Genomic DNA, 117,274 nt, shown 5'->3' on the forward strand with positions numbered 1-117,274 from the left:
GCTCCTGGAAGGAGTTGTCTTCACAGGGGTACCTAGATACCAGCTGACAGAAGGCAGCTGGTGTTGAATTGATGGCTTCGTGCCACCCTTCAGAATTAAATATTAAATAATAATTGCATTCCCTTCAGTTACCAGTATGCATTTTTTTTAACTGGCTTGAAATATGGGCTGTCATCCACATATGCTTGCTCATTCAACAAGAGACCATTGCAAAGAGTTATTGTGTTTAATCTGGAAACCGGCTCCGTTTTAATTCCTTTATACTGGCGTGGATGTCAGAACACAACTGCATTGAGCCTGCTTCCATAAAAGTGCAGTCTGCCACGTGTTGGTGACGCTGGCGTAACTCACTCTGCTCCAGAAGCCGCCTTGGGCCACGCTTTTCGCTCCCGCCCGCGTCGCACGAGGCAGGAGTTGGAAGGGCAGCCTGTTCCAGTGCTCCGTCACCCTCAGAGGGAAGAAGTTCTTCCTCATGTTCAGACGGAACTTCCTGTGCTTCAGTTTGTGCCCGTTGCCCCTTGTCCTGTCACTGGGCACCACTGGAAAGAGTCTGGCCCCGTCCTCCTGACACCCACCCTGCAGATATTTAGAGGCATTTCTAAGGTCCCCTCTCAGCCTTCTCTTCTCCAGGCTGAACAAGCCCAGCTCCCTCAGCCTCTCCTCGTAGGAGAGATGCTCCAGTCCCCTCACCATCCTTGTAGCCCTCCGCTGGACTCTCTCCAGTAGCTCCTCATCTTTCTTGAACTGGGGAGCCCAGAACTGGACACAGCACTGCAGATGGGGCCTCACCAGGGCAGTGTAGAGGGGAAGGAGAACCTCCCTCGACCTGCTGGCCACACTCTTCTTGATGCACCCCAGGATCCCATTGGCTTTCTTGGCAGCCAGGGCACACTGCTGGAATTACTCAGAACTGAATGCTTGCTCAGGCAGACTGTCCTAGTCCCACCAGAAATACCCCTGAGGCGATTTTTCCTGCCCTAAGGCTTGGCCTAGAAGCAGTCCCTGTAGCAGAGAAGTCTTCTCCTCTGCGCGGGACGCCTGACTTTTGGAAGAACGACCTGAGACCCGCTGCTCCTCCCATCGGGGATCTGTGAGCCTTTGCCCAGTCGAGTGGTTTTTGTCTCTCCATGCTCATCTAGTGTCAAATAAGGTAATTTATCAGGTAATTCGCTTCTATGTAGGTTCTGTAATTGTGTGCTATTATTACTCATTCTTTTAGCGGTGTGTGATCGTTTTTCCAAAGCATGTGATATCATTCTGTGTATGACTGAGCAGATGACTCTTAAAAAGCAGACTAACGAGCACCCGGCAGTCTGTACTTGGTTTCTTCCAAATGCTCATTTACTTGCGATTCTCAGTTTCCCCACAATTGCAGTGATTTGAACTTAGATCTGATCAATCCAAAGAGAGCACAGCAGAAGAAAAGCCCTCAAAGTGACAATATTTCATAAACGTGCTCTCCCACTTCAACAGCTTTAATGATTTGCCAATAAAAATTACAAATCGTTTTCCGTTGTCCCATTTGCAGCAAATGAAAGTTTACTGTGACCCGTCTGGATGAGGGAAATATTTAATCTTTCCTATCATTATTGAATTAGCTAGTTTTTCTATGCTGATCTATTAAAAGTTAAGACACGTCACGGTGACCATGGCACTAAGCACACTTTAATTTTATTATACACAAAACCTAAAATCGTCCGCTGGATCAATGTTCTCATATGACATCAGGACTGTTTAAAAAGCTGCTTGCAATTTTCAAAGGTTATTTGGGACAATGTAGGAAAACTATTTTCCAGGAAGTAGTGGTAATCCTTCTTCTGCCCTATTTTTACTCAAAAATGGAGACAGAAGAAGGGGAGAGGGAGGTGTGTGTGGTGGCGTGTGGTCTCTCCTTTACAGAAAGAAGTCCGTAAATTAGTTTGTTCATCAGTTTGATCCTAAAATTAGATTTCTGCTGTCCCAAAGTTCTTTCCACTGCAAATAAATACCACTTACAGAGGAAATAACGGATCAAAAATTACAGTCTAGAAAATCAGATGGAAACAGTTTTTTGTATTTTTGGTACTAAGGCTACTTGCTTTTCCTGCACTGGCAAGAAATTAACTGGATGATAGAAGGAGAGTCTTCCATCCTCCTTTTCTTGGACTCTGTAGGCATACTAAAATGTTTTAATTTCCAATCTAAATCAGAATCGCATATGCTAGTAATACCTGAAGTCAGCAGTATCTCTTGTAATCCGGAGTCTTCCAAAACCTCCAAAATCAGTTAGTTGAATGATAAGGTCACCTGCTACAAATATATCTGCTTCACATCATTTTTATAGACAAATATGGTAACTGTTTATTGAAATCATAAGGACTGTAAAGGTAGCCACTGACAACACTGAGCACATATTAAACCGATGCCATCCTACAAACCGGGCTATGTAGGGGCTGGGATGCTCTGTAAGTGCGAGGGGAACAAATACCGTCAAGAGGGTGTCCTTTATTCAAATTGTATTTATGAGAACATGTTACCATAAAAATCTTAATTTAAGGAGTGAGAGTGCCGCAGTCAGAGAAGCTTCCCTGCCACAGAGAATGGAACGAAGACTTCTGTGTGCACATGGTGAAGTTTCTACGGTCTTTTATTTGCAGTGGATCAGAGAGGATGATCTGTATTAGTCTTAAAGATTATTCCAGGTCAATGGAAAGATTCCCTTAAACTTCAGGGGCTGTTGTGTAAAAGGAAGAGAGAAATGCCTAGCACCAATAATGACCGATGAAACAGCAGACTGTTTTGAGTGGGGAATATGTACATATACATATAATTCATTGGCTTACAGGAGAGAAACCACAGCATACTTTTGAGTATTTCCCATCTGAATTTATTTCCTCATATCTTAACAAACATAACGAACTGAAACATGGAGCTATTTATTTTCCGTTCCGCCATAAAAACGATACATTACTTTGATGCCCAGAAAATACATTAAACATTCATTTATTAGTGAGACTTTCATTATATTATTACATAAGCCTTGGTTTGGTGCATAGGAAGTGTACAGTTTAACATGCTAACTTTATTACCAATTTAAAAAATGTATGGAACTTCACTCTATAACAGACAGGATATATAGGTCTGAGTTTCCCCTTCATTGCTGAGTACAGATGAGACTGGAATTAAGCAATATGGCTTATCCTTGTAACAGGTTAATTTCAGTGAGAGGTATTTGTTTAATTAGAATCAACCATAATCTTACAATCAAATAATAGGTACAAAAAGGAGTATTTTTTAATATGTGCAATAGCTTGTTAGTTTCTTACTACTTCTAATGCCTTTTGCACTTCCTCCTGGAGCTGTAGCTGAAAGGCGCTTTTTACATTTCTAGGCTAAACTTTTCACAAATGCTTAGCAATTCTGGGTGCCTGCTCAGAGTTACCCTACTGGGGCCCAAAACCGGGTATTTGGCACTTTCTGTCAATCTGACTCCTTCAAGGTAGTTAATATTGAGGTGAAATTTCCAATCCTTCCCAAATTTCTTCTGTCCAAAGATACCATATATTCATCCCAATGAACCCTATTTTATTCAACATCCTCAGTCGCTTGGTTATCCGGCCAAGGAGCAATAGTTAAGATCTGCCTAAACATTTAGAAAAGTTTTCAGTTTTACCAGGCAGCTGAGCAATTTTACACACTACTTATTTATACGCACAACTACATCAGGCTCACTGAATTTGCCCCACCCTATGTCTAATCAACATAATAGCTTGTTATTTGTCTTAAACTATAAACCAAATATTTAAAAACAAAACAAAACACTATTGGATTTTACAAACAAGTATATGACATAATACTTTGTGGTAATTACTCAGGTTGGAGCGGCTTGCTTGTCTGGGATTTTCCGTGCTCTCTCAGAACCAGTACTCGGAGACAAAGATGTGAACGTTGACGATGTTGCGATGAGACACCACGCCACCCATGACGTAGTTCATCTCCAGTTTCAGGATGGCATGGAAAGGCCCGACAATGGGCCTCACCTGGCGAACGACACCTGTTGGGACAGAAACAGGTTGCTGCGATTAATGAGACGATCAGATGGGTTTGGGTAAGCTACACTCCCCCTTGTTCTCAGTACAGCTGACGGAAAGTTATTTTATCTGTTGGATCCATGAACAACTTGCAAGGAAGCTTGCAAAATAAGAGTAAAATACAACTTTTGAATCAAAATATCTTGAAGAAGATCTAGAAAGAGCACTAAAGTACTGCTCATGGCAGAAAACCTATATATTTCGAAATTAGTAATATATTTTTTACCTTTTATTCAGAAATACAAATCCTGTAAGCAGTCCACGACACTGCTTTTTAAGTAGGATGTGAGGAGACTTTCTAGGGTAAGCCAGCGCACACGCTGCCCCGAGGAGGACATGAGCACGCGCACCTGGGAATGCCATGCAATTTCTGGTGCTGTGCTGAAAACTGCTTTTCATTTGGAACAGTAGAAATTATTTGTAATGCAGCAGTAAAATCAACATTATCCCTCTGAACATCAGACGACACTCATCTGTAAATTGTTGGTATGCCAGATCATGGATGGACAATTCTACTGGAAGCAATGGGAACAAAAGCAGGGGAGATGAGTGAGGAAGGGGGGACTATCACAGCTTCTGTTCCTGTGTCGTTCTTCCCATGGATGGTGGCTGTCCCCTCACCAACATCAGGGCTTGACAATGAGGAATTGGCACGGGAGAAGTGAGCTTTGTCTTTTAGGGCTCTAGTCCTTTGGTTTGTTCCACATGGAGGAGCCCCAGCAGGACGAGGACTGCTGGGGGGTGAGCGTGGTGGGGTCCTCAGGGGGGTGGCGGGGCAGGGCTTCTCCAGACAGGGCTTGGCCCACCACTCCAGCCAGGCAGCAGGGCAAGCCAGGGGGACAGCCAGGTTCAACCAAGTGCCTAGATCACCGGGCAAGTTCGTGATGATGACACTGGGCCAAAGTCAAACTGTGGAGGCAACGTGTGGGTCAGGGTCCAGAACAAGAGGAGGCTGTGATGGAGCTGGAGACCAGCCCTCTTCCAGCACTGCTCAGATAGGGACTGAAGCTAAAATGAAGCTCCTGGCCTCTGGGCAGGGTGTGGGAAAGGACCCTGGGGAAGCCCATCTGGGCCATGAGGTCTTACCCGTGCCTTGACACGATGTGGTTAAACAGAATAGGCTTACAGCTTCAGACCTACACAAAAGAAAGTCAACAGGAGCTTTGCCGTGGACTCCAAAGGCTCAGGATCAGATAACAATGATGTTCTCACTTCATGGGCTTTTTCTAGGTGCAGTGTTACAGAGCAGGGAGCTCCTGAACAGCTCTCATCTGAAAGGATGCGTCCAAAAGATCAAAATCACGTACACCCGAGGTGCACCAGCAGGTACAGGGAGTCTGGTGGAGACCCCCCTCCTCAGACACCTCCTTCTGACAGCTGACTTATCTGACAGGACATTTGATTCAGAAGGAAATACACACTTTAACAAAGGATTATTCAAGATGTGCTCCTGCTGCATGCTGGGGGTTGGGTTTCACAAGCAGGCAGCACACCAGCACCTTCCCAGAGCCCCAGCCCAGCTCCTGCAGCAGCCCCCTACGAACACACCGGCTTGAGATCTGGTGGGAGAGATAGACGTGTGCTTATGCGGGCTGTCAGCACCTTTTTCTAAAGCAGTGATGACGTTACAGTTCTCTCCTGTTTAAATACTAACCAACATCAGCGTGCAGTGAAATGGCAAACTTTTCACCACATCCATTTCGCTTGCCATATTTGATGAATATACTTTTTAAGCATCCTTCCCCCTACAATTTATATGTACTTACATACATTATATATATACTTTTTTTTTTTTTTTTAGTTTTCTTGGCTACACTCCTGCACCTTATAAAAATGACTGGGCTTGGCAGATGATATATTGAAAAAGAAAAGCCTTGCTAAAATTGCCCTCCCTTTAGGGTAGCACTTAAAGCATTTTGCTAGCAACACATCACATGATTGCAGGCACTGCTTTAACTGAAACACACGGCGCTGGAATCACTCAGAGCTGGCAAGCTGTCTAACACAGCCTGTTAGCAGCTCGTGCAGCCATCACCAAGCCTCAGATGGCAAAGGCTGCTCTTTCCATTTAGCGATCTTTTGATAGTGTTCTGCATTTTCTTGCTCTGCTCTACTAGAGTGGGATTGCAAATTGTGCTTTTTTCTGACGAGACGCAACTCTACTCAAGATGGTTTGTGCCAGAGTATGGCACCTATCCATACATTATTGACGTAGCACTCAGAGAATCACAGAATCACAGAATAGTAGGGGTTGGAAGGGACCTCTGTGGGTCACCCAGCCCAACCCCCTGCCCAAGCAGGGTCACCCAGAGCAGGCTGCACAGGACCTTGTCCAGGCAGGTCTGGAATATCTCCAGAGAAGGAGACTCCACAACCTCCCTGGGCAGCCTGGGCCAGGGCTCCGTCACCCTCAGAGGGAAGAAGTTCTTCCTCATGTTCAGCTGGAGCTTCCTCTGCTGCAGTTTGTGCCCGTTGCCCCTTGTCCAAAGCAGTTAGGAACTTTCTCATTCTTGTTTGGATGCATTCTGCTAACAGGCAGAAAAAACCAGAACATTTATTTGAAGGTGGAACGGGCAAACACGCTGTGATCCACGTGGCAGTAGTTTTCCACGGTCTTCCTGCCGTTTTAAAATCAAACCTAATCATGGTCTGAGCAGCGAGTGCTGCACATGTTAAGACACCTATATTGAAGCAAGAAATTGAAGGAATGTACAAAGAAACACAATACTCTCACTATATTTATTTATCCAGTTTGTTGTGCCAACGTCCTAGATGATCACAGAATCACAGAATGGTGGGGGTTGGCAGGGCCCTCTGTGGGTCACCCAGCTCAACCCCCTGCCGAAGCAGGGTCACCCAGAGCAGGCTGCACAGGACCTTGCCCAGGTGGGTCTTGAGTATCTCCAGATATTCTGAAATGATCCTGAAATGACCACCAGTGCAAAAGAGCTGTTTCCCTTCCTCTCCTATTAAATAAACAGGGTGATGCAGCGGGGTGGGTTTGCACTACAGCATGTGTGGAAGGATGCAGTCATTCCAGATGGGCAGAAGAAACAAAAAGATTACGAAAAAACCTTTAAAAAACCCAAACCTTTGTTCTCTACTGGTCAAAAGAACATGACAGGTTTTCAGCTCTGGGCAGATTTACTTTAGCTTTCCATTCTTGGGGGCAGAAGTGCTAAAACGGGAAACCTGAGTATTTTTCTCCACCGAACGACAAATGTGGGTGGGAACCACGCGATAGCAAAGCTGCTCAGAGCCTGAAGCCTGGCTGCACACTTCTCCAGTCCCCAGTGACCCTGTCGCAGTTGTCCCAGAACTTGTCTCAGAAATGTGGTTACAAGGCTGCCTGCTGTCACGTGTCACTGCCTCGTGATGCTACCTAAACCTTCCTTCTCTACTGGACAAAAGAACAGGACAGGTTTTCAGCTCTGGGCAGATTTACTCATCAAGAGCTTTCCATTCTTGGGGGCAGAAGTGCTAAAATGGAAAACCTGAATATTCTTCTCCACCAAACTGAAAGATGAATGTGGGCGGAAACCATGCAACAGCAAAGCTGCTCAGAGACTCGGACCTGGTACATGTAATTCACACACATGGCTCCACGAGTCAGTCAATATCTCCAGAGCATTTAGCACAGGACACGTCTGAAGATGCCATATGTAAGAATTCTGGATGTTTCTGAGCGACGTGGGTTTATCATTTACGGCAGCATTTGCACAAACATGTTGTTCCACTGCGCTGTTTGGCAGGCTAATGCCGGGTCCAGATTTGTGGTCTGGCATCCTTCAGCATTTATAGCTGAATATTAAGTATAAAAACATACTTCATAGTAATGGGAAAATTACAATTTTTAAATGTACTGAAAAGTCAGGAAATGTAGAAATTAAGCAGCTGCTTTTTGATATCTTTTCTTCTGGTCTAAACCCAAACTAGCTGGATGGAGCCACTTAGATTTGACAGGGGGGTAACTGCAGATTGGGACCAGGTCCTGGATCACTGTAGCAGTAGGCGCTGTCCTGTGAGTCACTCTCTGTAGGATGCCAGGACAACCGTGGTGTTGCTCATGGAATGACCTGAAAACAGAGCGCTCTCAAATACCACCATCAGCTGGTCCTCTCTGGGACCAAAGCTGCAGGCTCTGCAGTTGGTAAACGGGGCGAGTTTATTTAAGCGAGTTCACCCAAATCCTTTTCCAACAAAATTCGATGTGAGCTAGGTTTGCATTTTGCACAAAAACAGCCAGGAGAATATTTGTCTATGTTAAAATGGAGTGAATTACTGACAATAAATGAACAAGGAGATTCGCACCACTGCCGAATCCCAAGCGCCAGGCAACCTCGAGCATCTCTGTTGTCCTGCCTACGAGCACATCAGTGCAAGCAAGCGCTCTCACCCTCCGGTCTGATGTGCTGCTGTTGGTCTTTATACTCTTCGGGTCATAATCTGTGACCCAGCAACAGGACAAGGGGCAACGGGCACAAACTGAAGCAGAGGAAGTTCCAGCTGAACCCGAGGAAGAACTTCTTCCCTCTGAGGGTGACGGAGCCCTGGCCCAGGCTGCCCAGGGAGGCTGTGGAGTCTCCTTTTCTGGAGATATTCAAGACCCAGGTCCTGTGCAACCTGCTTTAGGTGACCCTGCTTCGGCCGGTGGTTGGGCTGGGTGACCCACAGAGGTCCCTGCCAACCCCCACCATTCTGCGATTCATTCATTCCCCTCTGCACTGCCCTAGTGAGGCCTCATCTGGAGCACTGTGTCCAGTTCTGGGCTCCCCAGTTCAAGAAAGAGGAAGAGCTACTGGAGAGAGTCCAGCGGAGGGCTACGAGGATGATGAGGGGACTGGAACATCTCCCCTACGAGGAGAGGTTGAGGGAACTGGGCTTGTTCAGCCTGGAGAAAAGAAGGCTGAGAGGGGACCTTATAAATGCTTCTAAATATCTGCAGGGTGGGGGTCAGGAGGATGGGGCCAAGCTCTTTTCAGTGGTGCCCAGTGACAGGACAAGGGGCAATGGGCACAAACTGAGGCACAGGAAGTTCCGTCTGAACATGAGGAAGAACTTCTTCCCTCTGAGGGTGACGGAGCCCTGGCCCAGGCTGCCCAGGGAGGCTGTGGAGTCTCCTTCTCTGGAGATATTCCAGCCCCGCCTGGACAAGGTCCTGTGCAGCCTGCTGTAGGTGACCCTGCTTCGGCAGGAGGGTTGGACTTGATGACCCACAGAGGTCCCTTCCAACCCCTACGATTCTGTGATTCTGTGATTCTGTGACCCAAACAGACTCGACCTACAGAAAACCCTGTGTGTCACAGGCCAGGCAGACTGCTTCCCATCAGCTCACCTCTGTTTGGTTTTGCTTTCTTGTTAACTGAGCAGAGATGTTATTACACGTCCCAAATCTGCTCGGGTATCTTCATGGTTTGCTGACCTCCTTTGAGAAAACAACGCGGAGACTTCTTTTCCTCGCACACTTCGCCCTCATTGCAAACAGGATGCCCAGAACTTTTAAAGCACTGTAATTAATCCACTGAGCTGCTCTCTCGCCCTGTTTCTTCTTGATTTTGTCTAAGGTAAAAGCATGTTGCCATGTATAGTGAAGACATTAACCTAAATAATATATAATACTTATTTTCAAGTGAGAATAATGACAACAACCAACAGCCTTAGAGCCACTGTCACTGGATTACTGAGGCTTTGCTTATCAAAGAAGATGGGATAAATAAGACAGCAAGGTTAATATTGTTAATCTTCCTAAGCCTTTCAGCAGAATTTCTATTATTGTAATCAGATGCCACAGGTATTCTTTGGCCTGTCTGTACCTCTTTAAGATATCATTACATTTCTCCGCTTTGAAATATGTGAGACCCTCAGGCAATTCACCTCTGTGTCTGGTTTCTGCTTGCATTTTTGCATTAGGCAGCTGATTTGCTAAGAAGCTCCATTTTAAACTTAGGAGAAACACTGCTGTTTTGTTACCACGTTAACCCATTCTGGAGGACAAGTCCCTGTGTTATCAGGTGTTCAAATGTTCTCTCCAGAAATCCGGACTCCTGATTCTGACTTCTGTGCTAAGCTCACCGCCCGGTATGCCGAAGTAGCACTTGCAAAACTCTTTAAAGTACTTTTTTTACAAAACCTTCTCTTCCTTTTTTTCCGCTGTTAACCACAAAATCTGCAGCAATTACAAGTAAAATGAATCTAGGTCATTGTGTTCCTTACACCTCTTGCTGAACACTGCATTTGCGTTTTCTCTAGGGAAAGTTCCTCTAACAGGGATCTCCAAGGTTTGCCAGAAAGCAAAGCAGAACCGAATCACAGAATCACAGAATCACAGAACATTTGGGGTTAGAAGGGACCTCTGTGGGTCACCCAGCCCAACCCCCTGCCCAAGCAGGGTCACCTACAGCAGGCTGCAGAGGACCTCGTCCAGGCGGGTCTGGAATATCTCCAGAGAAGGAGACTCCACAGCCTCCCTGGGCAGCCTGGGCCAGGGCTCCGTCACCCTCAGAGGGAAGAAGTTCTTCCTCGGGTTCAGCTGAAGCTTCCTCTGCTTCAGTTTGTGCCGAAGCAGCTTATTTTCACACTACCACTAGAAAAGGCTGTTTTGGGTTGGTAGAGAGGATGCATTATGTTCTGTTTTCTGTTCCAGAGGTGAAGGTCGCAGGATTTTTTTACCGGGATTGATTCTTGAGTCTAGTCAAAGATTTGAATCTGTATCGTCATAAGAACAGAGTACAGACATGAGCACCCATTCCTCAAAAAGAGAGCCTCATAGAACCTCAACTTTTAAGGGACCCCACAAAATCCAGCTGAGCAGCGTTAGCGGAGCAGGCCAGGAATGGGAGGCTGAAGGGAGAGGCAACAGGGACCGCTGCTCACCGGGGAGCTGAATCGGACGACTGCTGAGGAGGGGATGTGCTGAAGCAAACCTCTGGGCTCACTTGCATATGCATACACCGACATATGTATTTGTGTATATGTAAACAGTCCAAACTACTGCCAAATCAAAAGTCGTTCTTCCAAATAACCTGCGAGCTACGCTCAGGAAAATACAATGAACGCAGTTATCAAAAATGTGATCAATTCCCCCAATCACATTTCGAGCTTTGTGTTAATTAACAAGCACAAGAGCTCTTTTCCTCTTCCCACCTTCCCAGCTTTTGCCCCGTACACGGGGTCACAGCTTTATTGTTTTGTTCTGGTCATCACACGCCAAAGGACAGTAACAAAACTACATGTTTTTTGTTCCCCCCAACCCCTCCTTGGTGCTCACAGCAAGCACACAGTCTCTTTTCTGGGATTCTTTTGGCAAGTTAACAGAGAGACAGGGATTTTTACTATTAGTTGAACGCCACAGCATTGCCCCTTTTTCTGTAGTGTAAGACTTCACACTTGACATTATAGGCAGGTACTATTTTAGCCAGTTTTTCTAGGAATCAACAATTCATTTAGGAAAATTTGCTACTTTTTTTTTTTTACATTGTTTAATTGTATGACCTGTGGTCAGCTAAAAACTCAGCACAAACTTACGAAACTTGGGAGGGATAGTGAGGAGTTACTGAGAGAGCATGAAGTGGTAAAAAGAAGAACAATCCACTTTTCAAAATCTTTAAACTATAGTTAACATATTAATCCAGTCCTAAATAGAACAAAAACCATCTTTTTATTCATTTTACTATCTATTTTAAATAAAACACTCCGTAAAAACTGTTTAAAAGAAGAAGAAGGGGATATGTATTTGAAATACCAAAGGCAGACAAACAAGTCTGAGCACAGCTCATTGTTCGCTTTCCTTTCAAAATAAGCACACACTGCTACTGAATTTTTGTGTGTGTGTTTGCATCCTGGCCATGCATTATTAAAATCAACTTTCACAAATCAGAATCTAATAGGACAACTAAGAACTAGCCTTCACTCACTCAACTGCAAGTGGAACTACTGACCATATATTAAAAAAGGAATGTTTGGCATTAGCTACTATTAGCAGCAACTTGGTATATGGAATATGAGATGAATTATTGTGTGCAATACGGCTCCATAAGACTGTTAATATCAGCTCCGTTGTAAAATGCAGCCATGGGCAGCAGAGGGTCTAAGGGCTGAGGAAAGCGAAGGAGTCTCCTAGGACCTTCTTGGTAACTCTGACGAGCGATGATGTTCCTTTGCCTCCGATACACAGCCCGTTTCACTGGCTGCCTAGCTCCAAGGTCCCCGGGCCATTTCTGATCAAGTGCATGCCAGCAAGGCAGGCAGGAAAGCAGGGTTGAAAAGCTGAGCAGGGTATGAGGCTTAACAGGCGAGAGGCAGGAATACATACTAGGGCTGAAAAATGCCTAGCTGACAGTTTGGTAGCAATACACTTGTTTCTATTCCTCATAAGACAAATAAAATCCCATGTGAGATGCATTAGAGCCCAAGCAAATCATTTTTTCCCCTAAATTTTGTAATCCTCGGGCTACAGGTCTGATTGTAAGCGAAAGCTATAGTCCATCACAAAATGTGCCCCGTTTGGAAAAATCCAGAGGAAGGCTTTTGAAGAGAACACGCTATTACGTGGTGAGAGACGTAGAACTTTCGGGATGAGCTGCTAGTGACACCTACGAGAGAGAGATTTCAATGACACAAAAAACACCTCACCGTTTTTCCTCTAGCTATTCCCCTTGTGCTTTAAATGGATACTTGGAACATGAAATGATTAATTTGGAAAAATTCAAGTACCAGAGAACGTGGTGAGAGCTGTGGAGCTGGAGCCTAAACTGAACTGAAACTCAGGTAATTTATCGGGCTTTATATTAACTTCCAAATAACCTCAGCCTACGTTCTGAAGTCCTACATTTGGCTGTTCCTGGATCTCTGTTTCCCCACAGAAACCACTCTGGTCCTTTTTGCAGCCTTGTAGAGAAGAAGAGTCCTATCTGCCACAACACAACACCTTTTTTAAGTAATAGATCTTTAGGAATCACAAAAATAGCCTTTAAATGGTCTGTTAGTCTGTGTCAGGCCACAGGTATGTATGATTACATACAAAAAATGGACATAGGCTCTCCACTAATGTTAGTGAACTTCTTTAATCCCACGCAGACATCGCAGTAACGAAGCTGAGAGGTTATCCTCTCAGTCTCCTGGAACCGAAAACCATTGCATGGCTACTCAAGAAAAGTAGCCCAAAACACTGGCGTGCTAGCGGCAATGTGCGGTGAGCAACTCTTTGTAGGGGAAAAGCATGTTTATGAGTTTCCCTTAAGCAATACAAGAAGACTTGATCTCCTCATGTTAATGCAAGATCCTGGACTATAATTTTAATTTTGCTTTTATCCTCAAGGTCTCTTGCTTTATACTGCTGGCCAAGATTTTCAAAATTAAGAGTAAACATGTCAGATGCATCAGTGTTACTGAAGAGCCTAGTCATAGTTTCAAAAGAGGTGTTCAGGCAATTAGGATGTTGAGGACTAGGGAAACGGTTGTTGCAGTGGCTATTTTAAAAGGCAAAGTTGATAGGATCATTCCAGAAATGAGCAAGAGAAAAAAAATCCAGCCACGAATAAATGCTTCCTTGGATCAAACCATAGACAACGAGTTGCAGCTTAGGCTTGAATACCAGACGATCTCAGTCTACAACGTGTAAATACACATCTACAGTGTGAAGCCAAAACTATACAGCCAAATTGGTTTTTGGCTCTGTAGACCTCAACTCAAAGAAGTCATGTTAAGATTTGTAAGAAAAAAGTTTTTCAGTATTCATTACAAGTACACAAAGTTCATCAATAAGGTTGAAAAATAATTCACATCCTGGTCACAAACAGAAAACACAGGTTTTAGGCTATTCATTTTTTTTTTTTCCTGTAAAAAGCTTTGGGGCTCTGCATATATTAAAGTTTAATTAAATTCCTTTCCTAAAGGCTGCTCTTTATTCCAAAAGGTTATGCCAAAGTAATGATTTTTTGGTGCTTAAATTGCTCTGCCAACATAGTTACTAGAGTACTTACTGCCCTATACCATGCCAGGGGAGAAATGAATGAACCGCTGGGTAATTGCTTAATGTATCCTAGCTTTGAAAATCTAATGCTTCAAACACTGCACCACAGGGAAAGTCTTCCTGCAGTTGGGAGAGTGAAAGCTGCAACGTTTTTCCTTTCATAGCAATCCCATCCTACCATGTTTTCAACATCACTGCAATCCAGAATCAGAATCACAGAATGGTGGAGGCAGCAAGCACCTCTGAATGCCATCTACACAACCCCTGGCTCAAAGCAGAGTCGCCTGGAGGATGCTGCTCTGGGCCATGTCCGGTCTGGTTTTGAATGTCTCCAAGCATGGAGACTCCACAGCTCCAGGCAACCTGTTCCAGTGTTCAACGACCTTTACACTAATGGAACGAAGTTCTTTCGTATGTTTAAATGGAGTGTCCATGTTCGGTCTGGTTTTGAATGTCTCCAAGCATGGAGACTCCACAGCTCTAGACAACCTGTTCCAGCGTTCAACCACCTTTACACTAACGGAAAGAAGTTCTTTCGTATGTTTAAATGGAGTGTCCTGTATTTAAACTTGTGCTCACTGACCCTTGTCCTTTCCACACCACGGAGAAGAGTCTGTCTCTGCCTTCTTTACTCCTCCTCATTGCATTGATCAGATTCCCCCTGAGCCTCCTCCAGGCTGAACGGTCCCAGCTCTCTCAGCCTCTCCTCATATGACAGATGCTCCAGTGCCTTAATCATCTTCATCACCCTTTTCTGCACTTTCTTCACTATGTCCATGTCTTTCTTGTACCAGGAAGCCCAGAACTGGACACAGCACTCCAGTGGTGACCTCACCATTGCTGAGTAGAGGGGAAGGATGACCTCCTTCAGCCTGCTGGCAACGCTCTTCCTAATGCAGCCCATTAGCTGCTTTTGGCACAAGGGCATATCATTAGCTTATGATCAATTCGGTGGCCACCAGCACCCCCAGGTCTTTCTCTGCAGAGCTGCTTTCCAGCTAGTAAGCCCCCAGTGTGTACTGGTATGTCGGGTTATTTCTGCCCTGGAGCAGGACTTTGCATTTCCCTTTGACGAACCTCATGAGGTTCCTGTCAGCCCATTACTCCAGACTGTCAAGGTCCCTCTGAATGGCAGCACAACCTTCTGGTGTGTCAGCTACTCGTCACGGTTTTGTTTCCTCTTCAAACCTGTTAGGGTGCACTCTCTCCCATCATTCAGGGCATAAATGAAGAAATTGGCCCCAGTATTGATCCTTCAGATACACCACTGGTGACTGGCTTCCATCTGCGCTGCTGATCACAACCCTTTGAGCTTGGCAGTCCAGCCATTTTTCAATCTACCTCACTGTCCACTTACGTAGTCTACATTTCCTTCGGTTGCCTATGAGGATATTAAGGGAGACACTGTTGAAAGCCTCACTAAAATCAATCTAAGCAACACCCACTCTTCTTCCATTGTCCACTAATCCAGTCATCTCTTTGTAGAAGGCTGCCAGGCATGATTTCCCCTGCATAAATCCTTGCTGACTACTCCCAGTCACCTTCTTGTCCTTAGTATCTTTGGAAATGGTTTCCAGGTGGATTTGCTCCATCACCTTCCCAGGGACTGAGGTGAGGCTGCTCAGCCTGCAGTTCCCTAGATCCTCCTTCTTGGCCTGCTTGAAGATTGCAGTGACATTCGCCTTCTTCCAGTCCACGGGAACTCCTGACCACCACAATCTTTCAAAGGTAATTGAAAGTGGCCTCACAACGACAGCGGCCAGTTCCCTCAGCACTTGTGAGGGCACCCCATCAGCTCCCACGGACTTGGGTATGTCCAGTGTGTTTAAATGTTCCCTGACCTGATCTTCTTCCACTGAGGGTGAGTATTTCTTGCTCCAGACCGTCCTATTGCTCCGAGGGCCCCAGGACTCCTGAAGGCCAGCCTTATCGGTAAAGAATATGGCAAAGGCGGCATTGAATACTTCAGCTTTCTCCATGTCTTTTGTCACGAGGTCTCCTGCGCCATTCAGAAGCAAGCCCACATTTTTCCTAGTCTTCCTTTTGCTGTTGATGTACTTCTGGAAGCCCTTCTTGTTGCCCTTCACAGCAGTGGGCTGTGCCTCCACAGGCAGTCTTACAGACATTATGTTCCTCCAGTCCTCTCCAGTTCATGACTGTGCCTAAAGGCACAATCTAGCTGTCAAACTGCAGGCATTTCCCAGACCACCAGATGTCTGCTGACTTCAGAAAGTTAATGTACACCTTAGATTCCTCCATCTCTCAAAAGCTAAATAATCCTTTTCTTTTTTTTTTTTTTTGTGAAAGCTATCTATATTTCTCTCAATTATTCGTGACAATAACAATGTAGGCTCCTGCCATGTGTTTCTCTATATTCTGATATAATCTGTTTTATTAATAAGTGGCTGCTCTTTGCAAAATGAAATATTTCTTGGTAATCATCACTGCAGGCATCAAATCATATACAGAAAAATAGCTCTGAAGATATCATTAATCCTTGAGCTGCCACACCTGACAAACATAAATACGGTTAAAGGATTCAGAAAACTCATTAATCAAAATACAAGTACCGAAATAGATTTCCTCTTGCTTTGAAGTATATTGACCTCATAACATTGTGAATTAGACCTTCCTTCAAGTTTGATGGTGAACACTTCATGAAATAATAGATCTGGAGAATCAAGTTAGAGTTGGGTGTTAACAAGGTTTCCATGCTGGTGGAGAACTGCTTCTCAGGAATGTGGCTGGCTGCACATAGCTTTGCTGAAGTATCTGGGGACAGGATTTTCAAAAAACACGTACCTCTCAAACGTGGACCTCCCAGACCTGTATTCAAATTCCTAAGAAAATGGCCTAATTTTAAACTTCATAAACAGGGCTCCTAACGACTTGGGCGGGTTGGCGCAGTGCTGACCGCAGCGGCACGTTGTCTCGGAGCAGGCAACAACGCCTGTGTCTCTAGAGCGACTCAATAACCGCTGCCCAGCAGCACAGCTCAGAGCTGTACTGTGTCCTCCTCCGAGAGGTCTAGAAGAAGATCAGGGGTAGGGCGAGACACCCATCAGAAAAAGAGAGTAATGCAACAAGGTGGGCCTGCGCCTGCGATCGTAAGCAACACCTTCTGCTCAGATCTCTCCCGTGCTCAGAGCATCTACTGACCACAGTAATCATTTCTAAGCCACGTGAAGACAAAGCTCTCCTGTAAAGACTGTCCAGACAATTGTGTCTAAAACTCTCCAGGTACTCACACCCTTTCAAGTTTCCACCTAGGGTACAAGTCTTAGTTTAAGTTTAGCTAAAATTGAATCTGCTTCTCTTTTTGCCTTTCGTTTCACCTCTTCAAGGAAATTACAGTAGAGGACTTACATTTCAGCCTGAAAAAGGATCCTTCTGCCTTATTCAACAGATCAGACATTTGGGATTCAATTTATTATAAATGCTATCCTTCAACCACTCAATGAGGTTTAATTTCATTAACACTTGGGCTTCTCTAGAAAGCTTTGATTGCTGAAATGCATCAAATAAAGAGGCAATAAAGAGGCCTCATGGTATTAATACATTTTTGGCCAGAAACAAATGGTAAATATTTTCAAAGCTATTATCTGTCATGTTGGATCATATGGAGCCTTGGTATTATGAAAGAATTAAAAACAACCTTTGATTTTACTGAGGTTTGGCTAGTTTACAAATACTATGATCTTTATTAAGGATACCAAATAACTTCAGAGAGATGTGCTCTTATCTTGGTTTGGCAACTTGAAGTGCTTTCAGATCTTGGGTTTGCCTTCCAGCCAAACCTCGCAATGGGTTTTAATGTTGACAATGCTGCAAAATCACTCATACCTAAAATGCAATAACGATACTTGAAGTAGCCTCATTAAAAAATAGTTTCCACCATAGATTTTTTAATCCTTCCTGTTCCACCTTTGAGAACGTGACATGCTTTACGTAGTATAAGAACCTTACATATTACAAAAAAAGGTGGAAAAACTTCAAGGCTGACTGGCCAAAGTGTGCAAAATCACATGTAGCAGCTTCCTGATACTTTATTCCCACTATTTTATTTACAGTGGGCTTAGTGTTCATCACGGTACATCATCACATACACGCAATTTAATAAGAGTGGCTTATGTTACCCTACCTGTCCCACGACCACATTATTCAGTTTCAGCCAAGCTTTGATAGAGTAGCATATCCACGACACCTGGGCAATGAATTATTGTAACCCTAAGCATTTCTTGGCAAAGAACCACATCATGGCACACAGCACGACATGGCTCTGTGATTCAGTTTACCATGGAAGAAAAAGTAGCTAATCCCGAGGCTTTGACGTGAAAGCCCTTACATAGTCGCTCAGTCATCACCTAGAGGCAACAGTTCTGCTGGTATTGTTAGCAGAACTTCTGATGAGGGAAGCTTTCTGAATCTTCATGTGCGTTAATCCCTAACCAAATTCTCAAAATAAGGCTGAAATAAGGGGTCACTTCACCACATTTGACCCCTTTAAAAATAAAAGTTAGGGTGTTGGTTTTTTTTTTTTTAGTGAGCCATACATCTGTGCATCATACTGGGAAAGATTTACGATATGCCTTGAGTTTCTTATCGTCCGTCTCCATTTTCATAGGGTCTGCGGGCACTACTGCAGGAATGAGATGCCTGCTATCAACACACAGACTCGGGAGCAGCAGCAGAAGCAGCTGAGTGAGTCACAAAAATATTTCACACTTGGAGATCCTCAGAAAAGCAGGTCTCCAGCTACTCTAAACTGTTGCAAAGCACCTCAGAAGGCTGAATCCACACAGACACCTTGCAGAGGAATTGCTATAGTTTGTTTCTCTGGGCACTGGGTTTCAAATCTGATTTTATTTGTTCATTTTTGTAGTATCTCAGCCCACTGTGTCCAGTTCTGGGCTCCCCAGTTCAAGAAAGATGAAGAGCTGCTGGAGAGAGTCCAGCGGAGGGCTACGAGGATGGTGAGGGGACTGGAGCATCTCCCCTACGAGGAGAGGTTGAGGGAACAGGGCTTGTTCAGCCTGAAGAAGAGAAGGCTGCGAGGGGACCTTATAAATGCCTACAAATATCTGAAGGGTGGGTGTCAGGAGGATGGGGCCAAGCTCTTTTCAGTGGTGCCCAGTGACAGGACAAGGGGCAACGGGCACAAACTGAGGCACAGGAAGTTCCGTCTGAACATGAGGAAGAACTTCTTCCCTCCGAGGGTGACGGAGCCCTGGAACAGGCTGCCCAGGGAGGTTGTGGAGTTTCCTTCTCTGGAGATATTCCAGACCCGCCTGGACAAGGTCCTGTGCAGCCTGCTGTAGGTGACCCTGCTTGGGCAGGGGGGTTGGACTAGATGACCCACAGAGGTCCCTTCCAACCCCTACTATTCTGTGATTCTGTGATTCTGTTTAAAATGAATACCAAAAACTGCATGCTACGTCATCTGACCCAAGGACCCTCGGCGGTCCCCTTCCCTGTTCCCTGACTCAGTCCACTTCTTTCCCAAGCTGGTGGGTTTTACACTTCACAAAACTTTGTCAGAGTTGCAGTGTGATTTATTTGTCTGCTGGCTTTATGGAAACTGTAACCGAAGGTGGTCTGTGTGAATGTTTTTATAATACACTACACCTTCCTACCCGAGAGGCGAGCTGAACATTGATCAAGGAAGAGTGTCTGATTAACCAGATACTTGCAATATGCTGGAGTGAAATTTGGCATTAATAGGCTCTTCCACCAGAGCACGAGACTCCTTCTCACCAGAAAAGCACCTTCAGCATTTCTCAGATGTGAAATGAAAATTCACCTCCTGCTCGAGTTGCTTGTTTGCCTCCAGAAGAGCTCTCCAGCCTGAAAATTTTTTCTGGAGGGGAGGGAGGGTGTTGAGAGATTGGACTCCTGAACAGCGCAGTCATCAGCATCCCGAAAGGGCAGGTTCAGGCAGTAAATCCTGAATGGCTTCTGGGCACCCTCGTCTCGAATGTGTAGCTGCTAATTTCGACGGGGCAACCTGGCATAGAGAAAAACCTCACAAAATATTCTTTGCTGAGGGGCTCCTCTTGTGAAAGGGGCAAGCCTAGAACAAAAGATACTGAAAGGGACTGTGTCTTTTTTTAAAGGAAGGCTGCAAGACCCTGTCGAAAAACCTGCTGAATTATGTCCCTGCTCTGTGTGCTCACGGTGAATGACCGGGCAGCATCGGTTTTGTGTTGCCAGCCACCATTGTCACTTCATGCTAATGACATTACAGCCATGACAAAAGGTGGCTATTGTTGCTTACCTTCTAGGAAGGGTATCCACAAGGGGACACAACGTATGTGCTGAAATCCTCGCCCCTGTGAACGGCGGAGCTCTCCTGGGCGCCCTGGCTCTACCTCGCCTCCGTTGCCCCACGGAACAGCAACTGGAGGTGAACTGCGACTTTCAGCATCGTGGCTGTGCCAGAAAGCCCGGATCAGTCTGGGGATCTCATCATGCTAAATACTGCAACAAATGCAGGGTAAGAGCCAGCCGGCCTCCGGCCCAAAGATAAAGAGCCCAGAGCAACAGAGGATAAGGGAGAAGGAGGGAGGAATGGGAAGGCACTTGCCCAGCACTGCAGAGTGGGACCAGGGACAAAGTTCAGAACCAAATCTTTTGCAACCCAGTGACTCTGAATTTAACGTCAGACCAGACAAACATTTGCACGTCAGACTGTGAAAAGACACAGTGAATGGCCAAACTACTGACGAGATACAGAAATATTACCCCTGTGCTAAGGACAGTTTTCCCCAAAAGTCAAATAAACCTCCAGTTTCCTTCTCCTGCCCCCAACCAATACGAGATCCCATGAGTGCACTTTCTGATGGTATCTGTTTTTGTCTACCTTCTGATCATTTTTCCAAAGTCCCTCCCCAGCCTCTGGAACATACTGAACGATCATGACACCACAGCAGAAATCAGACTACTAGTAAATCCAGTAAGTATTTGAGACACTTTCTGCAATGGTTCAAAGGTAACACCATGAACTGTCACACGTGTGAAAGAGGCTGGAAAGTCAGGGCAGAGACGGCAGTGAAATCCTTGCAAATACCAACAGAGAGCAGTACCACCTATCTGTAAAATTATAAGCAACCGTTGATATCGGTGTATTCAAGCACCAGCAAAACACCCCTGAGAAGTTCTATAGGTACAAGTGAAATTTTATAATTGCATTGGCTCTGGGTGTTTTTGATAAGAATAGTACCATTCTGCTGAACAGGCAAGAATATATGCTTAGGTTAGTATAAAATGCACTACGGAAGATTTCAGCCTATCCAAACTACTTTTAGCTGTATTACGACTTTTTAAAATCTTCCTGAAGTTTACCAGACTACAAGGGGGTATTACAGTCACCTAAGGAAATGAATGCATAGCTGAGGGGGAAAATGTTTTATAGGATCTGATAATACCTTAGGCATTGATAGGACATTTTTGTACAGGTTGAAAATGCATTCTTCATTTTTCGCTGACAGCTGGTTAAAGGAGGAATGCAGTGAAAAGTCTATAAAAGCTTTAAAAAAATAACTGGATAGGTCTGCACTTCTGTTTTTCTCCTGCCCTTGCTAATAAGCGATGTGCAGTTGCTAACAGTATCTTTTGGATTTGGTGCCACCTTGGCCTGTAACCACATCAGCCAACAGCGAGTCTACAGCGCTTCTTGAACCAAGAAAGAACGGGGTTTCACAGCTCTTTTTAATACAACAGGGTAGAAATATTGGAGGCAACTTTTTACACTATTCTTCTTCTTCAGCTTGCGTGAAGTCCATGCACTGCCACTGCAGCAGGCTGGCTTTTGCTCCTTCTCTGCCATGGGAAGATACTTTCTGGAGGTCAGCATAGCAGTTTTGGAGTCTGTTCTTAACTTCTTTTGGCTCCTCCACGTCTGATACTGGTGGCCATTGATTCCCATTTGATATATTTTCTCTCCTTGATTTTGCAATATTGTCCTTGCCACTTTTTTCTCCTACCTTTGTGCCCGCTCCTCCTACATCTCCTTTGGGAGACTGTGTTCTTTCCTTTTCTAACATTCCCTGGGGCAGCTCTTTCCTCTGGTTCTAGTTTCTTCTTTTTCCTTCCTCACAACCTGACCCTGTGCACTCCCATCTCCTCCTGTGACCTCAGCTGCTATCTCTCCATCAGCAAATCACAAAACAGCCTGATCAGCCACTCTCCATCCAATCCTACGTATTTCTCAGCTCCACTAACATCTTCTCCTTGATGTCTCCGTGTCAACTTAAAGGGATAATGGCTAAAACTGATGACCTGAGTCTCTTCAGTCCACAATTCTGTGTCAGTGTTGAAGCCCTCCCTTTCCTTCTCCAACTCTACCTCTAACAGCTCCTCCCACTCTCTAAACCTTTACCAAAAGAAACATGTACTTTTTCACTTTTTTTTTAGTGTTGCACTTCTGAGAGCATCTTGTTGCTTTCCATTCACACAAACATAGTTTACATGCAGGTCCTTCTTAAGGCGTCATCTCTCTTCTTGTTTGTGACAACCTAGCAAAAAACTGTTTTATTAACAGAGGACCCCCTGCAAGAGCATCTTCACTGATTTGCCCTTTCTCCTCTTCATTTCCCAGTGCTCCTTCCTTTGTTTGAATCTCTTCACTGGGTTCCGCTGCTCCGACATGAAGTCAAGGTTTATCACACTCAGCTCTTTCAATAACACTAGTAACTATTTTCCTGCTTTGCTCTATATGCTCTTATGCATTTCATCTCTCTGAGCTAGTCCACCTCTTTTATTTAAAAAAACCCCTCTCCTGTAGAGGTTTTCTATCTTTTCTCTTGTAGAGAAAATTTGTCTTGTAGAGAAAAGATATTTGGTGATCTGATTTCCATTAGCAGATAAAATAGCTTTGTTACTCTGGTCATTTCTCCTGAAATATTATAACAGAATGAAACATGCTTATTATTCCTTTTACCTGTGCATCTGTGATTTATTATCAGAGTAAATGTATTCTTTCCTCTGCAATATAGGCTTTAAAAAAAGGTTAAATAATAGGCTACACAGATTCACGAGGCGTACGTCCATCAGTGGTTCGTCAAGCATGATGGTCCAGGTGTGCTCGCCCAGAAGTGCATAAACTGAAGATTGCAGGAAGCTGGAACGTTATACTTGGAGAAAGATTCCTGTATATCTGTCTGTTACTGGCCCATATGTTGGACACTGGTTACTGGGCTAGCTGGGCATTTGCTCTGCTAGCGTCCCTATGTTACATCCCCACAGTTCTTATGTTCCTATAATTTAATGGGATAACCGATAAGTCTTTCTAATAACCAATAAATCTTTCTGATATTGTCTATGCCCTTGGTCTTTTTCCACCTGTATACGAACCCTTCTCCGTTCTTTACAAGAGGGACTCACTTTGATAACTCCTGTGAACTAGGATCCCATCTTATTTATTTGTCTTCAAAACTTCCCAGCACTTCAATGGGAACACCTAACATTCTGATTATTAATAACAAGAAAAACGATATTATGATGAGAGCAGCAGAATCGCCGCTGGCAGAATCATTTGCAATCCTAATTTCACACATACAACATGCTGTCCTGAACCTCTGCCCCTCCAGGTAACATCAGCTGGGGTTTTGTTTTGTTTTTCCTTTTCCAATTCTCCTGCAGGCAGTTTACTTTGCAGCTTCCATCCATTAATCTCAAAGTACTTTTATATAGAGGAATTAATTAAGACTCTTACATACAAGAATTAATTAAGACGGTAGGAGGCATGTTTTATCAGCTCCATGTTGCACATGGGGGAACTGAGGTGAAGAAAGAGTTGCCCAATTCTTTTGCAGAGCTGGGAATGTACTTCGGCATGTATCATATCCTCTCAACCTGGCGTATAAAAATATCCTCCCTCTCCTAACCTTGTGAGGCAGATGTCCAGTCCACCAAGTAAAACACCATTGACATGCAGTCCTGTTCTTCAAAATGGAAACGCTTCCCTCGGGCAAATATCTTGGGCAGTCAAATTTCTCAACACGTCCTTCTTTCTTAATTCAGACAGAAAGAAGCACACAGCACGAAAAGCAAACTACTGTAACTGCTGTGGGATCTGATAACATTTATACTCCCCTAAAGAATCAACCCAATACCTGAAATCTGTAATCTTATCTTCCTGCTTTAACAGACTCTCCCTCTTTCTCAGCATTCACATGTATACTTCTGTTTGATAAAGAAAGAAATATAAACCTAATGACTTATGATTTTTATCTACAGTTCATAAAACCTCTGTACAGCTGACGCTGTACTACCACGCTTCCGAAATGCAACAGTGCCACCTCCAGCTCATGCTAAACACGAATTTTCCACAAACCATCAGTATGGAAGAAGCGCAGCAGCGATTTTTCTTTTCACCCAGACAAGTCCTGCTAGAAAGCCCAGAAGCAAATGTATAAACCTAAGCAGAAACTGCACCTTCACATACTGAAACACAGATGTTCACTGGGAGCAGTGGTGCGTTATTTTCATAAATACACATTAAGAAAGAGCAATCAAATGCAACTTTTTAATACCTGGCATATTCATTCTCCAAGCATGAGAATCACAGCACATCCCCCTGCCACTGCACTAGCAGCTCACACTGGGCAGAGCAGCACATCAGCTGGGACCTGCTCCTGCCCTGCAACCTTCACGTAACTTGCCAGCTACTCCTGGGTACGTTGGGTCCCAGGGTGAGAGCCAAGCTACGGTATACACTGGAAATACATATCTGTATGCATGTATGTATATATACTAGACATATATACATGGTATGTCGGGTCCCAGGGTGAGAGCCAAGCTACAGTATACACTGGAAACACATATCTCTATGCATATATATATATATATTAGACATATATACATGGTATGTTGGGTCCCAGGGTGAGAGCCAAGCTACAGTATACACTGGAAATACATATCTGTATGCATGTATGTATATATACTAGACATATATACATGGTATGTCGGGTCCCAGGGTGAGAGCCAAGCTACAGTATACACTGGAAACACATACCTGTATGCATATATATATATATTAGACATATATACATGGTATGTCGGGTCCCAGGGTGAGAGCCAAGATACAGTATACACTGGAAATACATACCTGTATGCATATATATATATATGTTAGACATATATACATGGTACGTCGGGTCCCAGGGTGAGAGCCAAGCTACTGCATACACTGGAAATGCATATCTGTATGCATATATATATATGTTAGACATATATACGTGGTATGTTGGGTCCCAGGGTGAGAGCCAAGCTATGGTATACACTGGAAATGCATATCTGTATGCATATATTTATATATTAGACATATAGACATGGTACGTCGGGTCCCAGGGTGAGAGCCAAACTACGGTATACACTGGAAATGCATATCTGTATGCATATATATATATGTTAGACATATATACGTTGTATGCTGGGTCCCAGGGTGAGAGCCAAGCTATGGTATACACTGGAAATGCATATCTGTATGCATGTATGTATATGTACTAGACATATAGACATGGTATGTTGGGTCCCAGGGTGAGAGCCAAGCTACAGTATATACTGGAAATACATATCTGTACGTATGTATCTATATATACACACTAGATACGCTATACACATTACATACTGGACACAGTATGCATCATATCCCCCCAAGGGCGCTGCTCGGAGAGAAGCAGAGGGTTGTGTCGCAGCCCCTCGCCGCCATGCCTCCTCCCTGCCAGGCTGAGACTGTAAAGCAAATGTCTGTGTTCCAGTCTGAAGTTTCTGCTAAACCGCAGCATTTGGTAGATCCCTTTTACCCTCAGCAGAAGTATTTCTTTAAAACTGAACCAGTATTTATTTCATTAAATATTAAAACAGGTAACAGTTTCAGTAAATTCAGTCCTGATTTAAAAATGTTGTTACTACCCCAAAATTGGTGCAATGCTGTTTGAACAAGAAAGAACAGTTAATTAAATTTACAGTCTCTTTGCTGACACACTACATATTTTATATTTGGTTTGATTATAATGGGCAAACCTCATCATTTTAAAGCTAAGCCATTTGCATTTGTAATTAAAACCAGTTCTGAAAAAAGTTAAAATACTTCTCAAATTAAAGTTCAGGCCTCTGCTATTTTGAATTAAAAATTATCTGTGACATTAGTTCAAATTACATATATTGGACTGGAGAATATTAAATCAATATAGGCTTGAAAATCAAGGTGGGAATTAATTCCTTGAGCTAATTTCTTTGACCTTGTTCTACAATATTACTGAGAGAAGAAAGTAAACTGAAAACACTCTACTCACCCACTGTCATACCATCCATGTAGCGCTTGATGATATCAAAGGAATCTCTTAAATTCCCTTCTGTTATGTCAAATATGATATCTGCCTGGTTGGCCGGATATGTAGGTGTGATGGCACGAAGAAAAATAATCTCTGCAAATAAAGAGTATCACAGACTGTACTGAGAAGTATTTGAAAACATCACTGAAGAACCCCACAGAATTTGATCCCAAATGACTTGTCCTCAAGGCCGGTGGAGGACACCCCGTTCCCCCCCACTCCCCGTTTGCCCTTTAAAATTGAAAGAATAAGATCTGGGAGAAGGGAGGATTCAGATAAGTTTATTTTTTCCTCCTGAACCAAAATGCTATTACTTTTAGAGTCCAGAAAGACCCCTGTTAGAAAGCAGCCAGACTTCCAGCCTGTACCCAGAGAGGACCACAGTGAGGATCCACAGGGTGGGCAGTGGAGGGGGACCAAACAGATAAACCCCTGAACTCTGATGCCCTTAGGCACTTACACAAACTATTGCCATTATAAATTACATATTCCTTTTGAGTACTGGAGGAAGGGTTTAGGTTTAAAAGAAAAAGTGAGACTATTTTTCAAGCCCCTTGTGACGGAGGTAAGTATTATTATTCTCATTATTATCCTTGCTCTGCAGATGATTAAACTAAACCATGGGGCTGTAAGAATTCACCCAAGGCCATGCACTGAATTACAGTTCAGGAATGTCTTCTGGGCTTTGGTAGTACTCTCAGATCGCTAGGACTCATCTCTTTTTATTAAATCATGAGGATGGACTAATGAGGGAACGGTTTGGGAAGCACCCTGGGCCAAATCCTCAGCTCTGCTGCCAATACACCTGGTGAAGCTGAAAGGCTGCGTACGGGAGCAGAAGTGGCTATGGGGCATTCCTCCATTCCCTGTGAAGCAGGGCCAGCTAAGGCCCAAAACAGCCCTACACAATCTACAGCAGCTCTACGCAGCCACGTTACTGGTGGCTAAACTGTTCCTATACGAACAAGGACCGGGACGTCTCCTGCCCTACTCCTTCTGCCCCGTACAGAAGCGAAGCATCAGCTTTGGCTTTCATTTCAGACAGCTCTCTGAGATAGCGAGGCTGAGACTCTGGGTGCATCAGAAACAGGGATTTAAGATCTTTAAACACCCTTCCAAAATAATCTTCCTTTCCTCCATCCTCAGCGGTGCTCTCTGTCTGCACCACACCGTAAGTTGCAGAGCAGCTCATCCCGCAGAGAGGCAGGGCTGAAGGAGCCATCCCACCTAGGGGTGTGGAGGCAATCCCCAGTGAATCACAGAATCACAGAATCATTTTCAGGTTGGAAAAGACCTCTAAGGTCATCAAGTCCAACCATCCGCCCAATAACACCATGCCTGCTAAACCATGTCCCGAAGTGCCACGTCTACACGTTTTCTGAAGCTGCCATGGAATGAAGACAAATGCCAAGGAGCACAAACTGGCTCTCGATCCGTTAGTTTATACGTGCCCTAAGCAAACCGAGTGCGATCCTTATGAAACCACAGGACTTAAAAACTCGAAGGTACTGCAGAGGCCAAAGGAACTAGAGAAATACATGAGTGCCCATGAGAGTGCAGCATCTGCGGCTGGAAAACTCACTTTGGACGGCTGGACAGTCACTCACTTGGATGCTTTTTGAAAATCTTGGCTTAAACACTTTCTGTCCAGTCCCTGGAATTTCCCTTCCTTTATTCTATATTTTAAAAAACAACGCTTCTTTTTCTCACAGGTCAAAAATAGGCAAATCACAGTACTAGATAGTATATTCAATATAATACATTTTTGTGACTAATGTTTGCATGTAGAGAAAGGCTATATTCTTGGAACAAGTCACCCATCAATAGCAAACAACAGACCATAAACAGATGACAGAAATACAATGATGAGCACCCACTTTCTATGGCAAAATCTGCAAAGAGGGGAAGAAAAAAGTCATGGGGCACACAGCTATTATGTGAGTAAACATAGTAAATGGGAATTCAGACTCAATATTTCCTTGGACTGGGAAGCTGTATGAGTTAGAGCTCAGAATGACTGTCTTTGCCCCATAAAATTAGAACTCCTAGATATTGAGGGTTTTAATTAAATGAATAGTACACTATAATTTGGAACTGTGCAAACATTTTACCGCACCGGTAGCTAGTCTGGCTTTAGGCAAGGATTTCCGGTGGAGGTTTTATATGTTGTAGTCTATTAAATGGAACAAGGAACAAACCACTTACCTTCAGGTCTTGTAAATTCTCTGAACGTGGGCAGTGAAATGACAGTGTGGGAAATTGTGTGGACTGGATCCAACACACAGTTGACATCATTTGGTCGACAAGACTTAATGCAACGGATAGTGTCTGTCTTTTCCAGTCTGACACTAAGAGAAACGAGAGAGAGATGCACATATATCCTGAAAATTAATTACTTGGTGTTTTGCAACCTGAGGAGCTAGAAACTATAATTGATATAAGTGTTCATTCTTCACTATAAAACTTAGAAAAATGCAGATCATGAGAACTGCTGGACCACTGATAAATCTGGCTTGCCTAAGAGTTGCAGTCAAACCCCCCTCAAAGCCAGTTCTTCAACCCAGGTGTGGAAGAACAGGGAGAACTGCAGTGCATAAGATGTCATGTAAAGTTGCTTTCCAAGTACAAACAGGACTAAACAACTCGATCCGGACCCTCAGCTGCAGCGCACTGGTGTGGTCTCACCCATTTCTGTGGAGCTACACTTCTTTGCACAAGCCTTTTGCTACTCCATGCGGTATCAGTCACATAAAGCAGAAGCAATTGTTTCCATTCTGGAAATCTGGCAGGAAATATCTGAAGGGCCAACTTTCTTTCACAGTTTTCAGTGCAGCAAGAGCCAGAAAAGCCTCTCCTCAGTCTTTTTTTTCACATCCCCCCTTCCCATCTAAACTGAGAAAACAGAGAGGAATGGAAACTGGGGGAGGAAAAAAGTTTAACCGTGTTATTTAAAACCTCAAAGATTGAATTCTGAGTTTGGGGAAACGGTCAGGGTCATTTCATATTCCATCTCAACCAGCTGCTCATTCGTCCTTGAAAGTCTATTAAAAGTTAAATGACTTCTTCTCACCCTTGTCCACTAGAGTGAATTTAAAGTCACTTACAGTTCAAGAACTTCACACAATACCCAGTCTGTGCTCGTGAGAGATGAAAGGGCTGTGCTGGGACTTACAATGTGACTAAGCCCCACAAATGATCTCAACTTTGACCTGCCCATTTCTTCATATTTCTAAGTGGAAAAAAGAAAAGACTGCGGTGTCAGAGGGAGGGGGGGGGAATGAAAAGATTAAAAGGAAGAAAAATTCACTGAGCAAAAGGGAAACAAAAATGGAAGTTTTAGTTTGTCAGCTACCTCTAGAAACAAAGGATTCTTGCTCTCTTCAAAATGTGCTACCGAAGTCCACACCTACAAGCCATTATTTTTCAGATGTTCAAAGGGACTTTATGGCTGTACTAACGATAAATACACCAGTAAGTTCTTATTATATGCTACCCACATTTGCTCATCAAAGAAAACAAAGCCAAACATGCTGATATTGTATGAAGCTAAAATAAAGATAAAAGAGAAAACATGAATCAACATTAAGGAAATCATGCTTCAACAGATGTGGACTGGCATAGGCCATGGGAAGGCAGTGAAGCTGGGTTAATTCACACCAGCTGAGCCTGCCTTGTTCTTCTCACTCTGTAGTTGATGTTTTGAGACCGACCAGGAGAGACATTTTACTTCCCATATTTACCTGGGTACAAAACTTGTGTCATTTCCTAGACATCTCATAGGGAACAGAATAGGGCTTTCTGCTGAAATGCCTTATGCTGGTCACGTTAGAACAAATCAGTTCTGGATATACGGGCATAATATGAACTTAGGATATAATACTGACCTATGATAACAGATTCCATTCCCTTATTTTAAACCTCCACTGCCAAATTAAGAAAGGACTTCCAGCTAGCTGACCCTCATGTCTGTGAAATAAGGATCAGCTAAATTACATAGTCTAGTTCCAGCATAGAACAGTCTATTTCAAAATACGTAACAAATAAAATTGTGGCAAAATGTACATCATTTGTGTTTTCCTCTCTCCTTTATTTTTTTTTCCTTACATCTACACAGCCATACAAACAAACACCGTATCTTTCCTTGAGATCCTCCTGAGCTGGGGTCACACCAGCCAAGTCAGACTGGTCTTCCTTCCAATAATGTGCTTACAAATTCTGAAAAAGTTCTTTAAAAGTTTTTCTCTTTGCGCCATATAACACACAATTAATAACCATATAATCATCTAAAGGTTTTAGGGACACCAATAAACAGTAGCTTGCGTAACTCTTTTTGAGATGTTATTACTAATGAAGTACTGACACAAGACACAGAGCATCCGAAAATTTCATAGCTGTATTTAGATAACAGAATTTGTACACAAAAACCTTGTGGTGGGGTTGTCTGAAGCGTTCAGTACTGGTCTGCCTTTGCTCCTTCCTGGGAAGGAAAGGGAGCTTTTACTCTCGAATTCAGCTGGAACAAAATTTGGCAAATGTAAACATTTCTGAAATTATCATCCAGTAAAGCCATGAATTTGTTTAAGATGAAGTCGTAAGACTTACATTCATCATTCTCACTTCTGATTCACTGGAGTAAAGCATGCTGATGTGAATGGTACCCGACATACAGAAAAGGAGGACCACAACGATCACAAGTGATTTGTGTTAGTTCCTAACGAAAACGAGCTTCTAGATCCATCCAGCTTGTAACCATACATGTGACAGATAAACGTTTGTGCCAGCTCTATTTCTTTGCATCATTTCTCTCTCCTCTTACAAATCCCACGACCATTTTTCTTTTTGCAAGGTCTGTCCACACTGCTCAACTTGAGTTTGTGCTTTCATTTTCCCCTGCCTAAATGTTCATTCTCTAACCTCCTTTCTTTTGCTATCCCTGCTAATGGCTTCAGCCTGTCCTAAGTGCAGTTGGTTACCAGTTCATTTTATCACTGCTCCGACAGCACATCTTTAGACATCTTCTGGAACAACTTCTCCGACAACCAGCATCTATTTTAAATCCTGATATTTGATACTAATGGTGTGCTCTGATCTCAACATGCTTTGTATTTTATCCTCACACATCATATTTGCATTTCACCTTCTGATTAGCTGATGTTTTCCTTTTTGTTCATGTCGTCCTAAAGTGGGGACTGTGACTGTGACTGACAAAAGTTTCTTCCTAAGTGCTGAGAACTTTATCTTTCCTTCAAGTTTTCCCCTTCTAAAAAAAATTGCAGCTTTGGTGCTAGTAGCTCTTCCAGGCCTTTTTAACTTAAAAGAGAAAAAAGTTAAGAAACAATTCAGTTGCTCTGATTATTTTGCAAACAATCTTTTCCCGAATATATTTTTTTCATTCTTCTTGGGTCCTGGTGTCATTCCTTTCCATATTCTCTGCTGGATTCAGTTAGGAAGTTCTTTGGACCAGGAGGCACGATTTCATTTTCATTTGGAAAGAACCACGCACATAAATGGTGCTACATAATTACATACATGTTCTTGGAAGTTCCAGATAGGCTGTGACATTAAAGCATATAATACAGGAGAATCTAAGCTCCATGTGCTTGAACTGCTTTCTGAATGCAATTAACGTGGTAGCATTTTACACACTGAGGGCCAAATTCTCATACTCCCTTCTTTTTCTGCCAAACATATATATTAATGCTTGCAAAAACGAAGTGTATTTTTGAATCTTTATCCTACTTAATTACTGCCTCATAATGAACTGGTAGCCAGAGGGCATTTATATACAAGCATCTTCTGGAGCAGTAAGAAACCCCATTAGCTCAAGTAGCACGGGCTTGTGCTTTCAATATTTAAAACCGGGACTCTCTCCCCACTGGCAACTTCTGGCAGCTTTATAAGTATGTGTCAACAGACTTATTAAACATTGGTATTCCTCGTGAGACTTGAACTCCTGTCAGCCAGCTGGAATAAACTTTGCCTTCAGGAGCACATTATACTCTGGCAGAGTGCTGCGATCATGCCCCAATCTAGTCCTTGGCTGATGAGGAGCCTGAGAGCCCGCAGCTTACAGCTAATAGAGTAATTCCTTGTGCTCAGGTGATTAAGGCTTGTGATCTTGGTTTAAACGGTTCCCAGTTTGTAACCTTGTACTTTGCCTGTCTTGTCTGTATTTAGAGAGTGAAGCATTTCTTTAATATGTGCATTCACATGGATTATTCCTCATTCATCTACGGACTGAGTATTCTGCCTATGGACTGGGCAGCAGAAACACCAAGCCCAGGATGGTGTAAAAGAATTTTAGATCATACCTCTGGGACTGAGCTTTTAATATTCATAGTTACAAGGACCGAAGAGTAAAATAAATCCTTTTCCAGCTCACAAAGGAATTTCAAAGAAATTCCAGTCGTATTGTCTACATTATTCTTGATTGCACAGCAGTAAAGGAAGAAAGCTGTAGAAGTAAAGGAAGAAAGATTTGGATACTGGAATTCTGGCTGACCTTTCAGGGCTGCTAGGGTTGGCTGGGGTTTTTTTGATGGTGGTGGGTAAAGTCTCTACGTTAAAAATTTATCAGCTTTGATATGGAAGTTGAAGAAATAAAAATGTTACGAGACCAATTAAACATCTTTTTCCCATGTTCCTGTAGACACATCTCAGGATCGAGCCCGTGAAATGGAAAGGAGCTCTCTGCTACTGGCTGAATACTGTTAGGAAGTTCATTGCTATTTTCCCATCATTAGTTTTTCAGTCTAATGGGAATTCCACAGAAAGGAAGATGAAAAAATCTCTAAAATAAATGTTCTTTACAGGAGGCTCTCTTCTGTACCGTACTTAAAAGTTAGAACTAGGATCTGTATCTGGTGGAAATCAGCACAAGCTCACTGGCTGCAACAGAGCAATGATAACTGGTGCAGTTTGAAAATCTGGCTTCACACTTTCAAAGTGACTTGTGTGCTGGGGCACCTCTGAGGTCCTAAGGGCCTAAGTTCTGCCCTTTTAATAGATTTTCAGAAAATGCACAGTATTTGCCCTGGAAGTGACAAAACTCTCTGAATATGTTTCATTTGAGACAGCTCAAATTATGTACCTATTTTGTTTTGAAAATTTAGACCTAAACATAAGCAGCTGTGTATCACCAAATGAGACCAACTCCACTACTGCGTGAAGTAAATTAATAGTTTTCAGTCCTTGGTATATTCAGGCAATAAGCTCTTGGACACTCATTTCTGCTTTTTATGATGCAGAGTACACATAAGAATCTCCCCAAACTGAGTGATTCAGTGATAAGAGAAAGTCGAGAACTGTAATGATGATGGCAAATAAAATGCAAGTGCAGCATGCAACAGATGAACTAAAACTTTATTAAAATTGGGGGAAAAAAAGCTACTCTTAAAAGAGAAAAAGTATGATGCCTGTAAGTTAGGGATCAAAGTTGTGCAGAGACAAAGATAAAAAGTTTAGCAATAAATGTGTTGACAGTTCCATGGCGGAAAAGTTGCATTTGAATTGTCAGCAGAAGGTCTCTGGGCTCTGTGATTTGCCGCTGCATGACCACAATGCCACTGTGGTTGTTCACTTTTTTTGTGGCGAAAAAACCCTCCTGGTTCCCGCTGACGATGGACAGCAGAATTTTATCCCCATGGACAGCATTGGAAGGGCCCATGCGGAAAATGTCGGTGGGTACTTGAATGTTGGTAGGAAAAGAGAGGTGATAGTAGGTTATTCTCAGAGGCAGGCTCTGGCACTCCTTATTTTCATTACAAGGCAAGCGCTCACAGCGACTGCAAGAAAAGTGAGAACACAAGACAAGAGGAAGATTAGCGTACATTTAGCAAGCAGGATAGGAGAGCAAGGGCAGTGGGGGTGGGAAAAGATATGTTGACTTGCATACTGTATCCATTCTTCAGCCTGGCACCTCAGTCATACTGCACATGGACACTGATTAAACACGGATGAACTTGTCTGTAGCTGGTGTTTTTGGAGAAGCGTTGCAATTGTCACAAGTGCTGCCCTTTCTTTGTATGCACAGATGGATTGAGTCTGGCACCTCAGCATGGGTGAGAGTTCATTTGCATTTAGATCAGCTAGCCTCTTCCTAGGGAGAGCACCGACGCTTTTTTCTCCCCGAGTTTTATTCTTTTGTTGACTAGATGTATGTTAAACGAAGGAGGAGATTCTAAGTGGTTAGTGAGTTGACTGTGTCCTACCTGGAATGTCTGGCTGGATTTTAAGACTGAGCAAAGTATTCTGAAAACCACAAATGTACAAGGAATTGTTTTTTTTTTCGAGAGAAGAGGCCCTCTAGATACTACACTACGTATGTGCATCATCTGACCGCATACAGAGGAATGTAAACTTATTTATTTCCAAGACCACCTGTCTGTTAAGGTTTCTTCGCTTTGAAGAGAAACCTTCTTCCTCCTGATGTGGCACAGCATTTCCCTGTGCTACCCGGAGAACCAACCTGAGTCAGTCTACAGCCTGCTGTAGGTGACTCTGCTTCAGCAGGAGGGTTGAGCTAGATGACCCACAGAGGTCCCTTCCAACCCCGACCATTCTGTGATTCTGTGATTCTAACCTCCATCTAGGCAAGCACTGAAACCAAGCTCCAACAGCCCGATGCCTCCAGCATGTGCCCTACACATTCAGTCCACTCTTACACAGCCTTGGGTCACAGGAACAGTGCTGGTGAGCGAGAAAGTTGCCCTCTGCTGTCTCCTTCCCTCCTCAGCAGGCACTGCATTACAGCATCAAATCCAGAAAACTAGGAAGAGATCACCCAGACAGGCTGAAAGTGGACAACGGACATCAGCACTAGAAACCATGATCTGCATGGAGGGAGCAATCTCCTTTCTCTCTGAGAAACAGGCATGGGCATTAAAGTCATTGCTAGTAAAGAATGTTGTAGCTCACCAGCACGTTGGTGAAGATCTGACACGCCATCATACCTGGTGGGTTTGAGAAGTGTCTAAAGAATTGCATACAAGGAAAGTTTATATGAATTTCAGATTAAAGATACGCCCACATCACCACATTCAAATCGGTATCCAAACATCCTCTCAGTCAGGTGCGTGGAATTAGAAGGAGACATGACAATCTCAGCTGGGTGCTGACTTTTCAAAATTTGGGGACGATCAGGTTGTGTGTTTAGCTCCAAGCTTGCCTCATGCACAGTTACGAATCAATTAAAATATGTGCAAGAGTCTCTCCACTCAAAAGCAACATTCAGTCCACAGGCTGAGGTTTTGGAGCCTAAACTATTTCTTCATTTCTTTACCAAGAAATGCACCAGCATGAAGTCATGGTTTGCTTCTTACTACCTCAAGGAGATTCGAGTGCCCATTTCATTTATTTCACTTTGACATGTAAAATCGAGCTCCTTTCAGCAGTATCTGGTATCAAAAGAACTGTAGCTCATAAGCAAGCCCCACTTTGTTGCCAGTGCATGGCGACCTGAATTCCAGGAACTTCTCATTATATGCAAAATAAGCATTTTCAAAAAGAGTAGTTAAAAGCACCCTCAGCTCTTCAGGTAATGTGCTCTATGTTTTCTTTTAATACCACTTGCAAGCGAAAGTACAAAGCAATTCTTTGAAGACTTAAATGCATTCTTAATTTTATTCATGTGTGTAAAGAGCACGCACAAGTCTTCACAGGATGGCCGGCTAATTAGGTGTGGATACTCTTGGAATATTTTCAGGTATAGTGAGTTCTGCATTCTTTTCTGAAATGTCATCAATAACTCCACTACAGAGAATTACTCGGTTTTGTTGAAGTCAAGAGCCTACTTGGTTTTGCTGAAATCATGAAGCAAGTCAAGACAGTTAATTTCTTAGCTGAAAATGTTTTCTTCATGTAAATATTTTGGAAGTGTGTGCATGCTCATGAGCACTTACATGCTCATAAAGACGCCCTGAGTTATTCTTTCAGAAAAGTAAAATACATTTTATAATAATAGCCAGAATCACAGAATCACAGAATAGTAGGGGTTGGAAGGGACCTCTGTGGGTCATCCAGTCCAACCCTCCTGCTGAAGCAGGGTCACCTACAGCAGGCTGCACAGGACCTTGTCCAGGCGGGTCTGGAATATCTCCAGACAAGCAGAATCCACAACCTCCCTGGGCAGCCTGTTCCAGGGCTCCGTCACCCTCAGAGGGAAGAAGTTCTTCCTCATGTTTTTTTTAAGTGAACAAAAAAAAAATAATAAAGCTCCCAGCTTCCTAAGATTTGAAAAAGGAGGTTCTGCTGATTCAGAAAGTTATTTGTGGAGACAGATGTGCCTGCAGCTGGGAGCTAGAATTATTCAAAATTCATCACCTTTTATCTTATTCTTTGGTGGTGCACACTACACACTTCACTCTAGGTTTAGTTAATGTGCACTGCTTGTTCCATCAAACAACCACAAAGGAGAGATAAGAAATATTATTGCTTTCAAGAACCAGAGTTCATTCTGGGGTCATGCACCACAAAGGCAATAAGCAACGAGCATTTAAACCCCAGTGTACTCTCTAAACCTGATTTAAATGCTTCCCTTCAGTGGGCAGAAGAAAATCACGATGGCAGGGGAATCCAACGACCTACTGCTGGTTGCTGCCCAAGATCCCAGGTGCTGCTCCAGCTCTGCAGCATCTCTTGGGATGGAGGAGAGGGCCTTGCAGCCGCCGCACCCCTGTCACCACGCCGGGTCACTGCAGGAGAGAGCACGGGGGACCTGGCTGGAGAAGCCGAGTGCTGAGGAGACATCAGGATGCCACCAGAGAAAGCCAACAGAGAGCCCAAGGGAAGCCATGCACTGCTTCGCAGTGAGGCAGTTTGAGATACACCTTTGCAAACCTCTCCAATTAGGCGTGTGGGCCAGAAAAATAAGCATATAATGCTACGAAGTGCTTATTCTTGAATTGGTTCCTCATTATTTTAGCTCACTTGCTACTCTGTTCTCTTAGGTTTATTTATGTGGCTGAAATACTGCTTTCAAAGAATTACTCATAGTTGGACTGCCATGTACCAAACACTGGTTACTCACCAAGGAAGACAAAACTACCAAAACTGGAGAAACAGGCTCTGGGGTTGCCAGGGCTGGCAGCGGCTGGCCAGGACAGACCGGAGCTGACAGTGTGGGGAATATTGGGCTGCTTTCTGGCAGCTATATCTGGGAACCCGCTCAGACGGTCTCTGGAGTCTTTATCTGCCCATTTTAGACTGCTTTAAAGAGCTGCAAGCAGCTCAGGTCTGCTAAATCAGAAGATCATTATTTGTTGCTAAAAAAGAAAGACCTTTCTACTGATAGGGAGAATTAAATTGCACTGAGGAAGACAGTCAAACACAAAGACAGACTGCCACGGAGGCAATGCATTTCTTCTCATTCAAGGATCCGAAGCAAAAATTAATCAAACGACTCAGAAATACTCCAGTTAGACCTCATTCTGTTTCGGCGTACAGGGGTGGACTAAGATTACCCATCAAGGTCCTCATTTCCTATGGTTCATGACAAAAGGCTAAATGCAATTTTACAAAGTTCGTAACTTCAGAAGTTTCGGAGGTTTTTGGTAAGGAAGACAAAAAGCACAACTGTAATCACCTAACAACTTTCAGATTTCTGCTCCAAAACATGACAGCAAACTGTTCAAAGAAAAACAAAAAAAAATCATCAAAATGTCTTAAACACACAAAGCAACGCGCTCCTGCTTACTCTTGCTCTTGGAAATAAGTGAACCGCTTTGCCTGAAATTTGCCAAAACTTGAGCTTGAGTCAGACACCTGGCATGCACAACTTCAACCGTTGGTTACATTTTGGTAAAATTCTAAGCCGTTAAAAACAGGTCCTAATAATGAGAAGCGACGGGCAACCTTAATAATATGCAGACATGTCTAGAATATAAAAATATTTCCCAATCTGGCTCAGTGCAGCACACCTTTCTGACACACCGCCATAACCACTTCTTTATCTTTTCTGCTGTTTTTCTTGGCTTAAATATTACAAATGTTTGACTTCAGTGTCACATGAAGAGAATTTAATTGTTATGCAATTTGAAAACAAAAAGTGTTTGGCAAGGCAGTACAGCGAGTTAAGTCCTATTGTGAGTAGCTGTAGATCTTAATTATCCTTGGAAAAATACCAAGCCTATGGGCTGATCGAGACAAAAAAAAAATGCAGAATTTAAGCAAAAGAGATAGGACCTTCAATAAAATTGTTACCATTAAGGATCAGACCATGCCAGGCACTTTGCTGGTCTTTGGGGAAGGTTACACAGGCTGTTTGCTCCTGAAGCTCAGAGTATCTCTACAGCATCCTGAGCTTTCGATCTGTAGCATGGGATGATCCTGTGATTGCTTCACCTGATGACAATCACCACTGCAACAGCCACCATGCAAAAATCTCTGCTTTAAAGGTACTGAGTAAGGAAGCTTCTGCAACGCTGAGGGCTGGTGCCTGCACATAAGGATTTTAAGAGAAATAAAAATGCATAAACTTGGATTTGTAGGACTGAGGCCAATTAAATTATAGCTGTTCCAAAGAAAATGTTGGAGAACAGGGTAAAAAAAAATCCCATGAGGTGCCAACTTGATGAGAGTGGAAAACGTGTTATCCTTCTTATGATGTGCCAAGTTGGTGACACTGGGATGCATTTTGAATAAAAAGGAGAGGAAAATGGTATCTGTAATAGATACAATATTATGAGAAGTCAATTATTTTGATTTTAAAGTCCTGGCACAAGGTTGGATGAAAAAAGAGATTTAATGTCATTATCATACAGAAGCTAATGAAGATATGCTAGCTATCATCTATGCTGGGCTATATATGCCAAAAAGAAATGACTCAAGAACAGGTAAATTAGTTTGGGTGTAAAAAGGGTGCTGTCTTACAAAATAGTTGCCCAATGGGCACAAGGCAAACCAATACATACACCCCGATTCTAGCATGGTGGTAAAATACTCGTATACTGGCTAAGTACCTGCCTCCCTATTGAACTAACTTGGAGATTTTGCAATAAAGGTACTGAACTCATATTCTCTTTGTTTCATGCAAACACATTTTTGACAATAAATTTAGTAACTGTGTCTGTAGCTGTTGAGAGGGGAAAACCTAATAAATCCAACAAGATAATAACTCAAGGAATTAAAATAATTAGAACTTCACTGAGCTGCTACAGGATTTGTGTCTGACTCATAGCCTAATTATAGCCCTAGCACATCAGAAGAATCTCTCCCAATGAGTTAGGCAGAGTAAGCCATTACAGGGCCCCAACGATCCAGACACAGAAAAACAATTCAGACATTCCATTACTTCCGCAAAAGGTCCCTTAAATCTCAAACACTCACTAATTTCAACACATGCATAAAAATGTAGATAAGAAAGAAGATGAAATGGAATGCATGTGTACGATGCATATTTTATAAACTGGACTTTGCAACTCAGAGTAGAAATCTGCTAATTTTGCTTCGTGGCCCACAGTAAATGACTTTTTTTGAATTAGGATACAAATGAACCCACAGTATGACAAATCAACATCTGCATCACGAGGCGCTGCTTGTTTAACGATGTGACAAATACAATTTAAAATTGAATTATTGTTGACACTTGTCAGAATAAAAGCGTATTTTATAAATATCTGGTTTTATACTATGATCTCCCTCTACAACATTCTGGGCAAATACATCTGCTGTGCCACTGATATGGCATTTCCTGGCTTAAGGTTTAAACGACAATTAACTAATCCCCACAAAGTCCCTCTTACGAAGATCACTATCAGCTTCATTGTACAGAGGTGGCACAGAGTACTCAATTTTACTTCAAAGATGCTGGGTATATGAACACTGACTGTGAAAAGCAACAGCAGGCTGATGACAAAATGTGATTTATCAGCTTTCCTCCCTCGCTGGCGGAGCGGACACTCACCTGAGCATGGGGCACACAGCAGGGACCCCAGGGCAGCCTGCAGAAGCCCCGCTGCAGTACAGGGTCGCCGTAAAGCCCCGGGAGCGGGGAAAAGCCGTCACCTGCACCAGCCGTAAACTCTAGCTAGGCGACTCAAATTTTGCAACAGCTTCTCCAGACTGCTAGCACCATTTGGTGGGTATAAATGAGCTGCCAGCTGCTCCTCCTTCCCTACCTATGGCTCATATTTTCAACACCAGAATGCGTAGAGTTTCTCCGAGCTAGGCTGAGAGACATAAATATTGGCAGCAGCTAACATACCGCCCTTGCTAGGGTTCCAGCTTTTTTAACGGAGGTGAAATGGTACTAAAAATAAGACATTCTTGCAGTGCTAAGACTTCAGAGAGGGAGCTAAAAATAACTCTTCCACTGGAGTGTAACAGTAAGGAAAGACTACGTGTGAAAGGAAACAAAAGCCAGAATTCTGCAGCTGAATGAAAGCCTCCTAACGGGTTGCCTGCAAGGCAGCCAGAGAGGGAACATCAGCTTATGGCTCTGGAGATCATTACGATGCAAACCACTGACATACGGCATTTTTTCAGGGAATACCTTTTTCTTAGACTGAAACACAAGCGTGAGAAAGGGACCAGACCCGTGTGTGCGAAACATAGGCTAGGCTTACCAACAAAGTACAGATTTGCCACAATCTGTTATGTATTCAGCTGGCAGTGGCATGACAAAAAAGACTTTATTTTTTTTAATCTTTTTTTTTTTCTTGAAAAAGAAAGTACTTACGTATCTCCTGACTTGCGGTAATTTTCTGGACATTCCAAAGACAGACAGCGAAAGCCCCCCTGGATGTTAAAGCAGGTCTCATTGAAAGAGCAGTTATGGCTTTCTGCAACACACTCATCAATATCTGCCAAACAGAAAAAGATGAGTGGATTAAACACGTGCCTTTCCTCTACCTGCAGGTGCCAGATGATGAAAGTATCATATTAGGTACTACAGAACATGGGATGCAATTAAACTTGATTACAGGATTGGAATGGGAGAGCAGGAGAACCCAAAAAAAAAAAAAAAAAAGAGAAAATAACCCAAACAACAGGCAAGAACGGGAAGAGGAAGAGCAGCAGTGCCACTAAGTGGACAAGATCTAAATATTTGCTGAAATGTTTACAGTAGGCTATTTCCTTTTAATGGCTAAACTAACTTACACCACTTCACACTGCGGAATCTTCATCTTCCGAATTTCTTAGAATTCTTTAATAATGTTATAAAATGTATTCTCTACTTCATTTGATATTTTATAAGATAAATTTCCATTACATTTACTATTAAAATACCAGTTTCTTCAGATCTTAAGCTGATGTTTACTGCTTTACCTATGCTGTTGTAGGAAAGGCGTATTTTTAAACATAAAAACTTGCTAGAACTCCACAGAGTCCACAATCCAGATAGGACTCCCTGCAGTTACTGAGCTCACCTTGGCAGCTGCGTGCGTTGGGTGCCAACCTGTAACCAGTGGAGGGACAAGTGCATTGAAAGCTCCCAGGAATATTGATACATCGGAAGGAACAGATATGCCCGCCGGTAGGTAAAGCACATTCATCAATATCTGCAAGGAGGAAACACCACTAATTTACTATGTGTTCATGACATTCAAACCAAGTGCACATGTACAGTGTTCTCCCTGTGAGCTTCAAACATGATTTCATTATTCTAATTGCAAGGCAAGGATAAAGGTCATCAGATAGGGATGGGCTTGAGTCAATAAAGGCTGTCAGGAATAAATGGAGGTGTAAAGAAAATTAAAGCAATATAAAGGCCCAAGACACAAAGCGCTTTACAGCAACGTGTATCACAGTACTTTACAAAAGGGAGGGAGAGGAATAGTTTTATCTTTGTTCTTACAAAAAGTAAACTGAGATGAGGTGTTCTGCCCAAGGTCTTACTGTCTAGTCAGGAGATCTAAGTCCAAATTCGGGATCTTGTCCACGAGGTCACATCCACGTCCTTGTATTTGAGGAAAACCTACTTTCACATTAGTTCAGAACCAGCCACAAAACGAGGATATATAAAATACTACCCAGTAATATTATGTATTATATATGTATCATGTAAATGTGTTTGTATCTTCACTTGCTGAAGACTAGAAATTCTGTTAGTTCATTAGGAAAAAAAAAGCAAAACACATTTCTGGCAAGTTACAAAAGCATACCAAGCTACAGTTCCATGTAAACAGCAAAACCAGCATGACACAAGCAGAGGTACTTCTAGACTAGGGCATGGGTGGGAGACCTTCATGAAATACAGTTTCATAGTTTCACAGGAAAATGCCAAAGAGAATCAAATGTTAAAACGAAACAATTACAGGTACACGGAGCTGTTCATGTATGTTACAGTGAGAATAAGAAATGCACACTCATCCTCTGTCATGATAATGCTTACCTTCACATGAAATCCCATCTACGTCACTAAGTTGAAAGCCACGGCGGCAGTAACACTGATAGGAGCCGTACACATTGGCACACTCTTGACTACAGGGGCTGCTCTCACACTCATTTAAATCTGAAATGCAAAATTATATGCCTGAACCCCAAATTTCTTGCTATATTTGTCACTCCTATTACAGGACTAAGGCAAAAGATTGGAAGACTCTGTTTTTAATCAAAAAAGGATTGTATGCGTGTCACTGAGTAAGCTAGAAATGGGGGGCTTTGAGTGTGTTATCCTCAACTGAGCCTGGTAGCACAGGTTAATCTGCACCTTGCTACTATTTCCCACTGTCCTTCAAGGTGCGTGACTTGGAGGGAGTCTTTATGACCACACTTGCATTTTTCTGCAGCAAGGCTGGTTTTGAAGGTCTTGAATCTGATCTAGCTGAATCACTCTTCAAAACACAGTAAATGCAGACCCATACATGTCTGCGTGATCCAGCCAAAGAGCAATATATTGGAGCTGTGGGATACAGTGGCCTTGATTAATCATAACACCATTCATGTAATCACACTGGGTTGATTTCTTATGCCATTCCAGTGCAGTCTTACAAGCTAAAATCAAGCGAAAATAGCTAAGTAGCAATGAGCTATATCTCACGCTACATGACCAAAGCGTCTGACAGCCGTACCTTCACATGACCTGCCATCAGCTGAAAGTTTGAATCCCATGGTACACGTGCAGTAATAGGAACCAGGAGTATTCTCACACTTGTGAGCACAAAGGCGTCCTGGGTAGCGTCTGCATTCATTGATATCTGCAATGACAAACATATACAGAGGTCTGTGTATTTCCTGGCTTCACTGCGGTAGTAGTCTGGACAAGAATGCAGTCATAAAAGTTTGATTTTTATTTTCCATATCTAAATTTCATACTACAGAGGGAAGGACTTGATCAAAATGCTGATATAGAAGGACCTCAGCGCACAATTGAATTAGAGCTGTAAAGAAGAAGGTTGCTTTGATCTTCCAAAGGAATGTTTTGCTGTAGGTGCATATAAAAGTATCACAGAAAACAATTACGTGCACTCTCATAATCTTACCTTTTAAGAGGATAACAGGTAACATGTTGACAATATTAATACAGCTTCCTTTGAAGTATCAGTATCTTTTTAATATGGTATTAGATTTATACAAATAATACAGCAGTCAATTTTACATTCAGATGAAAGAGGTGACAGAGAGAGCAATAGCATTCTTTACATGGGCTCATTTTTTAAAATGCCGTGGCTGCGTGTATTGAAGTCAATAGCTGCAACTCACCAATACAAGTTCTACTGATGACATCAAAAGAATAGCCAGATTTGCACTCACAACGGTAATTGCCTGGGGCATTTATACAAACATGGCCTTCTCCACAAGGCTGATTAGAAGACGAGCACTCATCCACATCTGAAAAAAAGAAGTGATTGAAAGTACACTTCTGAGCGTGCCAGTTGAGAGAAGAGCAACAAGTTAACACACTTCTACGTCCCCTAGTAGTTATAAAGCGTTCTGAAACAGAAAGCAAGATCTGGATCGACCTCTCAGCCTCCACAAGATCAGAGTCACAAATCCAAACTACTCTTACTGAAACAGGTTCTCTCTCAGACGTCCTGTTAATGTTGATGGACTTGGGAGGAAAATCAGGAAATCAGTCAATCTTTGGAGGAAATCAGGTGCAAAATTGTTTCATTATGCACACTCATTATTCATGGATCATATCTTCAGCTAGTTAAGATGCCAGAGATCCACAGTCAATAGTGCTTTGATAAGCCATCTACAACAATTGAAAACACATGCAAAAATACCTCTCTTTGCAAAAGCCACCTTAGTTAAGAGCCAGCCAAAGGCATGTATGCCTTTCAGTGTTACTTGATTGGCTTCTGTAGGACATTAAGTGGGCCTTGTGTACAGCTCTATATTGTGGAGATCTGAGACCATACAGCATTGTTCCAAAACGCTAGTATAGCTACAGACAATGCCATTTTTGGGAGGTGATTATAATTTCTCCTCTTTTCAGAATGTAAGGTTTCATGAGTTATATGCAGGACTGACTGTGGATCCTTCTCATTCTTCGCTCGTTGAGACTGCCATGAGGGAAAGAACAGGATCAGGAATTGACCATGGGAATGAGAAAAACTTGGCCAAAGTGCAAGAAACTGGTAAACATAAATGACAGATGTGATCTACTTCAAACTGTTTTTTCTTCCAAATCTTTACTTACCGACACATCTTGTTCCATCTTCATGGAGATGATAACCTCGGCCACAGCTGGGTGAGATTCGCTGGCAGGTATATGAGCCATCAGTGTTAATACACATCTGTCCAGCTGGGCATGGCATGTTGGTGCTCAGGCATTCGTTGATATCTACAAGAGCACAAGAGGTCAACGTAACTATCTGCTGTCTCAAGATGTTTAAGGTAAGATGCTTTCCTTATGTAATCCTTCAGAGTTTGAAAAGTTCTGCCCATAGGGCTATACAACCACTCTTGACATTTAGCTTCACCGATATAATGCTTCCAGGGTGAAGATCAGGAGAGGTATGAGAGGCCCAGATCCCACCAAAAAGCAGAGGAAATTGGGTATAGAACTTACATTTGCTTAAAAGCCTTCGAAAGTCTCCCCTGAACACACGAAGAGATAATCAACTATTGCGTTCACCAGCTCAACCAGCTATGGTGCAGTCTGCAGGTTGTGGCCAACAGGCAAGGAGTTATTTGGTAGTATGCATTCATAGAGGTAGTAGCTGACTCCGTTTTTACAGAGAGATAAAATACTGCTCACAGGTGTTCACACCGCACATTGTCTTACGGTAAGTTGTCCACGTAAACACAGAAGAATGTGAATTTTGTATTCACAAGACCATGTGGCCCTCTACCATCCATCAAATATATATCTGTTTTTTTTTTACAAACTGGACATCGTATAACTTGATGACAAAGATACTCTTTGCCTGGTAAGAACCCACTACAAAGTCAAATCTCGGAAAACATAATGAGACTAAGCTGTATTAACAGTATGGTCTGGTGTGGTGTATCTAGCCAAGAAGGTAAGGAGTTCACTGGTACCCAAGGTCAGCACGTGCTATCAGTCTGGGGGAAAGGAGTTTCAGAGTCAGGAATCAGTGGCTACAGGAGGTACTGAGGCAGCCTTTGCCACCTGGAAATGTCGATGTAATTAAGACGTGACAGTTTGTAGGAGCAGCGCCGTTTGTGAGTGTATGGACTTGCATCCCACAACCTTCAGCAAAGTCCAGCTTCACGTCAGTACTTCTCTGCCTACAATTTTTCTCACTGTTTCACTGGGATATTATCATCATTTACCCAGTTTTACCCAGTGTTAACTGTTGAAGAGCTACTGCTTTCCAGTTGGCATGGGGTGACCCTGCTTCGGCAGGAGGGTTGGACTAGATGACCCACAGAGGTCCCTTCCAACCCCTACTATTCTGTGATTCTGTGATTCTGTGATACGGTATTAAGCACAGCAGCTTGTAGGGTATTAAGCACGGCTGCCTGAAGATGGGGAAGGGGACGTAGTACAACGTGAAACCTTTTCAGCCAGGCCGCTCAGCCAGTTCCACAAGTCCAAGACGCGCTCCGCCACCGGGGGAATTCAAAGTTCAGTCGAGACTTGAAAATACTACTCAAGGGAAGAGCTGATAGATTTGTAGGTCACGTTAGACAGTTCCATTTCGACTCTGCTGGAAACCAGTAATTCTAACATACTTATAGAAAGGTTATAATTCTGTTTCCTAGGAGTCTTGGAAATAAGGCATTAGCCTGACAGATTGTCATCAGTCTTTAAAATAAAGCTCCTCTCCACAGCGTATTGTAACTGGCCCATCACTGTCATACATAATAAGATTGTTGATAGGCTGTAACCAATGGGGGACAGGTCTGGAAAGACCTACATACCTGTAAAATCACGCATACTAATATCAGCAAAGCATGTTACACAGGATGTCATAAATTACAGCTCTTTATACCAAGCTATAGCTAAAACCTTATGGATAGAGGGAGATATATCACAATTTTTTTTACCAATTTTGTTTCAGATAAAACACGCAAAGACTTAAGGAAAATGTTCAAATTCAGCTAAGTGCCTTAGGTAACCAAATCTCATTAAAACCAAAGATCTTGTATTTAAGTCTTTTATTTAAATTGCTTTCATCTGTAAATCTCACCTGTGGGACCAAGCCTGCCTTTAAAGGAGTGGAAAAAAAACCCACCATAGTAGAGCAATGCATACATGCATGAAGAATGACTTGAGAAGCTCAGAACTCACCCAGAGAAACTACAACTTATCTCATGAGCAACACCTAAGCATTCACTGAGATAAGAATACGTCTTACCAATACAGTTGCCTAGCGCATCTTGTATAAACCCATTCATGCACTGTAGCTTGGGTCGGCAACGGAAAGATCCTGGAGTATTCTGACAGATAAAATCGGGGGGGCAGTTATGAGTACCAGTCTCACATTCGTCAATATCTGGTACACCACAAAAAAAACATTGTTAGCAGGAGTTTGGCAGAAGCTTTTTCATCACATTTAAAACAGAAGACACAGTTAAAAATGTCAGATAGATTAATCCTCAGCGTACCTTCACGCAATTCAATGCGGTGACCCAGCATCAATCTGCCCTACTACCTCAGACAGAACCTCAGTAAAAACTGGTGGAATAAGTGAAGGCTTTCAAATTATTTTGTAATTAGCGTTATATATAGGGGTGCGTGTGTTTACTATGCCTTACAAATTTAGTTCTCATAATTAAAGCATCATGTGCAGCAGTGTCCAGCCTTGATTCAGCAGTGTGCTTATACATGGGCTCAGCTTTGAAGTCAGTAAGATTTAATTATATGTCTGAGTGCAATTTTAATTTTAACCTTAGATCCAATGCAGACATTGTTCATTTCTTTCATAAGCGAATTAGCTGGCCTTCATTCTCATCCGTATTAAGGCTTGCAATATCCTTGCATTATTGTGCTTTAAATGCACATAAATATGATTTCTGCTCGCTTTAAAACTCCATTCCAGTTCAGAACAGACAATAAGTATTTGTGAACAAATTATGATTCAGATAAAGCAGACAAGGGCTAATGAGGCTTTGTTCACGAATGTAACCCTGTCCACATAAAAGCAACTGAAATTCAGTGTTTGCCACCTTGCAAAGGGATGAAATCTCCTAAAGCTATTAAAATACAGAAACTTTCTAGCAATAGCATGCCTCAAATTTCCTATTTATGCAGGGGACACAACAGCAGATGCAATTGCTTATCCCTAGAACTTTGTGAGACTTAAATAATGAGCCTGTTTTAAGTCCGGGATTGGTTAATATTGCATTGGCTTCAGCAGGGTTCTACATGTTGCACAACTCTGTCATTTTACTCAGCATTTAAAAATCATACATGGAGATTATTTATTTTCTATTTTCATTGCTATTAACATTAATAATTATAATTATTAGCATATCTTATCCAGATAAGAAATTTCTAACACTAATGGCGTGCCTAATTTACTGTCTCTACTCCTTTTTTTCCACCAGAGAAAAACTGTTAATATTTGCTGGTAAGATACTTGTTGGCCTAAATCTGATGTCATTCAAATCAGCAGAAATTTTACTTCAAAGTGATCAGTTAGACCACGATACTTTGAAAAACATTGTCTGCATGGTCTGCAGGTTTTGCATTGCAGTTTGCTTGTCAGCTTTCTCATTCAATCTAGTATTCACCACTGACCAGTTCCTACAATAAAAGGTCACCCAGCAGTTTGGTTGAGTTAATTTACTCAGTGGAATGAAATTACAGTCTGTTTATAAACAATTCTAAGCTTTGGGGGAACAGACTTTCTCATAGTGGAAACCAATTCCCCATCAAATGGAGTTTGCTGGTAACTTCTATCTCTGCAAAAGCAGCATGTCACGTGAAGTCATGGATGCACGTAACAGCATGCTTTGAGCTACCTGCAATGTGAAATCAGTCATTTCTTTAGTTAAAAAAAAAAACAGACTATTACCCTTCTCTTCAAACACAGCTAGTCAAGAACAGTGCTTTTAACCCCTTTCCATTTTTAAACCCTTAAGAATGTTGTGATGAAGAAACAAATCCCTTTGTAACAAACTTAACCCTCTTGAGGATAAAGGCTTACTTTTTTAAAAGATACATCTATCTTAGCATTTTCAAACTGAAATCACCTGGTCACTCCTCTTACACACTCTGAAGTGTGCAAACTTGATTCTTTCAGGTGAAACTAAACCATTAGACATGGTCCAGGAGCAGGACTTGGGCACTCCACTCACTAACGAGCAACAAATTCACAGGACCAGACTAGAGCTTGCCAGAAGTAAACACCAGAAAAATGTGCATAGTGTGAGTGCTGGGCCTTCAAAATCAGCTGTTTCAGTCCCCAGACCAGCTCCTATCGCACAACACAAATTGCCAGTGTAAAATAAATGTAGTTCTCTCTCTTGGAAGTCTTTGCAGTAGTCCACAGAGAGCCTGATCTGGTATCTGCAAGGTGACAGGTGGAAAACTACTGTCCCCAAAGAACTAGCACCGTCTGTGTGTCCCTGCGTAACGACAGCTTACACGTATAGTTACCAAAAGTAAGAGAGCATGACACGATGATATACTTATTTTTTTACTGAAATCTGAAAGATTTCAGTTCCTCTGCACAGGACGTACCTTTGCAGCGACTGTCATCTGTTAGTTCATAACCAGTCCCACAGCTCGTGTCCCGCTGACAGCGAAAGGAGCCTAACGTATTGACACAAGTTTGTCCAATCCCACAGCTGTGTGTCCCAGTGATACACTCATTAATATCTAGAATATGCAAAATTAAAAAAAAAGAGTAAAGAAGAAACATGAAATCACTGGGAAGAGAAGAGATCAAAGGCTAGCTGTGGGCACACTCCCAACCAGTCATTACTCTGAGCATCAGGACACAAAAAAAGGGGTGGATTTGGCCTCACGCTCAGACACCCGCAACGTGGCTACTCATCTCTGTTCTCAGAGTGTGAGCGAGTAAAGACATCTTGACCCCCCTGGTAACAGGACTTAGGACTGCTGGTTTGCTGTACTTAAGAAAGAGGAGGAAATTGTACTGAGTGAGAGCAAAGGGCCAACATCATCTGACTGAGTCCAGCAGCAGAGGATTATAGTGACTATGTGAATGAGGGAAGCTCTCAGCCATCCTTCTTTGCTCTGCCTCCCACCCACATATGGCTTAGGGACTCTCCAAGCCACAGGCTGCAACTTTCTACTCTATAGCTACTGACAGACATGTCTTTTGTGATTTTTTCCTTTTCTCTTTGAATGCAGAAAAATATTTGTCATCCACATGTAGCAAACGTAAAAGTTCTTCCTTTTTCTATTTCACACTAGGTTAGTATTAATGTGACCAATCATCAATATCTATTTTGTATTTCGAAGTTTGTGTCTGAGCTACCTACCTAGACTCCTTTTTCAGTGAATGAGAGAAAAAGGCACTCCTGATGAGTAATGCTTTTCATCCTAGAACAGCTATGCAAAACAGGCCAGATGAATTGTGCCCTGGAAGTGCGTGTTCCCCTCAGCCAGCACCAAAAGCAGCCTAGGCTGACTAGCTCAGAAGCAGATGTCTACACTGCACGTGTCTGAAACCAAGCGCAATGAGCTCTATCCCAGCCCATTTCATCTGATGTCCCTCTAGTCCTTCTTCTGGGAGAACCTTAACAGTTCTTCCCCCTTGATTATTCCCGTGCCACTCATGATACCCAAAACTTCCATCCTTTCTGTCAGTTATGTCCTTAACAAGCTGAAGAATCCTGCTCTACTTCATCTGCCTTATCAATTGCTATCTGCTATTATAAAAGAGAACAAGTACTTTATTTTGCTTTTATTCACAACAATAAATTCAAGATCTTCTGCTGTTTCTCCATTCTAAATCCTCCATCTCTTCTGCTGATTCTTTCTTAACTCCATCTTCCCACAGCTCTCATTCCAACACTTTGTTTAAATCAGCTTTTTATGATCTCACCTCTTTCCACACCTGGCATAAGCATATTCTGATCTCTTCTGTCTGGTTCTTTTTTAATCTATTCTTGCTCTTTTAAAACAAGGATGTTGATAATTGAGACAAGGGTTTTCTTTCTTTTACCTTCACAGTTGACACCGTCTGGTTGAAGCTGATACCCAACAAAGCAGGAGCAGACGTAACTGGATCCTGTGTCTCTGCACTGCTGAGAGCAAGGACCACCACCTAATTGGATATTTTAAGAAGTCTTGTGTTATTAAGAGGCTCTTCACAGGAACTGAAAGAAACCATTGATTTACAGGATGGTTGCTGATTTATTTAGAAAAGCAGATAACAAAACACACACCTATGCAGAAGAAGGAAAGGGCTAAACACTGAAAGAAGTGTTTGTAATCACCAGGTTCTTTCAGCTCTAAAAATGAATACAAGAAGGAAGAAAATTAAGGAGTCACTCATAGCCCATCATTGTTAGAAGTTGAAGGGCGAATGCTGATGAGCTCAGACACCTCCTCAGGTTTTGGCTGGGAAGATAAAATTTAGTATGGTGATTACTGTAAAATAAGGAAGACAAGATGCATCACCATAAGTCAATGAAACATTTTCACTAGTAGATGCATTAGGCTTTATTTTTAGCCCATTGTTATTAGGACCATGCTCCTGAATTAGCTACAGCATGTGCGCTTTTCCTGCTCAGCAGGCAGGAAGAATTCGGCTCATTGTTAAGAAAACTTACTTTTTCTGTTCTTGTTAAAAATAAATTAACATAAAAAACATTTAATATTCTCACAATAGAGAAATGGTTATATACTTCCAACTATTTGTTGTAAGAGTATTGATATTCTCAGTACAAACAGAATCTGTCATCCGCTGTTTTTCAGACTGGCTGGATAGGCATTAAAGAAAGGTTTGAGCTAAGCACAATCAATGTGGGCAAACGCAGCTATAACGCTTTAAACTTTTGAGTGAACTAAAATAATTTTTTAAAGTGCAACAATTTCACAGGGCCATTGATACACCACAGAAAATTAGGTCTGTACACAGTACTGGCATAGACAATGACCTTAGAAGGAACCATAGCCTTGTGGTTGAGATGGACAGCTACAGCCTTCTGAACCTCTGCTAGTGCTGGGAGCTCCTGTCAGCCACAGTAAAACCTATCGTGGAGGTGCTGGAGGAACAGAATTAATTTTGTCCTATACCATGAAGGTGCTCCAAAAAAACACCTGCTGGAAGTTCCACTGCCTAGGAAATTTAAGTTTCTCCTGGTGAACATCGGAATGTCACAAGTAATTCCGGCATGCCAAGTTTATCAGAAAACACACTGTAGAGAAAAACGCTAATTTGTAATTAGTTGGACCAACCCATTTCCTGCAGGAAGCTGATTAGCTGACAAATGCAGCAACTGATTACATAAAGAAATAACACTAGGAAAATGTATAACGCATTTTTCTATGTCATCTCTTGTAATTAATAGCTGGAGACAAGGAGGAGAGCCAGTGCTGACTTCGACCAGCTAATGAACTAGTAGACATTTCCATCCTCTCTAGAGTGTAATAGCTATACAACATGCAGCACAGTAAATCATCTCTCAACTGGAATATAAGTCTAGTCAATTGATTTTATCCTAAGTACATTGCTTAGTTCTGAAATGCTTGTAGAAAATAATAAATCACTGCTGGTTTAGGTTTATAGACATGTAAATCACATGTGACAAGCAATAAATCAGAATCCTTAACAGAACAATATCCCAGTAACACATTCTCCCCAGGAGGCAGAACAGCCTGACTAATGAGGACAATAGCCACTTTTCTTCCTTTTTTTCAGGTGATGCATCTCAAAAGGAAACAAGTTTCACTGCATATTCAATCACCCTGATCATCCCAAGAGGAGAATAAAAGAATGCACATATTTAATATAGGATCCCTACGTTCTGAAGAATCCAGAGTACGCCACCGGTCCAAAGGGTAACACCTCTGAGGTATTACCCACTAGAAGTTAAACAAAAGTTAAATGTGTAGTCTAAGCTTCGGTTGGGTAAGATGAACTCCACTATGGGAGACAAAACCTCCCTTGTATTTAAGCACTATTGAGGCATCACATAACGGCCTACTATTTCTTAGAAAGGATCTTCATTCTGTCATTTTTACTCATAACTGGCCTAGGCAAAAGATTTTGGCTAATCTCTAGATCTAAGTTGGCTTCACTTTTATTGGAGACAATCACAAAAGAGCTGGCTAATAGGACCAGTCACCTGACTTACCTCTGCAGCCATCATGCAGATAAGGATCTTCTTGGTCTAGTTCCTCCTTTGAAATTTCAACTAAAAGAGGAGAGATAGGCATTAGAGGAGAGAGCACTTTTCTTCTTACAGTAAAAAGCTGCCTGCTTGGGATGGGACTCAGACCAGGGTTTTGGATAAACCAGGACAAAATTAAAGATCATTATTTACATATTTCACAGCTATTTCATACTTAAATTTGACATTCAAATGCACATGGCCATGGGGCATTTTCCGTGTGACTAATTCAATATGAAAGTCACGCTGTGAACATAGATTACATATGGGCTGAGATTTTCAGACTCAGGTTCTTAACATTATGTTTTTAACCAGAGCTTAACCTTATTTTCATGAGACATGTTGTTGAGGCATGCTTGGCTTCCACTGACTTCATAGCAGCTTGGGGTACTCACAGTTTTAATGAAAATCAGATTAACCTCAGTTATTTAGTTAGACCTCATTCCCAAAAGAACTCCACACCCAACTTCTGGGCACCTACTTCTAGCATTCTTTGAAGTGTACTTCATATACCTTAACTCGGACAGTTTTGATCAGCGGTACTTCTGCTACATGCAGGAGTCCTGAGAGTTCTTTCTCTCCATACAGAGGACATAAAAGGGCTGAATACATCCACTGCCTGAAGCCACTGCTTGCCCAAAGGACAAGCTAATGGACTTCCTCCAGCCCTGCCACTTCAAATGCCGGGAAGTGGTAGGTTGGTAGTTAAATGTGTAAAAGCACAAGCTCAAAATACTCTGGTTATTGAATAGGAAGCTTAGTCTTCTTTCAGTGACTGTCCATAAGCCTATTCACCCAGCAGTCACTCACAAGTAAATCATACATCATGGATGTGCAAGCAAGTTTTTGTGCAGTAGCACAAGGCTGGGTTGGTACACTGAGTCCTCAAGCCACAAGGGTACGTTTTGGTCACACAGATGGTAATGACATCAGTTTGCCCAAGTCTGGTCCGATTTTGCAGAGGTCTCTGGGGACACAGTACCAGAGACTGCACCTTAGGAGACTAAAAGCATTGTACAGAGAGTCAGCTTGCCTTCCCCTCGTGATCTCCCCTTCATGACCAACAAAGGTGCCTACTCACGTTGCTTGCTCTGTCTTTCTACAAGCAATTTTTATTGTCAACAGGGATATTTGCCATACATTCAGCTACCTACTTATTTCTTCGTTTAACGATGAGAACATTGTCCTGCCCTGCTTGCTGACACAGAACCATCTTTGCACTGCACAATGTTTATGATGTGTGCCATAATAACCATACTAACCATGTGCATAATAGTTATTATGTGTGCCACTTGCCTGCAAGGGTAAGCGGGGGAAATACTGTACGCTGTGCTCACAATTCTGGATTTTCGGGTGTTGATGTATTTCTTAAGTCATGCAGGTACAGAGAGTCTGCGAATTTTTGTTATTAGCAGAGTGGTCTAAGTACAAGGTATCTACCAGACCAGTCACTTCAGCCAGTGCTAATGGACAAGGGGAAGTGCCCTGCTGAGACAGCAGTACACCAAGAAACCGGCAGGGCATTTCTAAATGGTATTTGATCAGGTTGTACACTGACATAAGCCAGGTTTAAAAGGCCTAAAACAAGTCTGACAACACACTGGCTCAAGCAGACCAATGCAAGCTTTTGGGGTAAGGTTTGGGTATAAGTGATTGATTGTGATGATGTCTTCCAAAATATGTCACTGGTGATTTGCAAGCCAGACTGCATGTTTTCAGCGCCCATGAAGGAGGCAACACTATACAGCAAGACCTTTTCTGCAGCTTCAGGTCTGTATTCTAAGTGAATAAGGCAAAAAAACCCCAAACCCAGACGTGTAAGGGTCAGTATGCCCACACTCCTTCTCTTCCGTTCCGTGGACTAGGTAGGGAGCAGGGTGTTAGGAGCTGCTGCCATCTAGATGGCCCTCTCTTCTGATAACGTCAAAAGAAGTGCAGACACCACATTTCCTATAAATGTTCAGTTCTCCCAGACACTTCAGGCATTTCAAACACACCCAGTTTGGGGACATTTGCCTCTCACACAGCAGCAAACATGCAAGTTCTGCTGAGCTGGCAAAGGCCATCTGGCTTTTAAATCCAATTAAAAGAATCAGTTGTCGATTTTCTTCTTAATTAAGACTTGATCAGTGGGAAAAATGCTATTAAAAATTAATAGCTTATACTCAGTTTCCAAGATAAGGATCATCAGTGGCCAAAATAATGTGTTTTATAGTTAAGTTCTGACACCAGGAACTCAGTGACCACTTCACAGCTCTTGCAGCCTCCTGTAGTATAAAACTACAGCTATCCCTAGCCAAAAAAACGCGCTCCAGAACATGCATCATTAAATTACTCAGAGCAGATCTCAAGTGAGAGAAATTCCAACACAAATAATTTAAAGTACAAGCACTCCTTGTACCCCATGTCATTTTGTGTCTCACTCTTTTGTAATTGGCAACGTAAAATACCTTGCTCCTTTTTAGGAGCATCATCGCTGATGGACACATCAATGCCTTCTTTATCTTTCACGCAGCAAGCTCTGAAGACAATTCCACACTGGTATCCTATCTTTGGGTTGGGTTCACAGCTCTGTCCTTGAACTTGGGCAGCCTTTCCCAGCAAACAACAGTAACAACATACCTATTTAAAAAAAAAAAATAAATAGAAAAAGGTCAAGTTCTAGCCGTGAACAAATCAATGTAAATTTTGTCACTCGCATCAACAGCGTTATCTCACCTTGGCAAACTGATGGAGGTTTTTCTGCAGACTCTTTAAGAAGTGCCTGTATACTTAGCCTCAGACATTTTAATCTGTAAATGAGTTCGGAAAGCTCTGCATCTGGCCTGCACAGAGCCAAGCACAGAACCTGGATCCAGTTCTCACAGATACTGTGGATGTGTGGATGTGTGTCAGGTAATGCGGAGGACCAGAATGGTCCACATCTGCGCACGGAATCGCCTCGCTCCCTGCCTGCACAGCCCAGTTTCAAATACCAGTGAGCAGTGGGAACTCTTCACACCTCTGCTTCCCTTTTGTGTCCAGTTCAATTAACGCAGGACACGATCAATGGACTGCATGACTCAGTTTATAATTAAGCTGCCTGCTCGGCTTCCCAGCAAAAAGCACCCCTCTCTAAACTAACAGACAAACAAGGGAACAAACATGATTCATCCAAGGTTAGCGTTAACAGGTCATCAAGAGAAGCTATTCTGCTCTGAAAAACAGACTAAAAAGTCAAACATTATTTAAAAGCACCACAGTCGTGACATGGCTTCCAGCAATGAAACGCAATCTGCCTCTTCCAGACCCGCTGAACCACGGCCCCGCAATACACCACAGAAGTGAACACGGGACAAGTTACTCCTGGGGAGGTTTCCTTTCATTTTAAATGGAGGGGTCGCTGCTGATTTATTCAGTTTTCTTCCTTGCTGTTAGAAAGCAGCAAATACGTTTGGTTCGCTGGAACTGGTGTCTGCCAATTGACACCGTCATGTATAAGCAGATTTAAGCCTTTAATGTTAATTTTATTACTCTTCCAGACACTTTTTTGCTTGAAGAAAACAGCCTGCACCGTTAAACAGAGCAGCTGGAATAAACATTGAACTAAATTTCGGTATTTGGTGCTTTAAGCACTGCACGTACTGAAAAGAAGGCAACTATTACACTTCTTTCACTACTTTGAGTTGTACACCCCTGCCTATATTCTAAGTTTTTCCCTTATAAAGTATTGTGTTTCTCTCTCTGTACTGCAGTGATGGGTTCTTTTAAAACCCAGAGCAGCGTGGAAGTCAGATAACAAAACACTTTTTCCTTTTTTCTTCCATCTTTTTTTACTTTGCATCATTCTGAAGTTCACGCTGTACGTAAGCATCCTACTTTGTCTTTTACATACACAGCTGAATCCTCTCCCTTCTGCAGAATGCTCTACAGTAGTAACTCTCCCTCCTGGCCAGTGCTGGGGTGTTGTTTTCATGCCCACCATAACATTAAGATACATATTTTGCCTTATTAACTACTGTTTGGTGGGATGGTTCCTCATTAACCACTTTTTTTTTTTTAATTTGTCCTCCAACTACTTCCGTCCAGTGGCGGATGCTCTGGTTTTGTCACTAATATGTCTGGGATATCTCCATCTTTTCTGGCTTTTCTGGATGACCTTAGAAAGAAATACTTGATGATCTCTTCCCAGAACTGCAACATTTCTGAATATTTATTCTAACACATCTACCATTCTCCTGAGGCATCCTTCCCAAAGTTTTTAACGTTTGTTTATAATTTTGTTAGATTTCTAATTTTCACAACAGTAAATTAGAAGACAGAAATGAAAACTGAGCTGAAGATTCATTGTCTGACTCAGCTTGAGAATTTTTGATAACCAAATCTTATTTAAATTACTGAATACAGCTTATGCCTTGTCAAATTTTGACATTACATACTTCTGGATATCCTCACTGGGTTCTACTGTCAGGCATACGAATTGACGCAATCTATTTCTTTGTCTTGTCACACAATGCTCAACTTGAGAGTTACAGAGTTTCTCTGGATTTTTTTGTGAAGAGTGATTGTTAATCTTGCCATTCCTGAAGCGCTGAATAACCTTATATTCTTTATTTCTTCCAGGTTGAGCCAGCACTTGAAAGACCTCTATCTCCAGCTAACGTAAATCTTGAAGTATAGAGCTTGCTAAGTCTTCCAATGTCTGCTAGAAACTGTATCTTCATTGAACATTATTGTATGCACTGAACAATTTGTTCCAATCTGTATTTATTCTACCTGTGCGCGATGCATCTTGACTTAACATCCTGATAACGATCATAATTTATGTTGCTACTGCACAGCCAAAATGATCCAGGGAGTGAAAGTGCCAAATGTTTTCTTAACTGGTGTTTATGGTAACTGGCTTTTAATACTGACCCTAGAAGATTCTGCACCGGCAGTCCTAAAGGCTAACGTTTCCTGCTGAACTAAAGAAAAAAAGCTGGAGAAGCTGATGAATGGCCTTGAGCTCAGAGCACACCTAGGACTCTGGAGATTGCACGCATCTCCACGTATCTCACCTGTGAACTTGGAAATTCACCTATTCTCCTTTTCTTTCAGTTCTCCTGCTGTGGAATGGTAATAACATAGCAGTGGTAAGGCTAGTTTAACTCCTGTTCACGGAGCACTCTGGTATTCTGAGACACAAAGCACTATGTCATTATAACTATCATTATCCTGGTAAGATTAATCTCAACATTTCCTTTTTCACGCTGATTTTTTTAGGTTTGTTAGCCTGTTCTGAAAGACTCTGATCCATTAGTCCGGAGTGCAGTCTGGACTCCATACTAGTTCAGTTCTTGGTGTGTTTGCAGCCATTTTCCAGAGGTTGCCAGCTGCCAGGAGGCACGTTGCGATGGCCACTCACCCATTTGTGACAACCATTGCTGCCTTCATGGATGATACTACCTCAGCACACAGTTGTTATGATGCACTTTCACCGCCTGTAAGTCTTTGCTTCTTAAGTGATCCCAACAATAATATCAACCATTTTTTCCTTTGCCTCTCTTCCATTACTAGCAAAAGCCCATGCAAGTTCAAAGCCACGTCTTGATCTCCGTTGTTTGGACAGAAAGCTGTGTCAGCCCTGAAGTCCGATGATCCCTTGACTGCTCTTACACCTCACCTTCTCTCAGAAAGGAATAAAGATGGAAAGAATAAAGGAATAAACAGTTACATGTGAGAAGCGTGAAGATTTATTTTTGGTGTGATCAGGAAGTACCTGAAATTGCTTTCATCAATAAGCTCTCTTAGTTGGTTAAATTTTCTAATAGTTCTTTATCATCTATGTCACCATTTAAGTTACCAGATCTTGCAGGGTGAACCACGTATTAACATTGCTTTTTTGTGTCTGTCCACAAGAGGTCTCTCACTTGCTGATAGCCAGACTAACTCGTAGAGGCGATGAAAAACAGACGGAAAAAAATAAAAGTAACTTGGTGGAATTTTTCACAACTTTCGGAGATCTGAACAAAAGTAAAAAATACGTTCAACAGTCCAAAGCAACAAAACTTCTGTGGTCACCTAATACACACAACGAAAGTATTCTTGGCAAAACTGGGGAGACAAGGCCGTATCTCAGTCTTTGGAAAAAGAAAGTACCTATGACAAATTTTGGGGAAAAATATCTGAGCACCTTAAAGAAGGTCAAATTTCTACAAATTTCTCCTTTTTCTGTAGGACTTCTGTAGCAGAAACTTTCATAACACCATTTCTAAATCTCCTGTATCAGCAACAACCCAGAAATAGATTACTGTATTTTAAGAAAGGTTTTAAAGATTAGTGATTAGTTTTGCATCCTGTTTTTTCAATGCAAGAAAACCAATGCTTCAGAAAAATGGAGCTGTAGAATTATGCCCATCGTTACTTATGCCCACCACCAGTAAGTGTAAAAGCTGAGGCAACTGTTTTCAAAATACCATCTTTTCATCTTCTTCCCAATCACAAATTTGGGATTCAAAAGAAAGATTAGCTGCCTCATTTGCTGCAACGTGCTGTGATTAACCCTACTAATTGAATTACTAAACCACTCTTTCTGTGTGCTTGAAGGAGACAAAGAATCCAAAAGATTTCCCATGCTGTCTAAGCTAAACCCAAATGGACAAACTTAGGCAAAATGAGATTCAAGCCCATGTGAGATGGGCTTGGTGCGAATGGGAAAGTTTACCACAGCATGGCACAACTGCCAGGTAAATTGCATGTCTCAAGGTCACCAGATTAAAAATGTATTCAGCAAAAGAAATGATTAACTGTTCACTGACATTAGATCACAAATCATCTATGTCCATCACGCATTAAAGAGATTGTCTACAAAGATACTCCCAGCTACCTCAATACAATTATTAAGAGTAAGATATTCCTCTTAGGGAGTGGGCAGAATGTGGCTCACAGAAACTGAATAACACTGGCTATGTTTATGCCAGTAAATTAAACAGGAACAGAATATGGGCTCAGACATCGTTCTGCAGTCATCTGTAATGTTTAAATATTAGCAAGCTCTAACGACAACGCTGAAGCATATGTGGGGGTGAGCACAGGCCAGTGAGTGTTCCCAGCAGGAGAAAGGCATCGGTCACCGGACATGAGCTGTGCCGAGCCATTTACTCTCCGGGCCAGAGATCAAGGCCCAGTCCATTCTGTTTAATAATACAGCTGTCACCACAAAAACCTGCCATCTTTAGAGAAGTCTGGCCACTTTGAAAAACATCATCATTAACTCTTCCTCCTCATCCTGACAAGCCCACATAGGGAAACATCAGCCCACTGACGGGAAAGTGGCTTTCCCTGAACAGTTGCATTCTGTTTTGTAGCGGTCCCATGGCATGGTTTAAAATCACGCTGTTGTTCTAAGCCTGTCTCTGGAATCTGCAGAGTACTTGCCATCACAGTTCTTGTCCATCTGTTCCTAGCCCTTCCAAGTACGGACACAGAGGGCTCGATATTTTTTCCATGCCACATTCAGATTGGGGTGGGCAGGCTTCCTAACAGTAAGGGCTGCACAGAGGAACCTCCATACGAGGAGCAAGGCATACCCTGGGTGTGGTCAACGGGTGAGATGTCCCCCATGTGGCACATGCTCCACCACGGGACATGCAGACGAGTTGGTGACAACCCAACAACGCCAGCCTCACCAGCATGTGTTACCTTTCTTCTGCTCGCAGCGAGAACATGGATTATTTGAGAGCCCTGGTATCAGTGGCATCCTACTGCCAGGAACATGGTCAAGCCAGCATTTTGAAGAGATATGAAACTTATGAGTCAGACATTGTCTGCCCTCTTCTATATAGCAGATTTTTTTTTTTTTTTAACTGAATGAACCAAACATTCAGTATCTTTGAGTAACGGGAAGAACTAAAATCACTCATCTATTTTCATCACTACTGAAAGCAATCCTTAACAGGAGCAGAGCTGTTCCTGACTGGGTCATGGTCAAGGTCTCAATCTTACTGGTAGAACTTTCTTCCAAAAACACTCTGCAGAGTGGTATGAATATGCTCCCTTTCAAGAAAGGGGAGACAAAGACAGTAATAAAGGTGGAGGGCAGGGCACAGATTAACTACAGATGCCAACAACAGGCGTTTTTATTCTAATACCAAATGCTTTATCACAAGCTTACAGATGTCTCCATTCAATCGTAAATCAAAGTCATGTTAACTAAGGACAAACACACAAGCTGGAATTATAAGTACACTAAGAGGATTAACTGCAGTCCTACCCCTTTAGACCACCAGTACTGAAAACCACCAAGCTTGACCTTAGGCCATGAAGCTCTAATGAAAGCTGAAGTCTGAAATGAGACCGAGTTTCTCTCCCACCTCCTCCTACAGCGTTCATGTCTTCTCTTCATGCAGAAGTAGTTTCCTAGCCAATTACCCATTCAAGACTTTCCCACCCTTTTGCATTCTGCCCTCTGCCTCTGCAAAATATAATGAGACAGCCTGCTTCACCCAGCAAGGAACTGCTTCTCTGGAAGAAGAAAGTGCTTTGGAGAGACACAAGGTGTAGGTGGGAAAGAACTGTTTCTGCGCATCGAACTGAGTATGGTGACCTTCAGGGTCAACCCTTAATACCCATGTAGACAGTCCATACCATTTCTTAAAGATGAACAGGAGTAGCTCCGATGTCTCACCTTGAAGTATTCCGCTTCACAGGTGGAATTTTCACCAGTATGCGAGTCACACTCCTCACGCACGTTGGCAAATTCCACCCCATCTGAACAGTACTGCTTCTCCAGCTCGCTGTGGCAGCACTGTGCCTGAGTCATGCTGGCAAAAGGATGGAAGCAACGGGAGGAGAATGTCATACAGAGGTCAAGAACAGGTTAACGCAAATTTTGATAATTAGCACTTGTGCCAGTCTCATCGAAAGAGGTCCCTGTGGGCATGCATTTGGGTTAGAAAGTAAAAATACTCTCCAGGAGTAGGCAGAATGTCTAGGCGATATGTTAAATACAGTTAAGGTCACGCTTTTAATACAGTTTAACTGCCTGTCCACCTTGCAGTCTGTCCCAACATTTTTTTTTTAAGCAAATTGATAACTTCAACCACACTCGCCACAGGTCTCAAGGTGTCTTGGGACGTTACATTCTTGTGTGTTTTGTCACAGCGCAGAAGACGGCGAAAACCAAATCAGCGCTCCAACTGACGGAAGGCAGAAGTCAGGCCCTGGACACTGTGAGAGTCTGCAATCCCAAGGCCAGCCAGCCCTGGCACCTGCTGTCCCACACACACACACAGCACGCTGAAGGAAGCTCACAGCGCTGCTCCGTGGGACATGCCAGGAGAAGATAAGACACCAAGAAAAGTCCTGGTGAGAAAGGGAGTGCGTTGCAAGGAAGAGGTGAAGAAAGACAAGGGAGAGAAGAGCAGTATCACACGGCAGGAAGATGTGGAGAGGAGACAGGATATAAATCTACAGGAAACTGAGCTTTGTTACTTCCACTGCTCCTAAATCATTCTATTTTATCTCATTTTTCAGTGAATAAATTGAAACTGTGGAGAGCAGTCTGCCTGAGGAGGCTTTAAACTCCTCCACTCCTGTTGCTACTGCCACTTGCACGCAAAGGAGTTCTCTCCCCTCTCTCCACTCGGTTTTTACACGCAACTCTGCCTTGTTGGGTAGCTCTGTAGGTGGAGCTTGCAGTTTAAAGCACTTCCACCTCTACCTCCTGTAATAAACACTGTGAAACAGAAGAAAAAGTTAGAGGACAGTAACGAATCAGATTCCACATACCAGGATATAAACATATCCACGTGTTTTGTGATAACCCAATTTCACTAAGAATAATGTTACCTGAGTTGCTAGGGAGAAAGGAAACCGTCCCAAAGGCAATCTAAGCTGGTAAATTCTATTTGTGGTACAACAGGGGCACCTAAAAGGCATGCCCTGATATGTTAGAGCTCTACAAGAAATGCACAGAAAAACCCTTTAAATACACTTTTATACCCATCAGCATAGGAAATCTTGTACACCCCACAGACCAACAACATTGAATGCATTCTCTTTGCTGTTAAGAACATTCACCTTCTTTTTTCCCCAACTCTAGTTATTTGAACTGATGAATAAAATCTTTTCAAGGGTTACCTAGAAATACATAAAATCATGTAAAGATATTCAGCAAACCAATACCCTTTACTCTTAAAAATCCTCTATTTAGGCTGTTGGAAATTCTGGAAGTATAAGGAAGAGGAGTGGGTTAGTTGCACCACTGAACTACAGAGTTCTCCTCCTGTCATCCGAGATAAGTGGCTTCCCATGCATCACCTCTGGAGAAGCTTCCCTGCTCTCGATGACCACAGGACAAGCTTTCAGCTCCCAGGCGACGTGAAGGACTCCCTCAGTTCTAAGGCCAAGCCGCCCAGTTCAGCCCACTAAAAGCAGGGCACATGTGGGTACTGGGCTCAGATTCTGCATGGCTATGTGTACTGGTGAGGTGAGATTGCCAAGCTACATTCCTGAAGATTCTCCATTCTTACTTACTGGATTTTGTAATGGTCTGACTGTGCAGTTCTCACTTGGACAAAAACAGCTATGAGATCTCAATGCATAGGAACAAAACCCAGGATAAGTTCATGAACAAATTATTCAAAAATAGCCTCTAAAGTCATAGCAAGAAGTTAAGCCCAGGACAGTAACTTTATTTGGCAGAATATTTGAAGTTTCTGATATTTGATTTAGTTCCAGTTTGGAAGAATATGTAGCTTTTAAGTTGCTGAAATTCCCTCTGAAGCAGAATTTCCATTCCCTGCCCAGCTCCGGGGTGGTCTGACTGTCAGGACTTTGGAAGCCTGTAAAACCCAAACTTCAAGCCCAAAAGTGTGGAAGTTGAGACTTCCCAGCTCCTTTAGCCCTCCAAATCCTGTTGAGGAGCTAGATATGTCAGCCACAGACAAACAAACAACCAACCAAACAACAGCAGCCTTTCAGTAGATCTGTTTGATTTCCAGTGTGGCTTTTTTCCCCAAACACAAGTCATCTCTTTGAAATCCCTGACAAACTGGCAATTTCAAACAAAACAAAAAAAGTTTCTTGAGAATGTTTCCCACAGCTGTGTTCATAAGTCATGTGGCCCACCCCAACTGTAATAAGGAATTAAACATCGACTGAATACTAGATTAAAATACAATTTGTTCATTCTCAGAACAGCAACAATAAAATCACACTTCACTGCCCAAATCCTACAGTGAAGCTGCACTGGTTGCAAATATTATTTGAGACTCTGAACACTTGTGTGGCTGTAATAGGGGTGGAAATCCTTGAAAGATGGCAGAGAAAAATGCTAGAAAAATCTGCACAACACTGGTCTTCCGCCTGCAACTTAGCCTGCCCAGCTGACCATCCTTCTCCCTTCACGCCCCAGGCCACGTGCTGGTGGTCACCAGAGCGTACCACCACAAGCTCTTCAGACTCCAAGACTTTCGAGACGAAGAGTATCTCTCCCTGTCTTTGCTAAGTTCTGTGTGTCTCCCTGGCTTAGACCCTAATAGAACACATACCCATGTGCTACTTGACAGCACCCTAAAGGAGCCACCTTTAACGGCTAATAGGACATCTTGATTCATCTCTTCGTCTAAAACTTTTCAACTCTTCCGGTGTAGCATTCCTATTAACTTCACGTCTACAGACAGCTTACAACACCGGTCTCTCAAAAAAGAGAAAGTAGAGGAGTATTTTCCAGTGGGTATTTTTTTTTTTTAATTACTTCTAATAATTAAAAAAGCCAAAGGCTGCTTCTTCCTTATCTGCCATCTCCTGATTTTCAGTTGAAACAGTGCAACAGAACTTCATTGAAATGAATAGGTATTTACAATATCGCTGAAATCTTAAAACACTAAATACAGAATCTCTAGAAGCACGAGGCCTCATAACTGACATTCACTCACGATATTTCAGGTAAAATCATGCACTTTCTGGTTTCTCTGAAAGATGAGCTTTATTCATGGCCCACTAGTGAACAAATCACTCAGACATTTAAAAAATCCTTATTCTTTGTTGCAAATGCTGATTTAAAACAAAAGTTATTTCATTACTAGCTAATTTGATTATAAATCAAGTTAAGAAATCATGTGTAATCTTCTCACTTTTACTTTGTGCTAAAATTTAATCAATGTTACAGATTTTAATGCAATAAATTTCCAGCTGCAAAACTACAAGTCCATTTACCTCCACAAGCCTTTCACATTTATTATTCTCCTTCCTAGAGGATGCACTCCTAAACAGCACAGATGTCACAATCACCTATTTTTCCTTTCTTTGCTTTCCATAAAAGCATTAGAATTTAACTGTGCCCTGAAAACAATGTCTTTGTTGTCAACCTAATTTCATCACCCTCTGCCTCTCTCCTCCTTGTTAGCCTGTCTTCAGACTATGCCATTGCTACCCAAGTGCACAGAGGAAGGTCTTTGACAATATTAAAATTAAAAAGGGAATGATTCCACTCCAGAATCATTTTGCAAAAACAAACTAGGTCTTCCACCTTTAGTCCTTTCAGTTTGCAGTTTAACATACAACAGAAATGAACTTAGGAAAATGAAGAGCAAGATCTGGTACTGTGAGTGACACAATATGATGAATGAAAATAATAAAGAGTGTCTCAATAACGAAAATACATATATTTGAATACAAGCTATAAATTAGCAAGGGTCTCAAGTAAAAATAATTGCTTCAACAAACCTCAAATTTAATTAGCTGCAATCCATAAACAATTTTTTAATTTACTTAACAAAAGTTTTCTGGAAGATAAAGGGTAAAATTATGTTGAGATAGATATTAATATACATTGGAGACCTTATTGTGACCTTTCAGGCTTATGAGAAATTTGGGGACAAACTTTTCAGCAGGGCCTCTTGCAATTGGACAAAGGGTGATGGTTTTAGTCTAAGAGGGAGTAGATTCAGACTAGGTATAAGCAAGACAATTTTTACAATGAGGGTGGTGAGGCACTGGAGTGGGTTGCCCAGAGACGTGGTAGATGCCCCATCCATGGAAACATTCAAGATCAGCTTGGACGGGGCTGTGAGCAACCTTCTGTAGTTGAAGATGTCCCTGCTCATGGCATGGGGGTTGGACTAGATGACCTTTAAAGGTCCCTTCCACCCTAAACTATTATATGATTCTATGATATCATATATAATGTCGAGAAACAACACTGATAATGTTCTGCCAGAGAAAGAACTGAGTTTGACATTATTCACAAAGTGAAGTAAGCAAGTTATCCTACATGAGTGGCAATAAAACCCTGACAACGTAGCAGACTGTTCTATCCCTCTGACTGTGAAGCCAAAAATCCTAGTGACTGTGGGGCACACTTAGCAGGCTACAGAGAAGAGATAATAATTAATAAAGACAGCTTCTCCAAAAAGAACTTTAAACAGCTTTTTCAGACATAAAACTGTCACAGTTTTGACGTCCAAAATCTCAGGCTCTTCCAGATCTTACAACGGCATAAAACAATAAACATCTACAGCAGTCAAGCATCTGGTGCATATCACTCCAAACACTCCTGTCGTCTTCTTTCCCTGTGTTCCTGTCTGAATCTGTATCAAGTGCTGCCACTTGTCTCTGCTTGGGAACACAGACCACCTTTTTGTTCTGTTTTTGCACAGCACCTAGCAGAGTGTTCTGTAGCTTCTTCTCTTCTGCATTTTCGCAACACTAATAATAAATAATGTCATTCCCAGTGTAACTCCAAAAAGACTTTACACAGTGCTAAAGGCATGCAGTTCTCATATGGAGATGCACTGTTTCTGGCGCAAGAATTAAGTTCACTTGCTAAGAGCTCTGGGCAGGGGAAACTCTTCATTTTGAAAGGAAGATTTATTGGGCAGGTTGAGATCCAAAAATAAACGCCAGCTGTTTCCAGCTGCTGTGAGTTTAACCACATCACAAGAAAATGGATGAATGGGCAAAAAGCTGCTGTTATGACAGCCAAAGACATCATTCATTAAAACTCCACACTCATATTTACTGAGTCATGAAGACGCAGAGAACAATACTGTCTTTTTCCAGAGTGATAATACAATGAGGTATACTCATCTGTGGGACAAATAACCACAATAAGAGATCGCAGACATGACTGGACATTGAGCCAGGAGCCTTGTTTCAACTTCGATGCAACCGAGTAACAGCAGCCAGATGGATCTTACAAATTCTTATGAACTTCAGACGGAGGGCTGGCTCACCTGCGGTGTAGGACAAGAAAGTGAGCACATATGCAGCTTGAACTGTACCACATTCAGCAAGTGATGCTCACACAGATGGCAAGTCTCTCAAGAAGCACAAGAGACTTTTGGGCAAGGACCCTAACAGGATGCTGAAACCCAGAAGCGTCAGATTGTTTCCAGGATGCACGGCAGATATGAGAATGTCAGTGCTTGCATGGAAACCGTTCTTGGTTACTATGAATGTGCTTTAAATGGTTGGGAAAAGGTGAAGGGGAGGGCATTTTAATTCAATAAGGCAGCTTGTTCCTCACACGAACCAAAGAAAAGCAAAAGAAACTCTAGCAATGGGCTTGCATTGAGGGAAGGACTGAATCTGAGATGCTGTTATGTTATTACTCTTCTAAGCAGAGGATTCAAAACCAGCATGTAAATTCTTGTAAAGCGTGTTAGAGAAAGTATTCACATCCAATCTGTTCTGTGTTGCACGGTCTTTGCAATGGAGCTGTGCAAAACCATTTTCACTGCAGTAACTTCATCAGATCTGCTCACTTCCCAACGTGTTTTTCCTTTGCGTTCACCTGCCACCCTTGCAAACCCAAGCTGAAATACGCAGGGCAAACAGAGCTCCCACTGGCATGAAGTAATACGGTTTCTACACCCAAGAGGCCACGTTTTTTTAGAGGACTCAAAGTCGCATCATCTACACTGTCCAAACTGTTCTGCACCAGACAGTCAAAAGATCCCAGCTGGGCTTTAAGTGACCACATAAATGACAGGTATGTGGCCCCCAGCAGCTCCCACTGAACGTTCGTGTCCAAATAGCAAACAAGTTCTTTCCAAAATCTGTAACCAATAAGGCATCCTGTGCCATGTTCTCTCCTGCCTAGATCTCAGCAAGTGCAATGAACCTGGTTTTGGTTTTGCTTGCCTCTCTCTGCAGCAGGAATAAATGTGCAAAATCAGTGTCATTGCCCCCATGTGCTGGCAAAGGGAATCATGTCCCCTCACTGTTCATTCTGGCTCCAGTTACACCAGCAATTAGGAGCAGAATTTGGCCCTTACTTTTGTGTCTGAAATGGCATCATAAAGTGATTTTCTGTGCTTCTCAGATACACCAGTATGCAGTCACAACTGGAGTAAGAGTACTGCCATTAAAGAAAGTAGTGAAAGGTGCCAATTTTACTTAGTCATTTTTATAGTGAAGCCAAGCTTCAGGGGGAGCTATGTTTACTTCTTGTACAGTCATGAATAATTGCAACTGAACTGAATTTATCCACTCCTTTTTTTTGTCAATAAGTGCCCACCTCTCTCACAGAATATGTGCATTTACCCATTTCTGATTTACCAGTACACCACTATAATTTTCTTCATTACATTTCAGTTAGGCACAAAAGCTAGATGAAGTATTAGTAAGCTTTTTTCAGTTCCTATGAAGTCCTAAGGACTCTCTAAGATGGCAGTCGTTAAAAGAATAAATTCCATTTGCAGCAGAAGTGCAACTCACATTCATCAAATGATCATTGAGTCATGAAGATTCTCACTCCCAGATTGTCCAATAAACTTGGTTTCCTGTTTTTACTGCCTCTGTTCTGTCTGTAACTCTTCTGACTCTTCAAATATTTCCTAAATTGGGATTTAAGTCCTATCTGTCAATTCTTCTGCGTAAAAGACTGCTTTCTATGCCAGTATAAATGCAAAATCCAGAAAACATGGACAGACTTGCCTGCAAGACACATTCTTTCCGTAATAAAGATCAGCCAAACACTTCTACAATTACCAAAGTTAAATCACTTTACAATCCATTTGAAAAGATAGAGGGGAGAAACACAATGTGTTTTAAATACAGAGTCCTCTGTGAAACTGCCCCTCAAGCTACCAATCACAAATCGTTAGCTCTACAAATTAAATGTAACAAGTGCATTCAACAGCAAACATAATGCAAACTATCATTGACATTTAAAATACAAATGCTCCAACCGTATAAAAGATACAGTATAATCAGAATACTACTCTGCAAATAATTGTAACTTTTAACTTAATTATTGCATTTGCTAGATTACATAACAGAAATTAGTATCCTATTAAATGCCAGCAGAATTAAGAAACCTGTCTATTAACTAAAGGTTATTATCTTCTATGGTCAAATGAGTCTGACCGCAGTCAGACGCTCTACGTAACGAGGAATCCCCCTGCCTTAAGTTTTAAGTTTTCCCATCCAGCAATTCCACTGAGAACTTTGGGGCCATTATCTGTGTGGCACCAGACAGGAGAAACAGTTTTAAAAGGCTGTCTTACATGCATGCATATATTCGTATGCAATCTATAGATTATTCATGTACAGGATCTGTTGTGTTTCTTGACAAATCTTTGCCCATCTTGACAAACTCTGAACCATAGTTAGGGTAGATTCCTGAGCAGTATGAACTGAAGAAGCTTTGCTGACATTAGGGGAGCCACACTGAGATGTACTGACTGAGTCCAAGCCCTGTGAGTAGAGTGCAGTGGAAAGACTTCCGACTAAGAGACAGTACACATTAAGCAGATTAGAGATGGGTTACCCTACATTAGGCCAACAGCAAAAATTTAAAGGACGTCGTGGAAGAAAAGTGGGTACTCAGTAGGTACGCCCCAAGGATAGATGTGGATCTGAAAAACTTGGGACTTAAAAGCTGGGTGCTTCATCTTCTAAATCAGCTTTCATATCTGCCATTTCCATGGTTTTACATGAAAACATAAACTATAGTTTAATATACAATACATAACTATATACCTGCATTCTCTGGACTCGGATATTAACGGTAGAGAAGTACATATTCTGTTTTTATTCGCCCATTCAATACCGTTGTCACAGCATTCTTCCATTGAAACATCTGCAGAAATGAGGAAAGAAAGAAAAACACAACATGTTTAATACAACCTTAGTAAATGGTATTGCATCTGCCAGCTGGAAGAAAACCAAACCAAAAGCGAGTCAGCTTGTTTTCCTGTCCCTAATCTACACACAGAATAGGGCACCCATGGCCAAATGAAGCACCCGTTAGCACCTTGCAGTAAGGCCAAGTGCTGGAGGTATGCGTTCCTCCACGAAGCAAACTGCAGTTTCCCTTAACCTTCCACATGAAGACACAGCTTAGGGATGGATACTCCAGCAGAAAACAGTTCAGATAGATAGAGTCTCGCACAACAAAAGGATCTGTCAGATTGTAATGGGTGGGTGTCAGGAGGATGGGGCCAAGCTCTTTTCAGTGGTGCCCAGTGACAGGACAAGGGGCAACGGGCACAAACTGAAGCACAGGAAGTTCCGTCTGAACATGAGGAAGAACTTCTTCCCTCTGAGGGTGACGGAGCCCTGGCCCAGGCTGCCCAGGGAGGCTGTGGAGTCTCCTTCTCTGGAGATATTCCAGACCCGCCTGGACAAGGTCCTGTGCAGCCTGCTGTAGGTGACCCTGCTTCAGCAGGAGGGTTGGACTGGGTGACCCACAGAGGTCCCTTCCAACCCCTACTATTCTGTGATTCTGTGATTGTACTCCCTTATTACCAAAAGCGGCAGTAGCAATAAGCAACCTTTTAAAATCCTGAAGAACACAGGATAAATCAAATAACTGTCTGATACAAAAGACAGATGACTCTCCTTAAGGGTTAATTTGCAGAACCATTTTTTCCTGAGGTTATCATCCAATTAATCTGTTTTACTCAAATGTATGTCTGTAAATTTAAAAGTATTGTACAGAGAGACAGAAAGGTACATGGTATTTTGATCACTTAACATATAAAAGAAAAATTAATATAGATATCAACTTACACTAACCCTGAAACTAAGGAGAAAAGCATACTGAAGATAATTATTTGTGCAGAGTACGATTTTTGCAAAAGTCTCTAATTTAATAAAACTAAATACTGTTAATGGACTGACAAGCACCACAGGTTTGCTTCATATTCCAAGTGCAAAAGTTCACTGCACAGCAGGTGTATCAGAACTTGGAATAAAACATGAGTCATATTTTCCTATTAATTATCTTGTAGTCCAGACACTGAGCAGCTCCTTGTATAACACATACACAATCTGTGTAAAAAAACACCTGATTGTCAAGAGGGACAGCTTTCTAATGTCTTCTCTTTGTTTCGTAAGTTCTTTGACTGATGGCCCTGACAGGCTGCACCCTCAAGTGCTGACGGAGCTGGCTGATGTCATTGCCACGCTACTCACAATTATCTTTGAGAGGTCATAGTGAACGAGAGAAGTTCCTCAAGAATGGAAGAGAACAAACGCCTCCCTGTCTTCAAGAAGGACAACAGAGAATATCTTGCAAACTACCGGCAGGCCAACCTCTTCTGGCCAATGGTGATGGAGAAGATCCTCCTGGAAACAATGTCCAAACACTTGAACAACAAGAATGTGACAGGGAGAAGTCATCTTGGATTGTGAAGCAGATATCATGCTTAGCTAAACTCATAGCCTTCTACAACAAGGTGGCTAGCTTGGTAGATGAGGGGAGAGCAGTGGACGTTGTCTACCTTGACATCAGTAATGCTTTTACACTGCGTCCCATACCAGTGTCATAGACAAGCTGACAATGTACAGGTTAGGCAAGTGGATAGTGAGGTGGACAATTGAGAAGGAGTGCACCCTCAACAAGTTCACAGATGATAGAAATCTGGGAGGACTGACTGATACACCAGATGGTTGTGCTTCCATCCAGAGGGACCTCAACAGGCTGGAGAAATGGGCTGACAGGAACCTCACAAAGTTCAGCAAAGGGAAATGCAAAGTCCGGCATCTGGGGAGGAATAAGCCCTATGCACTAGTACACACCGAGAGCTGGAAAGCAGCTCTGCAAAGCAGGAGGTAGGTGTCCTGGTGAACACCAAGCTAATCATAAGTCAGCAACATACTTTTGCAGCAAAGAAGGCCAACACCACCTCGGGCTGCATTAGACAGAGCGCTGGCAGCAGATGGAGGGAGATGATCCTTCCCCTCTGCTCAGCACTGATGAAGCCACATCTGGAGTGCTGTGTCCAGTCCTAGGCTCCCCAGTTCAAGCAAGAGATGAACTTACTGTAGTGAGTCCAGAGCAGGGCCACGAAGATGATTTATGCACTGGAGTATCTTTCATATGAGGAGAGACTGAGAGCGCTGGGACTGTTTAGCCTGCAGAAAAGAAGGCTCAGGGGAGATCTGATTGATGTTTATAAATACCTGAAGAAGATGGGATGAAGAAGCAGCCAGACTCCTCTCAACAGTGTTCACTGACAAGAGACAATTGACATAAATTTTACCCTATGAAGTTCCATCTGAACACAAGAGAACGCTTCTTTACTGTAAGAGTGTTCAAACACTGGATGATCTCAAGAGGTCCCTTCCAACCTGGGACTGACTATTTAAGAACAAATAAAGACAACCCTTCCATCTGTAGTTTGCTGTGCTGCACAGAGGAAGGCAAATCTCATTTACTTCTTTTTGATGGAGAGGCTGAAGTACAGAAGGATGAAATGACTTGCCCAAACTACACAGCAAGCTGGTGGCAGAAAAGGGAGTGCGCACCAGGTCATTCCTAAGCCATCTCTCTCCACTGGATGATAAAATGCCTCACATGATCATCTCATTCTTAGTTTTGCTCCAAGCACATCTAAAGAGAGAAAAATTCAATAAGAAGCAGCATTATATTAAAGACTACCCATTTTCACAAATTATTTCCTGCAGAGTCTAATACAGGCAAGGATCTGTCTCCTCTGACTCTCCCTATACCAGTAACGAGTTGTCCCATCGTTCCTGAGGTGCTCCTGATGTATGGGGGTTACAGCCTCCTTCCATCTGTCCATGTATCTACCTCCTAACCTGCTGCAGCTATCAAAATAAGCAGAAATATTATTTAACCTCTTCATGACCACACTTACTTGGACACATATCAGACAGAGTTTACTTGAGTACCTCAACTGGCAGATCTTCATATGTGGCAAAGTACAAAGCAGCTGAAAGCAAGTAGAAAAGATAACCACCTCCAGTAAGTCTGCTGTTTGCATGGAACAACCTATATTCCCAACTAATGATTATAATCCAACCATCCCAACCAAAAAGTAAAGAGTTAAATGAGATTTTAGGATGCATTAGTCATCTTAAGGCAGGTACTCTTAAGGCAGTTATCAATTCTAGAGTGCAAAGCTCTGGAGGACTGAGCATAACTCTGGCTATCCCTCCTTAGGAAAACTTACATCAAAATGGAAAATGTGTAAAGAAAAGCTAGGAGGATGGCCAGGGGAATCAAAGCCCTATTATATGAGGAGAAACTGGAAGAAATAGACCATTGTAAGCCTAGATAAGTACAGCTTGTGAAAGGATGTGGTTCCTGTCAACAAACATTACAGCAGTGAACAATAATCAGAATTATGGGATCAAGTAAAGCAAACATTTTTTAATAAGAAAATCATTATACTAATAAACAGAATTACATTAAATGTCAGTTTATAACAGAGCTCTGTACTCTATGACCCAGGTCATCCTTCTAGTCTGTCTTACATACCCAAAATCATGCTCAAAATTCTGTCATTATGAAGCCAAGGCAGTACTTCTCTTGAATTCTTCAGTGTGTCCAGAATTCATGCCAGTGTCTGAAAGCTAACTGTAGTTTATAATGCTACAGAGAAAAATCAGTCTTGTAAATAAATATCTGCCTGTGGTGAAAGAAATGAATTTCTGTCTGATCTCTTCTTTGGGAATAGCAATCCTGTCTGCTGCTTTCTGTCTGCCAGTGTATTGCTAACAAACATTATATGCACCAAATTTCATACAATGTGTTACAAATAACCATGTTTTTAGTGCTGTTGTCTGCAATCAATCTTAACTGTGTTGAAAAATGAGACACATTTAACTGAAGTGCAGAGCTGGCTGCAGGTTTTTGCAGGGCTTTGTACAAATGTGTCTTTAGCCAAGTTCCTCCCCAGAAGGACAATCCTTGGCTCTGGACTCCAGTTCTTCCCTCTCAGCTCTGGCAACACACCTCTACTCCAACCAAATAACTCAAGAATTCAACGCAGGCCAAGCTAAGCAAGCTCGTCTGTAGGAGTGCATCCAGACAAAGAAGGATTTCAGATAGCTTCTTGGGGGAGAACTGTGGTCCAGGCTCATTGTTTTGGTGACATCACAATTCATATCCTCCAAAGATCCTGCCAAAAATCTCTTGAGAATAGAGGGAAGTGAAAAACAAGCAGTAAAAAAAAAAAGGACTCCACCCTCAAGGCCATTCTGCTAAAACATAACAATAAAATAGTGAAAAATATTTTCTCTAGTTTGGCTTTGCAGTTTGCTTTTTAAAATGGTCATTTGTGGACAAATCTCTACTCTTTCAAAAATCTCAGAAGGTGCATGTCTCACACCTTGGGTGTCAACTCCAGACTGCACTGGAATCAATTCTGACTGTTTTGGCATAAAGAGTTGTTAATGAATATTTAGAAATAGGACAGACTACTCATGACTGTATTTTTCCAGTGTTGTGGATTCCACTGTACACGTGCATATTCACAGGGCTCACATTTGGAAATCTTGGGGCAAGCAGTTCATGCTGAGGCCATCTGTGCCTCCTTACACCCTCTTCAGGGACCAACAGCATGGGGGGGAGGGCATGGCCTCTCTTCGGTTCCTCATTACTAGAAGTTTGTAACGCAGGGCATCAGAAAGGAGATGGTGGAAACTACTCTGATGTCGACACCTCAAAGAATCTCACTGTGCAGAAAGGGATGGTTCTTTTTTCTCTGAATGTGACCACGTGTCTTTTACTGCAGTTGATGGGCTCGTGGCACCCCTGGGAGCTGGAGCGCCCGAGATGATCCAATAGGAATTACAGCACTGCTCTTCTGAACCTGGTGCCCCTTCAGCCAAGTGCATAATGTCTCATGCAAACCGGCCAGAGAAATCTTAGCCACCTGAGAGACAAAACACTGCCGGGAAAAGCTGATTATATTGTCCTTGTTCAGCTGAAATGTGCCGTTTTCTTTGGATGGAGAAACCCTACATGAAAGTTGAAACACGCAGGAATAGACTGTCTGGTCCATTTTGTACATTTGTGAAGCAATTGGTCAGCTTTCTGGTATCACAAGGCAGAAAAATATGAAGGTGAACCAGGGATCTGTTAAGACAGTAGCATGTTTACTCCAATGTAGTAATTTTGCATGCTAATTGACTGAGAAAATCCAAGTCTACTCTGGCTAAAATCAAATGCAGCTTTATCACTACTCTGTCCCTGTAAAAAAAGTATACGTAGCAGGGCATCTAAAAGAACTTGAGTTGTGTTAGTATGGCAACAGCGAGGATGCCTGTCCTAATGTTAAGGTGGTACACGCAGTATTCTGAGAGAGATTTTGGGAGTCTCAGGAAAAGAACAGTAGAAACACAGCTGGAACTCAGATCTCTAATCAAGTTGACATGAAGAAGCCCCATCAGATAAGACGTGAATAAAGGTCACACAAATTCAAAGAGTTTGTGCACATGATGCATTCACGTGCTAGCTATGAACCACGCTTACATAGACAAAATGTCTATGAGCATATGGTTGTTTTAAATAAAGGTAGTTTGCTTATTTTAACAGGACTGCCATACTGTGTGGGAGTTCAAAGCAAGAAATGCGGTTAAAATCTGTATAAACTTCAACTTCTATGAGGTAATAATTGCTTACTCAGCTGCTACAATGAATATTTTCTGCAAGAGAAAGATAAGATTAAGAATGTTACCCAAAAGCATGATTCCTGGAATGAGAAACCCTAAATTGTTTCTGGGAATTGTGCAAAAAAAATAACCAGAGTAAAAAGGACTGGATAATTTTCATGGCAGTAGCACTCCAGCTAGATCACAAACGGACAGATTTTTTGAAGTAACAACCTACAACAGCAGCTATTCTGTACAGCTGCTGATGATGGAAAAGCCTATGTACAATCCAGGATTAAATAGCTGTTCATTACTCAGTGCTGATCTAGGGAACAGTTATGAAGCTGATGATGGTATCAAATGAAAGCTCCACCTAAGCCTAGGTGGGCTTATCAAGCTAGTGAGAGTAAAGCTTTCCAGTTCTTCAGGGCAGTGAGCGATGGGACCGTCACACTCATCAACTTCCCAGCCCACATAACCAGCCATAGTTGGGTATGGATTTGGAAGCGAGTCCAGGTCAACAGGTCAAAGTCACACCTCGTTCTTAAGACGTTTTCAATCTTTCAAGCCATTAATTGATTAAGTTTGTATAATGTGGTGCAGGTCTTGCCCTTTGCTCAATTTACTCTGTAAGAGACTCAGCACTATGGAATGTGAGAAAACAGAACATGGTTATCACTTCTCAGCACATGCAGATACAGGCAGCAGATGGGCTCTGTGAAAGCTCAGCACTAGTCCAACACGTTTCAGTAACAGTCTGTCATCCAGAATTTCTGGAACTCACGATTACAACAGGCATGCATTGGTTTAGGTTTCCAGTAAGAAAAATCCTTTCAACTTTCACAGCATACCTTTCTGGCAAAACCTTTCTTGTCCTGTCAAGAAAATTCTCTTACTAGTGATACTCACCCACCTCAGTGTCAGCTGAAAAAAACCCAAGTCTACTTACAGGATCTGATCCTCAAAATGACAGATTGGCCATCTGTATTATTCAGTCACATTCTTTGCCTTCCAACCTCCCTCTACATCTGCACTCTCCCGACACAAAACCAGAGCAACCGCGTATCCCTTGGGCCAAGGCTCCACTGTGCGATAGGTTCACAGCAGACAAACTGTGCTCGACCTTCTCTGCCACGCCAAAGCAATAGCTCTGGAAACAACACCACCTGGCTAATATTAGGTGGTCAAGTCAGCTGCCTTTGTAGCAGAGCCGGCAGTCAAGTGCTGGCAGCTGGGATTTGTAGTCTTGATTTTTTGGCTGTCCTTACAGCAGACTGTGGAAATGCTGTTTCTGGCAACGCAAATACACTCTGGCTGCCCACTTCAGGCATCGAATAGACCCAGAGACGTGTGTAGACAAGAGGGAAGCCAGATGACTTCAAAGATCCAACTGGTAATATACTGACATGATAAGCACAGCCTTGGTGCATCCTGATCTTGTTTGTAAGCCTAGGGATTAGACACACAGAGTAGAGAAAATGGTGAAGGAGATGTGAAACTGTGAAAGAGGCACACCACAGAAAATCAGGCCTCATGATTCCCTGAAACAAATGCTTTGAACTGGGAGTAATGGAGCAATGCAGGAAAGCATTACCATTCTCCATCCGAGCTGGAGAGCATTTGCTGGATCTCTTCAGACTGGAGTTGGAATGAAGATACCCCTCCTCCATTTCAGATGCAGAGAATGAAATAAAGTGAGTAGGAGCTTTTCTTTTTCTGCACAGAAATTCTTGTTCACTCCAAGACCATACATTTAACATGCCAATATACTGATGGGATGGGATGAGAAGAATAACCACAGCTGAGCTGCAGCATTACTCACTTTTGGACAGCAAGCTACTCTTCATCCTTCCACTGGGTTGTTCTTACAGGTTCCCTTTAAGAATACACCAGCTTGAATTTTGTAATAAATGCATGAAACCTGGAGCCAGGATGCCCTCTCCTGTAATCCCCACACAGCACAAGCCTGGAGGCAGTCTCCAATTCATCTGTTGCAGCCTACCAGGCTGTGCTCATCATCAGCTGTCCCTCTCCAGCACTGTCCTAGTGCCCTCAGAGAGGGCCTGTGACAATAGTGCTTCCCTCTTCCAAGTGCAGAGGTCGGACTGGATCTTTATACGGACTCACGGACACTCACTCAGAGTTGGTGTGCTGCTAAGAAAGGTTATATTCTCTCTAAATAGGCTTAAAGGATTTGAACCTTTATCTCCAGATGAATTCTCAGCTGAGTGTGATGATTTCAGGTTAGCCGAAATCACTGAAGAAACCCAGTCAGCACACTAACTAAAGCAGCAGCACCCTAAAGGAAATGCCTGGCATGTTAGTGTGTTTTGTGGTTGGTTTTAAACCAGCCAACATTTTACTGGAAATTCTCTTAGGTCTGGAAAACACTCATTTATGGGGAATGTGGCTCTGGTAGCACCAGCAGTGGCCATCACACAATGAGGGGGATTTTGCAGATACGGCCAAACCTCATTTTATGAGGTGTCTGTTTGCAGTTTATAAAAGAAGCTCTTAAAATCGTTCACTGCAATAGTTGGTGAGGAGGTAGCTGCTATGTTTGGTGGTAAGCACAAGCCTAAGGGAGGCAATGCTGTGTTGCAACATGCCCTCTTTTCTCTGGTGGGGAAAGTACATGCTTTGCTGTGCGTTTTTTATTTTGTCTCAGGTCTAATAGAAAAAAAAAAACCTTTCAAAAAAGTAGGCAACTGGCTACTAAAAAATTAGAAAAGGTGACTCCATCTATTGCAGGAAGACTATAAGGCATCCTATGTACATATCAAAATACCACAAAAGATAGGGATATCGGAGCCCTCAAGAGGTTATCTTGTCCTACTCGCTACTCTCAGGCACAACTGATAAAATTTAATCAGTTTGAGGCAGATTTCTATTACGTTGTTCAAAACAATACCAAGTGAAGCTGATTCCACCACCTCTCTAGGCAATGTGCAATTGTGCTGCAGTGTCCCTAACGACAGAGAATTTTTAAGAATATATTACCTCACTGTCCACTCCAAAAGCCCATTTAAATCCATTCTTTTGTTACTACCTCTTATCTGCAGGCTCTTACACACTTCAGCAACCTTCTACGTATCTGAAGCCTGCTGCTTCATGTGGATGTCTGTTCTGTGAACAAATTAATTTGAACATTTTCATCTTTCTGGATAGGTTATGTTTTGGACTTCTGTGAGGAGGCTGGAGTTCGAAAGATGCTAAGACTAGACGACTGAAGGCTGGTCTAGAGATTTCTAGAAGACAGGAAGATGTTGAGAGAAGCTTACTACTAGAGTCCACTGAGTCAGCATCACGTGAACAGTGAAGTAACGGCTGTCTGAGACTACGTACTCACAAGCACATGAAAAATGAGGGTGCATTCAAAGCTCTGCTGGACACAGGTGGCCTGAAGAACCCAGTCTCACCAAGATGACATGGGTGGACCTACAAAAAAGACTCGGAAGAAGAACAGCAACCACTCTTTCTGACAAGCGCATGCTAAATTTTGTCCTTCACTCCTCCTTGTATGAAAAAAATCATACAAATAATGAAATTACTTCGCAGGGTAATGATAGCCTGAAGTGGCACTTTATCTTTCTCATTTAAGAACAAATTTCTATCTTCTCTTGATTTCTCATTTGAAGTCTTAAAAGCCATGTCATTAGGAAGTTTTATACAAGGTGTTACAATTAATCTATTGTTAGTCCTGTTTATTTGCATAAAGGCCATGATCCAGCATGCACTGCACTAAATGACAGTGTTTAGACAGATCTTAAAGAGCCTTGGATGGAGTCCAAGTATATGTATACATTCAAATTAAAGCAACTGAAATAGAAAGGATATAAGACTATGACAGAGCAGCACGTCTCAGAGTGTCACACATCTAACACGCTCAAGCGTTCCTCTATTTCCTCACATAAAATGGCTACAGGAAAAACATTTTCACACTGGGATTTCTCTGCTTTCATCTGACCAGAAAATTAGCAAGAATAACTACGCTTTTATATACTGCTTAAGTGAAACACATCTACTCTGTCGGCATGTTTATGGCTGAATAAAAAAAAAAGAGGGACAATGATGAAAGATTCTGATATTTTACTACCGCAGCATTTAAAGAATAGTCTAGAAAGACTAAGTAGATGGGGTAAAATTTTTAGCACAATGGGACAAGGTTCAATTATGGAAGGAACCGCAGACTTTACAGAGCAGGGAGAAAATAAAGAGCCAGGGGTTTTTGCATATAATCATATAGCAATGATTGAGGGAAGGTTTCCTTTTGGTGAAAACATTACTACATCTCTCTTACACGAGATTTTCCTCATTCTTGAAATTATGCATACCGAGCTGCAAACTTCTATCTAGCCCTTGCAGATTTTTTTTTTTCCAAAGTATTGGTATTAGAAGTAATCAGTACTTGAAATTTAGTCAGTGGTAAGAACTTCAAAGTTGGAAGATTATACTATTTTGCACAGATGTACTGCTGGTAGCATTTGTACACTATAGCCTTCCAGTGCTTAGTAAATCCTGCGAAACACCCTAAAAAGCTGGAATATACCAGACAAAGTATTTCTATATCCATACACCTTGAAAACATTTTTTTAGGTCTTGCCTTCTTTATTACTAAGATTGAGGTCTCAATCCAGATTTTGACTAGACTCAAAAGTGAACCCTAAGCAGGGAACATCTTACATCCTTGTGCAGCACGGGTTGATTGTGGGCGCTACCATAATCCAGAAAGTAATGTCCTTCCTATACTTGAGCAGTAAGTACCCAAAACTTCATTAGAGATGTCCTTTAGCTTTTTTTGCATGAAAATTTTCAATTAATTTGATTAACTGAAAAGAATTTGAATGAGAATTCCTGAGAATCTAGAAACGCAGTTTCTTCTTAAGATCCAACAGCACATACTTGAAACCCAAAGGGCAATTTCTCAAAACTTTTAAGTCTAAAGTAGGTTATACTAAGTACAAAGCTCATACAAAGTATGCATAAGTGCTGGGGAAAAAAAAAAAATTGTTACTTGTTTAAAAAAGCGAAGGCCAAGAAGCTTAATTAACTGCATTAGCCAAAGATGTACCAGTGCCTTCAGCAAAGCATTAGCACTGGAGATCCTTCTTCAGAACCGTTGCATCCTGTTGATCAGAGAAGACTATCAACACAACTTTTGCTGGACTGTCCCAGTCTCCTGACAGAGATGATTTCAGCAGGACAAGAATCCTCACAAAGTCTGATAAACACGCTGGTTACTGTCACAGCTTTTCCCTTACTGGACGCACTCTCCCTGTCACTGTAAATTACCCAGTACATCATCTCTGCAGGTACTAGTTTGACTGTTCCTTCTCCACTTACTTGACATTATTCTGAGCATTTCTAAACTAATTTTTACTCACAAAATATTGTGGCAAATAATGGTAATTCTTTACATTCTTCTAGGGCTCTTCACTGATCTGTACTGACCCTTTCTCTGCTTTATATTCTTTTTGCTTCTTGTGTCCTCTTCCTCTGTTTTCCCTCTTGCTTCTGATGACTCCTTCATGGACTTCTTTGTGGACAATTTTTCTACTCTTCCTCAGCCTCCAGTCTTCTCAGTCTTCCACCCCTTGTCTTTCAGCAATGTTATCCACTCTCCCAGTTTAACTATATGTGATGACTTAACTATTAAAATCTCAGCACCAGGCCTACTTCCTTCCACTGAATCTACACATAAATACACGCGCCTGACACCTCCTGAGTGCTTTACAAAAACTTTTGCCTTTTCTGGCTAAAATGACCTGCTTATTTTGTTGTTTCTTAACTGTACTCATTTTCCTTACTCCCTCTCACTGCCAACCACCACTTTCTGCTACCATTTTCACAAAAGCTCTTGTTCATTTATCTCTTTCGTACTAAACCACTCTATGCTACCATTAAAATTCTTGCCCGTGCCCGGATGTTTTTTTTATTTGGATTTCAGCTCTCTCCTTCTTCACCTTCTCTGTTTCATCCCCTTCTATTCTGCACAGATATTTTATTACATTTAGTAAACCCATATCCACTGTTTACCGAGTTGATTTTGCCACCCACTTCTTCATATCTATCCATAACTCACAAAACCAAACTTAAATGCTTTCATGGTCCCAGGTAACTCTATTTCTTGTCAAGTCCCAGAGGGCTAAGATCCATCTTTCATTTCAGAAAATGTCAATAAAAGTATTGTAGAACAAGTTGGTCTCAACACAACTATTTATTAAAATCACATGTAAAGCTGATTTGAAACTTGCAGAATAGGCTAAAGTGTAACAATAAATAAATAACTTTGAAAATGCACTGACCTGCTATCAGATAATGCCTGAAATCTGACAGAACAGTATAAATACACTGCAGTAACTCGATAAGCTAGTTTATGAATTTTCATCTTGGATTTCACTAACATGTCTGCTTTCAATCACACAGATGAAAAACAAGAGTTTAACATCTTGCTCTTCCCCTGATTGCAATAAAGCATCACATCTGAAAATGGGCTATTAAAACGAAACTCAACTGCAAACTAATTTGGAGACAGCACTCATATTTTAGAACTGTATCTCTTGGCAGTGATTTTTTGGGGAGATTTTATCTATGACAGCAGGCAAGAAAGCAGAGATTAAGCCTTTTATAAGTCCTACCTCCACCCATATACTTCTTACAAACTTACTGCTATAAAAGCACATGTAAAAATCATAATCTTAAAATAAAGCTCATTCCACAAAGTCAGTGGAACATTTTTTTTTATTACAAACTCTAAGCTCACCCTGAATAGACATGTTTCCAGATGTTTAGTGAGTTAAACTGTGCCTGTAGTACCAAGACATGCCAAAGAGGCAGCTAGAGGAGGAACTATTCATGCACTGACCGGACATAACGATGTTGAGTAATTAATCTTCTTCAGGAGATGGTAGTTTATACCATAAGGTTTAAAAAAAAATGCAATGTTTACAATAAAATGAAGTTGCAGTATACAACTTAAAAGGCTTTTAAGACCCTTACTCTTGCAAAGCATGATGCGTGTTTATACACTCACATGCACCAGACAGTTCCACTGCAGGCAGTCTCTTCTGTTTTCTCAGAATGAAGACTTTAATTAATAGATACTGATGATTTGATGATTCATTAGTAAGGAAAAGCCATTAAGAAAACTGATGACAACAAGCTTAGGAGGAAGCTGTAGTTCAGAAATATGTTATCCTAGTAACTTGGCAATTGTGCCACTAAAACACCTAGAAGCTCTTCTTTGCCCCAAAGCCCCTTATTTTAGTCACACAGAGGGACACAGGCTCTGCCCCAAAGAGCCTGCACTTAAACTACATGATCTCACCAGGTAATTACTTCACCTGCCCACAAAACACAGATGGCCATGTGAAATAATACAGAAAAAAAAAATATCTTTCTTACAGCCACTACTATTACTAGTAATTATTAAATTACTAATTACTAGTAATTATTTCACTTGAGCAAAGTCTGCTCTTCAAAAGGTAGTGTCCTAAGCAAAGCGCCTCATCTGCTTTTAGACATTTAAATCTAATTTCACCCAGCGTACTGTGGTCCAAGTTCTAAGGATGTAGAAATTCTCAGTGAAATTTGAATATATCAGGTTTTTATTCTCAAAGAAACAAAAATCCGTACCTTTCACTGCCAAATTTGGCTATAATTTGTGTTAAAAAATAAAAACTGAAAACCTGAACTTCTATCTCTAATTACTTACCATTTTTTCTGAAAAGTAGTCCAGTAACTAGTGTTAAATATACAGAGATTACAAATTTAAATTCCTGGCTGTCTTACAATAACCTTGAATGCTCAAAATTCCTGTGTCCATTCGCCGTGGTGCCTCAAGGCCACGGTTTTGCTGCTGTCCTCTGCTCCCTGCGAGGAAGCGAGCGCTACCGGGGGATTCCAGCACCAAACGCCGCTTCTCGAACCTTCTTCATTCCGTGCCCTCGCCTTTAAACGGAGCTGCTAACACCTCTTCCAAAAGCAGGTATCTTGAAGGGTACCTGCGACACGTGCTCTGCTACGGGAAAATGTGAAGAGCCAAAACGCAGCGATAGTAACAAATAATTCACTTCGTCGGCTTTTGGCTGCCATGGTCAGGCCCGGGCCAGGGACCACGCGCTTCTCAACGCCTGCCTGCGGCGCAGCACAACCCAGCTCACCTCTGCGTGGCCCCCCCCGGGGTTACTCTGTTACCCACCATAAATTCATTATTACCGCATATGAAAAGCGGTTTTTTTGTCACACTTACCAGTTCTGTTTGCGTTGGAGCGCTACGCTGAATCAAACCAAGCGAACACCCTCTTTTTACACGGCATTAAGAGAACGGGGGGGGGAACAAAAAGCGCCCAGCACGCAGAAGGGGAGTCAGGGCCCCGCTGCCAACAGCCCCCACCTCGCACAAGACCACGCATCAACACCTCGCGTCCGGCCAAGCCCGCGCCCCCCGCTTCGCCACCCTCCCAGCTCCGCCGGGATTTCGCGTGACCGCCGATCCCCTTCCCCGCTTCTCGGGGCTGTAGCTTCCCCCCCCCTCCAGCAGATCAGATCCCGGGGGCCGCGGGACGGACAGACCGACGGACCGACTCACCGCTCCCCCCGGTGAAGCCCAGCCCGGCCCGGCGCAGCCTCCCAGCAGCGGCGGCGGCCCCGGGAGGGTGCGGGAGCGGGAGCCGGCGGCGGGGCCGGGGCACGCCACGCCTTTCTGCTCGCTCGAACGGGGCAGCGGCGCTTTAAAGCACTGCCCGGGACGTCCGGGGGTACGGGGACACCGGGAGGGGGGGACCCCGCTCCCCGCCCTGGGGGGGGCCAGCCCGGCGCCGGGGGCAGAGCCGGGGCCGCGGTGGGGGGGGGAAGCGCGGCTCGGCGCCGCTCCCCGCAGCTCCCCGCAGCTCCCCGCACTTACCTTGGCCCCGGAGCGAAGGCAGCAGCGCCAGGAGGAAGAGCAGCCTCCCGCAGAGGTTGTCCATCGGCCGGGCGGGAGCACTCGCACCGAGCGGGGCTTGGCTCTCCCGGCGGGCTCCCCGCTTTTCGCTCGCTGCTCTTGCTGCTGATGTTATCCCAGCCGCCGGAGACCGGTTGGAAAAGAGCTTGCAGGACCCCCCCCCCCCGACTCGGGTGGGCTTTACAAAGATTGAATTCACCGCCTGCCCGGTTAATTACACAAGCGCTCAGCAGAACGGAGCCGCGGGGGCAGAGACCCTGTCGCTTCTGACGCCCCTGCCTCTCTCCCCGCCACCCCCTCCCTGGAAAAGGGACTCCCCTCGGCTCGGAAAACTCCGCAGATGCTCAGCGTGAACCCGGGGCCGGCGGGGCTGATGCTGGGGAAGGAGAAAGGCAGCGGCTTCGCTCGGTGCCAAGGAGGAGCAAGCCACAAACAAAGGCAAAGCAGGGGAAAACAAAGCGAAAGAAACCACCTAGCAGGGGAGGAAAGGTTTAACCTCTGCGGGGGAGATCTTTCAGCCCTCGTTCGTGGTCTTCCCGTGGGTTTTATGCCAACACAACTTTTGTCAAGAAAAAGAAAGTTTAAAAAGAGAGATATTCTAGGATCTTTCGGTGAAATTCACTGGAAAAAAATTTCCCTTCTATCCTCCCCCTCCTCTTAAAAAGTTTCAACCCCAATGAGGCAGTCAGCTCTGCTCTATCTCTCCCCTCCCTTCTTTTTTCTTTTTTTTTTTTAAACCTCTTTATCTTATTTAAACAGGAACACAAACACTGATAATGGTCAAAGGAAGAGCTAGAGTTGAAAGCACCCCGTTGGCTACGCTGTTGCCAAGACCTTTAAGATAACGTGGGGGCTAATATTTGCGGGCAAATGCGCATGGAAGCAAACGGAGAGTTCATCCCCCCTCTATACTTTGCCCTTTGATGGTTTTACTCGGACAAACAGCTGGAAGTTAGTGTTGACTTGGTAGTTGTGCCACATGGACTCCGATTGGACTACTCCTCGTGTAGGAGTACTCAATAACTCAACTTTTCGGTATCTCTCCTCAAAATGTCCGACTGGAAGAAGTATTTAAGGCACGAAGTGTTGATAGTGTGCATGTTTTGTTCTGCCCCAGGTTACTTGCTCTTTTCTAACACAAGGACGTAAAAATGGCCATACAGCCAAGGGTCCAGCGAGCCCAATAGCCTGTCTTCAGCAATGATCATCAGTGGTCACTGAAGGAAGAGTATGAACAAGGAAAACACACTTGATAATTCTCCCAACTCCTCTCCCAGCCTCCAGCTGCTTTGAGTTTGGAGCATTTTCTCAGTGGAATGTGGTTTCTGTGCACTTAGTGGCCCTCAGTGAATTTCTATTCTAGGTATTTATCCTGTCTCCCTATGAGTTCTTGTAAACCTTCATCATCCAAAAATATCCTTTGGCAACAGGTCTTGTGGATCTACCAGTGACTGTGTGAAGGGACATTTACGTTTGTTCCTTTTGAACCTGGCTCCACCAACCATCTCGTGGTGCCTCCTAACACTGTTGCAGGAAGCCACATCACAGAACTGACCCCTATCCACATTCTGAATGCCCAGGTCAGTTTTCTGTGACTGCTGTTTCTTTTTTTGTTTGGGTTTGGGTTTTCTCCCCTCTGTTTTATTGGGAAGGGGCAGTTGGAAAAGTGGAAGAAGGGTGGAGAGCGGCCTTTATTTGGGGGGTATTTTTTTGCTTCCTTTTTCTATACATGCATGTCTATTTCTGTCTCTTCTTTAAATGTCCTCACTCAGTTTACAAGGATCTTGCATCAGTTACAGTGGGACCTTGGCAGTGTGTCATCACAACCTTCAAGCTACTGTTTATCACGTATCAGACAGATGCAGGAGGCAACTAACAAAGATCACCCCGTGTCCAAAGTTTGCATCAGTTTAACTGAACTGGTGGAATCCCCTCTATAGAAACTCTGGATTCAGTTCAATATTTGCTTACTTCACTTTAAACCCTCTCCTAATTGATTAAAGGTGAGTAGAAAGTTTACCAGTCTGGCTACAACAGTGTAAAGTCATACATAATAGCCTGTCCACACATGGAGTTACCCTGATTAACACCATGTGTGGACCTTCTTACTCCAGAGTAAGAATTCCTTGTTCCTGTTTAGTTTGCCACCACAAGCTGTTTACCAGAAATGAGGCAAATTCGAGTAACGGTTTAAGAAATATCTCTAGAAACTCTCATGGCAATGGTCATCTGCAGATCTGATAATAGGTTTTTCATTGGTTTGGGGTGGGGGTTTTTTGCATGATATTAATACACGTTTCCAGAATAAATTTGCACTCTCACCTACACTCAGATTCAGTGGCCTCGAGTACATGTGATTCTAATTACTGACTCCAGGCTTTGTAGTGAGCTAAGCCATGCACTTGGGGCTCAATTCAAAGCTCCTGGAAGTCAATAGAAAGTTAAGGCTTATGAGAGGGAACATTTTGCATAACCACATTTTTTCTTACATCTGTTTGAAAAGGCCCCGTAATCCTTTGTGTAGCTTTTAAAATAAACAAATTCTTTAATGAGGATTTTATTTTTACTTCAGAAGAATAAAAATCATTTGCAGAAGCTCAGATTAATGAGTAATGACAGCGTAACAAATTATTGCGAAAGTCATTTCCAAGGGTCTTGCTGAGAGTAGATACACGCAAGTAGACTGACAAAGAATTTAGAATAACTCTAACAAATCCGTTACCATCTATGGCAGCAGGTTCACAGTTGTCATTCGGCTACTCAGTTTTCATGAGAACAGGAATTCTTGAGATGGCCTGAATAAGCCGATGTCAGGACATCAACCTCTGCCTAGTGAGCAAAGCTGCCCCACAGTCTCAGCTGTTGTGCCTCCCAGCTCCTCTGTTCTCCTGCAGCTCCCAAATCCCGATTTTTATTTTTTTCCCTCCACCCATCTGTCCCAGAAGTTGAACAAAGAGAGGGAAAAAGAAATTGCTGTATCTCCCCTGTTTTCAGAAAGGATGTTGCAAGTAAGAATATAGATTCACCTAGAAGTGAAATCTATCCATAGTTACTGAAGGGAAATTCCTTGGCCCCTATGACAAAAAATGAAGGTACTTTTTGGCTCTCATTAAGGTAAGGTGCCACACTAAAGATGCATAAAACAGGCCTCTTTCCTCCTTAATAGGAAGAATATTTCACTGGCTTCTATGGACGCACAAGGGTGAAGAAAAGCCTGTGTGCATCTTCCCATGTCCCACTGCAAAAATAAGACCCCAAGCTCTACAATAGTCAAAACCATAGCAATTGGAGTACAAATGATCCACTCGGCTCCAGACAAAGTACAATTGGCAGTCGGCTTCTTTCCTGGAGAAAACACTATCCGAATCTTTTATGAATTAAAAAAAAATTAGGAAAAGAAGGAAGACCTCTGTCTAAAAGACACGTGGCAACAACTGTGTCACATAATTTCAATAGTGGCAGTTTTGGAAATTTTAAGGTTTTAGCATCTTAATATTCGATTTTTAAGGTTTGTAGGCACAATTGTGACTATCTTGCCCATCCTTCTGCATAGTATAGGCAGATTTTCCAACTGAACTAGACCACACCTTTTACAAAAAAACCCAAAACTTGTCAGTGTTTTCAGAGAGGGATGAAGCATAATTCTTGGTTATTTTTTGAAACTGTTAATGGCATTACAGATAATATTTTGTTGCTTCCTTTAGGTATAAATCAATCTAGTTTAGTTTTTAATAGATCTCTGGGCTTGTATTCATGTTGAAGTTACTGTCACTATGTAGTCAGTGCTTTGCGCATCATCAGTGACTGTCAAAACACTTTAGGGTAGCGTAGCTTGTGGACACTTCATACGCACCTAGCAGGTCCTTGTTAGGGATTAACTTGGAATATAACCTCCCCATATCTAAGTCAGTTTGTCCCCCACACTGCAGGCTCATCTTCATTCTCAAATCCCACCCTACTGACTATCCACACCAAATGGACACCAGCCTGAGCCATGGTAGGCCCTAGATAAGCAAAGGAAGGTGGGAGGACCCACCTCCTTTAGCAGGCACGGTGGTGTTGGGTTGGCGGTTGGACTTGATGATCTTAGAGGCCTTTTCCAGCCTTAATGATTCTATGATTCTTTGACGGAGAGCGTCCTCTGTTCCTTAGTGTGTATGAAACTGTGCAGGTCCTTGTTAGGGATTAACTTGGAATATAACCTCCCCATATCGAAGTCAGTTTGTCCCCCACACTGCAGGCTCATCTTCATTCTCAAATCCCAACCTACTGACTATCCACACCAAATGGACACCAGCCTGAGCCATGGTAGGCCCTAGATAAGCAAAGGAAGGTGGGAGGACCCACCTCCTTTAGCAGGCACGGTGGTGTTGGGTTGGCGGTTGGACTTGATGATCTCAGAGGTCTTTCCCAGCCTTAATGATTCTATGATTGAGAGCCTCCTCTGTTCCTTAGAGTGTATGAAACTGTGCCTCCAAGTCTAGGGAAGAAGGCTGACCTAACCACCACCTTTATGCCATCTGGCTTATGATGGCATCTTGTAGCCAAAGTCAGGCACAGAAGCTGGCGCAGGACTCCTTCCAGGATAATTACAATGTCAGATCAAATTTATAACCATCCTAAATTTGGACCGCTCTTTATACAAATAATATTACATATATATAAAAGTACATATATAACTAACATTACATATATGCATATATATAATTATGTGGGTACCAATAGCCCACACAGCTGATACCATACAGGTAGCAATACATATTTCTTGTATCCAAGCCAGGGTATCTACCTGGGCTCTGTTTCAAATACCTAAAGACTGTTAGAAGAGGCTTGGCTTACTTTATAGAGCTTTACTTGTGCAGACAATCCTTTCACTGCTAGATTAATCTCGGAACATTTTTTTTTCCTCTTTGCATGCCTCAAATATTCTAGACTGGGACTTACAACCCCAAGCCCTTTACAACATCATCGCTTCTAAGCATTTTGAGTTTTTACCCATTTTGGAGTTTGTATCCATTTTGTAAGTGTTGCCTACATTTTCTTTTCTTTCCTGTCTGATTAAGAAAAAAAAATACATAGCTATCTTGGACACTCAAAACACACACTGGTTTTCTATTAATATGTATAGGGTCTGCTTCTAAGAGAAGGAGGAGTTTATTGGGGCATAAAGGAATGCTTTGATGATCCATGTCATTTCCCTTGTGGCATTACTTGTAGAATTCAGGAATAACTCAATCTGACATTCATGGGGTATTTCCTGCCTCTCCTTCTAGAGATCCATCCTCCCAGTCTCAGATCTCCCCCTTCCCATAAATTTCCTTTCCCCTTCTAGACTCTTCCCTGTCACTGCAGGCAGAACCAGTCTGATGTGTGAACAGGCAAGGCTTTTTCCAGGACCTCAGGCCTGGGAAGGCTGGGCTCGTTGGATAAGCCCGAGAGTCAAGTGGGCCACGCATACATGGGTTGGAGGGGACAATGGCATCTGCCTGAGACTCTGCTTGGGGGCCTCCACGAATCTGACAACAGCAGGGATCAGTCATTATTTTAGCTGCAACCTCTCAGAGGGTGGCTCTTAAATTTGTCAGTCAGCATCAGTACCGATGGTTATTTTCACTGTTCAAACAAAACTAAAATCTCGTTATAAAGGGCTAGGGAAAAAACCATCAATAAAGTAAATGGCTATTCTGGCAAAAGGCCATTTCCCTTCCTGACATCCCTGATAAATCTGAGCTCCATCCCTGTCAAACAAAAATAATGTCCAACTATGTGACCGACTGATCTTTAGGAAACACAAAATATACAAGTGAATACGAGACATTTCAGGTTTGCATAGAGTTCCAGAGTCTATTGTATCTAATAGCTCAAAATCAGGAGCAAACAGTTTTCTACTTTTCCTCACGATCACTTAAAATCTGCTTCATTCAGTGCTATTTCATTATTGTTTTATGAATTTGCTGCGTTATTTACAAATGTTTTTGCGTAAGTCTAGTAAAGAAAGAAGCCATCCTATCCATCTGCAAACCAGTCCCAGCCTGCCAGAAAACTTTTATGTTACCAGCAGAAACTGTGATTTAAGCTCAGTATAATGTAAGCAGACAATCAGCAGAAAGAGTACGAACACTGATAAAACTCTGTAACAAATTACTCTGTACTGGGTTTCCTCCTTTTCGCTCAGCCTCAGAGAGCCTCTGTTACTTTTCCTCGGTCTCAGCTTCTTTAACAGAGGTTCCCAAACTTTATTTACTCATATACCACATCTTTTAGACTTTACAGCCTTGGGCTGTAAGATCTTTGTCCCAGGAACCCAAGATCATCCTTGGTGGCCTGATTCTACAAACACATGTTAATAATATTATGCACAGGGAGCGGGGCTTAAATTCACACAATGTATACACAATTCTGAGGGGTGGCAATGGGAGGGCACCTTAACACAACTTAGTTTAAAAGTTATTGTAATGTAGCAAACTGTTTGGAAGAAAAAGATTACAACCTTACCGTGTTTTCGGGCACGATTCTACAGAAACTGGCTGTCATCTGGGATATGTGAAGTTAGTGGATATTGGCTATTAAGTAATTGGAAGGATGGGTGGATCAGAAGATATTTGGACACCTGGAAAAGGAAAAATACACAGATTAGCCCTAGTAAATGAAACTAATGGGTTAAGCTGTTCCATGCTGCATGTACTCAATGGCTTCCAGGTCTCAGGACAGACATTTCTGTTTGTATGTGTTCCATCGTTAGCCACAGGCCAGGCAGATGGGGAGACTGGCTCAGAGTCTTCAGAGAGGAACTGTAGTAAAATTTTAAGTTTTGCATAGAAATTGAGTTTTCTGTCTGTCATGGACTACTCTGACACTCCTTTCTTAGCTCCTGGCTGAGCTCTGGAAGAGCTGGCAACAGAATTTCGGTTTCATCTAAAACAACTCAAGCCAACCAGCTCTCTACTACCCATTTTATTCCAAAAGACCCTTTCCTCCTACGCTTCTTTCTTTTGCCTGTGATCTCACAACTGTAATTAGATCTAGTCACGGAATTTGGGACTGGGTCAATGAGATATTCCTGAGAGAGGGAATAACAGTGCAATGTAGAAAAAAAGAGGATGTGACATACAGACAGACAGCAGCAACTTATGCCAAAGGGAAGCAGAAAAAACACGCTCAGTCTACCCTCCAAAATGACCCCTCCATCCCCTGCAAGTCCCAACTCTATAGGAATTAATTATCTGGGAGAAATGTGGCCTGCTAAACAGCAAGTTTGAGCAGACTTTAACAGAGATTCTGTGTCCAGCTCTCTCTCTGGCTTATGAGATGACTTTTTGGCAAGATATTTCCCTCTCTGTGCCTCATTTTATCTACAAGAATAACCTGGCTTGTAAAATGTTTTGAGCTCCGTAAAGTTAAACATGCTGCATAAGAGTTAGCGGTTATAAACTAGCAACCTCGAGCCATTAACTTCCCATGAATATGGCATGAAGTAATTTAGGACAATTTTATCTTAACTTCTATTTCCCCTGTTTAAAAGCAGCATCCTATATAGTCATCTATATTAGAATAACGTTAGTGTTCAAAATAGATCTCATATTCTTTTCTCTAAACTTAGAAATGCAGAGACGGCCAAATTTCCAGCTGAATGGCAGATACATACTTTTGCTTTGATAGTTATTCCATAATTTGTACTTTACCTCTGAAATGTTCCACAAACATACAGGCCAGTCGTTACGAGGATCTGACTTCTGCCTGTATGTAATAGCTTCATTGCAAGTCAGAGAACAGGATTCTTTCAAGATTTTAGACTTCCCATGAAATAGGTGTATTCTCTGTGTACTTTGGAGTAATATAAACTGTGTCTGAACTCTCCTAAAGCAGATAGCTAGGAAGAAAAGCATTTGCAGGATCGTTAGCATGAATCCAGAAAAAGAATTCTCTTTATTTGTAGCTTTCACTTTTTCCCCTCAGTTTATGCAATATGCTGTGTTTAATAGCTCTGCTAAAGATGAGTGAAATCTTGGCTCTACGGAAATCACTGGCAAAATTCCCACCGACTTCAGTGGGGCCAAAGCTGCTGTTAACTCTTCCCGACAAGAAGAATCCAGATTGCCTAAGAAACCGACCTGCCCCTGCTAAGACCACGGTCCAGGCTGCTCACAAGCTGAACTGCCTTTGTACAATGACTAAGGCTGTTATTCTTGAGAGTCTGCCAAATCCTTAAGACAAAACTATCGCCATAAATTATCCCCAAACTTCTACCCTGGAGTAAAAACAAACCTTCACACTTTAGAAGTGAAAGCACCTATGCAGACTTACATCTTCCAATAGTGTCACTGACGGTTTTGCTTTTATAGAAATTAAAAAATTCATTCTCAGTTTCAGAAAGAAACTCATGTTTCTTAAATGAACACCGATGAAATGTTTTGCCCTCAGGTCCAACATTTCACTGTAAAATCACTAAAATATGCAAAGTTTGGTGACATGTTATTGTATTATTTTGTGTCTCCTGAAGCTATCAGAGTGAAGGATGATCTAAATGTATGTTTACACCAGACCATTCACTACTGTGCTTGGTATGCTTCAGCTTGCTTGTTGCCATCAAAATATAAAGATGACTTTGTGAATAGGAAAAAAAGCACTTAAAGGACATATGTGCACAAAGCACAGGGCGACACAGATAACATTTGCACACCTTCCATCAAACACTTTGCAGTCTGCTGAAGTTTCTACACTCATTTAGTTACAATGTGCCTTACTCCTCAGGTCTGTTCCATCTAGCAGCAGTAATACCAAAAGCCAACACTGTTTTGTTTGCTTCATTTGCTGAAGCCAGGGCGTTAGGATCATCCATGACTTGGCCTTATCCTGCAGATTCGACTACTTAGCCATACATTACAGTCATGACTGGCTTGGTCGCAGTTTGTTTTATATGATGCATGGTGTGTAACTTAATTCTGCCAATTCCCTGAGCACTGCAGAAGGATTGAAAGCCAGGTCCCAAACTGTCACCAGATAAAAAGAAACTCTGCATTCAACACGTAACAGAAAATACAGCAACCTTATCATAGTCCAACAAAACTCCTAAAAAGCCAGCCATGGAGAGTTCTCTATAATGATATACTGAGGGTCGTCCATATTTAACGTGCTTTGCTAAACACACCGAATGCGGATACACATCAGCGGTCACTGAATAAATCCCTGTGTCCCCTTGATAAGTATTTCTTCCTCCTCAGATGCATTTTTCTTTTGGATTCTGAGTTTTGCGATAGACGTTAAAGCACTGTTGTTCTGTTCCTAGGTGAAAGAAATTTGACTGTTTGCTCTGAACCAGCAAGGCTAAGAATAGCTTTAACTTTGCAAGTAACTGCCACTGAATTGAATGGTAATATTTCTATTGGAGTGCTGGAAGACTTGTTCCCATCAGATAGTGTGTAGTCTGATTTCAATATAGCAAAACACTTCATTTTTTAATAGTCTGATTAACTTCAGTGGGATTACTCACACACCTTAATTTATATATGCCCTTAAATTCTTTACTGAACTGGGTTATATAAAGTGTCCTAAACAGAAAATGTCACTCATGCTTTTCATTTTCCAAAGTATATGTTGGGAACTGTAGTCTTTCACTACTATTTCTCAAATGCTATTTAAAAGCTAGCATTTGCCAGACTCCATCGTGGGTCAAAAGACTCTTTCACATACACGCTGCTCATGCCTCCTTTTGTATTTTCTGACAGCTCACACAATTTGGGGTTCTTTTGACTTCATTTGTGGTTACAGTGATCGATTTCCTTTTTCAGAAAAGCCAGCCTTACTAGAAACGTCTGTAAACTCTCCTCTGTTTTGTTTCTAGTAAAAAAATCCATGCTGGAGCTCTTAATCCTGGCTGGATTTCTAGTCAGCTGAATACTGGGGAAGACGACATGAATAATAACGTCAGCATGGCTTTTATATGCCTCAAACTGACCTTAGATTTTGAAAAGGTGGAACAATCTGTTTCTCTGATCTTCTGAGTTTATTTCTTCTGTGAAGGAAGCAATGACGGTGCTGTTTAAAGAGCCAGCGAGCTTGTCATTGACCTGTTCTTCAGAAATTGCTTTCTTCGAGAACAGACACAGGGTTGTGTTTGTATTTGCGGAAAGCGTATCCCATATTCGCTTTAATCAGGAGTGAAGACACAGTAGTAGAGACTTTCAGTAGACTACAGACAAATAGACCATTGCATCACCAGGACTCTTGTTCACTGTATTAGCTAAATGTAAGCTGTTTCAGGCATGGTTAGACACGACAGAATCACTCCTTTATTTGATTACACAGACCTTAGCTGTATACCGCTAGAGTATCTGGCACTGTGGGATCCCATTTGTAAGACAGACCCCTAGATATTGCCTTGATATAAACAGTAACTAATAATAGTGATAATAGTGTATATACTTTCAATAAAACACAAGGGGAATCCCTTTTTCATGATAGCCTAAAGAACTCCTGTAATCTGTCCTCTCTTCCTACATTCCATGTCTCTTCCTTATACGGTGTAGTTAAAATTTGCCTTAGATGCCAAGTAAAATACTCGAGCTTTAAGCAAAGTTGCTAACAGCTTCTCATCAGATTGAGGGCTTTTGAGATGGAAGATTAACTAGAGATCTGGCTTGTTGGAAGGAGAAATCTGCTCTGAAGAGCACAGCCAGGATGGACATCAGACCGAATTACCTATGTGATTGTATACAATCCTCACTATTTACGCTAGCAGGATAACAAGGTCAAAAAAGGACATATCAGAAACCATTTATCAGCCTCTGTACTGCTTTCATCATGGGCTCTTTCAAGTTTATTGTGAGTATTCACAGCATTTTATAAATGTTTTCCTGCGGTCTTCTGTAGGGCCCTTATATCCAAACATACGACGACAAGGGAACCTCCAGATACCTCTTCCTAAAAATTTGGTTTTTTAAACAAATACAGGTCTTAGAGAAAGCTTCTGTCATATCTACGATCAACATTCTGTAAAGCTTTCATTTAAGAATACAGCCAAAGAGCAAGTCATTTGTACTTTTCCTCGATCTCAGGCTGTTGTTTTATTTTTCACACCTGGTATTTTGGGGGTTTTTTTGATTTTTTTTTTTTTTCTTTACAGCCATTTTGATGATTGCTTTGGCTGTCACAGAACCATTGTATTCCATGGTTACTCTCTGCTTTTGTGACATGCTGATTAATAAAGTCACTTTAAAGTTCCTTTGTTCTGTTTAGAGTAATGCAAAAGGATTTTGCTTACAGTCTCTTTCTTACTAACAGACACAGCTGAGCAACATATACAGCAGCCTGCAGCAATTTTAAGTTACAAATTATGACTGCAAAGGCCATACACCACTTGAGAACCAGAGCGCACACACAATGATTTCTGTCTGTCCCATGTGACACTGTTCAAAATTTATCCTTTTTTTTTTTTTTTTAGAATATGAGAAAATGCTCAGCCAATGTGAGTTTGTCTGGCTCACATTTTACTCAGTTTGTACTACTTTTGGCTTTGGCATTCCCATTTACGACTCAGGTTGTATGTGATTTGGATGCATTTTCACGGTGCTTCGCTCTACTGCGGAGGACTTGCGTAAAAGTAAAAGGAACAGCTGTTTTCCATTGCACATAGGGCAATGCAGTGACATTTTCTTTGTCATGTGGGATTGGAGCTGTCACTATAGCCTGTCTAATTACATTTATGCAACGAATCGTTTAAACACTCTTGGTTATCACAAGAACAGGATATGTATTTTCTCGGACATAAACACACACAATTACTTAAATTTACTTGAATTACCTCCTTCTCTTTTGACCACAATACCTATGAAAAGTACCCAGAATTTTTTATAAAACACCACAAAAATGCTAAGTTTGAGCACGTATTTCTTTGCTTGTTTGTGTATTTATGTGCATATGCATGTGTTTTCATGCTGGCCTGTTTTTTGGAGCAACACATCCCCAGTTCCAGTTAAAATGCATGGGAGGTTAGTGGTCAGTGTCCTTCAAAAGGAAGAATTCTTGTTTAAAAGACCATTTGTACGGTTCAGCAAGTTAGATGTTTTTGCTTCAGGACTCCTGCACTCCAGCCATAATTTCAGGGAAAGACTGAACAGATACATAGGCTAAAAAGTCATCCATGGCATGAAGAGAAACAGAAATGATGTCATAACCAAAAATGCAAAGGAAGTAAAAATATATGTATGTCAAGATTCTCAACTGTGTAAATCCTCATGGCTCCACTCATTTCAACAGAACTGTGCCAGTTCACAACAGAAGAGGATTTCCAACTCTTGGAAAAAAAGGAGGTGTAGTGTCCTACATAATTCTATATTTTTATGTGTAGGATAGGAAGTTTACTAGCATTTCTTCAAAGATATTCTAGTTCGTCTCGTTAAAAAAGAAAAAGAAAAGCCTTCTAAGAAATCCTAGCCAAAGTTTTGAAATTTAGTCTTGGAAAAATACCAATCACTGTAAAATCAGACCTTTAACACCTCATGGTATAAAGCACGACCTTTAACACCTCATGGTATAAAGCACTACACTTAGCTGTAATACTTAAAAATATTCTGACACTGCTTGTAAAATCATATATAGGACTTGGATTTAAAGTTCTTTCTGTTATTACATTTCCTGTCTCCTTTTTTTATGTTGTGTTTTTTTTTTTTTTTCCAGAGTCAAAACTTCTTAAAGCCTCTGCTTCAAATGAAAGAAAATCTGGTCCCAGATGTCACTAATTGGGAACAGGTTAGCAGAGAGATTTTTAACAGAGATGCCTGAAGTTACAATTCATCATGTGGGATCTGACAACAGCCTATTTCACTAGACTCTTTCATTTAGTTAGTATGATAATAGGCTTTAATTAGTACCATGCAAAACACAGAGGATACATTTAAGCAGGAAAATTGCATTAATATAGGTCTTTCTAAATGCTATTAGTGTTTGCAATGTACTGCATACCATGTAAACGTCTCCTATCTGTAGGTGTGGCACATGCACATATGAAAAAATAAATCCATTAATCAAAGTATTTTGTTTCTCATATCAAGCAACCTGTTAACTTCTGTTGTTTAAAAAGTAAATATAAAGAGTCAAATGCCTTTCAGCAGATCATTAAAGAACATTTTAAAATTAATTTTTTGTAGTAAATGTATTTGGAGAGGGAAGGAGGAGCAGAGGGAATTGTGGTTACTTATGAGGTAGACTTGGTTTTGCTGCTGGAATCTGCAGGAATTTTGTCATTAATTTCAAGGGTAGAAGGATCAGACTAATTACATTATGGTGGCACTAAACAAGTCAATGGAAATACTTACTGCCCACCGGGTTAAAATAGGCCATACTTCATTTGAAATCTAGTCTTCAAAAAAAAATAAAAACATCTAAATACAAATAATCAAGACAGTTTTGTACATTTGCATGCAAGCTTGGTCCAAAGACCACTGAAGTCAATCAAGAATTCTTAACACATTTCAACTAGTTGAAATTGCCTGATATGGCTCACATTCTGCTAGTTATTTAACTAAGATACTAGCACTTGTGCTCAATTAAAAATGTTGAGTTAGTATTTATAAGGCTTTTTCCTACAATACAATGTAATTGAACATATAAATTCTGGCATGGTCCCAATTACAGTATTTTCTGAGCCGTGTTATCCATTGTCCTTTGTCTGATGTTAGTCATTAATACTGGTGCTAAGTAAGTAAAACAGAATAACAGTGAGGTTTTTCTTTTATTTTCTTTGCTTTGTCTCAAATGACTATAGAAGCATCTGGGCAAGAGTTAGGTCCAGTGAAGTCTATGGCAGAATTCTCCTTACTTCATAGGAAATAGGATCCAATCCACGTTATGTGAAACGTCTTATGTTGTGGAGATGACTTTTGACATACTCTGTCCTTCAAATAAAATGAAAACTAGCAGGCAGCTGGTGTGTACACATGTACTAATTATCCATATATTTATTATTCTAGTATGTAATTTATTAATGTGTAAATTCTTTTTACTCTCAATTTCATGGTCTTGTGAATAATAAGATCTGCCTTTGAACACCGCGGATGAGATGCACTGATTCTGAAAAGAAAGGGATTAACTAGGGAGATACCATTTTCTTTTTCAAGATGAATTTTTACTGCTGGATCTGTAGCTCATTATAATTATTCTGATATGCAATACTAGAGAGTCTGACTTCCTGTCCAGTTGCTGTAGTCACTGCTCTTACTGACATAATGTGATGTAGTGTGGGAGCCAGACGACCACTGGACATTGCTCTGCTGCACTGGAATTTGGGGGCTGCCCTTCCAGCTCTGAGCCTGTTTGTATCAAGTCTGTAAGGGTCTAACAGGTCCCCAAATGAGGCATTGGGAGAAGTGGAATGTGATTTTATCATGGACCTTGGAGGGGTCAGAATGAAAAATATCAGCTGGAGGCAAAAGGTACAAATGCTATTTCTGGTTTTAAGACATCCACAGTGTGCTCAGAGCATTACTGATAGTTACTGTTAGTTAGGAGTTGTACATTAAATTCATTAAGGAAATGAAATACAAACACTGAGATTACTGTAAGAATGCAAATCAACATCATAGCACTTTTACAATTCTCTCAATCTTCTAGAAGCACTAACAGAAGAAAAAAGAGACTATAATATCCCAAAGCAATATTAAAGCAAATATTTTTGTACCTGCTGTGTCTCCTTTCAAACAAGCATTTTGGCTTTGCAGTGAGGAACGGGAAAAATAAATCTACTATGCTGATCAGAAGTATAATTTTCAGACTACATTCAATTTATATTAAAAGATATCCACAGAGGCACAGGTCTCAAATCTGTCCTACAGGGCTAAAGAAAACAAGGCAATGCAGCTTCTGCTCTCCACTAAAATTTTCTTTGCTTCTAAACCAGCCATTTGCAACCACTTTAGAATCTGAATTTCAAACAGATTTGCCTAGACTAGGCCCTCTGATGTACTAAGGGCAATTTTTTACCAATACGAGAAAGATAACATAGTGCAGCCTTTTTGGCAGTTTGCCTGCAGCCAAACACGTGTCATCTGTTGGCAAGATAGAAATTGTCTGGTTATGTCAGAAGTGGCATAGCTGACTTTAAGGAGCAAATCTCCTGTGCAGCAAGGAATTTTAACACAACTTTTAAGTACCTGAACAACGCTCTTAATTGAACAAGACGACTCCTGTTTCAATTGACAAACTACGTCAAGCATCTTCCTGAATGAAGGCCCAATACACAGGAACTGATGCACTCTGTCTTGTGATTTAAGTAATATACTAAAACATTAAAAATTCTACATGCCCTCAAACAAACTGGCTAACAGCATTATTTATTGGAGACAGAGGAGGAGAAAAAAAATTAAAATAGCAAAATCATGATCTACACCTTGTCTTTTTAGATGCCCTGATGTTGGCAGCAAAATTCTTAGTGAATTTTCCTTCCTTCTTTCAAAATTTAAAAAATACTCTTAGTCCAACTCAAAAATTTTTAATTTTTGCACTTTGTTATTTATGAGATGTGCAGACCAAGAAACAGGCTGTTGTCTGCTACCTGATAATTATTTATTGCACAGGAATCTGAAATTAATAACTAAAGTGATGTGTTAACCTTACAGAAGATTATGATTAATGAGGGTTAATACGCACTGCAAGCAACAAATAATGTAAGCAAAAGCCTTATTGTAATAAGAAAATGCCTAATTTTATCAGAAATTTTGTATTAGATTGCTAGATATACTATATTTGCATATATATACACAAATATATTAATTTTCTAAGCAGTCAGCAGGAGGCTTTCAGCAAAATTCAGAGTCCTAGTGTGCTAACTAGAAGACTTAACTGTGAACAGAGAACGTGTTAATGATGGACAGCGTGGTAGCATCTGGATAGACAGTGAATTTTCACTGGATAGACAGTGGATAAATAGTGATTTCATTCACTACTAATTTATTTTATTTACTAATTCACTACTAATTTATTTTATTTACTAATATTTTAATATAAATAAGATAATATTACTATTTTATTTACTAATATTTTATGTTAGCATAAAACTACTGATACCCTTCATTAGTAGTTTTATGCTAATATAAAATACTATTTTTGAAATCTTAAACTTGCATAAATCTCATGAAGTTGAACAAAAAAGAGGATTAATTGTTGTTAATAGCATTAAGCTGAAGTTACTAATTAAGACAAGTAACATATACTTGTCTTAAATCCCTGGAATTCATTAAAGAAAACGCTATGCATTGTAGCTGTGGTGGACTGAATGGTAATCTAATGCATATGCTTTGGGAATGTCCATTCATACGTTAATTCTCAGATGAAATCTTTGAAAGCATTAACATAATCTTGGACAGCAATATTCTTCTGGATCTTAAACTGTTTAGTTTGAGGTTTTAAGAAATATATGCATTAAGAACCACATGATTTTTTGTTGAGTCTTAGCTGATCACCCCCCTCTCCTTGATTCTTTAGAAAAAGACATTCTGAAGGGTAACACATTCTGCAGCGTTATATGAGCCTCAGTGAGTCAGCAAATGCAGAGAGCACTATTCTGCTTGAAGGAACAACGGAGCAGATTTATGGAACAGCCCTGTTTCCTGGAAAATCATGGTTAACATCAGCTTGGTTTTGAAGTCATTTTTTTTTCTCTCTTTAGGCTTTGGGGATGAAAATTTAAAACAGAAACATAAGTTTCTACTCACCCTGTATTGAAAGTATGTATGGAATCTTCATAATCTTAAAGAGATGAATCCCTAATTGCAGAAGTCTAATCCTAAGTGCAAAAGACAATGTGATGTTAACCAGAATCATTACTCTTTGATATTGCCTGTATGCTGTTTTACTGTCCAGTTTTCAAGGACAACAAATACAATGAAATGCCTAAACCTGACTGCAATTTAGTCAGATGTGGAAGCAAGGGTCCCTTAATGTTTTACGAAAATTTCAGCTCTAAATTCTTACTTAGGTATCTAAGTAGCCTAATAACATAGAACACCACATGCCCAACAATCTTTAACTGGGTGACTTCAGTCTTTATTTTTTCTGAAAAAGAAACACATTATTTGCACTTCTTATATTCTCAGCATGAGTGCTCAGCATCTGCAGCTAAGCAAAAGAAATAAGGCTCATACAAGAACAGAAATGCATTTATGGATTCAAACCAGGGTCCATTTAGCCTAGTATCTTTTTTCTAACTGGCCATAAATAGATGCTCAGCAAAGAGCAGCAGGAAAAAAAAAAAACAGACTTCACTTTCTTTTCCATAGTCACTCAGTCTCCAATTATATTCAGGTCACGCAATTTCCTGAGCTTAATGGAGTTTTTCTGTTTAGTAATCTTCAGTGGGTTTCTTTTCTGAGTGCTTGTCCACTCTCCCCTAAAATACACATAAATATGGGCATCTACAATGCCTTTTGGTGAGCATTTCCATACTCTACTACCCTTTGCATAAAGAACTACAGTATTATATTTGTTTTGAAGTCGGCTTAGCCAGCTTTGTTTGATGGTCCTTAGTTTTTCCAATGAGAAGAGGCAGCGAACAGCTGATCAGCATTAACTGTCCCCACAAAAGCCAGGAATCTCTCCATCTATCATTAGCCCTCTAACTCAGCCTTTTCCAGGTTAAAAATGCCTAATCTGCTAATCAATCTTTTCTTTAGAAGCTCCATACCTTCATTACCTTTTTCCAGTTTTAATATACTCGTTTCCAAGATCAAGGGATCAGAACTTGCATGGTAGTCATGGTTGAAGTATAAATGTACATGGTGGCATGATGATGTGGCCTAAAGGTGTTCTGTCTTGTTTTCAGTCCTTAAAATGCCTAACAGTTGATTTGGTTTTTTGACTGTCATTGAGCAATGAATCAATGTTTTATGAAACTAAAGATCATAATCTTAGAATTGTGCTCTTGAGTGGTAACAGCTGGTTCAATTTCACATACAACTCTAGAGTTGTTTTTCACCATGTGTATCACTTCACATCTACCTACACTGAATTTCAACAGCCATTTTATTGCTGAGTCATTCAGCTCTGTGAATTCTTCTTCACAGTCTTTTCTTCTCCTTTCTACCCTGAAGAACCTAGTATCTTCCACAAACTTTTAAGCTCAATGTTCATCTCTACTTTGAGATTATTTATGAGTATGTTCAATAGAGTAGATTCTAGCACAGACCAATGCTGAAATTTGCAGATGACCAGTCCATTGCAAAAGTGACTTTTTACACTTAATCTCCTTAGTCCATATTTTAATCAAATGTTTAGCTATGCAAGTAACTTTCTTTTTGTTCTATGGCTGATTAATTTTCTTAAAAGCTTTCAGCAAGGGACTTCATTAAATGCATTACATATCTACACAGACTACATTGTGCATTACACTGTTCCAGGCAAATATGTTGATCCTCTGAAAGATCACCCAGAGGTCTGTAAGGCAGAACTTTCCTTCACAGAAGCCATATTGAGTCTCTTGAATAGATCGCTTTTAGTTAGGTCTGAACTCATTTTAATCTTTATTATGAATTTATAACAGAATTCTTCATGGAACAGATGACTGCATATTATAAGCACTAACAAATTAGTATTTCCAAACCCAGACAGATAATGTTTTTACAAATATGGGGGCAAAAAGGCAAAGAAGGAAAGGCAATGACTTAAGGAGAATAAGATGATGCATCCTTACCATAGTTCTGGTGGCCCAAGATATAAAGGATGGGATAATACCTTATTGTCCTGCTAGGTTGCTGGGGAAATAATGTCGTTTCAGAAAACCAGAAATTCCTTCTTGCTATCTTGGCACTTCTGAGGAATACAAACTGACTTGTGGACTGTGCTATCTGTAAATTTGTACTGTCATGTGCTAATAGTAGCTGAGCTCAGCAAGTAGCTCGCCAAAGCTAAGTTTAATCCTCCTCATTTATGTTCAGGCTGCCTTGTCTGGAAGGGGAGCAACTTTTACCTTTGCTTGTCAGATGCCAAAGTTAAGACATAGAATGGTGTTACTGCTTATAACTTCTGTGCACAGATGTGCAGCTGAGTTATCTTCTAAACTTCCATTCAGGTTTGAGACCACATGAAAGAGACCTTGTTACTCAGTGAGCGAGGTTCACCATGCAGAACCTGTCATCCTGTACTTCCGAAACCTGCAGAGTCAGCTCAAACAGAAGACACTAATATCTTTCAGAGTGGAGAAATGGCTCTGCTGTCTTCAGTATATACTACTGTAGCCTTAGTAGTGGACATAGTGATGCTATTTCTAGTCTTCAAGCTGCTAAAATATTAGATTTGTAGCACACAAAAGCAGAAAGTGGTGAAGTTGTATTGATTTACATGAATGGTAAGCTGGATTGCTTGGCTTTTACTTTCATTGGAATGTACCATTATGTACGCCAAAATCACAGGTTTTACCAAAAATGTAAAGTCAGATGATTCATTTTTCTTCTTCAATTCATGAGAAGGAAAATAACTTAACAATAAATTGTGCAAACCTAGAAACCTGGAAAGCTAAAGTTGTCTGGGAAGCAAACTCATATGGTTGTTTTTTGAATATTTTCTAGCCAGACAAAAAGTAACTTATAGTATATAGGAAAATCTTCAAAGAAAAATACAGTGTTTAACTGTGAATATTTTCCTTCCCTATGATAGAATTTGATTTAAAATAATTCCAGTAACCAAAGTTACCTTTTTAAAGTGATACCCACAGCCCGCTGCACTACCCGCTATCCTCTGTATCCCACATTGGCTCATAATCTCTAGAAAGCTCAATCTAACCAGAAATATTTGCTTGTTCCACTATTTGGAGGAAGGCTTGTCTTCTAGGCCCATCCATGAAAAGTCCCTATGCTGCAAAATCAAAGATGAGTGAAAAAATATTGTCTGGATCATGGCGTTGCCCAAGTACTGGATACATTTCTAATTAGTATTTATATTAAGGTTGACTACATCATTTGTTAAGGCATTTAATTCTCTCCGAATTCAACATGAATTAGCTTCTAAATATATTTAAAACTCCACTATGTAGGACAAAATGGGAAACACTGTTCTTTCTGGAGGCCAAACACAAGTACATGTGTGCCAAAATATTCCTTCGTAAAATTTAGGACAGAAAACTACAGTGAGAAGTGTACATACAAATGGAGGACAGGCTAACAGAAAGAAGGCAGCATTCACAGAACTTAGTTGTCTTGTTTGTCAGAATAGTTGAGCTGCTTAGCATCCTCTTAGTGATTATTTTAAGCTTTTGTCTTTTATCAGTTGTAAGTCATTCAAAGTAACTATAAAGTAAATTCAGGAGGCGTACAAGGACAAACAGGGCTAGTAGAGAAGCCATGGATTAGTGCCCTGGGTAGTTTTTTTACATGCTGGGTAGCACTTTAGATGCTTAGAACAATTCATTTCAGTTTCTTCCATTTGAATGAAGACTAGTTTATTACAGATCATCTGCAAAAATACACTGATGCAAGACACAGAGTAAAGAACAAGAGTTTCTGTTGTTCATGTCTGTTGGTAATAGCAAGTCTGGTCAGCACTGAAGTGTGGAAACCATATGGTAACCTTCACAAACACTCTGAAAATACTGCTGTGAAAGCTACTTAAGACAGAAAGGAGCACATTACAATTACAGCATTCTTACCATAAGCTTCGTCAGCATGGATGAAAGAGGCAGCTAGAGCAGTAAGAAGGAAATCAGACTATTTTAGGGGCAATTGCTGAGTCTTTGGCAATAGAGAAGCTCTGCACATGAGTGAAGAACTTCTTGGTGTTTAGTGGTTATAAGAATAATAATTACAATTAAACACTACTGCACAGAAAGAACTGTGGGTTTGTTGGGGTTTTTTTTAACCTTACAATGTACTGTAATCATTTGAGACTGTAAGGAGTTGTAGGTTTGATTTGTTTTCAGGGCATCTCAAATAAAAAATCTTTTGTGTAAATACATTTTTTGTCTAAATACATTTTGTTGTCTAAAATAGTAGCAAACACCAACCTTCAGTTTCATTCAAATAATTCAAATAGCCAGGCCAATGTCTGTTTGCCACCCAATCTACTGTAGAGCAAGCAGGCATTCAGTACTCCAAAATCTTTTTATGTCTAGATTTAAGAAGTGGTTGGTGGAAAGGAATTTCTTTGCTTTTAACATCCGTGTGAGCACAAAGCCTAAGCTCCAATTCTGCAGCTGTAGTTATGCTTCTAGCTAACCTGATCTGTTAGGAATACTGAGCTGTCCCTGATAAGGGAGGCTTATCTCCAAATGCAAATTTGAAATTCAATTTACCTGCCTCTTCAGTGCCCCATATAATGTGAGAATCAAGAATTTAAAAAAAGTAATCTTCCTAAGAAGCAGCTTCTCAAAAGTGAAGAATCCCATTAGAAATCCCTCCTTTCTCTACTCAAGCACTAACTCAAAGTACAAATACTGCACCTCAGCAGCAGATAAAGATTATTCCCTACACGACAGAAAACCCATACGTAGATGATCAAGACTTGCCTTACCAATGAATGGCAAATACTTCCCACAGAGCTGCTGCTTTCCTGGGTACACTTCTGTGATGTTTCATCTGAGGGAGCTAATGTCAGGGGGCAAAGTATCAGGCTGCTCTATTCAGCATGCTGGCAAATTTGCAAAACAATTTTTACCTCAGCACATTAAACTTCCTGTCTGCAGCTGATTCTTACTCTGTGTTACTCCGACTGCATTACTGCAAATTCCTTTTGCATTTAACCCTCCTGTATGATTTGTAGGTGAGCAGGTATAATCTTTATAGATAAAAAGTCTTCTAGGGCAAACATCAAAGACTGAAATAAAAGAAACAGAGGTGAAAAGGATGACATCCCATCCCAAGTGCAAGAAGGACAGCCTCATGCAAAAATGGCACTACACACTGTTTTATACTGAAATATAAGTACTTGGGTAAAACCAGGAAAGCTAAAACTGAAAATTCTTGTTGGCAGTCAAGTAAATCCTCACAAGAATACACTGCTTATTCTACTTCCTATCTATTTATATATTGCTGTCTACTATTAGGGATACTATTCTCAACTAAGAAGTTTCAGTCCTTGTTTATTCTCTTTAAAATGAATATGAAGATAACTATATATTTGCACTCAACACCATCACATCCTTTGATAAAGTTATAAGCCCTCATCAGAAAACAGCGGACACCAAAAGTACCGAGATCCCACTATTGATTGTAGTGATTTTGGATGTGGACATTAACCACTTTGAACCAAAACTCACAACGTCTCTTCAATGTACATCTCCTTCAAGGTTCCAGAAAAGACATCAGTTTAATCAGATCATTAAAGTTGCATACTGATGCAGCATAACAACTATAATACGTATTACACATTTTCTCTAGATGTTCAAGAAAATACAACTAAAGCTTAGAAACACAACTATACTTTCCATAGAAAGTAAGAATAAAAGAGACTTCTATGGATCTAACTTGTGCACAACTTACTCAGGGCCTGCGGCTTCAGTGTTCAAATCTTTTCTTTCTCTTGCACATAGTCCTAATTCAGATCACAGTATGACAGTACTATTTAGTCAGATGATCAGAATTTGATTATTCTGCATATCTAGGACCTCATGCTTTAGCATATTAAAACTATTAACATGGCTCCATTCTAAAGATAAACAACAGTTTCTAGACACAACAGCTTTTGTTTGCATAAATGCTTTTTACTGAATTTGAGCAGCATTTGAAAACCATACATTCTTTGTTTAATGTTACTTGCCAAGAATGAGAACACCATTTGGGCTCCAAGCTCAGTGACATCATTGCTGAAGAATGAAATGATTTTCCCATCTACTTAAAAAAACCTGGATGCTATATAATGTTTAAAAAAGGTAATCCCCATAGTCTGTTCCTAGTACGTACTTTTCTAATGATTTACGTTTCGTAGTGGATACACCTCTTCTATTTTTAGAGAGGTCAAACAGATCATGCAGAAGATACGACTCATGATTCTTTTTTCCTCTATGCCTTGCAGAAAAGAGAAAAAACAAAACTAGCATTGAAAAATTGCTAGATACAGGAAAATATAAGAATATGAACTACCTCTTGGATCATACCAGTAGTCCACCTATCCAAAATCATCTCCAAAAGTTCAAATGTCCAGCGATAACTCCCACACAGAAGGTACTAGCACTGAAAGCTGTTGCTGGCCCTCATCTTCCTGTTGCAGACCTTTCACAGGCCCACAAATGCTGGAGCTCCATGCTTGTCTTATCACATAAATGTTCAAACACACTATCTCTGTCACATGCATGCCAGAGCCCAGCTCCACAATTGCAAATGTCCAGCGATAGCTCCTACGCAGAAAGTGCTAGCATTGAAAGCTGTTGCTGGCCCTCATCTTGCCCTGGAAGACTTTTCACCGGTCCACCAACGCTGGGGCTCTGCTCTTGCCTTGCCACATAAACATTTCAACACACTACCTCTCTTCCTCTGACTCGTGCCAGAGCCCAGCTCCAAAATCGCCCATGTCCAGCAATTGCTCCCACACAGAAGGTGCCAGCACTGAAAGCTGTTGCTGGCCCTCATCTTCCTCTGCCACCCCTTTCACAGACCCACCAACATTGGAGCTTTGCGCTTGCATTGCCACCTACATGTTGAAACAGACTATCTCTCTCTCTTGCATGCATGCCGGAGCCCAGCTCCAAAACTGTAAATGTCCATTGATTGCTCCCACATGGAAAGTACCAGCACTGAAGGCTGTGGCTGGCCCTCATCTTCCCTTGGCAGCGCTTTCACTGGCGGTCCACACTTGCCTTGCCACCCAAGTGTTCCAACACACTACCTCTCTTTCACTCTTGCCACAGCCCAGCTCCAAAATTGTGAATGTCCATCACTTGCTCCCACACAGAAGTTGCCAGCACTGAAAGCTCTTACTGGTCTTCAGCTTCCCCAGAAGCCCTTTTGCTGGCCCTCCAACACTGGGGTTCCTTGCTTGCCTTGCAACCTAAGTGTTCTAACAAACTACTTCTCTTGCTTTCACTCTTGCCAGAGCTCAGCTGCAAAATCACAAGTGTCCATCGATTGCTCCCACATGGAAGGTGCCAGCACTGAAAGCTGCTGCTGGTCCTCATCTTCCATTGGCAGCAGCAGTTGCTAGTGACCTTTAACATGTATTTGTAATGGCAGTGCTCTAATCCGAGTAAGACTAATCCAGCCCTCTCTGAGCTCATCATGCCCCCTGAACAACCCAAGCTGTCAAGACCCCAAATCCTAAAACAAAGAGTTGAAATAATTTCAGTGGGCATTGGAAAGTCCTGTTGCCACCAGGGACTGCTATTTCTTCTCATATGCAGCACAGACACTTTGAAACCTCCAAGTTGAAGGCTCGTTTGGGGAAATCTTGACTTGTGGCACTCAAGTCAACATAATTTATGGTTCTACAAGCAATAATGTACAACTGGAGCACAGTTCTTCTTTCCAGACTTTGTCAATCATCATCATTAACTTCTCCACCCCACTGTACCTTTGGTAATTAGTCACCAATATTTTAATATTACCTCTACCAGTTGAAATAATGCTGATGTTCCACACTGTTCTGTTAAATCAGAAGGACCTGAATAAGATGTATTTGAAGGAACCTAAAGAAAAAGCAGTGGGGAGAAAAAAGAAACCTACTATTTTACTAGCACAATTCTTGTATGTTTACCACACAGCTTTTGAACAGATTATTTCCTCCTTCTTCCCAAAATTCATTCCTAAGATTGTACATTGAAGAAGTGCAGACCTGTGCATGCTGTTACAAATAAAACTCTGCTCCAACATTGCTCCAGTGGGTAACACCACTGGACACTAAAAGCTATTTCCATATTTGGGGATCATCTTGTCAAGACTTTGAGAAGTAGGATGAACTGTAGCACAAGCTCTCTCACATGTAAACAGACTGCCGTGGCTTAGCACCAGTCTACACCAGCACACAACCCAGCTGGTGGTGTTTCTGAAGGCTTAGTTGAACACTCGATTGCAAAATTATTTCATTGTCACAACTGAAGAAGGTTACTCCTGTCAGGCTATGGCACTGCCTGTTGGTGTCTTACAGGAGTCAGATAAAAGACATGCTACATAACCAAAGTGGAGTAGGAGCCCCCAAGCCTTTGGTAGCTTTTACTACTCCTCAGAGTACGGGAGGCTGCCTGGCAAGCAGGTAGCTGAGTATTCTCCAGAATCTTTTTCCTGTGTCAGGTTGTGACCCTCTTCAGTACTTTAGAGCGGTTTGTATCAGTTTTGAGCTAGGTACAAAGAAATGACCTTTTATAAATAAATTAAAAGCATCAGACTGAGGATTGGACATCAGTATAGAGAAAATGTTCTGTTTTAAAGGACAAATCCCATAATCTCTGATCAGGCTTGCAGGTTTCTTATATTTGCTTACTTAGAGAGAGGTGGAGTTCTAAGCACTGGGGAACTGAAGAGTTTACAATCTTCTAGCTCCCTCTATCCACCCAAACTCAGTTTTCATCACTGTCAACCAGCATTAGCCCACAAAACCGATTTTGCAGAAATAAACCCATCATTGCCATAAAGAAACAAAAAAGGTTAACAATGCTACGTCTATGTCTCCTAGAACCTACAGCTTTTCACGGAATCTCCCAAGCTCCGGCAGTTACAGCTCAAGGCTCCAAACGCTGCTTAGAGCCAAGCATTGCAGGTGCTGCTCGCACTTTGCAGCAGAAGTGGCCTCCTTGCCTCGTGGAGGTGACATGCATGCCCACCACGCTGCCTCCCTTCATTCTCGTGGCCTTGGCACTGAAGGCTAAAGACAACGCTTTTGCAGCCAGATTTTTCTGACCTGCTTCCAAGAGCAGCATTATGAGCTCACCAATGCAAGACTTCATCCTTATTTCTCAGATTTGATTTTTTTCGGTATGGCATTACATGGTACTATTTGACCTGGAAGCCTTGAAAAGCCCTAAGGGTAGGGACAAGACCACCAGTGTTTCCGTGGCATCTGCCTCATCACAAAAGTCATGCTTACGACCATGATCTTTCAGATTCAAAAAAATTATCGGCTTAGTCTTTCTCTTTACATTTCAGATATTTCTTTTGAATTAGACTATTTGAACAGCTTACTTTCCAATTGTCAAGAAGATTCATTACCAAAATTCCCCAAATCCAGAACATCCATTTTATTGCAAACTATTTAAAATGTGATGAACAATGCTGTAGTGAAGGCAATTTATACCCTGTTCAACTCAGCAGATATATAAAATTGCTGTTTGATTAAAATATCAGGTGGCTAAGATTTTTTAAATTAAGTTGCCAGATTCACTGATGCAAGATTTTGCAATAAGATTCACAAGACACCTTCTCCAGCTTATGGCTTTTACTGGGTTTAAAAGGTTGTCTTCAGCACACAGCTTCATCCTGATCTCTTCCACTGTTTTTCTCAAAAGAATTTTCCAATTTAACTTGTAACTTTAAAAAAAGAGGGCACATACACAAGCATCTTAATAATTAGAGATATTAAGTCTATCGTATCTTTTATAGGGGTGTTTGTATTCAGGTATTTTATGGCACCTGAGGTAAATTGTTTTTTTCTTAATTGAATCTCCTAAGCAATACACCAAGGCCCATCCTAGCCAAGCTAAAAAACACAGGACACGATTAGCTTGACATTTAACAGAAGGAAGCAAGTTGTATGTAGTCAAACCTCTAAGTGCACAGAATGATTAACAGGGTGTCATTTCATCTCGTTCTGCTCCTCCACAATAGCATCAGCTCCAATCCCAGTCTTTTCAGGCACACCCTAAAAATGTATTTAGCAGAACTGATTCTGTAAGCAGTACCAGACTCCCCCAAATGGGCAAGAAGAGTACAGGTGTGGAAAATCAATTTGTAGAGGCACATTAAGCACATGGGAAAAGAAATTCTTAAAAGCAATCTTTAGGAACTCCAGATTTTCCATACGTGGAGAAAGGAGGAGAACTTACATACTTAAGGGTAGTTTATAGGCTTTATAAATCACCACCTAACAATGCTGCTACAGATACTTGGAGCTGTTGTGATAAGCTTCCTGTGGCCTGCAAGTTTATTTTTCAAAGGATCCCTGCCTCTAGGGCAGTTGCTATTTTGCATTGCTGCAGCCTCTTAGTGCCATTCCAGAATGCCTTTTATTTGTTATTTTCCTAGATGTAAATTGAAAGGCCATGTGGACTAAAAAAATAAGTTTGCAGTTTGCTATGGAAGGCCAGGTAATGGCCCCAAGCCCAGTATTTTTGGCGTATGTTACAGCTGATAAAACTGGCCAAAATCTTGTTCAATCACTGGTTATTCCTTCCACCCCTATTTTCTTAACACAATACTGTCATGACAATAAACATCTAGTGATTGGAATCCCTCATAAGACAGCGTGCTTCACAATTCAGTGACAATTCCTTCTGGTTCCTTCCTTTCTCCCATCCTCCCCCACCATATTTCAGCAATTATACCTCAGCAAAATGAAATGGTGCAGAGTCCTCAGTTTGACAGCTCCTGAGAGTCCAGGCTGCGATGTGCTTCAGGAGATCTGTCAGGAAAGCAATTGTGTTTGTGTTACCTCAGGTTCGACATCAAACTTTAACATGCTAAATTTCTGATCTATCATACAGAAAGACTCCTGGTACCTCAGAACACGCAGATGAGTCCCAGCACGCCTGTACACAATGAACAGTACCTGCCTTCCCAGCAGAGGTGTAAATGGGGGATCTGTGAAATAGCAATCTTGAATAATTTTTCAAAAGGAAAGTCTTTCTTAGGATCAATAGAACAAGCTAAGATTTTTTTCAAGGGCTTTGATTTGCCCGCTGATATGTCCAAAGAGGGTTAGCAACAAAAACTTTGCACTCTATTGTATTCCACAGTCCAGCAAAAGACCTGAGACTGCAGAATTGTTGTGCTGTTAGAGCATAAAATGCTACTTAGCATATAAGAGAAGTGTGGACAGGGACACAACACGTGCAGGCACTTTCTGAGAAGAGATACAAGATGCATCCCAGACACCAAGGGAACTGCGTTGTATACTGTTTATATTGTGCCAGTTATTTTTGTTGCAAATGACACCTCTGGCTGATGTTAGCCCTGGGTACAGCACCAAATATTTTGCCTTTGACACACGTACCTACCACCCACTGTTCAGGTTGTTTAACACCCCTGAAAAGTAATACTAGCTAATATGCATTTCTGACTACTGATCATCAGCGAGCTACTTCTAAACTGTGTGTTGTAGTGGGGCACCTGAGCCTGTTTCCTGGCACAAATTCTTCTTTGATGGGTAAGGAAAAGCCAGCGGTCAGAAGCCCTTAGCAAAAGCATATCTTGCAGTGCACACCACAGTTCCTGCCTACTGCCATGTGGCCCTGGCACTTTCCTCCTTTGGCACTGTAAAATGAACTGAAACAAGTCAGTGAGCTGCAATTTGTCTTTAAAAGACTTAGCAGTGAAATTCAAGAGAAAGACTGCTATGAAGAGGAACTGCACAAAGTATTACATTACTCAACTGACAGTATAATTGGCAGTTTAAGTGTGCAAAAACTTCTTAGAAATACCAGAAGATGGATGTTGAATTATTACCATAGAAGTATTGTATATGACCCAGGTATTCACCAATCTTAAGCAGCTTAGAAGTATGGTTTTTTCATTGCTGACAAATCAGCCACTTTGTCTTCCTAACAAGAAAAGCCAGCGAGCTCTTTAAGAGACTAATCACAGGTTATCTACTTCACTTTGACCATTACCTTTAGTCACAAATAAAGGGTCAGCTCTTTAATTTATTTCTAATACATTTTGAAAACCTCAGATCGTAAATTGAAGCTCAAGGTCTTGCAGGTTGATGTTCAAACAAACAAATCACATTTTCTCTGTGCTAGGACTGCAGCGTATCGTCTGCTCCGTAAGTGATCATGTTTAGGGAGGAATGTGAAGCTGCACGCAGCAGTGACTATTAAAGACGTGGGAGTCAGCTTCATGGCTGCTTTAAAAACAAGTAATGAAAAGAAGCCCCCTGCTATGACAAAATTTCTTTCCATATGCTCTTACTCAAGCACCACCCAGCATCCTGTACAATCAATATTCGCACAGCTAAATATTTATGTGTCACTTGATTGGGACCATTTGAAAAATGGGAAAGATATAAACAAACGAGTGGTGCTTGCAGAAGGCCAAGATACTTTGCAACCTCATTCTTCTCTTGTTACTTATGCCAGTGAAATCCATTAAAACTTTGATGAAATAGTGTATACTCAAAAAAAACCCCAAACAAACCAACAACCAAGCTAAACACCACAGTTGTGCTTCTAGCATTTACTAGAAATACGTTGACAACAATGTCGTACATCACAAAACTAAAGCATAGTTGCATAGAGCTATTTGGTGGTTACAGAATAGAACATTCCAGCAATTGCAGAATTACAGTTATCTTTGATGGAGTCGATCACTAAAGGAGCCACAATAGATAAAGGACGTAATGTAACCTCCAAATAGACATGTTCAGACTTCAGTTACTAAGACTCTACTTAAAAACTAAGCACAGCAATGACACATCTCTCAACTACTGCTTAAACCACAGCTCCATTATCACACTAGGGTTTCCACCACGTTCCTAAACACACTCTCCTGCACTTCGAGTTTGACCTATCCACCAGGAAAAATTCCACTTGGGATTTCACCATCCCGCTTTCTCAAGTTTTTGTCCCAGATGTTCCACTTAGTGTCTAGTTTTTCATTCTTCACCATGGCACAAACACACACAATATCTTTACACTCGCACCAGATTACCTCAACAGGTGTGGCAAAGCAGCTTGTGCTTGCCAACAGAATGCATCCAAGAAAGATCCCACTGCTGACATCAGTAAAATGTCACAGTCCCTTTGGACCTCTCAAATTTACATACTCTGTGATTTAAGCTTTATTCCCTGAGCTCATTATAAAATACAAGAAAAACATGACAAACCAGGGCTCAATTCCCTTTTGCCCAGCCTAGCCTATCATGCGAATTCACTTATTCACCATTCAGGTCATAAGGTTTCATAATTTATAACCCATAACTCTTAAATTGCACACCTTTGAAGGGGGAGAAAACCAAAAAACTAGTTACCTTGCAAACTGTAAGACTGCTCATCCTTCCTCCTCCATCACAGTGTGGGCATCCCCTGTATCACACTGGGAAGCACAAAAGCCTCAGCAGGTCAGCTGCTGTTGGATTCACCTCAAAATCTTTGCAGGTAAGCTGATGTTTTATATCTTCCAGTTTGGTACACACCATTTCCATAAATTCATGGGTTCTGATGAAATTGCCAGGCAAAAGACAACAACTGCAGGAGCCAGCAATTTATAAGGCTGCAGAAGGGCCTTTTAGCTCTTTTCGGCCACCTGCCTCAGGTGTTTCTGATGAAGTGAAGGAGAAAGCTGAAGAACATTGATCACAGCTGTTGCCCGTGGCCTGACTGCTCTGTGCCTGTAGTCTCTGATCACTGACCTACCACCATAGTTGTAATGACCACCATAAAGCTGACACAGTACCAGAGAGACAATAACTTCGCCATTGGCAGGAACAAAATCAGACTCCGCTCCACCGCTGTAGGAACCTCCTACCTAGGGACCTACTCCCTCTCCTTTCTTTTTACTGAAGAGGGACAGGAGTGAAAAAAGGAGGTGCCTGGCTCAGATTTCCTAGGTGGTTGTACAATTCCCTGTCCCCTTGCCTGATAGCCCAGCAGCCCTAGGGCAATGCTCCCAGCACACATACCTAAATCAGAATAGGAAGGGAGGTTCAGGAGGAGCTCGTGTAAGGCTGCAGGGAACCCCACTTGTCTATGCTGGTCATCGGTCCCCAGAGAAAACAAATATCTGTAAGGCTCTTGCAGTGATCTCCAAACATTTCTGAGCCTGCACCTCCAGCATATCACATAATCACAGAATGGTCGGGGTTGGAGTTTCTGTGGGTCACCCAGTCCAACCCTCCTGCTGAAGCAGGGTCACCCAGAGCAGGCTGCAAGGGACCTTGTCCAGGTGGGTCTTAAATATCTCCAGAGAAGGAGAACCCACAACCTCTCTGGGCAAACTGTTCCAGGGCTCCGTCACCCTCAGAGGGAAGAAGTTCTTCCTCGTGTTCAGCTGGAACTTCCTATGCTTCAGTTTGTAATGTATGTGTGTTTGTTAATTGATAGTTACATGCATATACTACTGCAGTTCTAATGTTTTCTTCCCGCACTCCAGTACATCATCTCGTACACCCCCAGAGGTGCATGCACTCCACTTTGGAGACCACTTCACTGGAACATCGTAAACCAGGATCCTGTCTCTGACCATCGATTACAGATACAAAGAGCAGAAGATGCAAAACACTTCCCCAGACATTTTCCCAGCTTCTAGCAACTGGGGACTTGATTTTCCTAGGTTCGATGTGGTGTCTTTCATCCAGCTCCTCCCATGCAGGAAAGACTTGGGAAGAGAGAATCCATGGTCTCTCCACAGCCAGGCTCTGTGAGATGAAGGGCTAGCCTCAGAAACTCGTCCACTTTATGCTCCTGGCAAGCTTTGTATCTGTCAGCTCACGGTCTTGCCAGGTTTCCCTTTCCCAGGATCTTACATCAGCCTGTGTTAAAGAAATGTTCTTCACACTATGTTTCCCGTAGCATAGTCTCAGACATTTGTGCTTATAAAGTAATATATTTAAAAAAAAATAATTGAAAGGTACAGTAAAGTAACAGTCTGGACCATGTGTCTCTGTAAGAGAGGGACCCAGAACAAAGAATCCCTGGGCATTTATACCCCTGCAATCTGTGCCCGCACTGTTCACACGCCTCTTGGTCCAATGGTAATTCTTGGTCTGGGGTCCTTTTTGTTCTTTTTTGGATTCTTCCTCTGTCTCCAGACAGGCCATTATGTCAGTAGTTCTTATTTGAAAGAGTTATAGCTTCCTCTGACAGCAGCAGCCTCCTTATCTCACTGGTGCCAGGGGCTTCCTTCCTGTACCCCAGCAACCAGGCCAAGACAAGCTCAGAACGAGAGACCTATAGTTCCAGTGAGCTCACACTCTCCTGCTAATTCATGCTAAGTGAAGTTATTTAATCACAAAAATACAGCTTAAAGAATAGAATATGTTTAAAGAATTTAGTTGATTAAACTTATTCTTCAGCAACCTGGACAAAGGTGTTTACTTTATCTGAGTCCAGTGATGATACAGCTGACTGAAATACTTGAACTTGGAACGCGACCTTCTAGAAATGCAAGCTCCCGTTGCTTGTCCATGGATAATATCCAACACAGCTGCCCTCCGTTCACCAGTCCTCCTTCCTGCGTCCCTGGACCAGCCAGTAATCTGCTGCAGCATCACTGCATTAGATGAGAGAGTTGTCTGAAGCTGGAGAAGTACTACCCCAGGATTGTATTTACTTCGAAAGCTTTTGGGGTAAGCTGAGGTTTTATACCTTCCAGTTTGGAGGTTTGGTCTATTGGTAAATGGCTTCCTTAATTTTCATATT

The 117,274-nt window shown here is 41.8% G+C and overlaps 1 protein-coding gene across 3 annotated transcripts; it reads right to left on the reverse strand.

Annotated features, from left to right (window-relative positions):
* Positions 1–2,856: 2,856 nt before the first annotated feature.
* Positions 2,857–85,494, reverse strand: FBLN1 (fibulin 1). Of its 3 annotated transcripts, none has more exons than XM_075442656.1 (17): positions 84,763–85,493; positions 69,993–70,092; positions 61,690–61,825; positions 55,493–55,664; positions 53,007–53,066; positions 50,870–50,971; positions 49,417–49,554; positions 47,087–47,224; positions 44,959–45,102; positions 44,016–44,144; positions 43,385–43,510; positions 42,706–42,825; positions 41,741–41,872; positions 41,050–41,173; positions 28,581–28,723; positions 26,337–26,468; positions 2,857–4,033 (listed from the first exon to the last, which is right to left on the reverse strand). In XM_075442656.1, exons 1-17 carry the CDS (start codon positions 84,824–84,826, stop codon positions 3,894–3,896), a joined length of 2,100 nt encoding a protein of 699 aa, XP_075298771.1. In that variant the 5' UTR covers positions 84,827–85,493; the 3' UTR covers positions 2,857–3,893. The 3 variants fall into 3 exon arrangements, with proteins under 3 accessions (XP_075298771.1, XP_075298787.1, XP_075298778.1); XM_075442672.1 differs by lacking the exon at positions 84,763–85,493 and adding an exon at positions 84,448–84,531; XM_075442663.1 differs by lacking the exons at positions 2,857–4,033; positions 26,337–26,468; positions 28,581–28,723 and adding an exon at positions 33,720–34,159 and having other exon boundaries at positions 84,763–85,494.
* Between the last annotated feature and the right edge of the window lie 31,780 nt (positions 85,495–117,274).

This window comes from Opisthocomus hoazin, chromosome 1 (assembly GCF_030867145.1).
Source record: "Opisthocomus hoazin isolate bOpiHoa1 chromosome 1, bOpiHoa1.hap1, whole genome shotgun sequence".
NCBI lineage: Eukaryota > Metazoa > Chordata > Aves > Opisthocomiformes > Opisthocomidae > Opisthocomus > Opisthocomus hoazin.

What these genes read in the sequence shown, in the direction of transcription:
- FBLN1 (XM_075442656.1), bottom strand. Translation starts at nt 84,826, where the DNA reads ATGGACAACCTCTGCGGGAGGCTGCTCTTCCTCCTGGCGCTGCTGCCT. An exon ending in AGATGACAGTCGCTGCAAAG is followed by an intron (nt 47,225 to 49,416) that starts GTACGTCCTGTG and finishes GTGGTGTACCAG; the next exon opens with ATATTGACGAATGTGAGACT. An exon ending in AGATGGGATTTCATGTGAAG is followed by an intron (nt 41,873 to 42,705) that starts GTAAGCATTATC and finishes TCCTCCTTGCAG; the next exon opens with ATATTGATGAATGTGCTTTA.